The sequence below is a fragment of the Hyperolius riggenbachi genome, chromosome 1, assembly GCF_040937935.1.
Source record: "Hyperolius riggenbachi isolate aHypRig1 chromosome 1, aHypRig1.pri, whole genome shotgun sequence".
Taxonomy (NCBI): Eukaryota; Metazoa; Chordata; class Amphibia; order Anura; family Hyperoliidae; genus Hyperolius; species Hyperolius riggenbachi.
Genome location: NC_090646.1, coordinates 228,354,314 through 228,495,512, shown reverse-complemented (window position 1 = coordinate 228,495,512; position 141,199 = coordinate 228,354,314). Strand labels below are relative to the sequence as shown.

Sequence of the window (141,199 nt, the reverse complement as noted above, 5' to 3'; positions counted from 1 at the left end):
TTATAACGATGATATAAATATAAGTACGTTCGTAATAAGTGTTGTAAAACATTAGTAATTATTACTAAAATTTTACTAAAACTATACCTAAGCCTACTCTTACACAGAACCCTCCCTGTACCTATCCCTAACCCCTAGACCCCCCTGTTGGTGCCTAAACCTAAGACCCCCCTGTTGGTGCCTAAACCTAAGACCCCCCTGTTGGTGTCTAAACCTAAGACCCCCCCCTGTTGGTGCCTAAGTAACCCTCCCTGTACCTACCCCTAACCCCTAGACCCCCCTGTTAGTGCCTAAACCTAAGACCCCCCTGTTAGTGCCTAAACCTAAGACCCCCCTGGTGGTGCCTAAACCTAAGACCCCCCTGTTAGTGCCTAAACCTAAGACCCCCCTGTTGGTGCCTAAACCTAAGACCCCCCTGGTGGTGCCTAAACCTAAGACCCCCTGTTGGTGCCTAAACCTAAGACCCCCCTTTTTATGTGGATAATAATGTTTTACTAATTATGGATGCAAAAAATATATTCCAATTTACATTACGTACTGATCGCTTTATTTTGTGAATAATGTTTTAAAAACAGTAAGGGATAAAACTTTAAATAATGTTTTAATTATTTAAATAAGATAAATACATTTAGTATTTTCATAAACGTTATTCGGCACGGGTGCATTTTATAAACCTAAATTAACACAAGCTCAGTTATAAATCATTAAAGAGAATCTGTATTGTTAAAATCGCACAAAAGTAAACATACCAGTGCGTTAGGGGACATCTCCTATTACCCTCTGTCACAATTTCGCTGCTCCTCGCCGCATTAAAAGTGGTTAAAAACAGTTTTAAAAAGTTTGTTTATAAACAAACAAAATGGCCACCAAAACAGGAAGTAGGTTGATGTACAGTATGTCCACACATAGAAAATACATTCATACACAAGCAGGCTGTATACAGCCTTCCTTTTGTATCTCAAGAGATCATTATACACAGGCAGTGTGCATAGAGGGGCCAGGAGGGGGGAGATGCATCACAGAACAACAACACTGAAGAACTTGGCAGCCTTCTAGACACAGGCTGACAAGTCTGACAAGAGAGAGATAAGTTGATTTATTACAGAGATGGTGATAGTAGAACGTGCTGCAGTAAGCCAGAACACATTAGAATAGCTTTTGGAACTTGTAGGATGATAAAAAACAGGATGTAATTTTTGTTACGGAGTCTCTTTAAACAGCTCCGGGCGCAGTTTGTAAACTTTATTTAGCTCCGGGCGCCGTTTGTAAACTTTATTTAGCTCCGGCGCCCTTTTTTCCTGCTCGGCGCCCATTAAACGTTATTTATTATGGGAGTGAATGGCGGCGCCCTTTTTGTCCACTAGCGGCCTGCGCCCTTTTTTCCCAGCTCCGTCAAAGAGCATTGAACTATTTGTGCTACAAATTAATACCAAGTTGGGACTATCACAAAAATCATCATTTGGGGGTTCCTGGTGTAAATTTCACAGTACCCAGTAGATGAAAGCTGGAATAGCCGGGCCAAGGTCCTCCAGCACCCAAGGCTGAGACACCAAAGTGCGCCCCTCCATCCTTCCCACCCCAGCCGTCACACACTGATCGCTGTTAGACTAAGAGTCACCCTAGGGCACCCAACCCCCACAACACCTTAATCTCTAGTTAGCTGCTTGCAGACACTTTCATGTATCCCCTTTTCTTCTTTCTTCAAACACCATAGAGGAATGATAGCTGCGTGAGTTGAGCGCCCCCTCCTACACTCCGCCCTGAGGCAGGAGCCTCTCTCACATTTGCCCGGCCTTGAAAGCTGGTATTCATAACCTCTACTGACACAAAGATATGAGGCTGTGACTTGATTCCTGAAAAAAATTATTCCAGCTGTGTGGGGAGGATTGCCTTTTGAGCTTCTATAGTTAAAAGGAACATATTCCCAGATTCTTCTAGTAGCTCAATAAACAATAATATACTAGCTCTACATTTTAAAGCTGGCCATACAAGCAGGGGTATTTTAATTAGATTTGGTCAGAAATCAATCTGTCAGTAATCTGTTGCTCCAACAAGTATGATGGGTACACTTTTAATCAATTTAGTATACAGGCGGTTCCCTATGTACAAGCAGGTTCTGCTGGGAGATTGTCTGGTCACAGTGATCTCCTGCTTGCTGCTTTGACTGAAGGATGTGCTTACAGAGAAGAAGCTACTGTAAACAGAATGGCTCTGTATATCACATGGCTAAGCATGCATTCTCTCCAGCAGAGGGAGCCTCACAAGGAACACTCACTTTTTATTGTGCTCTGGCTACTTGCAGGTTAATTGTGTACCCAGGCACTGCAGCATACAGTAAAGAGAACCACAGGATGAGAGCAGATCCCCGAACGGCAATAAATCTCAGCTCCTGGTGTAAGCATGGCAGCTATAGAGCCCTGAACAGCTACGGAACAGCTGTGCAGAGCAGCTTCAGGTCTCCAACTTCTTTGTCTGCTCGTAATACTCTGCTTGTTTGTGTCTCCCCAAAATAGTAAATTGGGTGATCATAAGTAAGGGACTACCTGTAGTTTTATTCCTGTGTAGGGTTATGCTGGGTACACGCGTAAGATTTTCTGCGCGATTTTGTGACCCGATCATTTTTTTTCCACACGATTCCGCGCTAGATTCTGCGCTCGATTCTCTTATCTGCATTCGTTTTTCTTATCTTTTTCCATTCACCGCTATGAGAAATCGAGCGCGGAAACAATCGGGAGCAATATTGGACATGACGGATTTTATCAATCGGATCCATCTATCACATAGAAAATCGTACCGTGTGTATTAGGCATAAGAAAAGATCAGTATCTGATCAAATTCCAGTTGGATAGAAATAAATTGGTTTGGCATTTCGGGCCTTAATCGACCTGTGTACAGTATGACTAGGTTTACAGAGTTTTTCAGCATATTCAGGATGGTTAGGCTACATTCACAGTTGCCATTGTGTTGTGTTCTCTGTAACAGTGAAAACTCAATAGATTGGTGAAGTGGCTCCGCACGTTGCCTGCGAGTTGTCCTATTACTGTGTGTTTCTATGTACTGGGTCCACAATGTACAAAAAAATGCTGCAGGCATTGCATTGTGAGAAAGCTTTTAATTACAACGCATAGATGTAAACAGACCCATAGAGAAACATGGAATCGGTGGTCCTTCACGTTATAGCTTATGGAACCGAGTCAGTGTAATGCAGCCCTTAACCTGCTCCTGATTATTTTAAAGAGATTCTGCCTCTATGAGGTACTTACCTCAGGAGGAGGAAGCCTCTGGATCCTAATGAGGCTTCCCTGTCCTCCTGTGTAGCCCCGACCCAGCGCTGTCACCCCCGAAAAATTTGTAGCTGTAGCGCTTGCAGCATGCGGCGCTATTTACCTTTGGGATTCGGTGCAGTACCATTTTGTACTGCACGTCTGCACAGTAGGGCGGACCCAATCAGCTCTGAGTATTTCTTGCAGAGGCCGATGGGGAAAATGGTACTGCGCTTGTGCTGGATCCCAAAGGTAAATATTGACATTGCTGCGGTTCGAGGGAGCTAGTGCTTGGTGCTGCACAAGAGGAAGGAGGATGCCTCATTAGGATCCAGAGGCTTCTCCCTCGCAAAGCAAGTATCCCCCAGGAGCACATGGCAACTAGAACAAGACCACTTCTGTACAGGTAAGCTAGCTCACTAAACACACGGATGCTATATGCAGGTGGGAGAAGGGGCACTAAACACTGCCAGGGAAGCTATATGAGGAGGGGGGGGGACCAAACACCACCAAGAAAGCTATATGGGGGGGGGGCTGCTAAACACCTCCAGGGAAATTATATGGGGGGGGGCTGCTTAACACCTCCAGGGAAACTATATGGGGGGGGGGGGGGTACTAACACCACCAAGGAAGCTACAGGTCCTTCTCAAAAAATTAACATATTGTGATAAAGTTCATTATTTTCTGTAATGTACTGATAAACATTAGACTTTCATATATTTTAGATTCATTACACACAACTGCAGTAGTTAAAGCATTTTATTGTTTTAATATTGATAATTTTGGCATACAGCTCATGAAAACCCAAAATTTCTATCTCAAAAAATTAGCATATCATGAAAAGGTTCTCTAAGCGCGCTATTAACTGCAATCATGGGTAACCAAAACCGCAATCATGGGTAAGACTGCCGACCTGACTGCTGTCTAAAAGGCCATCATTGACACCCTCAAGCAAGAGGGTAAGACACAGAAAGAAATTTCTGAATGAATAGGCTGTTCCCCGAGTGCTGTATCAAGGCACCTCAGTGGGAAGTCTGTGGGAAGGAAAAAGTGTAGCAGAAAACGCTGCACAACGAGAAGAGGTGACTGGACCCCAAGGAAGATTGTGGAGAAGGACCGATTCCAGACCTTTGGGAACCTGCGGAAGCAGTGGACTGAGTCTGGAGTAGAAACATCCAGAGCCACTGTGTACAGGCGTGTGCAGGAAATGGGCTACAGGTGCCGCATTCCCCAGGTCAAGCCACTTTTGAACCAGAAACAGCGGCAGAAGCGCCTGACCTGGGCTACAGAGAAGCAGCACTGGACTGTTGCTCAGTGGTCCAAAGTATTTTTTTCAGATGAAAGCAACTTTTGCATGTCATTCAGAAATCAAGGTGCCAGAGTCTGCAGGAAGACTGGGGAGAGGGAAATGCCAAAATGCCTGAAGTCCAGTGTCAAGTACCCACAGTCAGTGATGGTCTGGGGTGCCATGTCAGCTGCTAGTGTTGGTCCACTGTGTTTTATCAAGGGCAGGGTCAATGCAGCTAGCTATCAGGAGATTTTGGAGCACTTCATGCTTCCATCTGCTGAAAAGCTTTATGGAGATGATTTCATTTTTTCAGCACGACCTGGCACTTGCTCGCAGTGCCAAAACCACTGGTAAATGGTTTACTGACCATGGTATTACTGTGCTCAATTGGCCTGCCAACTCTCCTGACCTGAACCCCATAGAGAATCTGTGGGATATTGTGAAGAGGAAGTTGAGAGATGCAAGACCCAACACTCTGGACGAGCTTAAAGTGGACCCAAATTAAAAATACAAGATTTCAGAAATAAAATCTATTTTCTAAATTATAATAATAAATAGCAGCCTTTTTTCAGCTGCATGATGACAAATATAAAATGTTTTACATTTATTGGAGGAACCCCTCCCTTCCTTTCAAATTGTCGGGATTTTTCCAGCAAACTGGTGGAGTAGGAGGTCTCTGGCACTGGAGGAATTGCTAATGGCTGCCCCCAGTATAACCCTAGTTATGAAAAGAGAAGGGTGAAAAGCATGCACTGAAATGCTCATAGGTTTGAAGGAGTGTTTATTTATCTTTGTATGTGTCAGAGTGGTGCAACTAAATATTTTTAATTTAAAAAATGTTTGGTTTGGGTCCGCTTTAAGGCTGCTATAGAAGCATCCTGAGCCTCCATAACACCTGAGCAGTGCCACAGGCTGATTGCCTCCATGCCACGCCGCATTGAAGCAGTCATTTCTGCAAAAGGATTCCTGACCAAGTATTGAGTGCATAACTGAACATAATTATTTGAAGGTTGACTTTTTTTTGTTTTGTTTTAACCTCCTCAGCGGTATGGACGACTATACACGTCCATCACCGCCGGAGGTCGCCGCTCAGGCCCTGCTGGGCCGATTTGAGCGAAATAAAAAGCAGCACACGCAGCCGGCACTTTGCCAGCCGCGTGTGCTGCCTGATCGCCGCCGCTCTGCTGCGATCCGCCGCGAGCAGCGGCGAAAGAGGGTCCCCCCAGCCGCCCGAGCCCTGCGCAGCCGGAACAAAAGTTCCGGCCAGTGCTAAGGGCTGGATCGGAGGCGGCTGACGTCAGGACGTCGGCTGACGTCCATGACGTCACTCCGCTCGTCGCTATGGCGACGATGTAAGCAAAACAAGGAAGGCTGCTCATTGCGGCCCTCCTTGTTTATTCTGGTCGCCGGAGGCGATCAGAATGACGCTTCCGGAGCGCCCTCTAGTGGGCTTTCATGCAGCCAACTTTCAGTTGGCTGCATGAAACAGTTTTTTTTTTATTAAAAAAAAAAACCCTCCCGCAGCCGCCCTGGCGATCTTAACAGACCGCCAGGGAGGTTAAAAACAGTTTTCTTTTATTGGTTGGATGAAATATGCTAATTTTTTGAGATAGGAATTTGGGGTTTTCATGAGCTGTATGCCAAAATCATCAATATTAAAACAATAAAAGGCTTGAACTACTTCAGTTGTGTGCAATGAATCTAAAATATATGAGGGCTCGTTTCCACTATAGCGAATCCGCATGCGGGCACTGCATGCGGATTCGCATAGTCAATGTAAGTGGATGAGGCTGTTTCCACTTGTGCGGCGGCGGGAGCGTTTTTCGGTGCGGCAGAAATCTGCACGGCAGAGCCGTCAGATTTCGCGTGCGGGAGGAATGCAGGCGAATCCCCGCTAATGCATTTAATAGGGAAATCGCATGGGCTTTGTCATGCGGATCTCCCCGCGATTTTGCGTGCGATTTCGCATGGTTTGCTATGGAGCTTTACTCAGGCAGTGACATGGTTAAATTCGCCTGGCTCCTTGCCATGCGAAATCGCATGCGAAATCGCGGGTAAATCCGCAGGCGGAAACGCAGCCGCATGCGATTTCTTCTGCGGTGGAATCCAGGCGATTCCGCACCGCAACAGTGGAAACTAGCGCTGAAAGTCTAATGTTTATCAGTACATTACAGAAAATAATGAACTTTATCACAATATGCTAATTTTTTTAGAAGGACCTGTATATGAGGGGAGGGAATTCAACCAAATAAATGCTGTAGCTTGTAACATTTGCCTGAATTTCAAGCTGTGTGGATAAATGGAATATTCATATACTCTGCAAGATGTCAGTGCTGTAGAAATACTAAATAATAAAAATGGCTCGTTTATCATCCATTAAAGTGGACCTGAACTCAGAACTTCCTCTTTGCTCTAAAAGATGAGCAACAGCATTATAACCTTTAAAGAAAAACATTTATTTGTTGCAGCCCACAGACCTCCTTCAATAAATCTGCAGTGTGTCTACTTCCTGCGTTCATTGGAAGTAGACAAAGGGTTAACATCCTGTGTTTACAAATTAGCTAAGACTGCCTAGGTGCCTGAGATCCCTGTGCTGACATAGCTGAGGGATCAAATTACAATTGTGATTACTGTACCTGCAGCTGAGGGGGAATTAGAAAGGCTCTTCACTCTAAACACAAACGGTGGATTAATCTGTGTTTTCCTTGTGTCCTAGGGGGTACTCACCTCGGGTGTGGGAAGCCTCCGGATCCTATTGAGGCTTCCCTCGCCCTCCTCGGTCCCACGGTGGCGGCGAAAATCCTCCCGGAACGGCAGCGGCGTAAATATATACCTTTTGGCTCCGGCACAGGCGCAGTATCCGCCCTTTCCCACGGAGATAGGCGGAAATAGCTGATCTCCGTCAGCCACTCTACTGCGCAGACGCAAGTCTCCTGCGCCTGCGCAGTAGAGCGGACCCGACAGAGATCGGCTATTTCCTCCTATCGCCGCCAGAAGAGCCGTAACAGCGCCCCCGCCGGAGCCTGGAAAGGTAAATATTGGACAGGCTGTCGGGCCGCTGTTCGGAGGGCTGCAGCGAGACCCCCATGGGACAGGAGGACGGGGGAAGCCTCATTAGGATACGGAGGCTTCCCCCTCCCAAAGTGAGTACCCCCCAGGGGATGTTTTCATTGTTACAGTGTCTCTTAAAATGAACCAGGAATTAAACAAACTAAAGATTTAAAACTTACCTTTTCCTCAGCCCCATAAGCTCGACTGAGTCCCACGCCATCCTCCCACGGTCTGCTGTTCAGCTACGATCAGCCCCAGTATATCAAATATTTAGTTTGTTTAATCTCTGGTACACTTTAAAGTGTAACTGTCGGGCATAAAATCAAAAATCCATTATTTATTTTTATGTGGTAAACAAGTAATCAGGATTCTAACCAGGCAATCCAAAAGTTAAAATCACTATTACTTTTCTTGTTGATAAATGATCATTTCCCATTTTACCTGACTCTTATTTGGTACACACAAAATTTGGTACGCACAAAGGAAGTTGCAGGGTATGCTGGGTTGTCCTTTTTTGCTTCTTTACTTTCCCCTCAGACTTAACTAATGCAGCCTGATTGGCTGAAGCCTCTTTCCCTCCTGTTTTCCCCTACCTCACCTCTGTTCTTCTCTAATTGGCCAATATTTCTCATGCTGAGACAATGCACTTTCTATAGTGGAGAGCGGGCAATCCATACACAATCAGGCAGAGGAAATGACATAAGGATTGGCTTCAAAATAGCCACAGTTAAAATGGGAAATGCTAAGAAGGATTTTCTCTTTTTTTTTTTTTTTTACTGTAGAAAAATACTAAAATCAAAACGCGGACAGTGCAATACATATGTTATGTTAGTAAAGCAAGTATCTACTTATATATGTGGTTTTTTTTTCTGAGATAGTGTGGCTGACAGCTCCTCTTTAACTACTTACTGCACCAGGCGCAGTATAATCATGTCCTGGGAAACTTCATTTGAAGTCCCAGGGCCTTGAAAATTAGTCAATGGGAGCAGGCGGCTGCTGCGCACGCTACCTTTGCCGCTCTGTTCCCATTCATAAATCTAAGTCCCGAGTCAATGAACGCTGGCATCTATTAGATGCCTGCGTCCAGTGGCGGCTGCAGGAATTTTTTTTAGGGGGTGCTATGCAGGTGCTGGACCAATTTCTGGGGTAGCTGACGACCTGGGTGTGGCTACAACCTGCGGTGCGCGAAAAAATGTGCGTGGTCATGACCCGATGAGGGTGGGGCTAACTGTAATTTAAAGTGAACCCAGGCTGAGAGTGATATGGAGGCTGCCGTATTTATTTCCTTTTAAACAATTCTAGTTGCCTGGCAGCCCTGCTGATCTATTTGGCTGCAGTAGTGAACTGAATTACACCAGAAACAAGCATGCAGCTAATCTTGTCAGATCTGACAATATTGTCAGAAACCCCTGACCTGCTGCATGCTTGGTCAGGGTCTATGGTTAAAAGAATTAGAGGCAGAGGACCAACACGGCAGCCAGGCAGCTGGTATTGCTTAAAAGGAGATAAATATGGCAGCCTCAATATTATTCTCACCTCGGGTTCCCTTTAAAAGTGCAACGCAAAGACAGAGGGCCCAAGTTTTGGTGACCCTTTCCCCAGAAAATTCACATAATTGTGCAGGTTTTCTCAAAAAAATACACGTAATGTGAGCAGATTTAAACAAAAAACACGTTCAATAACCCCAATATGCACAATCGTTATCAGATATGACCCCAATATGCACAATCGTCATCAGATATGACCCCAATATGCACAATCGTTATCAGATATGACCCCAATATGCACAATCGTTATCAGATATGACCCCAATATGCACAATCGTTATCAGATATGACCCCAATTTGCACAATCCTCAGCAGATCTGACCCCAATATGCACAATCCTCAGCAGATCTGACCACAATATGTACAATGCTCAGCAGATCTGACCCCAATATGCACAATCCTCAGCAGATCTGACCACAATCAGCAGCATCACCTGAAAAACAAAAGAAAAACCCATTTACTCACCTACAGTCAGAAGACCTCCTGTCCCGACCTCCTCCTGTCCCGACCTCCTTGTGGCGCGCAGCTCCCACGATCCTCTTCCTTCACGTGACTTCCTGCCTGCAGCCTGCATTACCTGGCGAGCAGGGCTACGGGAAAATGGCCACCCGAAGCCCTGCACTGCAGACTCCAAGTCTGCAGAGCAGGGCTTCGGGCGGCCATCTTACCGTAGCCCTGCTCTGCTTCTTCGGGCTGGCGCTGTGAACTGACTCGGCGTCTCTTAGACGCCTGAAGTCAGTTCACGCCAGGGGGTGCTTTGGGGGTGCTTGGACAATTCTAGGGGGTGCTTGAGCACCCCCCTGGCGCCGCCCATGCCTGCGTCATTGTATCTTCCGGCCATTACACTGCCATGCATTATTTCCGATTCACGTCCTTACAAACAGTTGTGTACCTGCAGAAGCAAAACAGCCCCAAAGCATGATTGACCCTCTGCCATGCTTCACAGTAGGCAAGGTGTTCTTTTCTTCATAGGCCTTGTTCTTTTTCCTCCAAACATAGCATTGATCCATGGGTCCAAACAGTTGTAATTTTGTTTCATCAGTCCACAGAACACTACCACAAAAGTTTTGGGATAGTGTTCTGTGGACTGTTGAAACAAAATTAGAACTGTTTGGGCCCATGGATCAACGCTATGTTTGGATGAGGAAGAACAAGGCCTATGAAGAAAATAACACCTTGCCTACTGTAAAGCATGGCGGGGGGTCAATCATACTTTGGGGCTGTTTTGCTTCTGCAGGTACAGGGAAGCTTCAGCATGTGCAAGGTACCATGAATTCTCTTCAGTACCAGGAGATATTGGATGAAAATGTGATGCAGTCCATCACAAACCTGAGGCTTGGGAGACTTTGGACTTTTCAACAGGAAAATGATCCTAAGCATACCTCTAAGTCCACTAGAGCATGGTTGCAGATTAAAGGCTGAAACATTTTGGGGTGGCCATCGCAGTCACCAGACTTAAATCCGATTGAGAACCTCTGGTGGTGGTGGGACTTAAAGAAAGCAGTTGCAGCGCGCAAGCCTAAGAATGTGACAGAACTGGAGGCTTTTGCCCATGAAGAATGGGCTAAGATACCCATAGATCACTGCAAGACACTTGTGTCAAGCTATGCTTCCCATTTAAAAGCGGTTATAACTGGAAAAGGACGTCGTACTAAGTACTAAGAATGAATGTCACTTGGGGGTTGAATAAAACTGATAATGATGTGAGCACAGAAAAGACATTTGTGGTTATTTCATTATAAATGTTATGTTTTATTTGTCTGACTTACAAGTGCCTCTTTGATTTAATTGTAAACAAGATGACTGAAATAATCAAAATCAATGTCAAACTGGCCAAAACACTCAATTTCAGTGGGGGTTGAATAATTTTTAACACAACTGTACGCGAATCGGAAATAATGACTGAGGACATCTTGTGGGCAAATAGCAAAGCTACATCACAACACATTTTTATTTAATAAAAATACCTACACTTACATCTAAAATTAACTATTTTCCTCCCACACTCCCCTATATTATATATATATATATATATATATATATATATATATATATATATATATATATATATATATATATATTTACATAACAAAATACATAAATAGTTGCCTTAGGGGCTGAAGTTTTTTAAGAGGTATGTCAATGGGGTATATTACTGTAATTTTAAATTTGCTGACTTATAAATAGTGTTGGACAAACCAAGAAAAGAATTTCCCTTTAAGGAACCGCACCACTCAAACCATAATGAATACAATTCAACTTTATTCAAACATCAATAAAAACACTTAAAAACAAGTAGGCTGAACTGCCATGACAAAGTTCATGTAAACAATGAATTCCCATGCATCCAATGAGTATATTAAGGGTGCAACAATATCAATTAACATAAATGTATATATAAACACATATACACATGCAGGGAATCCTAATGCAATAATGGGTCCCTTCAGGTCCGTTTGCCTGGTAAACTACAGTACTCAGAAAATAAACCATAATTGAGTGAATAATAAATAGTGCAACACGATTAGTGCAAGGAGTAATCAATAGGAGAAACGAATCCACTTAAGGATTGCCTATTTTAGGTGTTTGGTGGATGGTGCTTGCCCCATTGGTTATAAATAGTGATGGACGCAAAACTGAAAAAATGCTCCTTTATTTCCAAATAAAATATTGGCGCCGTACCTTGTACTAGGGAAAAATTTTAAACGTTGCAATAACCGGGACAAATGGGCAAATAAAATGTGTGGGTCCTACCCACAGTAGAACATTTTATTTTAACACTATAATGGCCGAAAAGTGAGAAATAATGAATTTTTTCCATTTTTTTTCTTATTATTCCAATTAAAATGTGTTTAGAATAAAATAATTCTTAGCATAATGTACCTCCTAAAGAAAGACTAATTGGTGGCGAAAAAAAAAAGATATACATCATGTAGTTGTGATTAGTTGTGATAAAGTTATTGGCAAAAGAAAGGGAAGAGCGCTGAAAAATTGCTCTGGTCCTAAAGGGGAAAAATCCCTCAGTGGTCAAGTGGTTACCCTCCTTGGCGGTATGGCTCGTCCATAACCGCCGCAGGGCACCGCTCAGGCCCTGGTGGGCCGATTTTTGTAATTTTTTTTAAAACACGCAGCTAGCACTTTGCTAGCTGCGTGTTTGGGACAATCGCTGCCCATGCGCCGCTACCCGCCACGTAACAGGCCTCCCCCCGAGACCCCGTGCGCAGCCAGGCAGCGCTGAGGGGTGGATCGGGACTCCCTGTGAAGTCACGACGTCGATGACATCATTCCGTTCGTCGCCATGGCGACGGGGGAAGCCCTAAAGGAAATCCCGTTCAGAATGGGATTTCCGGATGGGCTTGATCGCCGACGGTGATCGGAGGGGTGGGAGGGATGCCGCAGGGAGGGGGGAATTATGTAGCTAGCGCTAGGCTAGCTCCATGATTTAAAAAAAAAATCAAAAATAACTGCTGTGCAGCCACCCTGGCGCAATCAATAGTACTCCAGGGGTAAAGGACAACTGAGGTGACATGTGCCATAATGATAAACATGTGTATGTACAGTGCCAAGCACACAAGTAACTAGGCTGTGTTTCTTTTTTTATTTTTCTGCCTGAAAAAGTTAAAAATCAGGTATGCAAAAGACAGTTTCTGCCCGGGTTGGGACTGGGTCGGACTGGGTGAGACTATAGCATAACCCTCACTGATAAGTAATTACAGCCATAAAACACTTTCCTGTCAGTAAATGGCTTCTGAGAGCAGGAAAGAGATAAAAAAGGGTCAATAATTCATAGATTTGAGCTCTGACATACTTCAATGAAGGTGTCATTGAGCAGAGACAATGAAACAGTAAAAACTTAAAAACTATATTTAAATATAAAATAAAACTGTGGGATATCTAAAAAAAAAGTCATTTTTAGGAGACTGAGGATAGATACAATTGTTTTTCTCATCAGTTTATTTTTACCTAGGATGTCCTTTAACCACTTGCCGACCGCACACTCATAACGTGCGTCGGCAAAGTGGCAGCTGCAGGACCAGCGACGCAGTACTGCGTCGCCAGCTGCAGCCTAATTAATCAGGAAGCAGCCGCTCGTACGAGCGGCTGCTTCCTGTCAAATCACGGCGGGGGGCTCCGTGAATAGCCTGCGGGCCGCCGATGGCGGCTCGCAGGCTAGATGTAAACACAAGCGGAAATAATCCGCTTTGTTTACATTTGTACGGCGCTGCTGCGCAGCAGCGCCGTAAGGCAGATCGGCGATCCCCGGCCAATCAGCGGCCGGGGATCGCCGCCATGTGACAGGAGACAGCCTGTCACTGGCTGCACAGGACGGATAGCGTCCTGTGCAGCCGGATCTCCAGGAGGGGGCCAGGTAGGAGAGGGAGGGGGAGGATTTCGCTGCGGAGGGGGGCTTTGAGGTGCCCCCCCCGCCACCCACAGCAGGCAGGAGAGATCAGACCCCCCCAGCACATCATCCCCATAGGGGGGAAAAAAGGGGGGCAATCTGATCTCCCTGCCTGCACCCTGATCTGTGCTGGGGGCTGCAGAGCCCACCCAGCACAGATCACTCAAACCAGCGCTGGTCCTTAAGGGGGGGTAAAGGGTGGGTCCTCAAGTGGTTAAGCTACTGCTGCATCAAGTACATTTTCAGTACATATGGAGGACCACTAGATGTCCTTGTTTTACAAGCTTTTTTCTTTCAGCCTGAGAAATGCATTATTTTACCGCAACTGTGTCTGCAAAAGGTGCATGTAGACAAATAAATTCCACATGCTGGAATTTAAAATAATACACATCAGTTTGGATATGAAGCTGCTATCAGTTTCCAATGTTCAGGAAAGACAATCCAATAGATTTTGTATTAGGCTTCTGAAATGTAGTTTATTCAGATGTTATGATTGCATTTTCATAGATATGCAATTATAAAAAATAAACTTTAAATGTTTGTTATATTTTAATGTTTACTGTCTGCAGCATAACAAATGAAGCTGCGGCAGAGGATACTCCTGTTGTTTTCCCTGCATCCGAAGTTGCATGACCATTTAATTCAATATAATGACTCCCACTTGCAATAGTATTTCGGCTATGTGAAAAAACAGCCTGCGGCATAATACCACGTACCGCGTGCAGTTCCCCATAGCAGAAAGATCAGCTGATGTGGAGGCCGCGTGCGTTACACATTGTAAGTGAGAAATCGTCTGTAGAAGACCACAGTCGCTTTCTGCGGTTATGTCCTCCCTGCCTTACTGCTGGAATGCATCACACACGTTATATATAGACAACTCTTTATTAAACGTGATTTAGTAATAAGAAAGTAAAGTAGCATAATCAGAGCATTGCCTCCAAATTGTATCTTCTAGTAAAAGCCTTCAACAGGATGTTTTCCATACACAGTAATATTAATAATGTCGACTGGAAGGCCAGTGATGGATGCAACAAGTGGGCCACTATGCAGAACCGACTAGCTCTCCTCAGTCCCCTTTACCACTGCATTTTTTCTCTGGTGTACAGGTAGTCCCCAGTTAACGAATGAGATAGGGACTGCAGGCTCGTTCTTAACCTGAATCCGTTCTTAAGTCAAAACGCTGTGCCATCTCTGCATTTTATGTGCCCCCTTTCGCCTCCAGTGTCCCCCTCTGTGCCTGTTTGTCCCCCTGTGCCTCCGTTCCTGCTGTGCCCCCCTCTGTGAAGCCTCCTCTATGCCCCCTCTGTGCAGCCTCCTCTTTGACTCCTCTGTGGAGCCTCCTCTATTCCCCCTCTGTGCAGCCTCCTCTTTGCCCCCCCCCCCCCCCTGGACTCACCTCCTTACGAGTCCAACGCTGTCTGTCCTCTCTCCGCATCCAGCTCCCTCTAGCCGCGTACAGCACCGCTTCCTCAATGTCATGTGATATACAGGAACCTGTATGCCACATGACATTCAGGAAGCGATGCTGTACGCAGCTAGAGGGATCTGGATGCGGAGAGAAAGCGACAGACAGCGTTGGACTCGGTTTGGGGGTGAGTCCAATGCTGCTGCTGCACGCGCCGACACTTGGGGGAAGTTTGAAGCCGCTTCTTCAAGCTTCTCCCCAATGTGAAGTGACGTCATTGCGACGGGATTGGGCCAATCGTATCGGCGGGTCGTTCGTAAGTCGGGTGTTCGTAACCCAAGGACTACCTGTAATATTGCCTATTTTTTCCCATGTTAATGTCCAGGAGTATTCATGTTCTTCCTCTGACAATGGTTCTGATAGAGATGAGCATCAATTTTGCATATTTGTAATTTTTAATCATAAATAGCAATTGCGTTGCAAAATTGTTGTGTCTGGATAATGTACTGGTTAAGGGCACCGACTTTGACATGGGAGACCAGGGTTCAAATCATCAGTAAGGAGTTGAAGGCAAGACTCCCTAACACTGGAGGGTGGCCTATTGAGTGCTTTGTCTGACAGGAGAAAAGCGCTATAGAAATGTTCAGATTATTAATGCGAAATTTTTGGGAAAAGCGTAATTAATTTTATTTGTAAATGTAACCAGGAACCGTTAATTTGCAATTTTGCATAAGTTTCACATAATTTCATTACGACTTTAGCTGTTAATAACAAAGCCCCCATACATCCTTTCATCACCAAAATGTCTAGGTTTGTTAAGGCGAATAGTGGGAATAGGGCAAAAACATTTTTTCAAAAAGACCTTGTAGTTTTTATGAAAACCAGTTTTGTAAATGCAAAGGAAAAATGTTTTTTAAACATAGAAAAATTACTGTTTCAAAGTTATTTTTCCTTTGCATTTTCAAAATCGATTTTCTCAAAAACTACAAGGTGTTTTTGAAAATGTTATGCTTTGTTCCCACTATTCCTCTTAACATACTTAGCAGTTTTGGTGGTGATAGCATGTACTGTATGGGGACTTTGCTATTAACCGTTAAAGTTGGCACAAATTACGTGAAATCTTGTGTAATTACATAAAATTATGAATGGATTACACAAAATCAATATAATGTCCAAATCGTAGTCATGTTTGGGCAAATTGTGAAAAATTAAGTAACATTTTGCATAATCATAATTAGTAAATTATGATCGTCACTAGTTCCTGATGCAGCTCTCTCAGTGAGCCTTGTGTTCTATATTTATGCAACCATCAGGCCCTCATATAACAAATACAAATATAACTGTTATGTCCTAAGTGCAATCATGATACCCTCCTTCCTTCCTTCCTTTCTTCCAGGACTAGCACTTTCTTTCTTAAAGTGGACCTGAACTCTTGCATAGGACAGAAGGAAAACAGAGAGAAATGCACCCCTGTATGTATTTAGAGAGTTTAGCTTGCTTCATTCCCCCTCATTTGTGTCTAATCACAAGTTGTAATCGTATCTCTCACGGGTCACATGACTGCTACGGCACAGATTGCAGATAAGGTCACTTGAACGCACAGGCTGTTAACAATATGTCTGCTTCCATGAATCAGGAAGTAGAAACAGTGCAGACATATTTTAGGATTTGTATCAGCTGTAACAAAGAAATGTTTTTTTTGTTTAAAGAGAATATGTACTCTAAAATTCTTACAATAAAAAGCATACCGTTCTATTCAGTATGTTCTCCTGGGCCCCTCTGTGCTGTTTCTGCCACTCCCTGCTGCAATCCTGGCTTGTAATTGCCAGTTTTAGGCAATGTTTACAAACAAAAGACATGGCATGTGATAGGCTGAGAGGAGCTTATTCTGTGACTTATACAGAGCCTGGAGGGGACACGGAGACGGTGTATATCGCTACTATCCTATCACAAGCAGACCAGCACATTCCTGCCTGAGTGCCTGAGCCCGACAAAGCCATCAGAGGAAAGAAGATTAGATTATATAACAGAGATAATACAGCCACTGTACAACTAGGAAATGCTGCAGTAAGACAGACCACATCAGAACAGGTATAGGAACTTATAGGATAGAAGAAATAAGGCTGAACATTTTGTTACAGAGTCGATTTAAAGGTTATTATGCTGTTGCGTATCTTTTAGAGCAGAAAGAATATTCTGAGTTCATGTCCGATTCATTGTGTTTCAGATTGTCCTGCAGTTCACAGATATTGAGGGCTGGCAGGAAACAGTTTAACATTGTTAGTATAACAGCATATTGCCAGTTAAATGTTCTAAGCTGAGTTTTGTTTTTTGCACATCTTTCTGCCACCTACAATACTTTAATCTCAACTTCTTTTCATGCGTTCATTGTTTGTGCTAAAAAAAAGGAAATGGTTTTCTACTATTGATAATGACCCAAATGTTTTTCTTATGTATGTTTTATATCATATCACAGTTGGTTATTATTATCAAGAAAAATGCCTTACTCTCACATTTCCTTGTGGACTATAGAGTTGCTTGATAGTGCTGTCCCAGAGCCCACAGACCTTATTTGTCCAAAGGTGAAAATCGAGCATTGATACAGGTGTCTGAAAGGTCGCTTAAAGGGAACCTTAACTGCTGCGGAAAAATAAATTCACTTACCTGGGGGCTTTCCCAAGCCTCCTGCAGCCGTCCTGTGCCCGCGCCGGTCCTTCGGTGCCCTCCGGTCTCCCTCCGCCGCTGAGTTTCGATTTCGGACGACTGCCAGTCGTCCTGGGGCCTCTTCCGCATTCCTTGTCGTAAACTGCAGTAAAGCGCGTCCGCATGACGCCAAACGCGTCATCGCATGACGCCAAACGCGTCATGCGGACGCGCTTTACTGCAGTTTACGACCAGGAATGCGGAAGAGGCCCCAGGACGACTGGCAGTCGTCCGAAATCGAAACTTAGCGGCGGAGGGAGACCGGAGGGCACCGAAGGACCGGCGCGGGCACAGGACGGCTGCAGGAGGCTTGGGAAAGCCCCCAGGTAAGTGAATTTATTTTTCCGCAGCAGTTAAGGTTCCCTTTAAAGATCTGGCAGGCAAAGTGATACCATGCAATAGGTAGATAGTCAAAGTAAGAGCATACATTTGGACTCTTTTTCATGGCCTCCCTCTTTATTGATTGAAATGCTGCTCAGACAAGACAATTTCAGTCCAATGGGCAATTGGAGACTGCAATTTATTATACTGTCCCAGAGGTTGGCTTCTATCTGCAGGATGCAGTATTATTATATCAGTCAGCTGTGTGGTCCCCAGCTACCAGCATCTGATAGTCACTATGCCCCCCGGATACATAAATAAAGTAGCCGAACACAAAACTAAGACAACCTAGATCTGAATGAATGAAATATTCTTATTAAAGCGGAACTGAAGAGTCACAAAAAAAATAAGAGCAGCGTGGGAAGCCCCCTGCAGCACAGGTCGGCTGCAGGGGGCTGGCAGAAGCCCCAGGTAAGTGAAACTCTTATTTTTTTGTGACTCTACAGTTCCGCTTTAAATACTTCGATCTTAGTTGAATGTGCTGACTACAAAATCACACAAAAATTATATATGGGAAACAACTTTATCAACCTATGGGGGTCTGGATTTGGAGTCACACTCAAAATTAAAGTGGAAAAAAAACACTACATGCTAATCCAACTTGTAATGTCATTAAAACAAGACAAAATGAGGCTCAGTAGGGTGTGTGGCCTCCATGTGCCTATATGACCTCCCTACAGCAACGAGCAATGCCAGGACATTCAGTGACAGGTAATCTAGCCCACTACAGGATTCATTTCACACATTTCAAGTCAGGCCACTCCCCCACACTGTTGCTACGTTTTTGCTCTTTCCATCAACCATGTTACCATATTCGGTAATTTTTAGTCAAAAACATGTTAGGCAAGACTTCCAGAGGCTTCCCAAATTGTTATAAAAAATTTGGCAGCAGTGTTTTTGGACCACATGAAGATCATCCATAGACTCCAATGTTGGAAAATTAGGCACTTGCAAACTTCAGTGATTTATGAAGTTCCATTTTTATTATTTTCCATTGTACAACAAAACACCTCCTAAACCTCAACAGTGTAAGAATATAAATGTTACAAAACTGAATGGATGTGGCGTGAAGTCACCTGTAAGGCCTCGTTCACATCATTAGCACAGATGGCTGTGCGATTGGAACGCAACGCGTCCGATCGCACGCCATCTGCGCTCCTATGCGCTGCGCTGCAGATCCCATTCATTACAATGAATGGGATCTGCGCTGCGATTCCCAAAAATACGTGCAGCACGCGATAGCGCAATCGCGCTGCCACGCAGCGCATATGATGGGAACGGTAGAAGGGCTGTCTATGCCCTTCTACCGTTCTTGCGTGTCGCACACTATACGCGCTGCCAAAATGCGCACGGCAGCGCGTATAGTCTGAACGAGGCCTTAATCTGAATTCTAACTGCAACAGTGTGTAAGAGGCCGACAGAACATTACTTTGTACTGAGTAACTGTTGTACTGAATAACAGTTTTTTACAACTTTGTATCTAATTGAATAAAAACTTAGCTTCAGCTTGTCACATGCTCATTTCCTCTGACATCATTTATCATGCTAATCCTGTGTTTATGAGGCCGCTTACAAAGAAACCGATTATGTACATAACTTCCACCTGATACTGTAGACTTTGATCTTAAAGATCTACATTTACTCCAGTGGAATTTCTTATTTACCCTACGCTTGCTAGCAGTAGGATTATTTTGTGCTTAGTGGACTTAAGGTGCCCATACACTCGTCAGATTGGCAGCAGATAGATAAGAAATGCATCTGATGATCTATCTGATGTGTTTTTAGAACATTTTTTACCAGGATAGAATTCCAATAGATTTCAGTTTGAAATCTATTGGAATTCTATCTGATGGCATTTTTTTGCCATCAGATTTCCATTAAGGCCAATGCAAACTGATAAGCAATCTCATCAGATCGACCTAAATTTTCCATCCTGCCAGCTCGATGGAAATCCATCGAAATCCATCGAAATCGGCCATCGATCGGTCGATTGGCCAACCGATTTGCAAACGATCAATCGATCGATCGGGATCGATCGGTCGGCCAGAAAATCGGCTGAGTGTATGGGCCCCTTTAGTCACATATTTATATTATGGTTTTGTGTTTGTGTTTTTTACAACATCAGAGTGACATGATATATTAATGCATTTAATAGAAAATCATTTTACATTTTAACGCATAACATTAAAAATATAGATCTTATGCAGTAAACATTGTAAGGCACCTGGTGCACTGCAAAAGGACTGGAGAGTGTTAAAAGGATCCAAGCAGCTTTTTTTCTGCAGTTTGTCCTGGTTTCTAATAGCTGTAGGAGCTACCTTTTCTCCCCTCCCGTCTGCCCTTATTTATCTAGGGGGAGGTAGGAAATTAATCAAGTGTGACTCTCTAAACCAGGGGTATCAAACTCAATCACAAACTGGATAAAAATCTACACGGAGGGTGGTAAAATTGGTCTATGATGTTTCATTTTTCAAAGACTTTTATCTCATGTGTGTACTTAGTTGTTCAGTGGTGTTTTGTCCAGAAGATGAGAAATTCAGGGGGGGTCCTGTGTTTAGACCAGGCAGGCACCCTCTCTTGGCGGTGAAGATCTACTGTATAGTACTGAATAGAGATGGCCCAAACCTCCGTTTTTAGGTTCGCGAAGCTCCCGCAAAAGTTTGGTTTGCGCAAACTTTCGCGAACCGCAATAGACTTCAATGGGGAGGCAAACTTGGAAAACTAGAAACATTTATGCTGGCCACAATAGTGATGGAAAAGATGTTTCAAGGGGTCTAACACCTGGAGGGTGGCATGGCGGAGTGGGATAGACGCCAAAAGTCCCGGGGAAAAATCTGGATTTGACGCAAAGCAGCGTTTTAAGGGCCGAAATCACATTGAATGCTAAATTGCAGGCCTAAAGTAGAGATGGCCTGAACGGTTCACCGGCGAACGGTTCTAGGCGAACTTTCGGTGGTTCGCATTCGCCAGCGAAGGCAAACTTTTGCGGAAGTTCGGTTTGCCCCCATAGTGCGCCAATAGGGTCAACTTTGACCCTTTACATCACAGTCAGCAGGCACATTGTAGCCAATTAGGCTACACTCTCTCCTGGAGCCACTCCCCCCCCCCCTTATAAAAGGCAGGCAGCGCTGGCTTTTACACTCACTCGTGTGCCTGCATTAATTAGTCAAGGGACAGCTGCTGGCAGGCTCTCATAGAGAAAGATTAGTAAGGCTCTTGTAGGCTTGTTAGCTTGCTCCTGGCTGATTGTTATTGCTAAAATAGCACCCCTCAACAGCTCTTTTGAGAGCTAATGTTCTCCTGATGTGTTTTTTTTTTTTTTGTCCACCGACACTGCATTATACAGCCCTATCTGTTGCAGCTGGACCTTGGTAATTGCTATTACTGTGCCAGCCATGCCCTGCCTAACTATCTATAATGGGACACCTACCTATGCCTACCTAACTACTGGAGCACCTACTTACCTATACGGGGACACCTACCTATGCCTACCTACCTACCTATACTAGGGCACCTACCTATGCCTACCTACCTATACTGGGACTCCTACCTATGCCTAGCTAACTACTGGGGCACCTACCTATGCCTATCTACCTATACTGGGACACCTACCTATACCTACCTACCTATACTGGGACTCCTACCTATGCCTAGCTAACTACTGGGGCACCTACCTATGCCTATCTACCTAGTACCTATACTGGGACACCTGCCTATGCCTACCTACCTATACTGGGGCACCTACTTATGCCTACCTACATAAGATAATAACGTCGTTGATTCATTGTGGACAGACCAAATTTGATCAGCTGGACAGTCACTGTTCTATCATTGAGCTACCACAGTCCGGCGCCCATATGGGCTTGAAAACCGCCACGGCCTGCACTCTCACCATGGTGCGCACCAGTCCAGCACGGCCGTCACTACGCAAACAGCTGTTTGTAATGCGATGCACAGTGAGTTTGGTGTGTCAGTGTGAAGCAGTACTCTAATTACACTCCCTGATTGATGTATACGCATGCAAGATGTTTGAAAGCACTTTAGTCCTGCAATTTAGCATTCAGTGTCATTTCTGCCCTTAAAAGGCTGCTTTGTGCCAAATCCAGATTTTTCCCCGGGATTTTTGGCGTCTATCCAACTCATCCATGCCACCTTCCAGGTGTTAGACCCCTTGAAACATCTTTTCCATCACTTTTGTGGCCAGCATAAATGTCTCTAGTTTTCAAAGTTCGCATCCCCATTGAAGTCTATTGCGGTTCGCGCGTACAGAACCTTTTGCGGAAGTTCACGGACCTAAAATCGGAGGTTCGGGCTATCTCTAGTCTAAAGTGCTTTAAAACATCTTGCATGTGTATACATCAATCAGGGAGTGTAATTAGAGTACTGCTTCACACTGACACAACAAACTCACTGTGTAACGCACCACAAACAGCTGTTTGTGTAGTGACAGCCATGCTGGACTGGTGCGCACCATGGCGAGAGTGCAGGCCGTGGCGGTTTTCAAGCCCATATGGTCGCCGGGCTGAGGTAGCTGAATGACAGAACAGGGACTGTCCAGCTGATCAAATCTGGTCTGTCCACAATGAAACAACGACCTTATTATCTTGGGTGTGCCCTACCTCCCCCCCCCCCCCGAGACACTCATATAGCCGGCGGTCATTACTTCATTGTGATACACAAGCCCCTTCACCGCGGCAAGGTAATGATTACGAAGGGGAATTGGCACATGTACATACCTTTTGTTTTGTTGTTGCAGCCGCAGTGCAGCCAGAAAAATTAGGCAGGCATGTACATGCACCAGAAAAATTATTATAGCGGCCGCTGCTAGCAGCGACCTTAAAAATTCAGGAATCCGCCTGGAATCCTGGACCCTGTTGGTGGTGGCGGAGAAGGCAGTCAAGCGGCCTGCAGGCAGAGATGCTGTGTGGGGAGCGACTTAGTCTTGGGGCAGGCAGTCACACGGCGTGCAGGCAGAGATGCTGTGTGTGGAGACTGACTTAGTCTTTGGGCAGCCCTGACCGTGCTTTGCAGACCACGTGGTCAGATTGTCCCTTGATCCAATGCTGTGTGCCAGAGATGACACCACTTGCCTTTCAACATCACGGTACAGTTTGGGTATTGCCTTTTTTGAGAAATAATTGCATATCTTCCACTGCGGTGTGTGGATTTGCTTTTGGGTTCACCTTTTTAGGGGGATGGTTTTTCATATGTATTTCTACTTATAAACATTTTTGCATATAGTTTTTTGAGTGGCGGTTGTTTAATCTAATTTTTCTGCATCTGTTTTTCAACCAGCCTTCCCCTTTGGAGGAGAATTCTACAGAGGGTAAACTCTGCATATAGAGGGACCTGTGCACCAGTGTTTCTAATTTTTGCATGGATTTGCTTTTGTATGCTGCTTTCCCTCAGGTGGTCATCCCATTGCAGTTTGTGCTTTGTAATCATGTGCCTTCGTAAGATAGTTGTCCCTACGCGGGTCTTGGTCTTTCCACGGCTCAATTTTCGGTGGCAGAGAGTACAGATGGCTTTGCTCTCATCTGAGGCAGACACACAAAAAATGTCCACACCGCTGAGCCCTGGGGTGATGGCACTTTGATGGTGGCGGCCGACTGAGTGTTAAGTGGGGTGCCAGAATCAGAGCAGGAGGAGGAAGATATGTCATGCTTCCGTGCAGAAGCTGAGAAAGATGAGATGTTCTGTGTTAAATAGTCAACTACGTCCTGCCAATATTGGGGGTTGATGGCACGTGCCTTCTTCTGAACACTGTACTTTGGTCCAGGGCCGCATGAAATCACGACAGCGTGACCTCGAATAGACCTGCCAGGTGGCCTGCCTCTGCCTTTTGTTTTGTCCATATTGGGGGGGATGAAATGAAAGGTATGCATACTATGCACTGACTTGACTAATACAATGTGCAGTCAGTCACACAGGTGTAGTTAACTGGTATGCACGGAGTGGTATATCACACTGTGTGCGCTCACGTTGGTAGGTGAATGCACTGAAGTGAACAACAGGTAGTAGGTATATGCAGTGATGGGTATTACATGTGCACCTGTCACACACAGACAGGTACCGGATAGGCACAGTGACACTGCATACGCTCACGTAGGTAGGTGGGTGCATTGAAGTGAACACAACAGGTAGGTAGGTATATGCAGTGATGGGTATTACATGTGCACTGTCGCACACAGACAGGCACAGTGACACTAACTGACAGGGCTGTATATAATGCAAGTGGGCCAAAAAAAAATAAAAAAAATCACAAGAACATGATTAGCTCTCAAAAGAGCTGTTGAGGGGTGCTTTTTTTAGCAATAAAAATCAGCAAGGAGCAAGCTAACAGGCACACAAGAGCCTAACTAACCATATGAGAGTCTGCAGCAGCTATCCCTTCACTAATTACTACAGGCACTACTACCTGCCTTTTATAAGGGGGGGGGGGCTCCAGGAGGGAGTGTAGCCTAATTGGCTACAATGTGCCTACTGACTGTGATGTAGAGGGTCAAAGTTGACCCTCATGATGCACTATGGGGGCGAACCGAACTTCCGGAAAAGTTCACGGTTCGCCACGATCGCGAACCACGGAAGTTCGCCGGGAACCGTTCGCCAGCGAACTGTTTGGGCCATCTCTAGTACTGAAGCCTAAAAAGCTTCAAGTTTCTAGGTCTGACTGCTGGTCTTTCTACCTTTCCTCCAGCTGGTTGTGGAGGCCTGGAAATTGGCTAATGGAACTGCTGGGACTTGTTGTTCAACCAGTGTCCTGCTGGGAACTGTGATTCCACTGGGACTTTTGATTCATCTATTGTGCTGAGGAGCACATGGATTGTGTAGACTTTAAGTTTGCAACTGGGATTGCTGGGATTTGTTCATCCATTATCCTGCTGAGGACCATAACTCCGCAGGGGCTTGTAGTTCATCTGCTTAAGGGCTGGTTCACACTGCTAGTTGCCTGTGTCTTGTTTCCCCATAGCCAACACTTTTCTGCAACCAAGCAGAAAACCATTTGCCATTGTTTTAGGTTTGTCATCACGTTTTGAGCCCCTAGGGGAACCGCGAACGCAACTGATGCTAGAATCTACATTCAGCACCTTGAAAACATTTCACCGCAGTGCTTGCGCAAATGGCACCAATCGTCAGTAAAGGATCTGCGTCTGCATGGACACCAGCATTGCCCTTTTGAACCAGCCCTAAGCTCTGTACTGGTACTGCTGGATTTTGTTTCCCATCCAGCATTCTGCTGATGTTCTGCAGAGAACAGTAGCCCTACTGTGCTGCTGGAGATTGTAGTTAATCGCTTGTTGGAATCATCTATTTCCAACTGTGCGTTTATGGGCCTTCTTAAAGTGTGTGGCCTTATGAGATGTGGCACAGCCCTTCAACACTTCCCAGTGTTATTATTACTCAGAAAACCAGCTATGTAATTCCAATGTGTAGGGTGTGTGTGTGCGTGCGTGCGTGTGTGTTGCGTCTGGTGCGGATTAAGAAAAGAAAAGTAAATGTATGTCAGTATTTCACTGTAGGTACATAGAACGTATGTACCTAAGTAAAATGATTAGGAGCTCAAGTAAATAGTGACGAGCGAAAATAAATCTCCATAGGTAAACTTGCATTATTTTGGATCCTTGCCCTGTGGCATTTCCCTGGTTCACTTCAGATCATTACTTCTTTCTAGTAGCGAGTTGAATTTATGCTTCTGTCTGTTATAAAGTGGGTAAAGAGGCGCCCCAGTGTAGATAAAACCGAGTTAAAAACAAACTAAAATGGAAAAGAGGTGAGGTGGCTTACCTCAATGACGACAGTCTTTTTAAAGACAAAGGTATTTTATTGGCAAAGAAAAGCATTTCTACGCCTGCTTCTTCAGACCAATAATAGTGCCAGATAGTAGAAAGCTGATTAGCAAAGGGAGACACCTCACCTCTTTTCAATTTTAGTTTGTTTTTTAACTTAGTTTTATCTACAATGGGGTGCCTATTTACCCAAATCGTGGTTTATATACCCCCCCCCCCCCCCCCACACACACACACACACACACATCCTTGTAGGAGGGATCCATGCAGACCCCACATGGTATCTACCATTGTAATGGCCTGGTATTTTCAGAAAGCAGAGTGACCACTTCCTAGTCCCGGCTGGGATGCCCCAAGTGGAGTCAGGTTCATTGTCTCCACCTGCTTCCTGTGGTTGGTTGCCCCTCTGCAATCCACCTTTGTGAGTAGCCAATTTACTTTATACCTTTGCTCCTTTATTTTAATATATTATGCTATTGGGCTCCCGCTTTTGTCACCTGTGCCTTTTTCTCCAGGGTGTCAAGACACCCCACCACTGCACTTCTGTCTGTTATGGCAATTCATTGATGCCGTGAAACAGTGAAGCATCCCCACACTTACCAGAAGTAGAGAACAGTTCCAGAAAAGGCCAGCACCCAATAGGCTGATGCACACTACCTGGGATCCCGAAGTCACCTTGGTGCTCACAGCATAAGACTTGCATATATAGTAGTAGGTAAAGAACGACAGTGCTGGGCACTCAAGCTGAATGCTTAAGGTTTATTTCCACAGGTAGCGTCAGACAATACAGGCATAGGGAGTGAACAAAAAGTCTAGTTTCACTGGCTTCTTAACCACTTCCTCAGAGACCAATCATACAACCGAATATGTCTCTCATATATAGTAAAATCACATGTCACTCACCGCCAGCCGGCCTGTTCCATGGGCGTCCACGAGTGCGCCGGAGGTCCGGATTGGCCGGTGGAGCCTGAAACACGGCGGCTGTTACTTTTTTTCACTCCCTATGCCTGTATTGTCTGATGCTACCTGTGGAAATAAACCTTAAGCATTCAGCTTGGGTGCCCAGCGCTGTCATTCTTTACCTACTACTATATATCCCCACACTTTCACCACCATTCGTGAATAGGGGCATGGTGTTTTTTTTATTGTGGTGAGCAGTGTTAAGTTCAAACCAGATGTAGCATTTCACTTTGGCTCATCAGTCCAAAGAACGTTATTGTAACGATCGGTGTCAGCACACAGAGAGAATCTGATTATTGGTGATCTGCAGTATCACCAAGAATACAGATATATACCTGATTATTGATGATCTGCAGAATCACCGATAATCCAAGTATAACTAACCTCTGGACACTTATATAGGCCTCGATTCATAAAGCATTCCCGCATGCGGGAATGCAGAAAACGGCACACTTTACCGACCACACAGCAAGATCTGTATTCATAAAGGCTTTTCCGCATGAAAAGCCGACATTCGCGAGCAAAGTGATAAATCACCGCCTTGCGCGGTGATTATCACAGCAAAAGTAACAAGTGGTCAATTCATAAAAATTAGAGGTAGCGGTATGCGGACGGGTATTACCGCTACCTCTGATGTGGCGAGAAGCGTGCGGAATCCGTTGCAGTGAATGGGACAGACCTCCCAAGCAGCTGCAGAGAGAACACCGCACGGAGGGATTCCGCCTGCTTCTCCGGCTTCCGCATGTCTCCCGACAGCCTAACGCCTGCCTACAGCGGAGTATCTCCGCACGCCTGTCACAACAGGCAACATTTTTATGAATTACCACCCTGAAGGCGGAAATACCGACAGCGGTGTTTCCCCGCTCGACTTTCCCCGCTCGCAGGCACTTTTATGAATCGAGGCCATAGTGTGAGTGTTTGGTGCAACAGTAATGACTTTGAGTTGGATCACCCGAGGAGCAGGTGGTCTTTGGCAGTATGGGTGATACCGCCCTCTGGGAAGTGCAAAAACCTTCCAGCAGCCTGGGACCTCCAAAGAGGTGGAGCCCCAGGCTAAAAGTAGGAAGGACCTGACTGAGTGAAACCTGAAAGGTGGATGTCACTAGTAGGTCTGGAGACTATCTCTTAAAGGAGAGAGATAGCTCTCAAGGTCGGGCAAGCCAGGTCGGCAACAGATAATCAGATAATGCCTAGTTTTGGGTGTGAGGTCCGTGGTCTCAACACCCTGGAACTAGTCTGGAGTATAATATGATGGTACACAGTATCCCTAGTCTTGGGTGTGAGGTCCGTGGTCTCGACACCCTGGAACTAGTCTGAAGTATAACACAATGATAACACAGAATCCCTAGTCTTGGGTGTGAGGTCCGTGGCCTCAACACTCTGGAACTAGTCTGAAGTATAACACAATGATAACACAGAATCCCTTGTCTTGGATGTGAGGTCCGTGGTCTCGACACCCAGGAACTAGTCTGAAGTATAACACAATGATAACACAGAATCCCTAGTCTTGGGTGTGAGGTCCGTGGTCTCAACACCCTGGAACTAGTCTGAAGTATAACACAATGATAACACAGAATCCCTAGTCTTGGGTGTGAGGTCTGTGGTCTCAACACCCTGCAACTAGTCTGAAGTATAACACAGGAGTAATCTGGCTCAGTGTGAATTCCCAGGTCCTCCTGGTTCTAACACACTGTAGGATCTGACTATGGTCTGAGTGCTTTCACGTAAGTGTTCACAACGGCAGACAACCTGAGACTGACCAGCAGTAACTATATAAAGAGCGACGCTCTCTGGCGCCACCCATCATTGATCAACCAATAGTCACTTGCTCTGAGGTCAGCTGACCAACCTGGTCAGCTGATCCCTCCTCGATTGTCCTAAAGGTTCTGCCTCTCAGCGCGCGCGCACGTATTCCTCAACCTGTGTGAACTAACAGACCCAGCCACACCAGACGCACGCTTATGCGTGCAAACCGCCGCACTGGATGCGGAATCAGCCGCCTTGCTGCCAGTACACGCGGCGGCTTTTCCGCGTTCTATTACAGTTATCTTCAAAGGTTTGAAGGTACGGTAATCAAAGGGTTTTAAACAAATGTTTGATGAGTTTTTATGTTCCTCTTTTTTAACAGTGGTTTTCACTTTGCAGCTATCATGATCAGCTACCTTAGCTGAGCTGAGTGAGGCTTGCGGTTCCATAAATATGATTCATTAGTCGTACTGATGAATACTCGTATTCTGACTTCTTCTGTGATCTCCAAGCTCAGTTTTCTATGTGATGGGGGAGTAATTTTGCTATACTGGCCACTCCTGGACAGTTTTAACACTTTATCCATGTGGAGGTGATGGCTCTCAGTACAGCTCTTGGATTTTAGAGATTGCTTTTGTAACCTCTACGCAAATAATACATTTCTGTAACGTTCTTGTGTTTCCTGTAATATTTCTTTATTTTTATAGTGTTGTGTGCTGCTTTTGTTTAAATTTTAGGCAACTCTACTCTACTTGAAAATAGGGCTGACACAATCCATTTGGGGGTTGTCTAGTCTAATTTTACCCATTGGCAATGAGCTTGGATTGATGGATGAGTGAATAACAGGGTGGATACAATTGCTTTTTCACTTGAGTGATATTGGTGAATGTATTCCTTCAATCAGTGGCATAGCAATAGGATGCAGAGGTTGCGACCACTTGGGACCCTTGGACCAGAGGGGCCCACTAGGGGCCCTCCAGCAACTTCAGTATTAGGTCTTCAATGGTGCAATGCTGGTAATGATCACTGTAGGCTTTGAATAGTGGTAATCATTAACAATCTGTTCCCCTCCTCTGCTTACACCTCTCATACTACTGATGTCCTTGGCAGGTTTTGTTGCACCATTTGAATTTCTATATATAGAGTGCTTTAGGGAGACCAATGTAAAACTTGCACTGGGGCCCAAAGCTCCTTAGCTATGCCACTGCCTTTAATAAATTAAATATGCATTCAAAAACTATATTGCATTTAGTCTTGTTTGTTTGGAAATAAAAAAAAAATCAGAGGAGAAAATCAGTAAGGAGGGAAATACTTTTTTCCCCACAACATTGTAAGTGTGATCATTCTCAATTTATATATTTTGTATTTTATTGTCTGAAGCCAGATCAGGACAGAAACCTCACATGCCCCGAAGAGGCTGCCAGCTGGTAGAGGTGGTTTTCCCAGGGGAAGAAAGAATTCCTCTCTCAGTTGAAGCACTTGGCTCAGAACTAAAAGAATTTGTGAAAGGATGCACTATTTCAGCTGGCAGAAGGTGTCACAGATCACAGGCCACATGCTAGAAGCAATATCAAGTTGAACAGTTAATAATCTCCTACTAAGGTTCTAAAAAATAGAGTACAAAGTACAGCAATGGCAAATTAATGTCCACTAAAGCAGTATTTGTAAAGCACAGGCATTAAGGCGTGCAATTCATGGACTGATTTTTTCAGTCATTCCACCACTTGAGCGTTGCGGTGTGATGCACTGCCCACTGCCTTCACATCGCAAATGGGGTCATATGCATAGTGCCACGCTCGTTTCCGTCTCTCGCCCAGTGACGTACACCCTGCTGGACAAGAAGTACTTCACTAGGATTCCTGTTGTACTTGCGTTGTTCTGCGCATGTGCGCCACCGCCAACAAATTTACAATTTTGGCGTGGCCCATTGACTTCCATGAATTCTGCCACTGCTGCATACTGTTGACTTTGCAGCGGGTCAGCGGAGAATCGCAAATTCCAGGCACAATGCGACAAATTTCAGGCACAATACCCTTTCTTTGCTGTTGCATTACCCTGCAGGTACAAAGGGTAACGCAACACAAAAAAAGTGTCTAAGTGTAAAAGGGGCCTGAATGAATCTGACAGGGAAGAGATCTGCTGCCTCCTATGTGTCCGATTGATCCATATTCAGTCAATTGCAATTGGTTTAGTGCTCAAAAGCAGAGATTGAGCATATTGTAAAATCTCTGTCATTTAGGTGGTGGATTAGCAGCAGGAAATGGCCATGTACTGTTGTGCTGCTTTGAGTGGTCCAACACCAGTGATTCAGTTCACAATGGGATTTCTGCTGAAAATTGTTTGAGATTGAGTGGACAAGATGATGGGATTGAACACTACCAGTACCAACCAATCAGTGTTTGATCAGGGATTTGTTTATGGCTGTCTTGGACATCAACCAATATATGGCTCACATAAGTGGTTAACACTCTTGATTTGCACAATGACAAATGCTTTTTAAAATGACTATTTTACTTCTTAGAACAATTTTGTGATTGTTCATGCACAATTATCAAAAAAGGGTAAAAAAGCAATGTGTATCTGGACTGGTTCCAACTAGCCCCCTGTCCAGCCATGCAGCTTTGATGGCCAGTTGGAGAAGGCTAGCGAGCATAGAATTTTCCCCTCCTGAAACATAACTAGATTCTATGCCTTTCAGCATTGGACAGTAAACACTGGTGGGTAAATGAAAAGGAAGAAGGGAGGGGAAAGGACAAAGTCTGTCCTCTGCAATGCTCCTATGACTCAGTGCTCTGGGCCAAGAGCTTCTGCTCATCTTGTGTTCTCCAAAAACCGATGTAGGCAAATCAGAAACAGTTGTGGCTCCTAGTGGAAACCGGCCCTAAAATAAGAACAATCCTATAGTGGCTGTGCCCCCTCCTGGATGGAGCCAGATCGCAAACAAACAGCTGGAGCAGACAGCGCAGAGCATATGTTGGAGTTTGTTTGGGGTCTAGAGATTGCCTGAACGGTTCGCCTGCGGAGAGTATCCTGCAAATTTCTGCTGTTCGTGTTCTCCGCGAACTGTGAACATATGGCATGTTAGACCCGCACCTTATACATCATCATCGAGCCAAACTTTGACCCCTTACTTCACAGTCAGCAAACACATGGCGGTCAGTCAGCTAGCACCCCCTCTTGGACCCCCCACCACCCTATCAAAAATCAGTTGCGCTGGCCATATTGATTCAATCTCTGCTTGCTGCTGACTGTTAGGGAGAGCAGGGTCAGACTTGCTGCAAATAGGTAGAAAAAGCATTAGCTAGGCCTGTGTTCTTGTTCCTCACTTGCTGTGAAAGCACCCAAAACAATCCTTTTGAGGGCAAGTACATCGGTCTCTTGTGGTTTTTTTTGTGTGTGACACTCCATAGCCCACTGACACCCAGAGCTGTGTGCTAAATACTGCTATTGTTGTTGCCTCATTAAGTTGCACGCACAGAACAACTCCAGTGCATTATTATTTCACTGTATTCTGATAGTACTATTGCATTACTATGTGTGTGATACTCCACAGCCCACTGACACCCAGAGCTGTGTGCACACTACTGCCGTTGCTACATTAACTTGCAGACACAGTACCACTCCTGTGCATTATTATTTCACTGTATTCTGATAGTACTATTGCATTTTTCTGTGTATGACACTCCACAGCCCACACCCAGAGGTGTGTGCACACTACTGCTATTTTTGTTGCCTCATTAAGTTGCACGCACAGAACAACTCCAGTGCATTATTATTTCACTGCATTCTGATAGTACTATTGCATTACTCTGTGTGTGATACTCCACAGCCCACTGACACCCAGAGCTGTGCATAATGTGATTTCTGCCCTTTAGGGATTAAAACCCGACTTTGCGTCAACTCCGTAATTTTTGGTGGGACTTTTGGCATCGACCCCCCTTCGGCATGCCACAGTCCAGGTGTTAGACCCCTCGAAACAACTTTTCCATCACTTTTGTGGCCAGAAACAGTCTTTGTGCGTTTTAAAATTTGCCTGTCCAAGTCTATGGCAGTTCGCCGGGTTCGCCTGTTCCCGAACATTTGCCGAAGTTCGCATTCACTGTTCACGAATGGAAAATTCTGTGTTCGCGACATCTCTGTTAGGGTCCAGAGCAGATGCATTTCAACTATAAGCTTCTATGAGAATAATCTGGAAAAATCGTGCAGGTTGGGACTTTTGTTGCAGTAAGTGGATTGGAACAAACTGATCTGTTAAATGGATTGAATATAAATGGTTCCCACAGTTAACAGTGAAACAACGTGCAAATGCTTAATTTGGAAGAGTTGAGTTTTTCTGTCAAGTGTGGACCAAGCCTGAAGGTACATGCTCAGGAGGTGTGTGAGTTAAGGAACAGTCATAACCTGGAGCAAGCCTGAAAGTGACCTGATAAATGTGCCTGGCTTTACAAAGGACAACTGATACCAGTATCTTGTTATAAAATGATTGTTACTATTTCTCCATGTCCTGAAAGTAACATGCTGCTCTGTCCCTGGGTCACAGGATGATGACAAGAGCGAGGTGAACAAACAGATCTGGATAGAACCAGTCAGCTTCCAGGTAAATAACAGAGGTGAAAGGCTGATAGTGCCAGCCAGGGACTTGTGAACAGCTCTGGATAAAGATGTCAAGGCTTTCAGACATGCAAACATAATGTTCTTTTCCTGATCTCTTTCTGTGAGCCAGGTGCAAGTCATATTTCCAGGAATGATCATATATACAGCACCTTCTCCATGGATAATCTACATTTATACTGTCTGTTTACATGTAATCTTAAGAGAATTGCAGTAACAGCTGACCGTGCTTGTGGAAAAATGTATAATCCTTTGTCCTTTAACTGCTAGTACTGGTAAACACTGATATAGTTTCAACAATATACAGTATGTGTTCATAATGTACATTGAAAATGACTTTGACAAAACTTTCATACAGTACATCATCATTGCATCATATTTTCATACACATGATTACTATTAAACTTGGCATGTTTGGAAATGTTTATTAAAAAGATCAAGCGAAATAAATAAAACTGTTCATAAAATCAGCCCTGATGAGCCCTGCAAATGCCAAAATAAACTCACTTTTATGACTCTCTGTTGTTTTCTCTTGGGGTCGGAGTGTAACCTTAGCCTGAATATGATATCCTAATTATTCCTGTCCCCTTATCACTACAAGAGTCAGCATGCCCCATTTATCTTCCTACTACTTATTTCTGTGGTAATGTGCAATTTAGCATATCCCACTAATATTCCTAATGTCTCTGTAGAACAACAAATCGTATCAATAGGGGTTGCAGAGGTAGCGACCGCATCGGGGCCCTTGGGCCAGAGGGGCCCCGAAGGGCCCTCCCTCAACTACAGTATTAGCTCTCTATTAGTCCTGTGCTCATAATAATCACTTCTATAGATACTTTGAATAGTGTTTATCATTAACCCAGAGAACAAAGATAAGCCACAATAGACAAGTACGCCTAAAGAAAATATGCCAGATATAGCCAGAGTGGTTTATGGATTCTGTAATACTCAGAGTCTAAGGAGAATTACGTTCCAGCAAGCACATGTAAAAGTATTCATGTATATTTCATGGTCTGCTAACCCCAATTTTTTTTCAAGATTTAGGCAGCTGCTTCTTTGTTAGTATATAAGACTTACTGACTGAGTAAAAGAAGCACGATGTATTAAAAAGTGCTCACAGCATTAATCCTAAATTCCAATACTTCTATGCTGTGATTGCTGATGCCCTGCATGTGCAATACATTTTTCCTTTCATTCGTGCCAAGAGATCTTCCGGGTTATCTGGACTGGAGTCCCAGCAACGCCCTTGATCAAGGTTATTGGGGCATGGTAATTTCATTGTGTCCCAAGAGGTCACTCTAATTTTGATTTCACCCTGTGGACATAACAGAGCAAGAGATTTTGTTGCCTCCCTAGGCTGTAATGTGAATTACGGCTATGGCAGTGCTTAGTAAGATGGGTGCTGTCAAAGGACAGAGCCCAAATTACTTTAAAGCAGTACTGTAGGAGGGTAGGGGGAAAAAGAGTTGAACTTAGCTTGGGCTTCTAATGGTCCCCCACAGACGTCCTGCGTCCGCGCAGCCACTCCCCAATGCTCCGGTCCCCGCCTCCGATTCACTTCTGGAATTTCCGACTTTAAAGTCGGAAAACCACTGCACCTGCACGGTCGCGCCCTCGCTCCTGCTGACGGCACCAGGAGTGTATTGCGCAGTCCCAATACGGTCTGTGCCTGCGCAGTACGCTTCTGGTGACGTCAGCGGGAGCGAGGACATGGCTGTGCAGGCACAGTAGTTTTCCGACTTTAAAGTCAGAAATTCCAGAAGTGAACCGGAGGCGGGGAGCATCGATGAGTGGCCGCGCGGGCGCAGGACGTCTGTAGAGGACAATTAGAAGCCCTGGGTAAGTTCAACTCTTTTTTCACCATACCCCCCTACAGTAGTCCTTTAAAAACAGCGTAATTCAGCTGCCAGCAATAACTAGCAGCTGAATTACTTCTTTCCACTAAGTCCATAGCGGCCTGGAGGGAGAATAGTAATTAATCCTGCCGGGACTTCTGTAGGACCAAGTGAGACGTTTTTTTGGCTTCTCCCTGTGCCCAAATTTCCCGGCACCGTTTTTGTATGTACACCCTGTGGAACCTGGAATGGATTGGTCTTAAAAGGAAGGACATGAGACAGTCTTCTTTACTTGATGTTCTGTTAACTGGAACAGAACAACAGGTTCATTTTTTTCTGTAAGCAATAATGGTATTTTCTGATCACGACCCAACCCCAATTATAGGCATTTTTGTGGGAGGTTCTGTCTACTTTAGAAGCTTGCTATAATGGTAGCAACAAGGGTAATAACATCTAAGCATGGGATATCTTCTCCATCTCATAGGTAAACGCAAGGGGGGATTACAGCTGCCCAGAATCACCCATCAGACCAGGGCCAGTGCAGTGTTTGGAGATAGGCACAAGTTGAGACACCAGAATATCTGCAGGTATCCTGCATCTCACAGCACCGCCTCCTTTCTTTCCCTGCTACAGGTGACTTTGGATGTAGCAGCAGTGTGTGTACAGAGCATGGAGAAGCTCTGGGAAACTTAATAGAGTCAGGTGTGAGCACAACCCTGTGCCCTGCTGTGTGAATGCTTCACTTTCCCCTTCATTAGCAATGTCAGCTGTCCTCATTATTATCTGTATCCAAGCTGCTCCTGATCAATCCCGTTGTCAATCGGGAGTAGATCGGACATTTAGGAAATAATTCTCAGATCCTGTCAGTTGGACGGGAAATTGCAAGAAGTTCCACCATATTATTATACTGTTTTGTGCGTGGCTGAGGGTGACCTTTCAGGAATCCCCCCTTGAAAATCCTGGATTTGCCCCTGTAGCTGGGGTGGGTTGGCACACCTCATGTGATGAAGGATTCTGTACTCTGAGAAACAGGTCACTAGATATTGTGGGTCCTCAATAAAGGTTCTTAGCCCATCTTCATAAAGCAGTGTTCAGCTGACCTGAATACATTTTTGAGGGTTAGTAGCAACTTGGTTTCAACTGAGTCTATTGAATATGAATAGCTAGATTTAATACATCATTAGCACCAGTAAGAAATACTAACTTCAAACACAGGATACAAGACTCTCTCTCATCAAAAATAAGGACTGTTCTAAGCAAGGGAAAAAGTAAGTCATGTACAAAGGAGCTGCCAGTGCTCTGCATTTATACCTCCATCTGCAATGTTACACAACACATACTGTAAAGACAGCTATAAGCGGAAATAGTTAAAGAGGAACTGTAACAACACATGGAGGAAAATGCAGTAAATTATTCAGGATACCCACTTTTATGTTGAAAATCCTGGTTTCAAAATCAGAAACACTTTCTATAGCTATATATAGCTGTATAGTATTATGTAGCCACGCCCACTGGCTGAGGCTTATTCCATGTTGTTTATTATGTGGAATATCCCCCCCCCCCCAGCATTCTGGGAAACCAGTTGTTTTTGTCCTGGATCTAGAACTCTCATTAAATGAACATTCCGCAGCAATGCACCTGACAGGACTAAATTTGTTGCCGTCTGTGATACATTTTAGAAAGTAAATAAGGGAGTGAAAAGATTTTACAATGGGCAAATACTGACTAAATAATTTATAAATGAATATTGTAAAAAGAAACATAAACAATTTTATTCATTATGTTTTGTGACTACAGTTCATCTTTCAGTGAAGACACAAGTAGAACTTTCTCTAGCACCACAAACCAAAGGACTGCATAAGAAATTCCCCTTGCCTACAGTGCAAACATCCTCAAGAGCATATTACCAAGTAATGCAGGCCTCAAAAGTATTTCTCCTGTTGGCAAGGGAGTCTGGGACATTTCACAAAACATGTTTCTTCCTTTGCAAGTCACGTAACTCTATGAATTAGCTAATCTGTTTATGAGTAATCAAATGCTGTTTGCTGTGGTAGCAAATTTACTTCTGTCACCAATAACTATTATTCTAAAGATGAATTTAACACTAATGACTCATTTGCCACCTAGAAAGGACTTTACACAGGGCTGGATACATTTACAACATGTAGCCTCTTTTTCTTGGCAGCCCATGAGAGTTTTTCAGTGTAAGTAAATGTGAGGAGGGGGCTGTGCAGTTTTTACATATGATGCAGTTGTTCCATAGATATACAATTCACATGACCCAGAGATCTGTACACAAAGTATAGAGTTGCCAGCAGAGAATTTTTGTCTGCACAGTGCCAATAACCAACACCTCCCACCTCCTCCCTCTGGTCCCATCTGTGAACCACAAGGAGAAGGTGTGTAGGGTCACTCTGTGTTCACAGGAAAAGACTGACTGCTCTTTCCTGTCAGCTCCTTCCTGACTACCTCCTGTGGGTGCTGATGGGATAGGAGGAGGAGTTCAGACATCTCAGAGACTGCTGTTCAGTCCAACCACGCAGTATCTGACACTAGCACAGAACGTCAGCATTGCAAATTAAGCCAGCAATATAATTAAAAAATATATAATAGAAAAATGATTGCTTTACAGTAAAACCTTGTATTGAGCATAACTTGGTTTGAAAGCGCTTTTATATAGAAGCAGGGACGGATTTACCACAAGGCACTGTAGGCTCGTGCCTACAGGCGCCTGATGATGAAAAGGCGGCTCACTCCCCTCCTTGAGTGCCACTCTACCTCTTTCCCTATGCAGAGTCCTGATGAGAGTGTAAATGAGAGATTACTCACCCTGCTCTTGGCATTCCACTAACGAGATCTCCCTTTAGTCAGGGGCACCTCTAGCTTCTTAATACTGAGGTTCCTCTAGCTACCTAATACTTGGGTGCACCTCTAACTACTTAAAGAGGAACTGTAACGACAAAACGGCCCCTGGGGGGTACTCACCTCGGGTGGGGGAAGCCTCAGGATCCTAATGAGGCTTCCCACGCCGTCCTGCGTAGTGTTGGGCGAACATCTAGATGTTCGGGTTCGGGCCGAACAGGCCGAACATGGCCGCGATGTTCGGGTGTTCGACCCGAACTCCGAACATAATGGAAGTCAATGGGGACCCGAACTTTTGTGGTTTGTAAAGCCTCCTTACATGCTACATACCCCAAATTTACAGGGTATGTGCACCTTGGGAGTGGGTACAAGAGGAAAATTTTTTTTAGCAAAAAGAGCTTATAGTTTTTGAGAAAATCGATTTTAAAGTTTCAAAGGGAAAACTGTCTTTTAAATGCGGGAAATGTCTGTTTTCTTTGCACAGGTAACATGTTTTTTGTCGGCATGCAGTCATAAATGTAATACATATAAGAGGTTCCAGGAAAAGGGACCGGTAACGCTAACCCAGCAGCAGCACACGTGATGGAACAGGAGGAGGCGCAGGAGGAGAAGGCCACGCTTTGTGAGACACAACAACCCAGGCCTTGCATGAGGACAAGAAGCGTGCGGATAGCATGCTTTGTACCGCCATGCAGTCATAAATGTAATAAAGATAAGTGGTTCAATAAACAGGGACCACGCGGCAACGCTAACCCAGCAGCAGCAGACGTGATGGAACAGGAGGAGGCGCAGGAGGAGAAGGCCACGCTTTGTGAGACACAACAACCCAGGCCTTGCATGAGGGCAAGAAGCGTGCGGATAGCATGCTTTGTACCGCCATGCAGTCATAAATGTAATAAAGATAAGTGGTTCAATAAACAGGGACCACGCGGCAACGCTAACCCAGCAGCAGCAGACGTGATGGAACAGGAGGAGGCGCAGGAGGAGAAGGCCACGCTTTGTGAGACACAACAACCCAGGCCTTGCATGAGGGCAAGAAGCGTGCGGATAGCATGCTTTGTACCGCCATGCAGTCATAAATGTAATAAAGATAAGTGGTTCAATAAACAGGGACCACGCGGCAACGCTAACCCAGCAGCAGCAGACGTGATGGAACAGGAGGAGGCGCAGGAGGAGAAGGCCACGCTTTGTGAGACACAACAACCCAGGCCTTGCATGAGGGCAAGAAGCGTGCGGATAGCATGCTTTGTACCGCCATGCAGTCATAAATGTAATAAAGATAAGTGGTTCAATAAACAGGGACCACGCGGCAACGCTAACCCAGCAGCAGCAGACGTGATGGAACAGACGGAGGCGCAGGAGGAGAAGGCCACGCTTTGTGAGACACAACAACCCAGGCCTTGCATGAGGGCAAGAAGCATGCGGATAGCATGCTTTGTACCGCCATGCAGTCATAAATGTAATAAAGATAAGTGGTTCAATAAACAGGGACCACGCGGCAACGCTAACCCAGCAGCAGCAGACGTGATGGAACAGACGGAGGCGCAGGAGGAGAAGGCCACGCTTTGTGAGAAACAACAACCCAGGCCTTGCATGAGGGCAAGAAGCGTGCGGATAGCATGCTTTGTACCGCCATGCAGTCATAAATGTAATAAAGATAAGTGGTTCAATAAACAGGGACCACGCGGCAACGCTAACCCAGCAGCAGCAGACGTGATGGAACAGGAGCAGGCGCAGGAGGAGAAGGCCACGCTTTGTGAGACACAGCAACCCAGGCCTTGCATGAGGGCAAGAAGCGTGCGGATAGCATGCTTTGTACCGCCATGCAGTCATAAATGTAATAAAGATAAGTGGTTCAATAAACAGGGACCACGCGGCAACGCTAACCCAGCAGCAGCAGATGTGATGGAACAGGAGGAGGCGCAGGAGGAGAAGGCCACGCTTTGTAAGACACAACAACCCAGGCCTTGCATGAGGGCAAGAAGCGTGCGGATATAGCAGCAATGCTTTTTGCCGCCATGCAGTCATAAATGTAATACAGATGAGAGGTTCAATAAACAGGGACCGGAAACGCTACACCATCCCAGATGTTCATTGGTCATGTTACTTGGTTGGGGTCCTGGAGTGTTGCGTAGTCATTTCCAATCCAGGATTGATTCATTTTAATTTGAGTCAGACGGTCTGCATTTTCTGTGGAGAGGCGGATACGCCGATCTGTGACGATGCCTCCGGCAGCACTGAAACAGCGTTCCGACATAACGCTGGCTGCCGGGCAAGCCAGCACCTCTATTGCGTACATTGCCAGTTCGTGCCAGGTGTCTAGCTTCGATACCCAATAGTTGAAGGGTGCAGATGGATTGTTCGACACAGCTACGTCATCTGACATGTAGTCCTTGACCATCTTCTCCAGGCGATCGGTGTTGGAGGTGGATCTGCACGCTTGCTGTTCAGTGGGCTGCTGCTGCATGGGTGTCAGAAAATTTTCCCACTCCAAGGACACTGCCGATACCATTCCCTTTTGGGCACTAGCTGCGGCTTGCGTTGTTTGCTGCCCTCCTGGTCGTCCTGGGTTTGCGGGAGTCAGTCTGTCTGCGTACAACTGGCTAGAGGAGGGGGAGGATGTCAATCTCCTCTCTAAAGTCTCCACAAGCGCCTGCTGGTATTCTTCCATTTTGACCTGTCTGACTCTTTCTTCAAGCAGTTTTGGAACATTGTGTTTGTACCGTGAATCCAGAAGGGTATAAACCCAGTAATTGGTGTTGTCCAGAATGCGCACAATGCGTGGGTCACGTTCAATGCAGTCTAGCATGAATTGAGCCATGTGTGCCAGAGTCCTACCAGAATCCTCATCATCCTCTTGTGAGCGTTGTGATAGTTGTTGTGATGCATCATAGTCGACACCTTCCTCCTGGTCTGCTTCTGCTGACCATTCGCGTTGAATTGTGGAAGTCCAACGTGCACCGCTCTGGCCCTCGTCAGTGGTGGCATGAAATTCCTGCTCCAACTCCAGCTGTTCCTCCTCCTCTTCTTCGTCATAGCTGCTGGGGCCAGCGTTCCCTGAGGCGGATGGCCTGATGTTGGTACCATCACGCTGATCGTTTTCTCCTTCAGATTCCCCCAGTTGCATCATGACAGCTGTTTCCTTGATTTTCAACATCGACCTCTTCAGCAAACACAGCAGTGGTATGGTAATGCTGACTGAAGAGTTGTCACTGCTCACAAGCAACGTGGATTGCTCAAAATTTTGGAGGACTTGGCAGAGGTCCAACATGTTGGCCCAATCGGATCCACAGAAGCTTGGCAGCTGGCCGGATGCGCCTCGGTACTGCGCCGTCATGTACTGGACCACTGCACTCTTCTGCTCGCAAAAGCGGGCTAGCATGTGCAGCGTAGAATTCCAGCGCGTAGGGACATCACACAGCAAGCGATGGTGGGGGAGATTGAAGCGCTCCTGCATCTTGGCGAGTGCCCCCGAAGCAGTACTGGAATTTCTACAATGTTTGGCCACTCGACGCACCTTCAACAGAAGATCGGCCACGCCTGGGTATGTCCTCAGGAACCGCTGAACTACTAGGTTCATCACGTGCGCCAGGCAAGGGATGTGTGTCAGCTTAGCCAACCTTAAAGCGCGAATGAGATTACTCCCATTATCACACACAACCATGCCCGGTTTCAAGTCCAGCGGTGCCAGCCACAAATCCGTCTGTTCCTTTATTCCCTTCCAAATTTCCTCCCCTGTGTGCTGCTTATCCCCAAGGCAGATCAGCTTCAGCAACGCTTGCTGACGCATGCCAACAGCTGTGCTGCACTGCTTCCACGATCCTACTGCTGCTGGGTTAGCGTTTCCGGATGAGGTACAGCTTTGAGATGCGTTGGAGGAGAAGGAGTCAGAGAGGTAGGTGCTGCTGTTGTTATCCAGTGGGAGGGACGGCGGTGCAGCTGTTTGCGGCGTGGGCAACACCCGCGCCGTAGCAGGTGAGGAATCGCTGCCAGGCTCCACAAGGTTCACCCAGTGCGCGGTAAGGGAGATGTATCGACCCTGGCCGAACGCACTCGTCCAAGTGTCAGTGGTGAGGTGAACCTTGCAGGCAACGGCATTCTTCAAGCTTCGGGTTATTTTGCTGACCACGTGCTCATGCAACTCAGGCACTGCAGAGCGCGCAAAGTGGTAGCGGCTGGGAACCACGTAACGTGGGATGGCCACTGACATCATGCCCTTGAAGCTGTTTGTCTCCACCACTCGATATGGCAGCATTTCGCAGGCCAGAAGCTTGGCTATGCTGGCTGTTAATGCCACGGCCCGGGGGTCATTTGCTGGCAATTTCCTCTTGCGCTCAAACATCTCCGACACAGACAACTGAACCGTAGCGCTGCACACGGAAGGGCTGTTGGTTGTTGTGTTTGATGAACACTGGGAGACCTCAAGAGCACTACTCCGGAAAGTGACAGTGTCAGCGTCGTCTGATGTTTGTGAATGTTGTGAACCACGCAATGGCTGGGCTACTGCTGCTGCTGAGGCGGGTCTGGTGGTGAGTCTGGTGAACCCAAGGGAGGCAGTGTTGCTGGTACCCTGTCCTGCCGCGTTTGCCCACAGAGTGGGATGTTTGGATAGCATGTGGCGGCTCATGCTGGTGGTGGAGAGGTTGTTAATACTTTTCCCCCTGCTCAGGCGAGTCTTGCACACCTTGCAAATCGCCATGGTAACATCCTCAGTGCAGTCTTCAAAGAAAGCCCAGACTTTGGAGCACCTGCCTCCTTGCTGGCGATTTCTGTTTCCTCCTCTTTTGCCTCTCACTCTAACTTCCACGCTTGTGGTGCCTGAAATTGCGCGCCGCCTACCTTGTGGCACAAGGCGAACTCGTGCAGCAGTGGGTTCTTCAACAGACTCATCTGTGCTGCTGCTACGACGGCGATGTTCTCGTTCACAAATAAAATCTGGGTCTCTGTCCACATTGTCCATACCCTCCTCTTCCATCTCCTCAAACTCGTCATATGTCATTGTGGGGGGCCGCCGCCGTGGAGTAGAGCTCCCCAGAACAACCTCTGCGCAGCTCACTCCAACGTCGTCTTCCAGATCTTGTCGGCCGACCTCCTGCAATTGCAACCCCTCCTGCCCAACTTGCTCTGGGATTTGGGTTTCCGAGTCCTCCTCGGACTCGCCTTGTATTTCAGTGCGCGGTGCATTTCCCACAGTTAATGGTTGTGAATCCGGGCACAACATTTCTGGCTGTTCCTCCATTGACCTTTCATAGGTGGAAGTTTGTTGGGCTGGGAATAGCTCCTGCGAATACCCCATTGTGTCCTGAGGTAATTCATAGGACTGGTTATCTGGCAGTTGTGTGCGTGGTGTCGCTGCCGGTTGTGTCAGCTTTGTGCCCACTGGCTCCTTGTAACTGGCTGAGGACTCGGACCTCGTGCGTGATGTGCTGGTGCTGCTTAACCCACTGCTGGACGCTTGAGAGGTCATCCAAGTAATTATCTGGTCCTGTTCTTTTGGATTTGTGAGGGTTGTTGTCCTGGACAACATGGGCGGTATTGAGTGGGTTTTCTTGGGTGCTCCCCTGTGGCCTGTACGTGAACCGTCAGGGGAAACACCTCTTCCCTTGCCCCTTCCTCTTTCACCGGATTTCTTCCTCATTTCACTTATCCTTACAGTACACGCTGACTGGCAGCAGTACAGTGGCAGTACAGAAATGCTATACAGTACCACTATTCCCAGCAGCGACACAGAGCACAATGCTATACAGTGGCGGGTGAGCGGTGTACTACTGTTCCCAGGCCCAGCAGACACAGAGTGGAAGTAAACACAATGCTATATAGTCTGGCTGAGCGGTGTACACAGAGTGGCAGTACACACAATGCTATATAGTCTGGCTAAGCCGTGTACACAGAGTGTCAGAAAACACAATGCTATATATAGCGTGGCTGAGCGAGGTGCACAGTGGCAGTACACACAATGCTATATTAGTCAGGCTAAGCCGTGTACACAGAGTGTCAGTAAACAATGGTATATAGTCTGGCTGAGCGGTGTACACAGAGTGGCAGTAAACACAATGCTATATATAGCGTGGCTGAGCGAGGTGCACAGTGGCAGTACACACAATGCTATATAGTCAGGCTAAGCCGTGTACACAGAGTGTCAGAAAACACAATGCTATATATAGCGTGGCTGAGCGAGGTGCACAGTGGCAGTACACACAATGCTTTATAGTCAGGCTGAGCCGTGTACACAGAGTGTCAGTAAACAATGGTATATAGTCTGGCTGAGCGGTGTACACAGAGTGTCAGTAAACAACGGTATATAGTCTGGCTGAGCGGTGTACACAGAGTGGCAGTAAACACAATGCTATATATAGCGTGGCTGATCGAGGTGCACAGTGGCAGTACACACAATGCTATATATAGCGTGGCTGAGCGAGGTGCACAGTGGCAGTACACACAATGCTATATATAGCGTGGCTGAGCGAGGTGCACAGTGGCAGTACACACAATGCTATATTAGTCAGGCTAAGCCGTGTACACAGAGTGTCAGAAAACACAATGCTATATATAGCGTGGCTGAGCGAGGTGCACAGTGGCAGTACACACAATGCTATATATAGCGTGGCTGAGCGAGGTGCACAGTGGCAGTACACACAATGCTATATATAGCGTGGCTGAGCGAGGTGCACAGTGGCAGTACACACAATGCTATATTAGTCAGGCTAAGCCGTGTACACAGAGTGTCAGAAAACACAATGCTATATATATAGCGTGGCTGAGCGAGGTGCACAGTGGCAGTACACACAATGCTATATATAGCGTGGCTGAGCGAGGTGCACAGTGGCAGTACACACAATGCTATATATAGCGTGGATGAGCGAGGTGCACAGTGGCAGTACACACAATGCTATATATAGCGTGGCTGAGCGAGGTGCACAGTGGCAGTACACACAATGCTATATTAGTCAGGCTAAGCCGTGTACACAGAGTGTCAGAAAACACAATGCTATATATATAGCGTGGCTGAGCGAGGTGCACAGTGGCAGTACACACAATGCTATATATAGCGTGGCTGAGCGAGGTGCACAGTGGCAGTACACACAATGCTATATATAGCGTGGCTGAGCGAGGTGCACAGTGGCAGTACACACAATGCTATATTAGTCAGGCTAAGCCTTGTACACAGAGTGTCAGAAAACACAATGCTATATATAGCGTGGCTGAGCGAGGTGCACAGTGGCAGTACACACAATGCTATATACAGCGTGGCTGAGCGAGGTGCACAGTGGCAGTACACACAATGCTATATATAGCGTGGCTGAGCGAGGTGTACAGTGGCAGTACACACAATGCTATATTAGTCAGGCTAAGTCGTGTACACAGAGTGTCAGAAAACACAATGCTATATATATAGCGTGGCTGAGCGAGGTGCACAGTGGCAGTACACACAATGCTATATATAGCGTGGCTGAGCGAGGTGCACAGTGGCAGTACACACAATGCTATATATAGCGTGGCTGAGCGAGGTGCACAGTGGCAGTACACACAATGCTATATATAGCGTGGCTGAGCGAGGTGCACAGTGGCAGTACACACAATGCTATATTAGTCAGGCTAAGCCGTTTACACAGAGTGTCAGAAAACACAATGCTATATATATAGCGTGGCTGAGCGAGGTGCACAGTGGCAGTACACACAATGCTATATATAGCGTGGCTGAGCGAGGTGCACAGTGGCAGTACACACAATGCTATATATAGCGTGGCTGAGCGAGGTGCACAGTGGCAGTACACACAATGCTATATTAGTCAGGCTAAGCCGTGTACACAGAGTGTCAGAAAACACAATGCTATATATATAGCGTGGCTGAGCGAGGTACACAGTGGCAGTAAACAATGCTATATATAGTGTGGCTGAGCGAGCGGTGTACTACTGTTCCCAGCAGCGACACACAATGACTGGGGGGGACCCTGGCTAGCGTGGCTGGAGAGCGAACTACCCTGCCTGCCTACCCAAAGCTAAACCCACAGACAAATGGCGGAGATATGACGTGGTTCGGGTATTTATTTACCCGAACCACGTGACCGTTCGGCCAATCAGAGCGCGTTCGGGCCCGAACCACGTGACCCGTTCGGCCAATCACAGCGCTAGCCGAACGTTCGGGGAACGTTCGGCCATGCGCTCTTAGTTCGGCCATGTGGCCGAACGGTTTGGCCGAGCACCGTCAGGTGTTCGGCCGAACTCGAACATCACCCGAACAGGGTGATGTTCTGCAGAACCCGAACAGTGGCGAACACTGTTCGCCCAACACTAGTCCTGCGTCCCTCGGGGGTCTCGCTGTAGCCCTCCGTACAGCCGTGACGCAATATTTACCTTCCTGGCTCCTGCGCAGGCGCTCTGATGCCTCTCAGCGCCGAAGTAGGCGGAAATACCCGATCACCGTCGGGTCTGCTCTACTGCGCAGGCGCAAGTTTCCGGCGCCTGCGCAGTAGAGTGGACCCGACGGAGATCGGGTATTTCCGTCTATTTCCGTGCAGAAAGTCGCCACAGCGCCCCCGCTCGAGCCAGCAAAGGTAAATATTGAACTGACAGTCGGCACAGTCGCCGGCTGTTCGGAGGGCTGCGGCGAGACCCCCGTGGGACAGAGGACAGCGTGGGAAGCCTCATTAGGATCCGGAGGCTTCCCCCACCCGAGGTGAGTACCCCCCAGGGGATCTTTTTAATGTTACAGAGTCTCTTTAATACTGAGGGAATTCTGGCTACCTAATACTAAGGGGCACTTGTAGCTACTTATGACGGGCAAGGTTCATGGAGGGCAAAGTTTAAGGTGCCAGGACATTTGTGCCTATAGGCTCCTGTGAGGTAAATCTTGGCCTGTATAGAAGCAACATATTTTGCAAACTTCTGACTTGATATACAAGCAGCGTCTTGATATACAAGCAAAAAAGTTTACACGCTACGTTTACATGAACTGTGATTATCATATAATCACAACTGGAACGAATTATGCTCGTAAATCAAGGTTCCACAGTATATGATCTGCTGCTAATTTCTTTGTAAGATTCAATTACTGATTGAATGCCAGTTATTCCTCTTTCCAGAAAATAAGCAATAAAAGAGAAAGATGCAAACTGTATTTTGTAAAAAATCTTTGAAATGGTTCACACCCCCTACAGGTAGGTCTTGCCTCCACAGCATGAATCTACTATTAGAACAATGTGCTCTGGACAGAATAGGCAAAGTCAAGGACTTCTGGAAAATGTACTCTGGACAGGCTAGGAAAATCAAAGGACTTCTGGAACAATGTGCTCTGGACAGCTAGGTGAAGGCGAAGATGCCTGGAACAATGTGCTCTGAACAGACTAGGCCAAGACCAGGACTTCTGGAGCAATGTGGTCTGGACATACTCGGCAAAGACTACATCTTCTGGAGCAATGTGCTCTAGACAGAATAGGCATCGACCAGGAATTCTGTAGCAATGTGCTCTGGAAAGACTAGGCCAAGACCAAAACTTCTAGAACAGCGTGCTGTGGAAAGATTAGGCAAAGCCCAGAGTTTCTGGAACAATGCACTCTGAACACACTAGGCAAAGCCAAGGACTTCTGGAGCAATATGCTCTGAACAGACTAGGCAAAGACCACGACTTCTGGAGCAATGTGCTCTAGACTGACTAGGCAAAGACCAGGACTTCTGGAACAATGTACTCTGGAGAGACTATGTAATGATTCTTAGTTATGTCTCAGCACGAGCGCATATGCTTCTTGAAAACCATAGACACCAATTTACCATAAGAACCTTGGAGCCCACTTGCTGTTGTTTCCCATGCCTTAAAGGACAACTCAAGTGAGAGGACTATGAAGGCCACTATAGTTACATAGTTAGCTTAATTGAAAAGTTAAGTAAACATTAGGTTCCTTTCTCTCTTGCACCCTCACCTATGCCAGTTCATACAGGTGAAGGCAAAAAAAAATCCTTAAATTAGGGCACCTCTTAGTCGTCTTTTTCCAAGCTAAATAAAGCCATTTTGTCAAATCTTTCTTGTGAGACATTCCAACCCTCTGATTAATTTAGTTGCCATCTTTGTACCTTTTACTGTACCCTAGTATGCTAATGCCCTTTTTATGCTGTGGTATCCAAAACTGTATCCCATATTCCAGATGTGGCCTCACGAGTGATTTATACAGAGGGAGTAGTATACTAGCATCTCGTGATTTTATTTCATGTTTTATACATCACTGACATTAATTTATGGGTGTTTAACTTGCTATTAACCAGTATTCCCAAGTCCTTTTTCAAGCCTGATGTTCCCAGCTTTAAAGGGAAGGTCCAAGCAAAAAAAAAATGAGTTTCACTTACCTGGGGCTTCTACCAGCCCCATGCAGCCATCCTGTGCCCTCATAGTCACTCACTGCTGCTCCAGTCCCCCGCTGGCAGCTTTCTGACCTCGGAGGTCAGGGCCGAATTGCATACATCTTTACACATTCCCACTAGTGCAGGAACATTAACACATACATTTTTACGCGTTAGTGGTGTAACGCGTAAATTTTTGTTCCTGCACTAGCTGGAATGCGTAAAAATGTATGCAATGTGGCCCTGACCTCCGAGGTCAGAAAGCTGCCAGCGGGGGACTGGAGCAGCAGTGAGTGGCTACGAGGGCACAGGATGGCTACATGGGGCTGGTAGAAGCCCCAGGTAAGTGAAACTCATTTTTTTTGCTTGGACCTTCCCTTTAAGCCAGCTTTACTGTTTCTCTAAACTTCCACATTTATCTTATATGTTGCTCTACCTTTGGCACGTCCAAAGGTACATTTATCTACATTAAATTTCATCTGACACCTGTCTGCCCATATAACTACACTGTTGAGATCTTTTTTGTAAAATGTCACTATCCTGCTTAGTGTTTATAATTCTGCATAACATTGTATCATCTGCAAGATGGTAACATTGCTCTGTATTCCATCTGCTAGATCATTAGTAAATAGATTGAAAAGGATTGGGCTTAGTACTGACCCTTGCGGGACCTAAGTACAACGGTAACAGTTTACCATTTTGAATATGACCCGTTTAGCACCAACCTTTGTCTTCTGTCCTCTAACAATTTCTCTATCCACATACACACACTTTCTCCTTGTCCCTGTATCCTCAGCTTCTGAAACAGGTTATTGAGGGGAATAGTGTCAAAAGCCTTTGCAAAATCCAAGTACACTGCATCTAAAGCTTTTCCAAGATCTAAATGTGCATTCATCATTTCATAAAAGCTGAGCATGTTGGTGAGACAATACCTGCCTTTAGTGAACCCATATTAATAAGTTGAAATTAGAATATTCTGTACTATGAAATCTTGTGTAACATCTCTTAAGGTGCCCATTAACAGAATTTTTTTTTTCTCCAAATGCGATCTTTCAATGTGATTGGAAATAATCGGAAGGTAATTATTGATTGTTCATCATTTATTGAAGGATTCTTCAAATGGTCATAAAATCCAACTTTTGGATCGATTTTATCCTATTTAGCAATCGACCAAAGAATCATTCCTTATCGATTGCCTTTATAAACTTGAATTTTCTGTACAATTGATCATTAAATCGCATTGAAAGATTGCATTTGGTGAAAAAATTGTACCTTTAATGGGCACCTTTAGAATATCTTCAAACAGTTCGCACACAGTAGTTTCCCAGTTCTTATCTTTTTCCCTTATTAATTAAGGGAAAAGCATCATCTTTATGCCAGTAAACTGACCTACTTGAAAAAGAAATTCTTGAAAATAAGATAAAGTGGTCTATCGATAACTGAACTCAGCTCCCTTAATACTCAGGGGCGGATACCATCTGGGCCAGATTCCTTATCTATCTTGGTTTTCTCTAAGCATGCATTTACACCTTCCTCTGTTAGGCAATTCACGCTGAATGAGGTAGATTGAGAACAATCCAGTCATATTTATTTCCTTTTAAACAATATTAGTTGTTTGCCATCCTGCTGATCTTTCATGCATGGGTAGTGTCTGAACCATACACCTGAAACAAGCAAGCAGCTAATGTAGTCAATGAAGTCAAACATCTGATCTGCATACTTGTTCAGGATCTATGACTAAACATATTAGAGACAGATGATCAGCATGACAGCCAGGCAATCTACATTGTTTAAAAGGAAATAAATATGGCAGCCTGTATATCCCGCTCACCTCAGTTGACCTTTACCTTGCACTGTACATGCCACAGAATCAGCTGGGCACACTGCTTGCTTCTTCCTTCTATGTACTATAAGGGCTACTTTTCTTTCTGCCTGAGCACATTAGCCACACAAAGAGGTGGTGATTGCAGCCTTCTTTTTACTTGCATGGAATAGTTGCTACGCAGTACTGCCACCTTCAACACGTACCTGGGAGTATTGGCCTTCCATTTTTCACCAACTGTAAAGTGAACATCTATAAGGCAAGGTGAGTAGCATGTCTCGATTAATGGATAAAACATGAAGGCGACTAAATATTTATGATAGTTGTCTGTGGGGCTACATAATGACTACAGTGAACACTTGAGAAGGTTCAAGGTGATTAAAAAAAACATCCTACTTACCTTGGAATTCCTCCAGCCCCTTTCAGCCGTTCTGTGCCCTCGCCGCAGCTCCGCTCACCGCTGGTGGCCCAGGGTCCCCTCTGGTACAAGACGCATACTGTGCTTCAGCGTGCGGCTCACGGAGCCGTGCTGACGTAATCCGGAACTATACTGCGCAGGCCCAGTAGTTCTGCGCCTGCACAGCACAGTCTGGATGACGTCAGTGGGCCCCTGTGAGCTGCACGCTGAAGCGCAGTAGATGCCGACCAGGCGAGGTCAGCATCTGCACCAGCGAGGAGAGGGGCTCAGGATGGCTGCCAGGGGCTGGAGGAAGCCCCAGGTAAGTAGATTTTTGGTTTTTAATCACCTCGGAAGTTTGTACCATACTACTTTTACAGTCTCTGTGAGCAGTCATACCTAGTCCTGGTCACTCACTGAATGATTCACTTGAAATAGGGCCTTAGGCAAGATAAAACATTTGCCTCACCCTGCTGGCCATCTAGCTTCTTTGGTAAGGTGAGATAGGAAATGGTGCCAGCTAGGCCCCTGGACACCAAGTAGGCTCTAGACACATGCCTAAGTTGCATTGTGGATGATCCAGCTCTTGTCCTGGTCTGATAGTAAAACAGAGAACAAAACAGGTGTGGAGAGAGCTAGACTGCTGCATGAGGGACACTGGAAGACAGCATTACAGTATATTGTCTTTGCATAGACCCTCCCATTTTGGCCCCTTCCCCTTCCTTTATAGGATATTTTACTATCTTTGCTCACCAAGTAAGTTTTGAATCGGGGCGATACCATTTTACTGATGGTTAACACAGTACAAAATTCTACTGCTCACCAAGTCAAATTTCTTCTTGAATGTTGTCATATGACTGCTTACACAGAGAAAATATCAGTAACTTGAAAATGAATCATACTTTGAACCAACGCCAGTCTTCCGAGGAAGGCGATCCAGCAACTGTTCTTTAAAAGAGAAATAAACAGAATGAAATCCCAACTACAGTAACACTAAAGTTTGAGTTCAGGTCAGGACAGAACAGGATGTACCATGTGATGAAAAAGGCAACATGTGTTCAGTTGTGCTTGTGCAAGCTTACAGAATGGCCAAATGTAAAGCACACGCAGTAGAAACTAAGCAAAAAAACAAAACCAAATAAAACTAAAAATATAACGAAAGGTTATTTCAGTGCACATGCATGTCAGAACATCTTACAGATAGAACAGTGTTTTTTTTCTTTTAAAAAGCTTCACGCCAGTGCCAGCTATGTTTGAATTGTGTTTATTAAATTTCTTGCCCAAATCTACATGTACCAAAGTGCACATTTAGCCTCTTTTACACTATATGCTATTGTGAAAAAACTTTTAGTTAAGATTCGTATAATGTAAACTGAGCCATAGGGAAACATGGACATTACCTTGCACATCAGTTGTCCTTTCAGTTATAACTGACAGTAACTGATGTAGTGTAAAAAGGCCCTTAAAGGTAACCTGATTCAAGTAAAATTATTTAAAATAAACACTTGATGTACCTGCAAAGGAATATTACATACTTACCTCGCCATCAGTTCCCCTCAGAAGCTCACGGTTTTCTTCTAACAATGAGCCCTTCCAATTCTGACAAGATCTTGTCAGAACTGAAAGCCTAAAGGTTGCTGCACACCATACAATTTTTTTTAATATATTTTCAAATCAAGAATTGCAATACATTTTTCTGACTGATTGTAACATTTCAAAAATCTGACCAATGTACCACATACACATATGTAAAATTTTTCTCCAGCTATGAAAAAAAATGATTGAAAACAATTTTGATAAACATTGATCAGAAAAATCGAACACTTCAGATCTTTTTTTTATCAAATAAAAATGGGAAATTCAATCAGATTTCTCAGACAAATGAAAGAAATACGTTTTCTATTTTTTGGGACGACCGATCGTAATTATCGAATTGGTGTAAAATTGCATCTTTTAATTGTATGGTGTGTGGCCAAATTCAGGGCCCTTTTCCACTATATCAGTTGCTGTCAGTTATAACTTAAAGTCCAACTGATGGGCAAGGTAATGTCCATGTTTCTTTATGGCTCAAGTCTGTGATATTACTGATTAACAGAGTGCTGACCCGGAAGCTGTTATGGGGTCATCACCAAAGGACGGAGAATTCCATTGATCACAGTGGACAAACAGGACGTGGCAGAGGAGAAAGAGGATTGATGAGTAGACTACCCTGGAGGTAAGTATGACCTGTGTATGTTTATTTTGACTCTTATTTTCATCACTGAGGTGCAAATACATTTTAGATGATTGAGAATTATGCCAATTATTATGCAAGTCTAAAATGTAAATGCACTAGTCAAATCTTGCTTGCAGGGGAAGCATTTGATTGTTCCTCCTTCAACCTGCACAGATTTACATTTGCATGATTCAGCATTAACTTGGAATTATTAGCATATCTTAAGCCAAGTAGAAAATTGGCACTGACCCAAAACTTTGTACTAAATACCTTTAAGGCAGACATACACTGGTCGATTGCCACCAGATCGACCAACAAATAAATCCCTCTCTGATCTAATCTGATCACAGAGGGCTCTATTGGCTGCCCATACACGGCAAACAGATTTTGAATCGATTTCAGCATTAAATCGATTCACAATCTGTGGAGCTGCCGCTGCCCACCGCTCCCAGCAATACATTACCTCTCCGCCGGCGTGAGTCCTCGCTGTTCCTTCTGTCCGCGCTGGGCATCTTATCTTTAAATCCTGTCACGTCCTGTGACCAGCGGAAATTCAAACAGTAGAGGGCGCTCTACTATTTAACTATCCCTGACAGGACGGGACAGGAAGTAAAGAAAAGATGGCCAGCCGGAGAAGGGACAGCGGGGACTCACGCCGGCGGAGAGGTAATATATTGCTGCCGCTATGCTGCGTCGGTCGTCGGCCAATCGAACGCCGCTATCGATGCGCTCCTGACCGGTCGGCGATCGAGAAAAAATTTTCCGCTGAGACAGATCGATGGGATCGGTCGATATCGGATGGAAATCGGTCGATCGGTCAGCATTTGTGTTATCGATTTAACAGCAGATTCGATCACAGAATTCAATGCAGTGTGGGAATTCAATGCAGTGTATGGGCACCTTTAAACGTCCATGGCAAAGTAATATGGGGAAACAAATAGTCGTCCACCCCAGGTGGAACAGCAAGTTTTGTACTAAAATGATTTTAGACATCCATGGTATATACTGTAGATGCAGAAACACAAGAAGCTCACTGACATCCAGAGCAGTCTATTTAAAATAGTCCTACATGTTAACAGTTGCAACTTGAAGACCCTCCTAGTTTATAAATATAGGCAATGTACTATTCTTACTAGCTGTCATATCATCATACAGATTTTAGGGTTTCAGAGACCAAATATACCTCCTGTATCTGGTCACAGTTCAGTGGACAGACCCACACAGCACCATGTAGTATCCAATGTCATAACAACAGCATGACCCAACCTCCATACCCTACATAGCTTTCTGCTACTCCAACATCAGTCAGCAATATTTACATCACAGAATGCTATGCCCAGCAGTTAGCTGAAGTGATCACATGGAAACAATGTACTGTAAGGCTGAGTTTACACAATCATTCATGCAAACACCTGGAAAATTGCACAACAGTGGCTTTAGAGACAGCATTTGCAATCTAGCTGTCAGTAGTTATGAGTTGCCTAAACCAGGTCCTTGGCTGCTCTAATAATCACACATCTACAGTGAATTTCATGGTTAACTGCAAAGTTCATTGTGGTAAACAGCCATGGCCTGTAGACACAAACGCAACCAGTTGCTGCAAGCTACCTTTTCACTTCCGTGAACCACACCACCCTCAACTGCATGGTTATGTACAGGGTTCACATAGTTTCTGGATTTAGTAAATTGCTATCCTCTACTTGCCCTTAAAACCACCTGTGTAAATTATGGTGGCCATACATGGTACAACTTTTCATTTTTTTTTTTATTAGATAATTTAGTTCGATTATTCCATTAGATCGAATATAAAGGTTTTTCCATCATGTCCGATCAGATTTTTTTTTCGAAAAAACGGGATACTCATTCAAATTTCTAGATCAAGAAAAATATTTTCTACTTTCATTCGATTTAATCATTTAGATAAAAAAAATGGGAAAATCGAACGTTTAATTAATTGTATCGTGTATGGGCACCATAAGGCTTTACTTATGTTCCTTCCTTTTCTTACCAGAATATATATACTCGCAGACAAGCCGAATTTTTGACCCCCAAAAAGGGGGTCAAAAGTTCGGGGGTCGGCTTGTTACTCTTTTAACCTATTTTGGTTCCTGGACGTAGTTTCTACGTCCAGGAACCATGCGCGCCACCGCGTGCTCCCGCAGCCGATGCACGCGCACTCCCGGCCGCGGATTCGGTAGCCAGGCAATCAGTGTATCGGGCTATGGTGCCCGATCACTAATTCCTCTCCCCCGCTGAAAAAGCGACAGTTTCTCTCGGAAGCTGTGCTTTTTCTGGCTGTTTCCTTCCCGATGCGTCACTCTAAGCGTGTGCTACGCTTAGAGTGACGTCATGTAAACAAACTCATGGCCGCTATCTTGTGGCCAAAAAGTAATACTACACCTGTAAGGAAAAAAAAATAAAATTAACAGACATTTACATTATAAATCTATTGTTTACCTCCCACCCTCCCAAAACTACCCAAATAAAATGTTTACTATAAAAAAAAACAAAACATTACAATAAATTAAAAAAAAAGATCTAAACTTTTTAAATATCAATGTAAAGTTGAAATATTTCTATATTTTTTTATTTTAAACTTGTAAATAGTGATAGATGCAAAATGGAAAAAATGCACCTTTATTTCCAAATAAAATATTGTCGCCATACATTGTGATAGGGACATAATTTTAACGGTGTAATAACCGGGACATATGGGCAAATACAATACGTGAGTTTTAATTATGGAGGCATGTATTATTTTAAAACTATAATGGCTGAAAACTGAGAAATAATGAATTTTTCCATTTTTTTCTTATTCTTCCTGTTAAAATGCATTTACAGTAAAGTGGCTCTTAGCAAAATGTACCCCCCAAAGAAAGCCTAATTGGTGGCGGAAAAAACAAGATATAGATCAGTGCATTGTGATAAGTAGTGATAAAGTTATAGGCTAATGAATGGGAGGTGAACATTTCTCACGTGAAAACGACGGAACGCGAATGGGTTAAAGAGTAACTGTCGGGCATAAAATCAAAAATCAATTCTTTATTTTTATCTGGTAAACAAGTAATAAGGATGATAACCAGGCAATCCAAAAGTTAAAAATCACTCTTATTTTTCATTTTCCATAAAACATAATTCCCAATTTTCCTGGCTCTTATTTGGTACATCTGCCGCAACAAAGGCGGTTGCAGGGCATGCTGGGTTTTCTTTTTTTTTTTTACTTTCCCCTCAGAATTAACTAATGCAGCCTGATTGGCTTAAGCCTCTTTCCCTCCTGTTTTCCCCTCCCACAACTCTGTTGCTCTCTGATTGTCCAATATTCCTCAATGCACTTTCTACTGCAGACCTGGGTGGGCATGTCTGATGACTGGGAGGGGGACGGGCATTGATACACGGACAGAGTTAGGGCCCTTTCACACTCAGATCCACTTTAAATAAGAAATAATGGAATAGATCTGTAAAAATATCACTCTGACTCTTTTAAAGAGTAACTGTCGGGCATAAAATCTAAAATCAATTCTTTATTTTTATCTGGTAAACAAGTAATAAGGATGCTAACCAGGCAATCCAAAAGTTAAAAATCACTTTTATTTTTCTTCCCCATAAAACATAATTCCCAATTTTCCTGGCTCTTATTTGGTACATCTGCCGCAACAAAGGCGGTTGCAGGGCATACTGGGTTTTCTTTTTTTTTCGACTTTCCCCTCAGACTTAACTAATGCAGCCTGATTGGCTTAACCTCCTTGGCGGTATGAAAAATACCGCCAGGAGGGAGCGCAGCAGTTTTTTTTTATTTTTTTTTTTAATCATGTAGCGAGCCGAGGGCTCGCTACATGATAGCCGCTGCTGAGCGGCATCCCCCCGCCCGCTTCGATCGCCTTCGGCGATCTCCGATCAGGAAATCTCGTTCATAGAACGGGATTTCCTGGAGGGCTTCCCCCGTCGCCATGGCGACGGGGCGGGATGACGTCACCGACGTCACTGACGTCGGGACGTCATTGGGAGTCCCGGGCCACCCCTCGGCGCTGCCTGGCACTGATTGGCCAGGCAGCGCTGGGGTCTGGGGGGGGGGGGGGGCCGCGCCGCAGCAGATAGCGGCGATCGGGCAGGGGCCGGCGGCGATCAGAGTGCTGGCGCAGCTAGCAAAGTGCTAGCTGCGTCCAGCAAAAAAAAAATTATGAAAATCGGCCCATCAGGGCCTGAGCGGCACCCTCCGGCGGCTTACCCCGTGTCACACACGGGGTTACCGCCAAGGAGGTTAAGCCTCTTTCCCTCCTGTTTTCCCCTTCCACAACTCTGTTGCTCTCTGATTGGCCAATATTTCTCAATACACTTTCTACTGCAGACCTGGGTGGGCATGTCTGATGACTGGGAGGGGGAATAACAATGATACACAGACAGAGTTAGGGCCCTTTCACACTAGAGGGCTTTTTTGGCGTTTTAACGCCACGGCCAAAGTTGGCGTTTTCCAAGGTAAAATGAAAGTCCATAGACTTTTATAATACCTTTCACATCTAACGCTGTGTTTCGGAGCGTTGCATTTCAACGTTTCCAGGAGCTTTTTTAGGGCTGACCGCGGCGTTTCTCTTTACAATTGATAGTAATAGTTGGCGTTAAGACGCCTTGAAAACGCCTGCAGCCAAAACGCAGCGTTTTAGCCTTTTACCGCTGCCTGTAGTGTGAAAGAGCCCTAAGGGAGGAAATTATGTCAGGAAGCAGGATTGACTTCAAGATAGACACAGACAAAATGGACAAAACCTAAGAAGGATTTTCTCTTTTTTACTATAGAAAAAAATCACTAAAATCAAAATTTGGACAGTGCAATACATATTTTATGTATGTAGAGCAAGTATTTATCTACTTATATATGTGGTTTTTTTCCTGAGATAGTATGGCTGACAGTAAAATGAGGTTACACAGACAAAAATTGTGGTCAAGCTGTAGGAGAAAGGACACTTAGACAGCAATTTGTGCACCAAAATATCATGATATAATCAAACTAATGTTTAACAATGTTTTTCTTCTGAGATCCAACTTACATTACCCTTCAGGAAGCTGCTTTAGGCTGTTTTGAGCTTCAGCAATGCAAGATATGGCTTAAATGACTCTGCTGTAGGAGTTGTCAGTGTAGAAATACAGGGTACTCAATTATAAAGAAATTATAATTTATGAAGAAATAGAACCACCTGGATTTTTTTTATAATGAGGAATAAGTAGCCTACATCTTACCTTATTGAAAAAGTGCAGCAAAATATGAATTGTCTTCTTATATATAAGAATGTGTTTGCATATGATCACTAATGAGTGTAAAAATGTAACCCCCAATACATCACTTAGGGAGGTGGTCTAATGATGTATTTTCCATGGCCCCACCCACTGCATTGATTTATGACTCATCCTGATATGATACATCCTGGTTGTCCCGCCTCTCCGTCACTTAGAGTACTTTGTAAAGAAACAAGTATTGTTTCAATGTTAACAGATTTAGTACAGGCAGTCCCCTACCTTTGTTTGTTTGAAGAGCTCCATGTCTTTAACATTTGGACAAGGAAGCTCCACAAAGAGGATGAATAATTTACTGCCCCCTTGCAAGCGCCCTCCCCCCCCCCCCCTCCTTCCCCAATATTATAATTTATTTTGGTCAATATTGGCTAGAGTGCTAAGTCGTCCCACACTTGCTTGCTGTACTGCCTTGGCTGCTATGGCCTGTGATATATAGGGACACTTTCCCAATTAATTTCAATACATGATACCACAACTCTTGACCACACTAAACATACCAAGCTTTAGGATCACAAACAGAATGTATAATGATCCAAATGGGGGTACTATAAATGGATCCTATTTATGCAGTACTTCCACGCCGCTCAGTGGCATAACTAAGGAGCTTGAGGCCCCAGTGTGAGTTTTACATGGGGCCCCAAGCACTGTATTGACATGGAGCCCCAGATCCTACCAAGGATAGCTGCAGTGTTAGAGAAGTGTAATCACAATAAGGAAACAGTTTGTTAAAACGGTATTGTCACCATAAAAATCAAATTTCAACAGCAACTGGTCTGAGTGTATTAAGTGATAAAGATGCTAATCCTGCATTCAAAACTTGAAAAACTTTTTCTGATGTTATGGTTTGTAATTATCACATACTTTATGAGCACTGGCCCTAGTGCCAAACAGTTGAATGCTGGGAGTTCTTTTTATCTATAATATATTCCTCCTCTTCCATTTATTTTCCCGCCTAGCTTTCTTATCTGATCAATTACTCCATCAGATTGCACCATCTCAAATATTTTATTAAGCAATCTTCTTAAAAGTTACAACATGTTAAAAGTCCACATGTAACATGTTGTAACTTTTAAGAAGATTGCTTAATAAAATATTTGAGATGGTGCGAATCTGATGGAGTAATTGAACAGAACACTTGTGACTCCAAAGGCGATTGCAGCACATCGACTCACCACCGGTGCAGTTACAATTACGCTATAAATAGCTTTCTTATCTGAAACACCCACTGATTACTTGTGTTTACAAGCAAGGCTGAGGTGACTCAGTGATTGGATGTGTTAATAAAAAAAGACAGTGCAGTTGTTAGTATACACCTCAGTGGGAGTGTCTTAAGACTCTGGTTGGAGGGCAGCTAATGCATACACAATGAGCAAGAGAAGGGAGGGGAGAAAACAAGACTCAGGGAGGATATGATGTCAGCATTAGCTTGGCAAGATGGCCACTGCCTAGAATAGGATTTTCTGCTTTTCCTTTATAAAATTCACAGGAATCAGTACGTGGATAGCACAATACATCGGTTATGCAAGTAGAAGTAGTATTTATCTACTTATATATGTGTTTTTTATTTCTAGGTTAGCATGGGTGTCGCATGTTCTTTATGGATTACCACTATTCATTGTACGTATAGAAGTGTTCATTACCAGCATAGCACCAATGCAAAGCTAATAAGATGGATGAAGGAGGACCCCTAGTGGGACCCTCTGGTCCAAGGGCCCCAGTGTGGTCTCAACCTCTACATCCCCTATTGCTATTCCACTGACCCAGCTGATTTGGTCTAGTTTTCTGCCTAGTGTGAACTGGCCCTTAGTAAGATTGTACAATCAAGATTGTATCATTGATGGACACCTTAAGGTTGTAAAGGAGCGTATTTTAGCTACTAGCCAACCCTTACTACTGTAATACTTTCTCACATTTCTCAAACTATTACTCACAAGGTTAATGGCAGAATACAATGAAGAATATGCAGTGTTAGCAATGCAGATCATCAATTAAATACATTTTATTGGCAGTTACAATTCATATACATTTTCATCCAAAGGGTATAATACTATTCCAATAGAGTTCCTTACTCCATTAATATACTGAGTGGTGTGCTGCAATTAGACAGGTCTGATCAGAGGTGCAATGATCACCTTCCTGTGTTCTGCTGCAGTAAGTGCTGTGAAATGCAACCAAATTATTGCTGTGGTAACCATATAAAGCAGGACATACTTTTATTTCACACAGTCAGAGGTTACCTGCAGTGGAAACTGCACGTGAAAGGAATTTATATTCATCATATACTGTATTTGTATTCATATGCTTATTTATATGCTTAGGTTCATCATGGGTTAGCTTTATGTTTAATTGAGGTAATGGCCAAAGTCACATGGCTTTGGTCGTCAGAAACCTATTTATTAAAATATGGCCATAAAGTACAGCACAGAACCATATAACATTCTTCATGCAAAAGAATACTTATTCATAGAACAATACTCTGTACTTTTTGGCTTCACTTTAACAAGGAAGCTTCCAGTGAACAAGCTCACATCACTACTGACATTATCCAGACTGAATAAATCGGAGCTTGGGCAAGCCAGATCCTGTCAGTGCAATAAAGCAATCCCGAAGCGATTATAAAAAAAACAAACAGATACTTAAGGAGTGGGAAGGTTCTGGGTACTATAGAGCCTTCCCGTTTCTGTCACAGTCCCCTCGTTCCAGCACTGTCACCAGTGTTCAAATCTTCCGCCGTGGGAGGCTGTGGAAGTCTTCGGGAGCCTCAGTGCCCCCAAAGATGGGCGGCTCCATACTGTGTATGCGTGAAAGAACGCTCTCACGCAGTACGGGACAGCCCGTCTTCGGTTGTACTCGGGCTCCCGAACACTTCCAAAGCCTCCCGCAGCAGCACAGAGCAGTCTTTGACACTTTGGTAGGAGTGAGCTCGAGATGTCTCCCAGGCACCACTGCTGAATATATGCAAATTAACCATTGTACCCTTAGAAGCTAAACACACCTCCAGAACCGCTGGAATGCAATGATGTGTCAGCTTGTTAATATGTACAGAGCCATAATAATCCAACATGCATACAGACTGTTTCGGATTGTTTGATCCTCATCAGTGCATGGCATGGATTAATTTGGCTCTATGGAGTAGGGCTTCTCGGATTTACAAGCCCTACTCCATAGAGCCAAATTAATCCATGCCATGCACTGATGAGGATCAAACAATCCGAAACAGTCTGTATGCATGTTGGATTATTATGGCTCTGTACATATTAACAAGCTGACACATCATTGCATTCCAGCGGTTCTGGAGGTGTGTTTAGCTTCTAAGGGTACAATGGTTAATTTGCATATATTCAGCAGTGGTGCCTGGGAGACATCTCGAGCTCACTCCAACCTGAATTATCGCAAATTCTTTCTGTTTTAGGAAAGCAAACTTTTGTTTTTGTTACACTTTGGTAGGAAACTGCTAATGAGGGAGCCAGCGCTGGAATGAGGGTACCGTGAGAAGAGCGGGAAGGCTCTATAGGACCTAGACCCTTCCCTCTCCATAGGTGAGATTCTGGCTTTTCTTTACATACATGGTTCCCATTTACTTTAACCTTGATCAAGGGCGTTGCTGGGACTCCAATCCAGATAACCTGGGGGGTCTCTTGGCACCAATGAAAGGAAAAATGTATTGCACATGCAGGGCATCAGCGATCATAGCATAGAAGAATGGGAACTTAGGTTTAATGCTGGTCAAACTTTTTAATGCACCATGCTTCCTTTACTCAGTCAATAGGTCTTATATAAGTATCTTTGCTTCAGGATTGCTGTAATTTACTCTGGATTCCTCCACCTGTCTGCAGCACTGTGTTTTCAGCTTCTGCATTGTGGGCGGGTTGTTCTTTGTGAGCACCTTTAGCTTTCTAATAAAAGTTAGAACAATTCAATAGCTATACCTGCTGCTCTGTAGCTAATTACAGAGTGCACTACATAGCATGAAATCATACTGACATTTGTCATTAGGGGCATATAAAGGTTAATTATAACTGTGCCACTTTCTTGAACTATCCTATTTGGAAATCAGTTGTTAGACAGTATTTGATATTAAAGCCATTAAAACATGGATATATTTTACATTCCAATATTGAAATCGCAGTAATCCGTACAATAAAACAGAGTTTAGTAAAAACCCATCAGCACCAGTACAGACAGAATTCTTGCTTGTACTCCAGCGCTGTTATATGAACTCTTGGATCATGGTGTTCTATTTTGTTCTGATTCTTTTACTTGTAATGGGACCATTTTCCGAGTGAAAGTTTGTTCCTTGGGATCTGCAGGCATTTCCAGATGAACTGTTTGAGTTCTCTTGTAAGTGGTTAGTTTCCTGAAATAAAGCGATACATTTGATTATTGTTATTATTTCTACAGGCTCATACACAAGTCCAACTTAATGCTCAACCAACCGCACAACATGATCAACCACACAACAGGTTGTTTACATGACAAGTACGTACACACACGGCAACCAACTAAACAACCAACTCACTTACAAATACTATGCAAACAAGCTAAACAACAAACTGCACAACATGTTTGCTTTCAAAAACAACAAAGTTGTTCAAAAGACTTGTACACACATTCCAACCTGCATGATAGTTGGTCAGATTGATCCTCGGGTTGGATCTGGCAAACAACCTATTTATCAGTTGGTCATCTGGTTGTTTGCCAGCCGTACACACACCTAACTTATCTTCCAACAGACATGTTTGGAAGATAGTTGGACAGATTGTTGGTAGGTGTGTATGAGCCTTTTGCCTTCATAGAGTGCTTTGAATGGGTCATGTCACTACTGTCTCTCACAAGGCTCACATTATACTGCCACATGGGTCCTAGTCTGTCCCTACCATGGTTTTGGGCCACTTTTTATGGAAGCAAGTTAACTTGCCTGTATGTTTTTGGGGGGTTCATCAATATATATATATATATATATATAAATAATAAATAAATAAAAACATAAAATGATTAGTGTTCTGCTGCAGGTTGCATCATTCAAACTAGAGATTATTGTAACATACCTCCCAACTTTTTGAGATAAGAAAGAGTGACACTTAAGGTGGCCATACACTGGTCGATTTGCCATCAGATTCGACCAACAGACAGATCCCTATCTGATCGAATCTGATCAGAGAGGGATCGTATGGCTACCTTTACTGCAAACAGATTGTGAACCGATTTCAGCCTGAAACCGTTCACAATCTGTTGTGGTGGTGCTGCTGCTGCCGCTCCCCCCCCCCGCCGCATACATTACCTGCTCCGCCGGCGCGACTCCCGGGTCTCTCTCCGCTCTTCTCCGTCTCCGCTCTGGTCTCCGGCTCCAGCATGCTTCACTTCTTCCTACCCGGCAGGAAGTTTAAACAGTAGAGCGCCCTCTACTGTTTAAACTTCCTGCCGGGCAGGAATAAGTGAAGGCATGCCGGAGACCAGAGCGGAGAAGAGCGGAGACGAGCGGGGGCAGTCGCGCCGGCGGAGCAGGTAATGTATGCGGGCTCTATTGCGTCGGTCGTCGGGCACTCGAACGCCGCTAGCGATGCGCTCTTCACCCGCGGGCGATCGACGGTAATTTTCCGCACGGCGCGATCGACGGGATCGGACGAAATGAATCGAAATTCGGCATGTAACGCGAACGATTGGCAGCAGATTCGATCCCAGTGATCGAATCTGCTGTCGAAACGGCGGTAAATCGGGCCAGTGTATGGCCAGCTTTAGGCCCATATGTAATTCACTTTTTCACCTGAATTTTCAAACTTGTCAATATTATGCATTTTAAACCACCAACAAGCAAACAAATACTCAAAATAATTTTGATAGTACTTTTTCAAGTACTTTTTTGTACTTTTTCAGTTGCAAAGTGCTAAAAAGTAATTATAAAATCGTAGATGTAAAATTATCTCCTGGAAGAAAACTCAGGTGAAAAAGTGAATTGCATATGGGCCTTAGGCTCAGTCCACACATGTGCGGATGCAGAACGGAAAAGGAACATCGAGGAACATGTGAGGCGGATGCGTTCTGTTCATTCTGCATCTGTTTTGTGCAAATACACCATTCTGCATCTGTTCTGTATCCGCAGTGTCGCTACGTCGGCCCATATGCATCGCCGCTCACCTGTCTCGCCGCCACCGCTTGTCTCCCACTTGGTCCGTGCAGCAGCCCGGGGGCCAACAGAAGCATGGCTCTGCCTAGCAACAGGGAGAGTTTTCATTGGTTCAACATGAACCAATGAGAATTCTCCCTGTTGCTGAGGATCCCCATTGGTCTGCTGTGGCTCAATGGAGAATCCCCAGCAAGCAGGCTGTTCAGGAACCGAGCGGCAGCGATGGGCAGCAGGACACGTGAGTGTTACGTCACGGCAGCGGAGTGGATGCGAAGAAAACGGGGACTCGGATGCGGCGACTAGTCCGTTCTCATAGGCTATCATTGGGCACATTTTCCTGTCCAGCCTGGGAAGAAGTGCAAAGTCCAGACTCTACGTTCTGTCTTGCATTCCGTGGCACACGGATCGTACACTGAAGTGGAAGTGGGTCCTATTTTTAACATAGGATCCACTTCCTGCATTTTTCGAGGAGCTTTAAAACGTTTTTAAAGCAAGTGTGAACCATACCCCTAACCATGCCCCTACACACCCCTAGGCATGCATACAATTAAGATGTTATAGGAAAAATATGTTGTTAATTCAAACCACTCTAGTCCATTCTAACCTGGTTCATTTTTCCTACACATTAACATTTGAAAATATGAAATATATCAATGTAAATGATGGGAATAAAGTTTAGAGTCAGTTAAACACATTTTTTCAGGAAAAAAATACATATAATTATATAGGTCTGTTCATCAGCCCTGTAAAAGGGACAAATGAGGAAGAAAAAGGGACAGAACATACATGCAATTTTTATTAGCTATATTTTTCCACTTTCATATAGTATAAGGGCCAACAGATTTTGAATACTTTGAAAATGTGTATGTAAGCGCTCATGTTGTGTAGGTAAGTGCTCATGTTGTGTAGGTAAGCGCTCATGTTTTGTAGGTAAGCGCTCATGTTGTGTAGGTAAGCGCTTATGTTTTGTAGGTAAGCGCTCATGTTGTGTGGGTAAGCGCTCTTGTTGTGTGGGTAAGCGCTCATGTTGTGTGGGTAAGCGCTCATGTTTTGTAGGTAAGCGCTCATGTTTTGTAGGTAAGCGCTCATGTTGTGTGGGTAAGCGCTCTTGTTGTGTGGGTAAGCGCTCATGTTGTGTAGGGAAGCACTCATGTTGTGTAGGTAAGCGCTCATGTTGTGTAGGTAAGCGCTCATGTTGTGTAGGTAAGCACTCATGTTGTGTAGGTAAGCACTCATGTTGTGTGGGTAAGCACTCATGTTGTGTAGGTAAGCGCTCATGTTGTGTAGGTAAGCACTCATGTTGTGTGGGTAAACACTCATGTTGTGTAGGTAAGCGCTCATGTTGTGTAGGTAAGCGCTCATGTTGTGTAGGTAAGCACTCATGTTGTGTAGGTAAGCGCTCATGTTGTGTAGGTAAGCTCTCATGTTGTGTGGGTAAGCGCTCATGTTGTGTAGGTAAGTGCTCATGTTGTGTAGGTAAGCACTCATGTTGTGTATGTAAGCTCTCATAATACAGGGACATTGTAAAATTATCTAATCAACATTGGTAATCCAATCCAAGGAAATCTGAAGTGAGAGGGATATGGAGGCTAACATATTTATTTCCTTTTAAACAATGCAGATTGCCTGGCAGTCTTCCTGATCCTCTGCCTCTAATGCTGGGAATACACGGGCCGTTTCTGAGCTGATTAGATGGTTAGTTAGATCATTTATGACATGTTCGATCACCGTTCAATCATTTTGCCGTTCAGTTTGTCATTGAAGTGAATTGAAAAAAGACAGAAAAATGAGAGGAAGATAAGAGAATCGAGTGGGAATCAAGTGGCAAAACGATCGGGCGCAGAATCGAGCGCCAGAAACGACCCGTGAATTCCCAGCATAATACTTATAGTCACAGACCCTGAACAAGCATGCAGATCTGATTGTCTGGCCCATGTCTGTCCCGATTAGCTGAATACTTGTTTTTGGTTTGTGATTCAGGGCAAGGCAACTGGTATTGCTTAAAATAAATAAATATGGCAGCCTCCATAACCCTTTCTTTCTCATTCCCTTTAAGACCACACCAAGAAATGTACTTATTTTTTAGGTATGGATATAGAATTGTACTCTACTATTTTATGAAGTGTGGTTGTATGTATATTGTGCATACATCTGGAGAGCCTGTTTTGATATTACATACGTTCATTACATACATATGCCTTGTTTCCTGCAGCATTGTGCTATAATGGTTGTGTTTTCAAATATATTAGCAGACATAAGTACAATTCTCCATTTGCCCCATTATTTAACCATATAAACCCCTCCCCACGGTACCACCATCAGCGCTGGATTTTCTGGATATCTCAGGCTGAAAAATTAACTAACACCTCTATACTTGTCAACATACTTCATTTCTTTTCTTCCCTTTTTGTTCAGACACAATAGCTGGTTTGCTTCCTGTTGCTTCTTCAAATCCTATAAAAAAAAAATAAAAAAAAACATGTTTAGAATGGGATCGTATATAATGCACAATATCTGATGCTGCCAAAACTATAAGGATTGATCACTGCAAAATTACAGATTCAAACATTCTCTGGAAAAGGTACTTAAAGAGGAACTTCGGACTAAACAAACATACTGTCATTAAGTTACATTAGTTATGTTAAATAAAATATATAGGTAATATAATCTCTTACCCACCCAGTTTTATAAGAACAGGCAAATGTTTGTGAATTCATGAGGGCAGCCATCTTTTTGGTTGAAAGGAGGTGACAGAGAGCATGAGACACAGTTCCAACTGTCCTGTGTCCTGATCACCCCTCCCAGGTACTAGGCAACGAGAACAACATCAGAAATCCCATAATGCTTTGCACAGTATCAGGGGAAAAATGCCCGGGCAGTTTTCTTTGATGGGGCGGAGCTTAGCTTCTGTGCAGCCAAAAAATGAGGCTTGGATAAGAAAAACAAAGTTCTGATGCCGTGAAACTGTTAAAGAAACACCAACCCTTTTCAGTGCTGCTGAGTAGATTTTTAGTCTGGAGGTTCACTTTAATACTCTGGCCTCTTAAGGACCAGAGACGTGCTGGTACAAAAACAGGACTCACCGACGGCACGCCGCATGGACCCGTCGCTCTTGCCATACACGCCGCTTTCCCTGTTGCTACAGCCCACTAGCTTTGCTGTTGCAGCGCGGTAATTGAAATAGTAAACAGGACATACCATAGTTTTCAGTTAGCTCGGTCCAGAAGCGGTTAACAAACAGTGTGACAAGGCTTTCTACAGTTGATTATATGTAACCAGCTTCAGCTGTTGGTGTAGAATAGCAACGGTGTCATTGGTGGGAGACATAAAAAAGTCCAGTTTGTATAAGGGTTGAAAATCATACAGAATGCTTGGAGTTGGACAGGGGATATGCCGGCTGATAGTAAAAATAAGACAACTGAGGCATGACAAAACCCCATCACACATTTCACAGGCTACTGAAATATTTTATCAACCTGAAGTATTTCATGCAGGGAGAGCTCACAAATCTCTTTAACCTTGCTTACTGCTGATTATAGTACTTCATGGCAATGGACTTTATCTCTGCTGACGTTCATGGAAAGAACATTAGCATATGATAAAAAGTAGACGTAAACAAATTAAAGAACAGGGCATAGTATTATATTTCCTTTTGCCTGCTGACTAATAATGACTTTCCATTCTTTCTTTAAGGGTCTGATACACTGAGGGACTGATTTATCATTGCTATTATTAGTCAGGGCCATCTATGCCATTCAGGCACAGGGGGCCCCGTGTTGCTTGACCCCGGCAAGTGGTCTCCCCACACTGCTCCCCGGGTCCCTTTGTTATGTGTAAATAACATGCGCCAGATGCAGAAGAGGCAGACAGCTTAGTTGAAAACAGCACGAAATTAGCAACACCGGGACGGGAGCATGATTAATATGCAGCTACATATGCAGGGGCCCAGTGTAGATGTAGGGAGGACCATGAGGGAAAGACCATTAGGGAAAAAGGGCTGACTTTCCTGGAGGGAGGGGGTTAGGGGGCCCCCAGCTGAAACCTGCCCCAGGCCCCAGGAGACGTGATTGGGGAAAAAAGAATACTGATAGTGTTCTTAAGAAACAAATGCTGCACACACACCAGTCATAAAGGCCCATACAATACACTGTGTGATTCCCTGCCATCACCACATAGCTTTATGCACCAGGCAATATCTGCAGTGATCATCACCAGCAATATAGGCAGCACGGCAAAGGGCATTACGGTGGCGTAATGGTTAGCACTCTCGCCTTGCAAGCGCTGGGTCCACGGTTCGAATCCCAGCCAGGTCAACATCTGCAAGGAGTTTGTATGTTCTCCCCGTGTCTGCGTGGGTTTCCTCCGGGTACTCCGGTTTCCTCCCACATCCCCAAAAAACATACAGATAAGTTAATTGGATTCCCCCCCCAAAAAAAATTGGCCCTAGCCCATACATGCACTACACGATACATACATACGACTATGGTAGGGACTAAATTGTGAGCCCCTCTGAGGGACAGTTGGTGACAAGACTATATACTCTGTACAGCACTGCATAATATGTTGGCGCTTTATAAATACTTAAAATAAATAAATATAGCTGATGACGCTGCTTTGAAACATAGGTTTTGTTTATAACATTTTATAAACATCCCTACAACTTTAACTAAACATTATATTCATACTGTATTTTTTTTCCATAACTGAGATACAAAGAAGCCTCTCCCTGCTCTTTTAAGGCTTTTTAACCCCTTAAGCACTGTTAAGACTGTCAGCGTTTGTAGAACGCGTATAAATTAAAAAAACGCAAGTTGAAAAACGCATGCGTTTTTCTTGCGTTCAAATGTGTTTTCTATTTGCGTTTTGCACACACACGTGACCCAGGAAAAAAAAGAATTATGGAAACCGCAGAGGGAAACGTACGCTAAAACGCAATAGTACGCGTTTTTGATACGCGTCCATAGACTTTCATTGCGTCCGTTTCTGTGCGTGTCGCACAGAACTGTGTGCAGCAATGCGGATGAGAAACGTATGCGTCTCATACGCATGCATGTGAACGAGGCCATTAGAAAACATTAATAGCCGTTTCTATGCGGAAAGTCTGCCTGTACGCGTTCTGAAAAAAATGGCTAGGAACGCACATAGTCTGAACAGGCCCTTAATCATACTTGCACGTAGAGATGGCCAAAGTGGGGAGGCTAATGAGTGTCAGGCTTTTTCTCCTAGCTTCTACCAACTCATATGGCTTTCTACATTGGGAGGATACCCTAGAAGGGATGTGGTGTGGTGGTGGGGACTGCACCCCTCCTTGCAAAGTACCCTTATCCCAATATTGAGGAACAATTGAAATGTTGTGACTGAGAAAGCAGAAGTTCAGCACCATGGAGAGTTCCTGCCTCCTGTGATAATACTAAGCTAGTTTTGTTTAGCCCTGCGACCCACTAGCAGTGCTTTTCTTGTTCTCTTGCTAATGTAATGCTATGGGTAATTTTTTTAGAAAATTACATCACTCAAGTGGGATCACACCCATAGCATTAAATTAGCAAGAGCTTTACAAATCACAAGCACTCAGAAAAGTGCTGCTAGTGGGTCCCAGACCTTAGACTGTAACATCAGATAAGGGGCAGTGCTTCACTGGGATCAAAATTTTGCACGTGAGAAAACTGTCACATGCAAATAATTAATCATACAGAAGCAAAGGTCTAACTCAATTCTTCATTTTAAATGTTAATTCATTGAGTCCTTATTTAGATGACACCACTTGGGGCAGTTTTACTGGCTCTTGCATTAATTATGTAGCGCACATTATGCAATTAGTGTAATATGCATTACTTAGCGCTTGTTGATAGGGAAAATCACATTACGCTATTTGCCTACATTTGGCAAAATGTCCATTACTACCTAGGTAAGGCTGCTTGCGCTAATTGTGCAACACACATCACATAACTGATGTAAGTACCAGTTAGTGATTTTACTGCAAGTTAGTGAATATGCCCCAGTTAAAGCAGGAGAGACTTCTGTTTTGCCTCACGGGAAGGGTTTTTAAACCCTCTAACTTTGCTCACCACCGTAGTGGGTAAAATGAATTGCAGCAAAACGTGAGGAAAAATTCAATAATAATATTTATTAAGCTACTATCCTGGTATAATAATTATCTAGGCTTGCAGAATCATAGTTTAAGGGTTAGTAATAATTAGTACGCATGCATAAACATTTCTTTACCAAGTGTAGCAACATCAACACCTGGCGACACAATCCATCACGTCTGTTGGTCTCAGCAAAAAATCCCGGAGTCCAATTATACTCCCTAAACCATAACACACGCAAGCGCATATTCGCTGTCGTAGGTGCGTGATCACAGTACAAATCTATGATATCCGCTTTTGCGCAATACAACACAGCCGAGTGTGTACACCTCGTGCTCACTGTATGGGAAAACAATGGCTTACTTAGTACGCCTGCGTATCTCATGCACCATTATCACCATTATCCCACGACTACCCGCTCAAACTGGCTGTAGCAGGATTCAGGAATGCATCAACATTCTTCACTGAACCCAAATAGCATCCAGGACATCTGGAATTGAACTGAGATAATACCCAGGTACTGCGCTCCATTATCCAGAAGCAAAGACATATGAGAGTGAACACTAAACATACATACATACGACATTCATGTCACTTGTGTATCTCAGACTTCCCATGCACCTATGTGATATACAGTGGCTTGGAAAAGTATTCGACCCCCTTGAAGTTTTCCACATTTTGTCATATTACTGCCACAAACATGAATCGATTTTATTGGAATTCCACCTGAAAGACCAATACAAAGTGGTGCACACGTGAGAAGTGGAATGAAAATCATACATGATTCCAAACATTTTTTACAAATCCATAACTGCAAAGTAGGGTGTGCGTAATTATTCAGCCCCCTTTGGTCTGAGTGCAGCCAGTTGCCCATAGACATTGCCTCATGAGTGCTAATGACTAAATGGAGTGCACCTGTGTGTAATCTAATGTCAGTACAAATACAGCTGCTCTGTGAAGGCCTCAGAGGTTGTCTAAGAGAATCTTGGGAGCAACAACACCATGAAGTCCAAAGAACACTCCAGACAGGTCATGGAGTGTAACCCATGGCCTACTTCCGCTTCATTGATGATATTTTAATTATCTGGTCCGCAAGTGAGGATGATCTTCTCCAGTTCCACAGGAACTTCAATGCCTTCCATCCTACAATCAGATTGAAACTTACCTACTCTCACACAGAGATTAACTTTCTGGACACCACTATATACATCAGGGGTAACAACCTCTGTGTATCGCAAACCTACAGACCGTCCCACATACCTAAGATATGACAGTTTTCATCCTAAGCACATTAAGAACTCTATAATTTACAGCCAAGCAATAAGGTACAACCGGATTTGTTCTGACAGGATGGACAGAGACAAGCACCTGGATCGCCTTAAGAACACTTTCATTAAACAAGGTTACAGTCCTCCTATGGCTGAGGCCCAAATCAGGAAAGCCAGCAACATCCCCAGGACTGAACTCCTGAAATATAAGCAAAACCAGAAAGAGGAACGTGTCCCTTTGGTTGTCACCTACAACCCACACCTGGAAATCTTAAGGAGGATTGCTAAGGAGCTACATCCCATTTTACACAAGGATCACAGACTGAGAACGATATTCCCTAAACCTCCACTCTTGTCATATCGGCAACCACACAATCTAAAACAGATGATTGTCAGGAGTTCTTTGAATAGGCCTCAACAAAACGGAACATCGCCCTGCCGACAAAAAATATGTGGGACCTGCGGACACATTTACTCCACTGACAGGGTAACGATACCAGGTTCACAACAGGAGTACAGAGTACAAGGTAAATTTTCCTGTGGTTCCACCAATCTGGTGTATCTGATCATGTGTGCTAAATGCCCCAATGTTATGTACGTGGGAGAAACTGGACAAACTCTGCGCAAATGTATGAATGGACACAGGCACACTATTAAAGATACCAAATCTGGGCTCCCAGTTGCTACACACTTTCGGTCCAACGGACACAGCATGGATGATCTTCGTGTCACTGCCCTGAAGGGTGGCTTCAAAACGTCAAATGATCGATTAATAGCAGAAACAAAATTTATAAATTGGTTCAAAGCTGTGCAGAAGGGTTTGAATAAGGACAACAACTTTCTATATTGGTATGAGACTGATGACATTTGAACTTTTCTCAGCCATTATAGCTGAACTTGTGAACTAAGAATTTACGATACCTCTGTGTCAGTCCAACTCCCAGGTATGTGAGCAGGGAGTAAACAAGGATTATTATCTTGGCTTACAACCTCTAACCCCAGGTCGATGGTCTGTGTGAATTTAGGCATCTTAATGACATGTATTTATGCTTGAAAAAAATATCTGTTTTCCCTTTTGATGTTGCATGTATATAAGCTGTCTGTACCACCAGTTTGCAAACTAACAGGATATAAGCCAGACGAAGGCTGCAAGGCCGAAAGCTTGCTTATTTTATTCATTTTTAGTTAGCCAATAAATGGTATCATCCTGATTTAAAACTTCTTGCTTTTACTGATGGCTAACACGGTACAATACCCTACTGCTACATATATAAATAAGAAGTACGTTTCTTCCAGAGTAAAATGAGCCATACATTACTTTTCTCCTATGTTGCTGTCACTTACAGTAAGTAGTAGAAATCTGAAATTACAGACAGATTTTGGACTAGCCCATCTTCTCATGGGGGGTTCTCAGGGTTTTCTTTATTTTTAAAAGCACTTAGTGTATGGCAGTTAATCTGTCCAACTACCAAAAAAGTGTGCAGCGAGCAGGGAGGCTGGCCAGCATCAGTGTATAAATCTTTTTCAGGAAATGTCTTTATAAAGAATAAAGGCCATGCTGAGAATCCCCCATGAAGAGATGGACTAGCCCAAATCCTGTCGGTTCTGTCAGATTTTTACTACCTACTGTAAGTGACAGCAACACAGGAGAAAAGTGTATTTTACTCTGGAAGAAATGTACTTCTTATTTGTACGTGTTTTAAATTTTAAGATTTTTGCGACAGTTCCTCTTTAAAGCAGGTTTTAATGTACAGCACTAGCATATCTGAGCTGTTGAAAGTGTGAGCAAGCTATACGTTTAATAAACCAATACATTATGGAAGGTGGTCACGACCCGGACTTCAAGAGTAGCTGGCTGTGCTGTGCAGGTCCTTCGCTTCCAGCTGGGCAGGGGAGCAATCGTCATGTCACTATTGCTATTAATTGTTAAAATATACTTAAGCTCTTTTTTACTTAGCCACTAGTATATATTTGCTACAGTAGGCTAGCTACAACATAAATTATACTGTACACTATAAGTAATTAGCTTCAACGTTTAGCAATTTCTTGCAGACAAAACTCTTCCTTTCTGTTGAATAGTTATTGAAGTTAAAACCTTGGCAGTTATTAACTTTACAAATGTTATTTGTAACTTGATGCCCAAACTAACACGGTCATGGTTTTACCTCACGTACTGGGGACAGTTTTAGTAGACAATATCTAACTTGTGTTTTTCTGGGAAAGTTAGTGAACCCGGTAGAAAACATATAAAAAACAGAAAAAGGTACAATATCCATACAAATGGGACTGACTCTCAGAACTGGTATATAATACTGCCGCTGTAATTTTTAACTAAGAGTACGTGTATAGTAAAGGCCCACATGCCCATACCTGTAAGAAGTTTATCAATGGCATCTACTACCATCTTGGCATCTTCTTTTGTAAAGCACATTGGAGGCTTAAATTTCAGTACGTTCCTGTGCGGTCCATCTGCACTAAGTAGAATCCTTTGCTCCTTAAGTCTAAAAAAAGATAAATACGTTATTTTTAAACTTTTGTTTAGTATTGTTAAAGCAGCAGAAATAAAAGGAACTGATTAAAATATTTATAAAGGAAAGCATCTGTTGACTGTAGTAATGTTGCACACTGAAGTACAAGCACCTAATTAAAAGTTTCTCCAGTCTCTTACAGTTGTACACACATAGATTAGAGCAGATGTAGAAACGTCATAGGTTGTGCTGTATCATAAACTATCAGTCATCTATCTGCTACTTATCAGCATGCCTCAGTACAGATAGTTGGAAATAACATTGCGTTGTAAATAAACAGTGAGAGAAAGAGAGAGAAAACAACCAGCTACTTCAGCCACTACAGGCATGTTTTCAATGAAACCCAAACATCAGGCAAAATTATGACTTCTCTTAAATGTATTTGCCTCATGAATAATAGGTACAATAATATTAACATCAGTGTTGTGTATGTTTTGTAAGGCATACTACAAAATGAAACTGATGAAACTGATAGCAGTGTTTTTGTCAGCCTCAAAACTGTTGAACTTTTTAGGGCTATTAAATCTTCAGGCAAAATAGGACCACTAACCTGTGTGGAGAAAAAGGCTTTGCCAGGTTCGTGATCCCCCCTTTTTCCTCTGGGACCATTGTCTCCAGTCTCCATGGTAAAGTCTATGGCGATAGTCTCCATTCATCCTTGCTTCTTCCAGACATTGCTCTGTGGGTTGGGTAGTGGCTCTGCTGGTCAGAACCACTCCACTGACCCAAGCATCAGAAGAGGCAAGATTGGTGTATAATGTGGATTGAGAGCTTTGGAGACTTCACCGCCATGACAGAGGCATGGATGGGGACAACAGACCTTGAAGAGAAGACGCAAACTTCAATGAATTGTGAGTAGGCACACCAAAAACTCCAATGCGTCGGGTGCTTGGTATTATGGCATAGGCATGCCAATCACAGTCAATAAACATCAAGTATACCAGCACTCCGTCTTCATAATAAAGCACTCTCTTTTATTAAGCCATTATATCCACACGCCTTGATGAAGGGGGACCCTGCGAGGCCCCCGAAACAATTGTCGTTTTTTCTTGTGGATATAATGGCTCAATAAAAGAGCGTGCTTTATCTTGAAGAGAAGACGACAAGCATTGTGGACCAGATTGTGTCTCCTGGGGAGGAGAGTTAAACGTTTTCTTCCCACAGGTTCATTTTAATATTGTTGTTTCGAGTTATGATTGCAATGCCTCAAGTCAGGTCTGTGACTACACCTTGTAGATTGACTGAGCAGTGTGTCATAATGTCACCCCTTGTCACCCTGTCAACCACTTCACCAGAACTCCTAGACAGGCTCTCTTATTCTTAGAGCATTCTTGCCACAAGTGAAATTACTTTTTGTAAAAGTTTACATGGAGCAGTGCCAATCCTTCCCCTTCTATGAGGTGAGGTAAGGCAGCACATAAAGGAGGTGACAAAACAGTGGCAGCAGTTTCTGACATTCATTGTTTTCAGTAGTGAGAGTGGGTTGTTTCTTCTCTGAAGAGGAGGACTAGCTGGACCCAACTGGAATATGTGATATACTCCATCACTGGCCAACTCTGCACTACCCTGCTTGAGGGGGTACAACTGTACAATGACTAATGGGGAAGTGGTGAAAGAAGGACCTGTATCAGACATAGGGTAGAGAAGTGCTCCCATTCACAGGTACCGTGCTCCTCTAGTAGTTACACCAGTACCTGATCTTCAACGAGCTTCAGCCTAGGGAACCTTTTTAAATTTAGATTACTGCTCTGTATTGTACTCAACGTAATGAAATGTACAGATTTTATGCTTGAAAAACATTGCTGTTTTAGTGTCCAAATCCTTTAATGCATGCACAACAGTCTGCAAACCGAAAAGATAATTAGATTGTAAAATGACTTGACTATTTTGTAAACAAAGATGAAATTTCATTTTAAGAAATTAGAGCAGCGGCTGTGAACTTGGCCAGGCAGAGAAAGGACGTTTGTGATGCCAGGATCCATGTAAGCAGTGAGAGTAGGTCAGTGTCTTAGTGTAACATTATCAGTGACACACTTACTTATATATAATGTGCTGAGCCTCAGCTACAGCTGGAGTCCTGGATTTTCTGTCTTTAACCAGATCTACTCCAACAAACAATCCAACTCCCCTGCAGAAATGAAGATGAACAATAAACATGCCATTCTTGCTTCCCACCAAACAATGAGTGTGCTATGGTAGAATACAGGCTTTCCCCTACTTACAAGCAGGTTACATTCTGAGATGTTGTTGTTAAGTTGAATTTGTATATCAGTTGAGTCTTGTGTTAAACATGGTAAAACGTTGATAAATGATTTACTTTCGGACAACTCTGGATTTAGACATACAGTTTAAACTGTTTTTTGGTTGTTTTCATTGTGCTTTGAAATAGTGATTGTTTTGGAATTCGGGACTGTGTGGTTTGAAACCTGAACAGCCGCAGCAGGAATGGGTGCATTCCATTTAGCTCTGATCTTTCCTCCTGCTAGCTTGGAATAAAGACAGGACACAGGACATTGACTGACTCAAAACTCCAGAGCTTCAGCCACTAGGAAGCACTCAGTAGGCAGTAGCAGTGTTAGAGAGTCTTGCCCAAGGTCTCCTTACTGCTGGCTTACTGAACAGTAAGAGACGAGTTTTGAACCCTGGTCTCCTGAGCCCTTAACCAGTACATTTTCCAGCCAATCAAAAAAGTATCAGAACTAAATGAACTTAACCCCATGCTGCTGTCCGGTGCTGAAATGGTATTCGTTGGTATTCCGCCGATTCTGGTACCAGCGGCCTCTGGTCCTTAAAGGGGCAGAGACTGCTGGTACTTAAGTGGTTAACAACATAAATGTGTAGTAAAAAAAAGTATTGTATATTTTGTATATGAAGACAACTTTGTATCTCTGAAATATTGTAACTTGAGTCATGTGTAAGTAGTGGACTGTCTGCACATCTCATGAGATATAATGAAGCAATTGGCTAAAGATTTGAAGAGCAATGAGGTCACACTGTGGCCTCAATTCACGAAGCTTTATCAAACACTTTATCGAACGTTTGATAATTTACCTCATAGGTAAAATCTAATTTTGAATTCACTAAGGTGTTATAGATTTATTGAACATTTCATCGATAAAACATTCGATAAATCTATAACACCTTAGTGAATTCAAAATTAGATTTTACCCATGAGGTAAATTATCAAACGTTTGATAAAGTGTTTGATAAAGCTCTGTGAATTGAGGCCTGTGTCCTCTTCCAGCATCTAGTGGTGTGCAGGGAGGTTTCATAACAAAGTATGAAATTTTCCTTGTGTGAGGGTGTGTTATAAAGAACACAGTGGGCTTGATTTACAACACTTTGCACTCCTTGTCACGGTCATATCAGACTATATCAAGGATTGCTAAAATGTTTGTAAAAATATGCAGATGCATATCCATGCATACACTGGCAATAAGACATTTGTCACACATTAGGGTTATGTTGAGTTTATTAAAGAATGGGTCTTGCTGCTGGGGCATTAATACAGCTGCAGCAACCCAAACACTAATTCAGTACCCTTTCGGCAGTTCTTTCTGCTTGATATGACCCAGCTGAGGGTCCCAAACTACTGTCATAAGGCTCCAAATGGTTTAAAGTAAGCCAAGACCAGGTTTTGGTTTTTCTGGATCAACAATATACAGTACTTCAACTTAGAAGAAACTTAATACGTTAGGCTGAGCACTGTGTTTTTTACAACTACTGCAAAGAAAACTTGAGCTGCAGTTGACAAACAATCAGAATCTTTTTTTTTTCTGTTTAACTAAAAATTGATTGTTTTCTCTTTGAAAATGCACCATCCTTTTAGTCCCCATGGGTCAACTTTTTTGTGCTGCACCAAGTTCCAAGAGCAATTCCACCCTCCTTATACAACATCTCTACTTTGTTGCTACCTCCCCATGTGTAGCCATTGCTGTGCTTCCATGTGCAGACAGGGCCGGCCCGCTCATGAGGCGGGGTGAAACATTTGCCTCAGGCGGCAAACTTCTAGGGGCGGCACCCGCCCGGGGGGGCTGGCCGCCGAGCCGGAGGGGTAGCGGGCAGGTCGGGGGTATTGAGCCTAGCGGTGGGGAGGGGGGTCGGACCCACCCCTCCCTCGCCTGGGTCCCCCGATCTGCGCTCCCCTCCAGATGTAATTAGGAAGCAGCCGCTTGCAGATCGTAAGAGGCAACGGGTGGGGAGGACTCACCTTTTCCGTGTTCCAGCGAGCGCTCCACTGACGTCACTTCCTGCATCACCACTGTATTGTAAGTGGACAGCGATGCAGGAAGTGACGTCAGTGGAGCGCACGATGGATCCAGGATAAGGTGAGTCCTCCCCGCCCGTGCCTCTTACGATCTGCAAGTGGCTGCTTCCTAATTACAGCTGGAGGGGAGCGCAGATCGGGGGACCCAGGCGAGGGAGGGGGGGGTCCGACCCCCCTCCCCACCTCTAGGCCCAATACCCCCTACCTGCCCGCTACCCCTCCGGCTCGGCGGAGGGGGGGGGGGGGGGGAGGTTGGCGGCAGCAATATTCTCCTAAATTTGCCTCAGGCGGCAAAAAGTCTAGGGCCGGCCCTGTGTGCAGACTACCATAATTATTGTGCAGCCTTTATATCATGTGTGGCAGCCTTTCCATGTGCTGCCTTTCTTCCATTTCATGTGCTCCCCTCTCTTTAAAGATCAATTCTCATGTGCCGCAGCTCATTCTTCCATGTGGGAACATTTCAAACATTTTTTCAAAAAGACCTTTTAGTTTTTGAGAAAATCGATTTTAAAATGCAAAGGAAAAATGTTTTTTAAAAGCAGAAAAATGACGGTTTAAAAAACACTTTTCCTTTGCACTTTTAAAATCAATTTACTCAAAAACTACAAGGTCTTTTAGAAAAATTCTTTATTTGACATGTTCTTACTATTCCCCTTAAAGGATACCTGAGATTGCTAAAAAGAAAAAAATTATACATACCTGGGGCTTCCTCCAGCCCCATTCAGACTCATCCATCCGTCAACGTCTTCCTAGTGTGGCCCAGTAATTCATCCCGTCAGGGAGAACTGCGTATATGCAACTTGGCCATACCCATGTGCCCTATCACGGTCCTGTTGACGGGAGCGTGACAGGGAGCGCGCATGGGCACACTGCGCCTGCGTTGACTGGCCCCAACTGGATGAATTACCGGACCAAAGATGTAGGCAGCCTGGGAGGAGGGCGAGGGACCAATGAGCCTGAAGAGGCTGGAGGAAGCCCCAGGTATGTATAATTTCTTTATTTTTAGTGATTTCAGGTACACTTTAACATACTTAGCAATTTTGGTGACAATAGCATGTATTAGGGCTTTGCTATTAACTGCGAAATTCAGCATACAATTACGCAAAATTAAGGTTCCCGGTTACTAACTAAATTAATGCAATTTTACATAGTTACAAATTCCGATGAGAAATTAGGTTTGTGTGAAATTTATGCTCCTCATTAGATGTAAGTACATATTTATGCCCCATCCTTTTCTTTTTGTAAATACCTGACCCACATACCTGGCTTCTAAACTCCTGTATGCCTAGCAGACATGAAATACCCATTGTGCTCTATAAAGAGGCAAGTAACGCATCAAGGCAAAGAAATGTAGACTGATGACTACAGCTATAATATAAATGGCAGAAAGTCTGCCCTTGCTCCTGTAATGGCAGCTGTTTTGTCTATAGTAATTAGGTAAGTGTACACTTGTACATCATCAAGGTGTGCTTGCAGACTGTAGAGAGACATAAATAAGTGATGGGCTTTCCGAGAGCGCGTCACCTGATATCTCCTATCAGCTGATGCTTTTCTTTCTGCTCTTCTAGTAGTTCTATTAGATAGTTTCCCACTCTGGTAGAATTTCCTCTCAGATCTTCCTTTTCAATAACATCTAGCACAGCCAAGCCAATTGCACAAGATACTGGGTTTCCTCCAAACTGTAGAAAAACAACATTAGTCATAACTAAATACATTGAGACTGATTTTGATAAAATATACTGCTTTATATAAAGTCTAACTCCAACCACCATTGTTTTATTTTTCAGTTTTGAACAGCATGGCAAATGAGTAAAACCTCTGAATTAAAATAACACTATAGTAAGAGGGCTATGGAGGCTGCCTTAAAGAGACTCCGTAACAAAAATTGCATCCTGTTTTTTATCATCCTACAAGTTCCAAAAGCTATTCTAATGTGTTCTGGCTTACTGCAGCACGTTCTACTATCACCATCTCTATAATAAATCAACTTATCTCTCTCTTGTCAGACTTGTCAGGCCTGTGTCTGGAAGGCTGCCAAGTTCTTCAGTGTTGTGGTTCTGCTATGAACTCCCCCCTCCAGGCCCCTCTCTGCACACTGCCTGTGTATTATTTAGATTAGAGCAGCGTCTCTCTTCTCTCTTATCTTTTACAAGCTGGATAAATCCTCCTCTGAGCTGGCTGGGCTTTCACATACTGAGGAATTACATACAGGCAGAGCTGTCTGCACTCTGCAGGAAGAAACAGCCTGACACTTCAGTGGATGATAGCTGCAGAGGGAAAGAAACAGACAAATGATCTCTTGAGATTCAAAAGGAAGGGTGTATACAGCCTGCTTGTGTATGAATGTATTTTCTATGTGTGAACATACTGTACATCAATCTACTTCCTGTTTTAGTGGCCATTTTGTTTGTTTATAAACAAACTTTTTAAAACTGTTTTTAACCACTTTTAATGCGGCGAGGAGCGGCGAAATTGTGACAGAGGGTAATAGGAGATGTCCCCTAACGCACTGGTATGCTTACTTTTGTGCGATTTTAACAATACAGATTCTCTTTAAAGAGGAACTGTAACCAAGGATTGAACTTCATCCCAATCAGTAGCTGATACTCCCTTTCCCATGAGAAATCTTTACCCTTTTACAAACAGATCATCATCACGTGGTCTGTATAGCTGATATTGTGGCAAACCCCCTCCCACAGTGTTTTGCCAGCACCAAGGTACTGACTTCACACTGTGGGAGCCTTGTTGCATTGTGGGAAATAACAGCTGTTTCCAACTGCCAAAAAACAGCTTCTCCTTCCACAGACATCACCTGCCAGCATTGATAAATACAGAATGTAAATTACGAAGAGGAAATATTTTACAATGGGCAAACACTGAGGGCCCGTTTCCACTTGTGCGGTGGGAATCACCGCAGTAAAAATTTGCATGCGGATGCGAATTTCGCATGCGGTTATATGCGAATTTTCATGCGAATTCGCATGGATGACGATATATGAGAATTTAACCATGGCAGTGCCTGTGTGCTTTTCCATTGATTCCATGCGAAGTCGCATGAAAATTTGCATGAAAATTCGCATAACAAAACTGCATGCGAATTCCCTATTAAATACATTGTATGCGAATCACATAGCGGTATGCGGTATGTGAATTCTGATGGCTCTGCCATGCAGATTTTTCATGCGGACAAAAACGCTCAGAAATCCTGAGAAGTGGAAACAGTCCCATCCACTTGTATTGGTTATGCAAATTTGCATGAATACAACGCATGCGAATTCACGTTAGTGGAAACGTACCCTGACTAAATCATTTATAAATAATTATTGTAAAAATGAAGCAACTTTTTTTTATTATGTTATTTTCATTGCAGTTCCTCTTTAAAGGACACCTGAAGAGAGAGGGATATGGAAGCTGCCATATTTATTTCCTTATAAACAATGCCAGTTGACTGGCAGTCCTGCTGATCATTCCGGCATCAGTAGTATCCGAATCACACACTTGAAACAAGCATGCAGCTAATCTAGTCAGATTTTTGGCAGCAACGTCTGATCTGCATGCTTGTTCAGAGTCTATGACTAAACGTATTAGAGGCAGAGGATCAGCAGGACTGCCAGGCAACTGGTATTGTTTAAAAATAAATAAATATGGCAGCTTCCATATACACCTAACTTCATGTTCCCTTTAACAATCTAATTTTTCAAAAGACTGACCATCTGATACGATCAGAAACAATCGTTTGGGCCCACCAAACAGAGGAGAAAATGATGTGCAACCTCATTAGACTAAGGCCTTGTTCCTATTGTGTTCCGCTTGTGTGGCTGTTCACGTTGGCCGTTTTTTGAAGCGTTTTTTTTTTTTTTATTTCTGTGCGTTGGACGTTTTTGATAAGCGATTTTCTAAGCACTTTTGCATAGTGATTGCATTTTTTCACTTCCTGACGTCAGTCAGGAACTGAACTCTTTGATCCGGAAAAGAATAAATACAATGTATTTATTCTTAAAAATGCTCACGCAATCGATGCACAAAGCAATTTTGTGAGCGTTTTGCAGTTTTCTATATCTCCCATTGAGGCGGAATCGCCTCAAAAATGGCCCATGCACGAACCGCTCAGCTGTGAACTTTCTCATAGAGAATCATTGCACAAGCGCTTTCAGGGCGATTTTGAAAATGACCAGCTCTTAAAAAAATGTCAAAACGCCCCTAATGTGAACTATCCCTCAAAGAATAGTTCTTTAAAGGGCCACTCCAGTGAAAAAGTAAGCAGTTAAAATAATATGAGCAGATTGTATAGGTAAATCCTCATACTACATGGAGGTGGTAAAATTAGTCAGTGATTGGCTGATGAGATCATGCAATGGTAATTTTGAGCAACAGGAACTGATATATAGATCCATTGTTTTCTGATAAACTTGTCCTACTAACATTATACTGGGTTGGGGGCCAACAGAGATAAAAATGTGAAATTGTCCATACACATGAAAGCAAAGCATAAGGAGAAGAAAACTGAGAATGAAATGCAATAGCTAATAATTAGAGAATTAGTTTAATTAACATATCTTAGAGTACTTCATCAGGCATCAGGCTGCATAATTTCCTACAGAGCATGTGTGTTCAGCAGGTTTGGACAGCAGAGCCCCGTACTTGTCTTCAGGGACCAGTAATCCATGAGATCATAGATTCCAAGCTAGCTGAGAAATGTACAGTATGTGCTCAGCGTAGCTCATCTCTGGAAACCATCATGTGAAGCTGATGAAATCACAGGCAAGGAGCAAGCCCTGCAGCACTCAACATTTTTTATGTTTCTAGCATAATTTTAAAGTGAATCCCAGCCAGGGCACTATCTGCAAGGAGTTTGTATGTTCTCGCTGTGTCTGTGTGGGCTTCCTCAAGGCACTCTTTTTTTCCACCCACATCCCAAAAAAATACAGATAAGTTAGTTGGCTTCCCCCTCAATTTCCCTAAACTGATAGGGATTAGATTGTAAGCTCCTTTGATGGACAGTTAGTGACATGACTATGTACTCTGTAAAGCACTGTGAAAGATGTCAGCGCTATATAAATACTTAATAATAAGCCGGTACTGTATATCCATGGCCATAACGTTTTATACTAATGGAATGAAGGTATTACATGAGCAGCTTCATGTACTGTATTTTTCAGAATATACAAAGCACCTTTTCTTCCCCAAAACTGGGGGGTGGGGGCGCTTTACATACCGAATGTACGGTAAAATGTTGTGCAGGGAAGCACCTACCGCATTCCTGTGCCATGTTCATCTCCCACCTCGCTCTGGTCCTGCTTTGCCACATGTTCCTCTTCTCCTCCGGCATCTTCGGATATAGCTGTACACTGCAGCGACCTGCCGCTACACAGCTCTGGGTCCTCCATTCTGCATGGCCTCTGTACTTCTGTATTGGTCCTGTTACTGAAACCCGAGTAGCGCACGTGCACCACACATTATGCCTGACCCCGGCACACTTACGCTGCTGGTATTACAGTAGCTGAATCAATATGAAAGTATGGAGGCCATGCAGAACAGAGGACCTGGAGCTGTATAGTGGCAAGTGGTTGCAGTGTACAGCAATTTCAGAAGAGGAACGCGTGGTGAAGCAGGCCTGCAGTGACGGGGAGAGGAGCAAGGTGCCGGATGGGTAAGAGCTGTGTTAGAGTGTTAAGAAGTGTTAGTGTAGTGCAGTGTAGCTTAGTTGGGAGAGCAGCAGGTAGTTAGTGTAGTGTAGTTTGTAGTCTATTGTAGTGTGCAGTGTAGTGTAGTGTAGTGCTGTGTAACTGGCACGGGCAAATGGTAGTGTAGTGTAGCTGGTCAGTGTAGTTTAGTTAGAATAGCTTATAGACAGTTTTTTTTCGGGGGGGGTCCATAAGATGCTCCTGCACCGTAAACACATCTAGGTTTAGTATTTTTATTTTTTTCCCCTGATTTTTTTACCTCTATATCTAATTGAGTCTTACAGTCTGGAGCGTTTTATATTCCAAAAAATATGGTATTTTAAAATTGTCTGTAAACATGCAGAAAATATATGAAAGACATGGACAGGGAAACCGGATGTCAATATTTCCTGTGCCTGAGATTTTCAGAAACATCTGTTGCTGAGTTTCTCTGAAAACAGGAGGAAGTTGGACTGTCTGTAGACACTATATAGAGGATGTTGCAAAAAATAAAACAACATTTTGAAAATTTCGGAACAACAAACTGATTTTGATTGGCAAAATAGGTGAACTTTTTTTAGGTTTACGTGTTGCTCTACAGGTCCTTACTGTGTTAAAATATTCCAGTCCAGTAGCTCCGAATGCTTCTGCAACTTCTCTAGTTGTCACCACACAAGACATAGGATGTCCATTGGCGATCGGTTTTCCCATGGTGACAATGTCTGGCACAAAATCTTCACCTTGTAGTTGGAAACTCCAGAAATGTTTCCCTACCCGACCAAATCCAACCTGAACTTCATCAGCTATGAAGACTCCACCTGCCTTATGTACATACCTGAAAACAAAAGAATATACCAACAATCTAACACAAAGGATAGTACACTTAAGAACAATACAACAAAAATCTTACACAACAAAGATGGGGAGTAATTGATATACATATACAGTACAAGTGACAACAAACTCTATTTGTAAAGCTACATTCATAATTATAAACTTCCTATAAATAGGACGAAGTTTTATTTTGAAAACCGCTGTGATGTGCATTGATATGTGATGATAATTGATATGGGGTGGTCCTTATGCAATTCACTTTTTATCCTAAGGCATATTTTTAGAATAAAATAAAAATATAACACTCAATTGCCATATAGCGCGCCTCTCATCTTTGTATCCATATCGTGATGTATACAGTGTTATGGTAAGTGATAGGCTACTTTTACATATGTGCATCGCGATTGTCCAGCGGCAGGAGAGCCCACAGCAGGACGATCCCAGTGCACCATGTCCTCTTGCATACTACCCTGTGGCAGAGTGTGCCTTTAGTAGAGTTGGGCCGAACGGTTCGCCTGCGAACGGTTCCATGCGAACTTCAGTGGTTCGCGTTCGCGTCCCGCAGGCGAACCTTTGCGGAAGTTCGGTTCGCCCCATAATGCACATGGAGGGTCAACTTTGACCCTCTACATCACAGTCAGCAGGCCCAGTGTAGCCAATTAGGCTACACTAGCCCCTGGAGCCCCACCCCCCTTATATAAGGCAGGCAGCGGCGGCCATTACGGTCACTCGTGTGCTGCCTGCGTTAGTGAGAGTAGGGCGAGCTGCTGCAGACTGTCTCTCAGGGAAAGATTAGTTAGGCTTAACTTGTTCCTGTCTGGCTGCATACCTGTTCTGTGAACCCACCACTGCATACCTGTGCTGTGAACCCACCACTGCATACCTGTGCTGTGAACCCACCACTGCATACCTGTGCTGTGAACCCACCACTGCATACCTGTGCTGTGAACCCACCACTGCATACCTGTTCAGTGAACCTGCCACTGCATACCTGTTCTGTTCAGTGGACCAGCCACTGTATACCTGTTCATTGAACCCACCACTGCATACCTGTGCTGTGAACCCACCACTGCATACCTGTTCTGTGAACCCACCACTGCATACCTGTTCAGTGAACCCGCCACTGCATACCTGTTCTGTTCAGTGGACCCGCCACTGTATACCTGTTCAGTGAACCCGCCACTGCATACCTGTTCTGTTCAGTGGACCCGCCACTGTATACCTGTTCAGTGAACCCGCCACTGCATACCTGTGCTGTGAACCCACCACTGCATACCTGTTCTGTGAACCCACCACTGCATACCTGTTCAGTGAACCCGCCACTGCATACCTGTTCTGTTCAGTGGACCCGCCACTGTATACCTGTTCAGTGAACCCGCCACTGCATACCTGTTCTGTTCAGTGGACCCGCCACTGTATACCTGTTCAGTGAACCCGCCACTGCATACCTGTTGTGTTCAGTGAACCTGCCACTGCATACCTGTTCTGTGAACCCGCCACTGTATACCTTTTCTGTTTAGTGAACCCGCCACTGTATACCTGTTCTGTTTAGTGAACCCGCCACTGCATACCTGTTCTGTTCAGTGGACCCACCACTGTATACCTGTTCAGTGAACCCGCCACTGCATACCTGTTCTGTTCAGTGGACCCGCCACTGTATACCTGTTCAGTGAACCCGCCACTGCATACCTGTTCTGTGAACCCGCCACTGTATACCTGTTCTGTTTAGTGAACCCGCCACTGCATACCTGTTCTGTTCAGTGGACCCGCCACTGTATACCTGTTCAGTGAACCCGCCACTGTATACCTGTTCTGTTTAGTGAACCCGCCACTGCATACCTGTTCTGTTCAGTGGACCCGCCACTGTATACCTGTTCAGTGAACCCGCCACTGCATACCTGTTGTGTTCAGTGAACCTGCCACTGCATACCTGTTCTGTGAACCCGCCACTGTATACCTGTTCTGTTTAGTGAACCCGCCACTGTATACCTGTTCTGTTTAGTGAACCCGCCACTGTATACCTGTTCTGTTTAGTGAACCCGCCACTGCATACCTGTTCTGTTCAGTGGACCCGCCACTGTATACCTGTTCAGTGAACCCGCCACTGCATACCTGTTGTGTTCAGTGAACCTGCCACTGCATACCTGTTCTGTGAACCCGCCACTGTATACCTGTTCTGTTTAGTGAACCCGCCACTGTATACCTTTTCTGTTTAGTGAACCCGCCACTGCATACCTGTTCTGTTCAGTGGACCCGCCACTGTATACCTGTTCAGTGAACCCGCCACTGCATACCTGTTCTGTGAACCCGCCACTGTATACCTGTTCTGTTTAGTGAACCCACCACTGTATACCTGTTTTGTTTAGTGAACCCGCCACTGTATACCTGTTCTGTTTAGTGAACCCGCCACTGCATACCTGTTCTGTTCAGTGGACCCGCCACTGTATACCTGTTCAGTGAACCCGCCACTGCATACCTGTTGTGTTCAGTGAACCTGCCACTGCATACCTGTTCTGTGAACCCGCCACTGTATACCTGTTCTGTTTAGTGAACCCGCCACTGTATACCTTTTCTGTTTAGTGAACCCGCCACTGCATACCTGTTCTGTTCAGTGGACCCGCCACTGTATACCTGTTCAGTGAACCCGCCACTGCATACCTGTTGTGTTCAGTGAACCTGCCACTGCATACCTGTTCTGTGAACCCGCCACTGTATACCTGTTCTGTTTAGTGAACCCACCGCATCAGTGCGCATACCTGTGCAGTTAAGTGAACCCACCTACCTACGTGAGTGCACGCAGTGTGATATACCACTCCGTGCATACCCGATATGGACAAAACAGGTAGAGGAAGAGGTAGTGCCAGAGCCAGAGGAAGGCCACCCGGCAGGTCTGCGCGAGGTCGTGTAAATGTAATTTCGTGTGGACCTGGCCCACAGTACAGTGCTCGGAAGAAGGCACGTCCCATCACCTCCCAAGATTGTCAGGACGTGGTTGAGTATTTAGCGACACAGAACACCTCATCTTGCTCAGCCACCAGCGCTACTACTAGCACCACTTCCGCTGCATTTGACACTTCGCAAGAATTATTTAGTGTTGAAATCACTGATGCACAGCCATTGTTGTTACAGCCAGATGAATTTTCACCAGCTAATATGTCTGAGTTACGCGGCAACACTATGGATGTAACGTGTCAGGAGGATGAAGGACCTACTGATGGTGCAAGTTTGGATTTGTCTGAGGCAAGCGAAGCTGGGCAGGATGACTACGATGATGACGGTAATAGGGATCCTCTGTATGTTCCCAATAGAGGAGATGAAGAGGGGGACAGTTCAGAGGGGGAGTCAGAGAGTAGTAGGAGGAGAGAAGTTGCTGAAAGAAGCTGGGGCAGCTCTTCGTCAGAAACAGCTGGTGGCAGAGTCCGGCACCATGTATCGCCACCTATGTACAGCCAGCCAACTTGCCCTTCAGCATCAGCTGCTGAGGTCCCCATAGTGCCCACATCCCAGGGTGGCTCAGCGGTGTGGAAATTTTTTAATGTGTGTGCCTCAGATCGGACCAAAGCCATCTGTTCGCTCTGCCAACAAAAATTGAGCCGTGGAAAGGCCAACACTCACGTAGGGACAAGTGCCTTACGAAGGCACCTGGAGAAAAGGCACAAACAGCAATGGGATGGCCACCTGAGCAAAAGCAGCAGCAGCACACAAAAGCAAAGCCACCCTCCTTCTCCTCTTCCTCCTCCATCAGGTGCATTATCTGCTTCTGCCGCTTTCTCCCTTCCACCTTCACAGGCACCCTCCTCCACTCCGCCTCTGCCCTTGAGCGCTTCCTACTCCTCTGCCCACAGCAGCAGTCAGGTGTCCGTGAAGGAAATGTTTGAGCGGAAGAAGCCAATTTCGGCCAGTCACCCCCTTGCCCGGCGTCTGACAGCTGGCGTGGCGGAACTGTTAGCTCGGCAGCTGTTACCATACCGGCTGGTGGACTCTGAGGCCTTCCGTAAATTTGTGGCCATCGGAACACCGCAGTGGAAGATGCCAGGCCGCACTTATTTTTCGAGAAAGGCCATACCCCAACTGCACCGTGAAGTTGAGAGGCAAGTGGTGTCATTTCTTGCAAAGAGCGTTGGGTCAAGGGTACACCTGACCACGGATGCCTGGTCTGCCAAGCACGGGCAGGGCCGCTACATTACCTACACAGCCCATTGGGTGAACCTGGTGGTGAACGATGGCAAGCAGGGCGCAGCGGACCAAATTGTGACACCTCCACGGCTTGCAGGCAGGCCTCCTGCCACCTCCTCTCCTCCTGCTACATGCTCTTCGCTGTCCTCCTCCTCCTCCTTGGCTGAGTGGCAGTTCTCCTCTCCAGCTACACAGCCCCAGCTCCGCAGGGCCTATGCTGCATGCCAGGTACGACGCTGTCACGCCATCTTAGACATGTCTTGTCTCAAAGCGGAGAGTCACACTGGAGCAGCTCTCCTGGCTGCTCTTAAGAAACAGGTGGATGAGTGGCTGACCCCGCACCACCTGGAGATAGGCAACGTGGTGTGCGACAACGGCAGCAATCTGCTTGCCGCTTTGCATATGGGGAAGCTGACACACATACCCTGCATGGCACATGTCATGAATCTAGTGGTTCAAAGATTTGTGGCAAAGTACCCTGGCTTAGCGAATGTCCTGAAGCAGGCCAGGAAGTTCTGTGGGCATTTGAGGCGGTCTTACACAGCCATGGCACGCTTTGCGGAAATTCAGCGCAAAAACAACATGCCGGTGAGACGCCTCATTTGCGATAGCCCGACTCGCTGGAACTCGACCCTGCTCATGTTCTCCCGCCTGCTAGAACAGAAGAAAGCCGTGACCCACTACCTCTACAACTACAGTAGAATGAAACAGTCTGGGAAGATGGGGATGTTCTGGCCCGACAACTGGACACTGATGGAAAATGCATGCAGGCTCATGCGGTCGTTTGAGGAGGTGACCAACCTGGTGAGCCGCAGTGAGGGCACCATCAGCGACTTAATTCCCTACGCTTACTTCTTGGAGCGTGCTGTGCGTAGAGTGGCGGATGAAGCTGTGAATGAGCGTGACCAGGAACCGTTACGGCAGGAACAGGCATGGGACCAATTTTCATCAGACCCAGCTGTTTCCTCAACACCTGCGGCAGCACAGAGGGGGGAGGAGGAGGAGGAAGAAGAGAAGTCGTGTGCAGAAGACGAGTCAGACTCAGAGGATGATGAGCAAGGTGTTTCTTTGGGGGAGGAGGAGGAGGAGGAGGAGGAGGGGACAGCGGCAGGAGAACAACCTCAGCAGGCATCGCAAGGGGCTTGTGCTGCTCAACCTTCCCGTGGTATTGTTCGCGGCTGGGGGGAGGAGGTTGACTTACCTGACGTCACTGAGGAAGAGCAAGAGGAGATGGAGGGTACTGGATCCGACTTTGTGCAGATGTCGTCTTTTATGCTGTCCTGCCTGTTGAGGGACCCCCGTATAAAAAACCTCAAGGGGAATGAGCTGTACTGGGTGGCCACACTACTAGACCCTCGGTACAGGCACAAAGTGGCGGACCTGTTACCAACTCACCGGAAGGTGGAAAGGATGCAGCACATGCAGAACCAGCTGTCAACTATGCTTTACAATGCCTTTAAGGGTGATGTGACGGCACAACGCCAGCAAGGTACCACTGCCACTAATCCTCCTCCCGTGTCCACGCAGTCAAAGACAGGACGCTCCAGCGATCTCATGGTGATGTCGGACATGCGGACGTTCTTTAGTCCAACGCCTCGCCGTAGCCCTTCCGGATCCACCCTCCACCAACGCCTGGAACGGCAGGTAGCCGACTACCTGGCCTTAAGTGTGGATGTAGACACTGCTGTGAACAGCGATGAGGAACCCTTGAACTACTGGGTGCGCAGGCTTGACCTGTGGCCAGAACTGTCCCAATTTGCCATCCAACTTCTCTCCTGCCCTGCCGCAAGCGTCCTGTCAGAAAGGACCTTCAGCGCAGCTGGAGGCATTGTCACAGAGAAGAGAAGTCGCCTAAGTCACAAAAGTGTTAAGTACCTCACCTTTATCAAAATGAATGAGGCATGGATCCCGGAGGGCTGCTGCCCGCCCCAAGACTAAGTCAGTCCCCGCACACACAGCATCTCTGCCTGCACGCCGTGTGACTGGCTGCCTGGCCTGCCCCAAGAAGACTAAGTCGCTCCCAGTCCCTCCACACAGCATGTCTGCCTGCAGGCCGCTTGACTACCTTCTCCGCCACCACCAACAGGGTCCGGGACTCCAGGCGGATTGCTGAATTTTTAGGCCACTGCTAGCAGCGGCCGCTGTAATAATTTTTCTGGTGCGTGTACATGACTGCCTAATTTTTCTGGCTGCACTGCGGGCAGCTGCAACAACAAAAGAAAAGGCATGTACATGCGCCCATTCCCCTTCGTGATCATTACCTTGCCGTGGTGAAGGGGCTTGCGTATCAGAATGAAGCAATGACCGGCGCCTAGATGAGTGTCTCGGGGGGCACACCCACGATAATAAGGTCGTTGCCTCATTGTGGTCAGACCAAATTTGATCAGCTGGACAGTCACTGTTCTGTCATTCAGCTACATCAGCCAGGCGACCATATGGGCTGTAAAGCCACCAAAACCTGCACTCTCGCCATGGTGCGCACCAGTCCAGCACGGCCGTCACTACACAAACAGCTGTTTGCGCTGCGTTACACGGTGAGTTTGGTGTGTCAGTGTGAAGCAGTACCTTAATTACACTACCTGATTGATGTATACACATGCAAGATGTTTGAAAGCACTTTAGGCCTGTCATTTAGCATTCAATGTGATTTCTGCCCTTAAAACGCTGCTTTGCGTCAAATCCAGATTTTTCCCGGGGACTTTTGGCATGTATCCCACTCCGCCATGCCCCCCTCCAGGTGTTAGACCCCTTGAAACATCTTTTCCATCACTTTTGTGGCCAGCATAATTATTTTTTTTTTCAAAGTTTGCATCCCCATTGAAGTCTATTGCGGTTCGCGAACTTTAACGCGAACCGAACCTTCCGCGGAAGTTCGCGAACCAGGTTCGCGAACCTAAAATCGGAGGTTCGGCCCAACTCTAGCCTTTAGGACTCCTCACCAGCCTGTGAAAATACTTGCATCCTTCAGTACTTCCGAAGACTGGCACATCTATACTGTGCATGTGCGAGCCTGGACTCATGTGTACTCAGAACAGATCTGCTTGTCTTCAGAAGACATATTCAGCCAAGCTGGTCAAAGAATGTCACTGGGGCCCGGTGCTGGAATGACAGGACAGAGAGAGGACCAAAAAGGCTCTATGGGATCCAGAGAAATTCCTTCTCCAGAGGTAAGTAAATAACTATATTCTCTCTGCTTATGGATTACTTTAACTAGGTAACTAGGTTTGTTCCCAGCTGGAGAACTTCACTTCTGCAAACTTGACCTGGAATATTAAAAATATGCCGATTATCAGATAGCAAAGGTTTATAACCCTCACCTGAGTCACATTGCTGGAGTAAGTTTATATTTCAGCAATTTCAGTCAAAATAGATGAGAACTTTCTATTAATAAATCTTGGCTGTAATTTATAAATAGTGTACTGGTTAAGGGTGCTGCCTTTGATATGGCTGCCTTCGAATCCTGGCTAAGGTCATTACTAGGGATGCTCATTCGGATTTTGCTGAATAGAAATTTCCAAATAGAAAATGGAAATTGGATTTCTGCAGAAATACTACATTACTGCAATTTGGTAATTTTAGCCCAATCACAGAACTCGAAATCAATGGACCAATCAGAGAATGCAGAAACAACTCAGAAGTATTTGGCCAATCAGAGAATGCAAAAAATAACAAAAAAAAAGCTACTCGGAAATCTGAACTCGGAAACCGTTCGGAAATCCGTGGAATCGGTAATCGGCATTGGCGGAAATCGGAATTTCTGCTGAATCGGAAATCAACATTTCCAACCATCCCTAGTCAGTACCTATTCAGTAAAGGGTTCAAGGCAAGACTTCCTAACACTGCAAGGTGGCTCCTTGAGTGGAGGCAGCTCTTGGAGTCCAACAGAAAAGTGCTATAAAAATTTTAGGATTATAACGGTTAATTTCATGGGCACATGCATGTGACGGGCCGGCAAACACAAAATGCCACCTAACCCCTCGGAAACACTCGATGCGGTCTGATAAGGCAAGATTTGTGAACTTTTGCCACCTAATAGCAACCATCGTTTAAAAAATCCAGCATAGATTGGCAGGGTCACAAATGTCCTTCTGCTGTGTAGCCCTCCCATAAATCAGACCCGGTGTTTACAGAGCCGTGAGATATAAACAGATTTTTGCATTTCAGATTACTATAGTTAGCTCAGTGTAAAACAAAACCTAATTAAATGCTGTGTCAGTGCACTTTGCACATTGCTCTTGAACTACAGTACTAGCCTGTCTGTCTAGTATTAATCTGCTCACCGTGTTTTAAAGGACCATACCCAGGAAGTGGGCCCCTAGGAATTTTAACAGAAAAGCTTCCCTGGTATACAATGAGGGTCTCCCCTTGGCTCATACATCAGCAGAATGGAATAACAGGAAACCAGTGATTATCTTCGTGTCACTGTATGGAATACGCCTCCTCTCACACGCAAGCTGTAGTTAGTTACAAAACGCTACTCAGAACTGCTTTTAAACATTTATGTTTCTTCAGTAACCATACATAATAAAAAAAAAACATTAAAAAAAATTAACTATACTAGTTTGGTTCAATGTTTTATGAAAAACCTTCATAAACCAACATTAAATTGTATTATATTTTCATTACATTAAATAACTGTATTAACGGACAACTGAGAGGGATATGGAGGCTGCCATATTTATTTCCTTTTACACAATACCAGTTGCCTGGCATCCTGCTGATCTTTCATGTATCAGTATTCTGAATCACACCTGAAACAAGCATGTGACAAATGCACCCAAACTAAAGTCAAACATGATAGCATGCTTCTTCAGGGTCTATGACTAAAAGTAGAGGCAGAGGATCAGCAGGACAGCCAGGCAATGTGCATGATTTAAAGGGAAACAAATAAGTCAGCCTCCATATCTCCTCTCAGGTCAGTTGTCCTTTAAAACGTATTAGTAGTATTTAATATGAGGTGAGGCTATACTAATGAGCTGCCCAGGCCAGTGGCGTAGCTAAGGAGCTGTGGGCCCCGATGCAAGTCTTACAATGGGGCCCCTCAAGCACTCTATACATAACAATTGATACGGCGCACCAAAACCTGCCAATGGTAACTACAGTGTCAGAGGTGCAAGAATGGGATGGGGAACAGCTTGTTGATGATTACCACTATTCAAAGTATCTATAGAAGTGATTATTATGAGCACAGGACCAATAGAGAGCTAATACTGTAGTTGAGGGAGGGCCCTTCGGGGCCCCTCTGGCCCAAGGGCCCCGATGCGGTCGCTACCGCTGCACCCCCTATTGCTACGCCCCTGGCCCAGGCTTCTTTGATAGACAGGATCTGATCCTTCATTTTGATTTTATTCCTGTCCATCATTTCTTTCTTGTCTCCACTGACACCAAGGTTCATATGTACAGTGAGTCATGGAGTCAGCAAAAGGAAATGAAACAAAATCTATCCAGCTGTGAACAGACAGCAGTACAAACCTGAAAGAGATTCTAATCACTTACTACACCATTCAAAACCCATTTCTATTTCTCGTGGAGTTCAGCATTAAACACAGTACTTTTTGGATCACTTATGAAAACATTGATTTTTTTTATGCTAGATTTGTAGCTTCAATGTAAACAACATACAGCAGATATATAGCTTTAAATATGATCATAATCTACATACTCTGCCACTTTCTGGAAGTAGCCAGGTGGTGGGATAATCTGACCTCCACAGCTCTGCATGGATTCAGCAATGAAGGCAGCAATCTATATAAGAGAAGAGGACATCAGGGCAATAATCTACCTTCCACACTCTGTAAATGAGGTTGAATCTGAAGTTCACAAAGTCAGTTCTGAATCCAAACAACACCTTCAAACAACCAAAGTCAGTAAAGAAAATCATTACAAAAAATATATGAGTTGCTTGTGTACGACATAGAACAAAAACTGCAACTTACCACCAAGTGCTGGGAAGTTGAGGACCTGTTGTGTGGGTGGATGCCGAAAATCTGCACTGCTTTCACTTGTCTGGGTTGTGGGCTGCCTAAACTCACCTGGAGATGGATTGGGCAGGGGGGGGGGGAGGAGAGATGGATCGGGGAACCCACAGTAACGCGACCCGACGAACAAGCGTTCCCATCTTCCTAACTGCACAAACATGTGATATCACACTAAGGCACACGATGGGAGAACGAGAGTTAAATAGACTCTGTAACAAAATTTTCAGTCTTATTTCTTCTATCCTATAAGTTCCTATACATGTTCTAATATGGTCTGTCTTACTGCAGCCTTTCCTAGTTGCACAGTGGCTGTATTATCTCTGTTATATAACTTAATCTTCTTTCCTTTGTCAGCTTTGTTGTACTCAGGCAGGAATGTGCTGCTCTGCTTGTGATAGGCAGAAGTTATACACATCCTCTCCACACCCCCTCCAGGCTCTGTATGAGTCACAGACTGAGCTTCTCTCAGCCTATCACATGCTGGTTAGCAGCATGTTTTTTGTTTGTAAACACTGCCTAAAACTGGCAATTACAAGCCAGGATAGAAGCAGGGAGTGGCAGAAACAGCACAGAGGGGCCCAGGAGAATATAATGAATAGAATGGTATGCTTTTTATTGTAAGAATTTTAGAGTGCAGATTTTCTTTAAAACCATTGCGGTATTTTGCGTGGGACTTGTCAGGGATCTTAAAGATGTAATCCACCGTGACAGTCATAATCACTGCAAAACGTCATTCTTGTAATCGTGCACACATACTCACGTCACCGAAATAATCGCTTGTCGCGCAAAAAAATCTTCAGTCACAGGAAAAATTGTTTTGTGGGTACGTAGCTTAACTGTAGTGGTCCAGCACTTTGGACCTTCTTTTTTTAAAACCCTAGCTGCTACTAAATTTAAAAAGTATGTAAAGCAACCCCAGATAACAGTAACAGAAGAAGTGATAAAAACTACATAATCAGTTTGTCTGCAATGAAAACAGACTAGTCAATATTTAGAATTGTATCTCAAATCACGCTTTCACCAGTGATTTGTGCTAAAATTCTAAATATTGTTTTTCCCTTTATCAATAGCCATGCCAGGTTAGAGTAGAGATTATGTCCATTTCTGCTAAGTTTACATTAATAAGTGAACACTTTGCAGATACAGAAAAGAAAATATTAGGGTTATTTAGCAAAATAAAATTGATTCATATTATTACAGCACAAATAAAACTAGAAAGATAAAAGGTAAATGTTAAAGTCATGGTGAGTACAATGTAGACTGCCTGTAATAATAGGATGATTTATAAGGAGGCTGATGGCTCTGCCAGACATCACTTACTAGAAACACAAAGTTTATATGAGTAACATGTCAATGAATATACACTATGTTCCAGGAGGGGGGTTCCAGGAAAGGTGAAATTATTACTCTTTAGCACAGGCTGCTCAGCAACTGGGCAAGGTCATCAAAACCTATAGTATGCAACAAAGGAAAGAAAGGGAGAAAGAAAACTGACCATTAGTAAGAAGGCTGGTAAGGGCTCCAAATGAGATTTATAACAGAGGTATCATTATATCACATGGTGTCTCTTAAAGGCATAAACAAATGCAGCAATAGAACATCAACAGCATAATCCACAGCCCAGTGTTCTCGCACTGTGCCTCATAATCACTCTTTTGTTTGTAAACTGAATGCAAGTCTTTATTGTCACATAACAAAAGCTGTTTATAAGTCATCAAGAATACATCACACATCAAAACAGCAATCCTAGCTTTTTCCAGATGAAGTCATGCCCCCATCCACCACTATAGAACTAATATGCATAGCTATATCTGTTTATTTTCTCTGTGTACGGTATATTACCACTGCCACCATGTAGTTTGCAAATACTGTATTGTACCTCTTTACAACACCAAGGGCTAGTTAACACTGGTTAACACTTTTAAGGAGCGACTCTTGGCACATTGCTGATCATTGGCGATCAGCAAAATGCCGTAACAATGTACCTCTATGCAGGGTCGGACTGGGACACTGGGGGCCCACCAAAGAAATTTTAACCTGGGTCCCACACATCCCATGATTGCGGTAAAAAAAGTTTGTGACAATGCACCGGAAGGTGGGTGTGGTCATGATGTATTATGGACAGGGCCAAATGTACTTGATCTTAGCAGCATTATGATTCAGAGACACTGCTGCCCAGAAAAACTTTGCATAGAGTCCCCTCCTTCAATATAAAGTAATGTTCTACTTTGCAGAGGTTGTGACTGCAGAGGTTGCAGAGGTTGCAACCGCATCGGGGCCCTTGGGCCAAAAGGGTCCGAAGGGCCCTCCCTCAATTACAGTATTACCTCGCTATTGGTCCTGTGCTCATTATAATCACTTCTATAGATACTTTGAACAGTGGTAATAATTAACAAGCTATTTCCCATCCCCTTCTTGCACCTCAGACGCTGTAGTTGCCATTGGCAGGTTTTGGTGTGTCGTATCAATTGTTATGTATAGAGTGCTTGGGGGGCCCCATTGTAAAATTTTCATCGAGGCCTACAGCTCCTTAGCTACGCCACTGCTCTCAGCATGAGTGATTACAGCACTGAGAAGAGAATTTTTGTGCTGCAGGCAGCAATTGGAGCTCTGTCAGACAAGGAGGGGGGGGGGGGCCCACCAGAGACCTGGAGGCGGGGCCCACCGAGGGAAGAAACTGTACTACTGTGGCCCAGTCCGACCCTGCCTCTATGGGCCCATTCTCACTGCAGCTTTCATGATTTGTATAAATCCCATACATGCTGTGTACAGCATTTTGGTCAGGATTGCAAAATCGTAAAATGGAATAGGTGAAAAGCCGCTAAAAATGTGTGCTGCACAATTGGAATTTGCTAGGCGATTTCATTTTGTGATCCAAGTTCAGTCATTTTATATAGACTGGTGCTTCCTACATTTTTGCCATATTGGTTTTCAGATGTATACTGGTATATATTCCAGGAGTGACTAATCAAATCTGCAGCTTGTCAACTTATACCCTGCTAATGACTCTTGTCCAAGTCATGTCACACAAAAACGATCTCGTATCTCTCCTCAGTGTTAAACAGACACTGAAGCGAAAAAAATATATGATATAATGAATTGGTTGTGTACTATGAATAATTACTAGAATATTAGCAGCAAAGAAAATATTCTCATATTTTTATTTTCAGGTATATAGTGTGTTTTCTAACATTGCATCATTCTCTAATATGTGCAGATTACACAGCACTCTGCATTCAAAATGAGTCTTTCAGAGCAGTCTGTGAACTAATGACCTCTCCTCTGGCAGATAAAAAGAAAACTGTTCACTTACAGTTGAGATAATAAAAGTCAGATAACAGCCCTCTCCATGACTTTGAAAGTCGTAGAGATGAATGGCTTTTTTGCATAGAGATAACAACTGGAGTTTCTTAACTCTTCCTGTACTGGAAACAATTACACTGATGTAGCTGATCTTAATGTTTTATTTCTTAGCTGTGCTACACATACAAATCATAATATCATAAATTTTTTTCGCTTCAGTGTCTCTTTAACCTCTTCCTAATGTCTAGCCTTAACCCTTAGTAGTAGTGAATAGTATTCTTGCCTCGGTCAGGACTATCTGCATGGAGTTTGCAGGTTCTTCCTGTGTTTATATGGATTTCCTTCCAGGCAAAGAAGGATTAAATTGAAATGGGGCCCAAGACAAGGTAGTAGTTTTGGCTCTCCATTATAGTCTTTCCGATAAGCTGAGGTAGGAGACGGATAAAAAAAAAGGCGGCCTCCACTAAGCTCCAGGCACCTACCTTTTTCTCTCTCAGATTCCAAAAAACATACTGAAAAGTTATTTGGTTCTTCCTAAAATTGGGCTTAGACTATCTATGGTACAGATGTCAGACTTTGACTACGGTAGGGATTAGATTGTGAGCTTCTCTGTGGGATAGTCAAGAGATATGACTATGGATTCTGTAAAGTGCTGGAGAAGATGACAGCGCTATATAAATACATGATAACTTTTGGCCCCTAACCAATAAAACTAACTTTCCCTTACCCTATTGTCCAACACTGACCCTTTTAAAGAACACCTAAAGCTCGATACACACACTTCACCAATGCCGCCCATCAAGATCAAGCTTGATCCTTCAGGTGCCTTCAGTGTATAGAGGCATCCTGACAGCTAAATTCTATTTCTAGGGTGGAGGGGCAGTGGCGGACAATGGAGCAATTTCCTGTGAGCAGGATGAGGAGAGGAACAATGGGATCATGCTTCATTGTCACTAAGGATTTAGTGTGCTGGATCATCATGTGATGTCAGGGGACACCTGTATATGGTCCTGAATGCCTGCCTTGGCCAAGCATCATCTAGCATGTGTACATAGCTAAACTGTAGCCAATACGCACTTGCCATCTTCATTCCTGGTGGCACTGGCAAATCCAACTAATGGGGGTGGATGCTTAACAGTTGGCGTTTTGGCTATATAATAGCTGAAGACTAGTACACATACTATTCACCTATAGCTAAAAAGTCATGTGCAGAGTGGACAGTGACATTGATTGTATTAAGTGTGTCGATGACATGACCAACCACCCCATGGCAGTCTGCTCCTCAGGCCACACTCACCAGATCTCAGACTAGAAACAATTCAGATGGTGACGTACTGACAGCAATGCACAAATTATTAGCAATAACCTATCTATTTTTTAATTACCTTCACATGGGATTTGCATTTGCTACATTACTGGTTGTAATGTTGATCTTCTGCATATAACAAGTAGGCAGATTATTTTAATAACAATGTAGAAAAACAATTTGATCTGTGATCTGTACAAGCAGCTGTATATGTGGAAAGTTTAAATGTTAAAAAAAAATAAAATTGGAAAGAGAAGAGCACAGAGGCAGCATTATGCAAACATTCAAAGGAACAGATGATCAGTTCATTTTGTTCTGTAAATCCAAAGCACTTGGCAGTGCTAGTGCTTCTACTTAGAAGAATAAATCAGATCACAGGATATCCTTGTGGGGTTTTCTTAAACAGGTAGGATATTTTCCTGTGTTCAGTTTGCATAGAAACATTCATGCTTTTCTGTTCAGAATTTTAGGAATCTTATGTAAAGTACATATATTACTAGACTGCAATAAATATTACACTACATTGCCATTAATAAGTGCAGTTCTAAGGCTATCATCTGCAGGCTCTGTCCAGCTAGTCTTAATTGACTGGTAGCCTGGTCTGTTTGGCAGCAGAGAAACATTTACAAGGCCTTCCAATTTTTTAAATCCGGGAAAATCATGCAGATAAGAAAAGGATGGATGTGGCAGGGAGGGAAAACTCTGTATCAGTATAGCCATTACCCACTATGAACCATCCAGTTCACACTCTTCTCCTCCTTCTTCGCTGTCCTTGCCCAATAACCACACATTCTGGCCGGTACTAGACTAATTGCCTCCTGAATCAATACATTGTGAGGAGCCCCCCCCCCCCCTTGCTCCGATGTGAGTGTGCAATGCTGGACCAGAGAGGAGAAACACATCAGGCTGTGCATTGCAGGCACTGGCACTACGCTTATCTCTGCTTCCTCCAAGACAACATCTCCTCCCTGCCGGCCCGCAGCATCCTGGCTCTGATCCCTAGGATGACAGGTATGTGCTGCACCGGTGCTGCATCACTCACCAGATTAGCAATGGGATAACCAGAAATACGTGAAGTCCTGCTTCCTCTATGATTACAGTGGTGCCTCATGTGTCCCGGCAGCACGTAACACGTCACATGAGGCACTGTTGTAGCCATGGATACAGGATGCTGAATGGGTGGATGGAGATCCCATTGCTGGAACTCTGAGAGCAGGTAAGTGATGTGGCGCCACACATTTAGGGAGGGGGAGATGGGGAGTGACAGAAGGGGGACTTGGGATAAGGAGCTGGCTCTTGCTGCCCTCTAATTGTTGCTGTCTTGAAGCATGTGATTCACATTGCTTCATGGAAGAACACCCATTCCACCCCCCCCCCCCCCAAAGAATATATCATGGCAGATCAAGTTATCATTTTTGTAGCTATTCTATTTGAACAAAATGTCATATCTACAGGGACTTTTGTCCCCATGCATTTTTAAATACCACTCTTCCCTTCCCCATATTTATTCACAAAGGGTTGTCACTTACAACCTCAGATTAAAAATACTGCATAAATGTAATATCCATTACACACTAGAAGCACAGACACAACTGCAAATGTCCTCTGTGATTCCAGAAAGATCTGGCACACTGAATCATTAGTGACAGCGTTGCTGAGTACATTGTTCCTCCATATTCATACGTATGGATTCCGCCCTAGGGCAATTGTTTACATTGGTGTACTGCGTTATGCCTGATCCGAGCTTTGGAGCAAGAACTATGAAGCACCTGGATGCATTCCCATTTGCTCCTGAGGCCACATGGGCCCCTTTTAATAGAAGCCAGCAAAGGAGGTAATAGCTTTCCAGCAATGATGGCAGTTTGTGCAGGGATATTTTATGTTGAAAATAATAATTAAAAAATTATTATTCTTTGTCTCATGTAATCAGATATTCAATCAACCATACAGGGGCGTAACTACAATTCATGCCCCTCCCCCATCAAAACTTTGATGTGGCCCCCCCAATTATCACACCCAGGGCCATATTTACCATAAGGCACTGTAGTCTCATGCCTACAGGTGTCTAGTGATGGAGAGGCAACTCACTCCCCTCCTCGAGTGTCTTCCTCCCTCCTTCCCTATGCAGAGTCCCAAGTGGAGCATAAATGAGAGGTTACTCACCCTGCTCTGAGCATTCTTTTGACAACATCTCCCTTCAGTTGGGGGCACCTCTAGCTACTATTAAGTAGCCAGAGGTACACTCAGTATTAAGGGGCACCTGTGGCTAACTACACTGGGCAGGGGTAGTAAGTAGCTGGGACAGCCAGCAAATCTGTGGTGCAGTTTGGCAGGGTTTTGTAGGTTCGTGGAGGGCACCAGGTCATCTGTGCCTATAGGCTCCTGTGATGTAAATCCGGGCCTGATCACACCACATCCCTTGTCTTCACTTGGTGCCCTTCACAGCCCTGAGACCCATCTTGCAAGGGTCATAAAACAATAGTGGCCATCATGATCTTAACAAGTGTAGCCACAAAACCACCTGATCTGGAAGGAAGGGAAGGTTAGTAGTTGGGGCCCCCCACAGCTCTGGGCCCCCCTGCATTTGCAGGAGCTGCTCCCCTATAGTTACGTCCCTGCAACCATACATTCCGTCACTTCAAAAAATAAAATATAAGTACACAAGTTTGATGCTGCTTTCACCATTTGCTTTTTTGACACAAGTAGCATGACTCGTGATCTCACATGCAATATGTATAAATGCAGTGCGTAGATCACTATATGCAATATATGTAAATAAAGACCATGTAGACAAGGTAGGTGTACACAATGTGATATTTAAATAAATTACATATTGAAACAAATGGAATCAAACGAAAAATAAAAACTTTACTTGAAAAGGTTAGTGGTAAAATAATCAATACTGCCCAATTGATTCTTGACTAGGGAAATACTGATCATAGGCCAGATCCAGCAAACATCACTCAGAACTCACTGGTGCTGTCTTGCAACCGATCGCAAAGTGTTGGCAATTTCCAAAATCACAGAAGTCTGTGATTTTATCGCGATTCCTAGAGCAATCACAATTTGGCTCTGCATCCCTTCATTCCAAAAATGGTGCAACCTGATCACCATGCGTAATCACCAAGCAGAAGTGCTGAAGTGGAACCACCCACATAGGGCTCCACTGCTGTAGCACTCAGAGGAGTAGCTATGGGTGGGCAAGGGGGGCACATGTCCCCAGGCGCAGCACTGTAATGGGGTGCAGAGCATGGCCACCGCACCCCCAATTGAGTGAGAGGCAGCTCGCTGACTGCCCGAAGTGCCCCTGCTTTTCTCCCTCCCTCTGCAGAGGAGTGCAGAAGTGTTGACAGCAGCATAAAAAGGGTGGCACATCTGGCTAACTATAGGGGGTACATCTGGCTATCTAAATGTGGGCAAGGGAGGCACATCTGGCTATCTAAACATGGGGAAGGGAGGCACATCTGGCTATCTAAACATGGGGAAGGGAGGCAAATCTGGCTATCTAAATATGGGGAAGGGAGGCACAACTGGCTATCTAAAGATGGGGAAGGGAGGCACATCTGGCTATCTAAACATGGGGAAGGGAGGCACATCTGGCTATCTAAATGGGGGCACATCTGGCTCTCTAAACAGCATTTGTACATTTGGCTCCACCCAGGACCACACACACATTCCGATGCATGGCCATGCCCAATTAATCCAGATGGGGGTGCAAAAACTGTCTTTGTCCCCGGGTGCTGAAAAGCCTAGCTACGCCTCTGGTAGCACTTTGCTGATCGCCGGCATATGGCAAACCCTACTATAGTGCTGCTAGTGGGTCCCAGGCCATAGTGTATGCCTAGCTTGTGAGAGAAGGCTAACCACCAAAATTTGAAACCTATCCTCCTCTTCATTGTCATCATTCTGATTTCTATTCAGAATCACAATTTACAATGTCATCACCAGCTATATTTAATTATTTTATTGCATTGCTGATTTGACCATTGAGAGCTCTATACATTATGAAATGAGAGCTCTATACATCCTATACAATAAAACCTAACTGTCCCTGCATCATCCACTTTCCCTGTCTGTCTGTCTGAAGCTTTTTTGTACTATGCATGTGCGCAATACAGACAGCCGTTGGGACGGGAGGTCGGGCCAGGGAGCAGGGCGGCAGTGAGCAGGGGAGATGAGGTGGCTCATTGTGGGACGCAGTGTGCAGGGGAGATGAGGCGGCTCATTGTGGGACGCAGTGAGCAGGGGAGATGAGCCGGCTCATTGTGGGACGCAGTGAGCAGGGGAGATGAGCCGGCTTATTGTGGGATGCAGTGAGCAGGGGAGATGAGCTGGCTCATTGTGGGACGCAGTGAGCAGGGGAGATGAGCCGGCTTATTGTGGGACGCAGTGTGCAGGGGAGATGAGCCGGCTTATTGTGGGATGCAGTTTGCAGGGGAGATGAGCCGGCTCATTGTGTGACACAGTGAGCAGGGGAGATGAGCTGGCTCATTGTGGGGCGCAGTGTGCAGGGGAGATAAGCCAGCTCATTGTGGGGCGCAGTGTGCAGGGGAGATGAGTTGGCTCATTGTGGGACGCAGTGTGCAGGGGAGATTGGCCGGCTTATTGTGGGATGCAGTTTGCAGGGGAGATAAGCCGGCTCATTGTGTGACACAGTGAGCAGGGGAGATGAGCTAGCTCATTGTGGGACGCAGTGTGCAGGGGAGATGAGCCGGCTCATTGTTGGACGCAGTAAGCAGGGGAGATGAGCCGGGCTCATTGTGGGATGCAGCGTGCAGGGGAGATGAGGTGGCTCATTGTGGGATGCAGTGTGCAGGGGAGATGAGCTGGCTCATTGTGGGATGCAGTTTGCAGGGGAGATGAGGTGGCTCATTGTGTGACACAGTGAGCAGTGGAGATGAGCTGGCTCATTGTGGGACGCAGTGTGCAGGGGAGATGAGCCGGCTCATTGTTGGACGCAGTAAGCAGGGGAGATGAGCCGGGCTCATTGTGGGATGCAGCGTGCAGGGGAGATGAGGTGGCTCATTGTGGGACGCAGCGTGCAGGGGAGATGAGCCTGCTCATTGTGGGACACAGTGAGCAGGGGAGATGAGCCGGGCTCATTGTGGGACGCGGTGTGCAGGGGAGATGAGCCGGCTCATTGTGGGACGCAGTGTGCAGGGGAGATGAGCCGGGCTCATTGTTGGACGCAGTGTGCAGGGGAGATGAGCCGGCTCATTGTGGGACGCAGTAAGCAGGGGAGATGAGCCGGGCTCATTGTGGGACACAGTGAGCAGGGGAGATGAACCGGCTCATTGTGGGACGCAGTGTGCAGGGGAGATGAGCCGGCTTATTGTGGGATGCAGTGAGCAGGGGAGATGAGCCGGCTTATTGTGGGATGCAGTGAGCAGGGGAGATGAGCCGGCTCATTGTGGGACGCAGTGTGCAGGGGAGATGAGCCGGCTTATTGTGGGATGCAGTGAGCAGGGGAGATGAGCCGGGCTCATTGTGGGACACAGTGAGCAGGGGAGATGAACCGGCTTATTGTGGGACGCAGTGTGCAGGGGAGATGAGCCGGCTTATTGTGGGATGCAGTGAGCAGGGGAGATGAGCCGGCTTATTGTGGGATGCAGTGAGCAGGGGAGATGAGCCAGCTTATTGTGTGACACAGTGAGCAGGGGAGATGAGCTGGCTCATTGTGGGACGCAGTGTGCAGGGGAGATGAGCCGGCTTATTGTGGGACGCAGTGAGCAGAGGAGATGAGCCGGCTCATTGTGGGATGCAGTGAGCAGGGGAGATGAGCTGGCTCATTGTAGGACACAGTGTGCAGGGGAGATGAGCCGCTCATTGTTCCATGCCGTTGAGCCGGCAGTTGTTGGATCAGTGAATAATGGCGCACAGCACCTATGCATAAAAATGGTGCCGCATTAAAAAGATACGCTTATCGCTATTTATCGTTAGTACTGCATAATAATAGCGCACAGGGAAAAAAGAAGAAAAACGGCACACACTAACGTTATTTATCAATAGTGCCGTTCATTTGACAAACAGCAGATGTTATTGCCCACAGTAACGTTATTTATCAATAGCGCCCTACATAAGCCAAACAGCAGACGTTATTTAACTGCAAAACGGTGAATGGATTTAATGTAATACTGTCAAGGTTAGGGTTAGCCACCACTGGAGGGGGTCTTAAGCTTAGGCATCATCAGGGGGGTCTTAGGGTTAGGCACCACCAGGGGGTCTTAGGGTTAGGCACCACCAGGGGGGTGGTTAGGGTTAGGCACCACCAGGGGGGTGGTTAGGATTAGGCACCACCAGGGGGGTCTTAGGGTTAGGCACCACCAGGGGGGTCTTAGGGTTAGGCACCACCAGGGTGGTCTTAGGGTTAGGCACCACCAGGGGGTCTTAGGGTTAGGCACCACCAGGGGGGTTTAGGGGTTAGGGATAAGTACAGAGAGGGTCCTGTGTGTTAACACTAAATAACGATAAGGCTTTAACGCTAAATAACAATAAGGCTTTAATGTCAAATAGCGATAAGCGGCAAACGGATTAGCGGCAACACTGTGCGCCATTATTCGCAGGCGCCATTTTCAGATGGATCCGGCAGTTGTTGCTCTGTTCCTGTAGTTGCCTGTGCACTGAGAAGAGCCGGTGCTCCAACAATCTAGCCTACACCGTCGAAGTAACCTACATCCCATAGACTTTACTATCCCCTCCCCCTCCCCTAACCCTTAACCCTCCTGCTATACGTTTGATATATAATGTAGGCTCATTAGACGGGTAGGTTATTTCGTCGGAACACCGGCTCTGAGTTAGTATATAAAAAAAAAAAATGCGCAGAGCCACAGATGACAGGCAGCTCTGACTTATTAAATCACTACTTAGGCATCACTACTACCTAGAGCCTGTTTTTAAATGGGCTTAGGTAGACTAGTTATGAAATAATATGGAAGATTCTCACACTTTTGTTGTGTGCAGTTTACAGAATATAAAGAAAGCATATCTACGATTGCCTCTTCTGTCATTACTGCAGCTTCATGTGTTCTCCTGAATAATAAAGCCTAAACCTTCTCACATTAGTACAAGCAACATATGTGAGGTACACATACTGAAAGTTATTTGCAGAAATATTTAGAACACCGTCACCGGAGTGTTTAGTGCGCAGGACTAACCTGTCGGTTATTCTGATGGGCTTCTTTGATTATATTATTTACATCCTCAGCATATGCAGCTCCAGGATCTGGATGATCTTCCCTGTATTTACCTCTGTATGTGTCAGGTGATGAAGCCTGCAGTATAACAACATTGTTTTGTTTACAGCATTGAAAAATGCACACCAAAGCGAACCAGCTCCTGAAATAATTCTAAAGATTGTTTAAATCTTTGGGGATTCTGCAGCTCTGGCCTCTTAAGGCCCCTTTCACACTTGCAAGTTAAACCTGCCTTCTGTACCCTATTTTGCCGCACAGGGCCGCAAAAGCAATGGAAGTCTATGGCGACTTTCACACTTAATGCGGTCTGTTGTGGTGCTCCGGAAGTATCTGATGCAATGCAAGGGCCGCAGCGCGTTACCACAAGCACCGCGCTTAACGAACGGAGCTTGGGGTAATTAATCTCTATGGGCAATGCATGTAGTGTATATTAGATCCATGGGAATCCCAGTGACAAACTTCCTGCCCAGAAGAGAGTACGTCACTGAATGGGGGAGGGGCTATGCATATGAGCTTCCCAGGGCACTCTGCCACAGGGTCATATGATTTACTTTTCATTTGCGTTGTGATGTGGCAAGAGCATCGCACTGCATCACAAAGCAAAAAATAAGTGTAAAACCGGCCTGAATGGAACTTGAGGTGAGAGTGAGATGGAGGCTGCCATATTTATTTTATGTTTAAAGGAATACTGTAGGGGGGTCGGGGGGAAAATGAGTTGAAGTTACCCGGGGCTTCTAATGGTCCCCAGCAGACATCCTGTGCCCGCGCAGCCACTCACCGATGCTCCGGCCCCATCTCCGGTTCACTTCTGGAATGATGCTCCGGCCCCGCCTCCGGTTCACTTCTGGAATTTCAGACTTTAACGTCTGAAAACCACTGCGCCTGCGTTGCCGTGTCATTGCTCCTGCTGATGTCACCAGGAGCATACTGCGCAGGCCCAGTATGGTCTGTGTCTGCGCAGTGCGCTCCTGGTGACATCAGCGGGAGCGAGGACACGGCAACGCAGACGCAGTGGTTTTCAGACTTTAAAGTCTGAAATTCCAGAAGTGAATCGGATGCGGGGCTGGAGCATTGGTGAGTGGCTGCGGGGGCACAGGATGTCTGCGGGGGACCATTAGAAGCCCCAGGTAAGTTCAACTCATTTTCCCCCGACACCCCTACAGTATTCCTTTAAATCTACTTTTTAAGTTTTAACTGTTTTATTGTTTTTGCTCAATGACACATTCATTGATGTATGCCAGAGCTAAAATCTATGCACTATTCACCCTTTTATCTCTTTCCTGCTCTCAGAAGCCATTTTCTGCTAGGAAAGTGTTTTATAGTTGGAATTCCTTATCAGTGAGGGTCACACTGTAGTCACTTCCTGTCTGAGTCAGGACTGACATACCTGATATTTACCTGATATTTAACTCTTTCAGGCTGAGAAAGAAAAAAGGAACACAGCATAGTTATTTGTGTGCCAGGCACTGTGCATACCCATGCCTATCTCATCATGACACAGGTATCCTTTAAGGACCAGAGCCTTTTTCTTTCAGATTTTGTTAGTAATCACTGTGATTGGCTCACAGTGATCACAGGGACCGGAGATTATGCAATTGTCTTCTGGCTGGCACATGGAGCCCGACTGTCATTAGCGGCGATAGTGGCGGGAAAGCACATTTAAGGGAGAATGAAATCTACACTCTGGCTGGAACAAGATGTCCAAACAGGGCATAGATTTCAATCAGCTATGTCTGCAAGAGGTTACATCATAAAGCGGACGTGAACTCAGAACTATCTCTGCTCTAAAAGATGAGAAAAAATTGTACCATTAATGGGCACCTTTGATTTATTAAGCATTATTCAGTACGAGCGCCATTCGGCTGCAATTAAAATGCTACTGCATGGTGGTGGTTTTAACATTACAGATGTCATCATTTGACATGAGGCGGCATTCATGGCTGCAAAAAGTGTTGTACATTGCACTACAATCATTTTTGCTTTATTCCTTTTTTTAAATACCAGGCCGGCTGCGTTTACCAAGCTAATTTAGAGTAGTTAAATAACACATTTATTTATTTATACAGACAGGGGCGTAGCAATAGGGGGTGCAGAGGTAGCGACCGCATCGGGGCCCTTGGGCCAGAGGGGCCCCATGGGGCCATTCCTAAACCAAAGTATAAGCTGGTTATTGGTCCTGTGGTGGTAATAATCACTTCTATAGATGCGTTGAACGGTAGTAATCATTAACAAACTGCTCCCCATTCCCTTCTTGCACCTCTGACACTGTAGATGACCTTGGCGGGTTTTTTTGCGCCGTATCAAGTGTTATGTATACAGTGCTTGGGGGGGGGGGGGCCCAATGTAAATCTCGCACCGGGGCCCTGAGCTCCATAGCTACGCCACTGTATACAGACCTACATTTAGGACCTGAATGAAGGCAGGGCAATAAAACAAGGGACTGTTTCCAAAAAGCGGGATAGTCAGAGTATATAACATTTCTGCACTTACTTCCAAAAGACATGACAAGAGTAATAAGAAAAACATATTCATAAAAAAGACACAGTACTCACCACATGAACAAATTCTTTCTTGGCGTCCTCTCCAAGCTGGAGAAATTTATATGGACTTATATCAATCAGGGAAGTCAAATGACCATGGTAAGCACTAAAGCATAAAATGACACCAGAAATCTAAATTATATTGATGTACTATTCCTATTATCTGCAAATATCTAATCATTTATTTTTTATGCTAGCTGATTTAGGATACAGTTTCTACAAGTTGCACACATTTACACAATCAAAAGTTTAATAAAATATTTTAGGCAACTCTATGGTTATCTTATTTATTTATTTATTTTATTGTATTTATAAAGCGCCAACATATTACGCAGTTTATGTTAACCAAGGTTTCATTTAGACCTTGGCTTTATAGCAGATGCCATGGCGACTCCTATGCATCTGTTTACTGACTTGAAAATATGAAGCTGAGTATGATGAATAACAAGCTATGTATAACAAGCTATGTATAACTTGACAACATGATGAAGTATATATAATGCTTTAGCTTTCTTCATAATTGCATTGGGCTCAAGCGGAACCTCTCAATAATTTGAGACCCTGTTCACAGCGCTCAGTTGCGTTGCAGAATAATTCTACATGTCAACTCACTGCTCATACAATTCTATGGGCCTAGTCACAGCAATGTATCACATTATTCTAACTCCCTGCATCCAGGCTTTTTAAGTGGACCCAAATTAAAAATACAAGATTTCAGAAATAAAATCTATTTTTTAAATTATAATAATAAATAGCAGCCTTTTTCAGCTGCATGATGACAAATATAACATATTTTACATTTATTGGAGGAACCCCTCCCTTGCTTTCATATTGCCGAGACAGAATCCGACAAAATGCTGGAGTAGATGGTGTCCGTCAAAGGAAGAATTGCTAATGGCTGCCACCTGTATAACCCTAGTTATGAAAAGAGAAGGGTGAAAAGTATGCACTGAGATACTCATAGGCTTGAAGGAAGTGTTTATTTATCTTTGTATGTGTCAGAGTGGTGCAACTAAATATTTTGAATTAAAAAAACTGTTTGGTTTGGGTCTGCTTTAAGATTATGTCCAGTCTCCATTGAAGTTTACACTCATTATAACGCGTGCATTATGCAACTGACCACTGTGATCCTAGCCTGAAGCTAAAGTTTTCTTTCAGTTGTAGTTAGAGTAATGAATATAACTTCTGCCATGGTTTTGTGAGTTTGGGGGTTATACAGCATGGACACACAACAGTAAAATGTGGATAGAGGTTCCAACCCTTTCCAACTCAATACAATATGAAAAGGAGATACATTTAATGGCTGGAGTACCGCTTTAATGTTCCTTCTATCCAGATTTATAGGTTGTATTTGAAAGGTTTGGAATTATCTCTATCAAATTGCACATAATAAATATAATACTAAACAAATATCAGTTCTTCAATGGTCTAAAATTATATTTGATTAAAACTCTGGATGTCTTTTTTTTTTTTTTTTAGAAAAAAAAAATATTTCCATGTTCTCTTCTCAGCCATAATTTTATATCTATCTCCAGTTTGCATCTATGATGTGTGATTCCTAAGATAGCCTTACTTCCTCTATTGTCATTCTGATAGCAGTGGGCAATAGTAGCCCATCTCTTCTGTGTAAGCATTGAATTGCTATCCCAGAGATTATACATGCACATTGAATGTCACCCATAGGAATCAGGACTTGATCTGTAGAGTGATAGTTTGGGCCCCAATGCTGTACAGATGGATCAATAGGCTGCAGTCGAGCAACACGATCTGTTGCTATGAAGGGGGGAGGAGGAGGGACAATTGCACAGTTTATGACAGAGTGGCTTCTGGTGGGAGGGGTAAGGTGGAGGCTGGATAGTGTAATGGTTAAGGACTCTGCCTCTGATACAGGGGACCAGGATTTGAATCTCGACTATTCCTGTTCAGTAAGCTATTTAGTTAGGAGACCTTGGGCAAGACACCCTAACCTATGCCTATAGAGCGTGCCCTAGTGGCTTTAGTTCTGGCGCATTAAGTCCACCAGGTGAAAAGCACAATATAAATGTTCTGTGTCTTGTCTTGTGTTACCAAAAGATGACCTAGAACTCTGGATCTTTCTGTGATGCAGCAGGGCAGCTGTACATGAACTCATTTCCTCCCATTTGGAATAAAGAGCGTTATAATCGCAGAGTGTGCCTTTTTTCACATGCTAAATAACCCCAACCGGCTGCCTCTGCCAAGTCTAGTATGGCGGATGTACGAGTGTTTACATGCAGAAATTACCAATTGGAAGAAATATGTCAGATATGGGTAACATCATTTGCAGATTTTACACACAGCAAGATGGCTGCCACCATGACACAGAAACTATACATTTTGCAGCTCTGGCCAGCTAGGTTACATGGCAATGTGCATGAGTAAAAGAATAGTATTTATTGTTCTGTGGAGAAAATTGCAGATATGAAGTAATGGAAACTTTAGTTCAGGTTTGTTGAAACTATAAAATGAAGACTGTGTCTTGTACTACAATATGTAATCAGTGGAATTTACATGTTCAAGAGTCACTGCTCTTTGGGAACATTACTTTGTAAAACTTACTGGTCAAGGGTAATGACATCAAAGTGGCCAGAATACTGCCGTGCCAGTCGTAGAGCAAGGTCATTAGCCTCCGACCTGCAGGGAAATACAAACATTCCACACTTAGGACACAACTAAAGTTCAGAAGAACATGACATAGGTAAGTAATGTGGCTGCTTTTACACTTGCCCTGCAAGCGTGTATTGCGTTACCTTGTTTTACCGCAGGGTAAAGCAACAACAATGCAAGGCAATGAGGCCTAGAAGTCATGCTGGAAGTGCCCGATTGGCAAAGTCAACATTGCGTTACCGTTGAACTTCCATGGTAGCTAATGTAAGTCAATGGGCGGCGCAGAGATTGTAAAATATGTTGGCGGTGTGGTGAAATTTTTTGCAACATTATCAGATTTTGCAACCGGTTGCACTTATTTATAGGTATAGCTATCAGAAAGTGCAAACTAACCATTGACTTTAACCTATCTGTATCAGAAAATGCAACCCAACCAAACCCTATTCTCACACAGAACCCTCCCCTCTTGCTCAACTAATAACACCCCCCCCCTGGAGGGAACAATCCCCCCTCTTGCTCAACTAATAACCCCCCCTGGAGGGAACAATCCCCCCTCTTCCTCAACTAATAACCTCCCACCCCCCAAGGGAACAATCCCCCCTCTTGCTCAACTAATAACCCCCCTGGAGGGAACAATCCCCCTTCTAGCTCAATGGGATCTGTGGTTGCAAAAAATTACAGGCGTGTTAATAGAGAGGAGCCACGCCTACACAGTCATACACTGTCCTCTATGGCAAGTTGCAAAATATGATGGGTAGCAAAATTTTTCACTACAGCGGCAGTGCAGCGCGCATGTACGGAATGATGGGAATACAACGAGCAATCCCAGTACTTCCTGTCCAACAGGGAGTACGTCATGTGTGAGGGGTGGTGAGAGGCGTGCAGGGGGCGGCGCTATGCATATGACCCTGTCGGCGCACTCTTCCGCAGGGTCATATGAAAGACGTTTTGTGTGTTATGGTGCAATGCGAGGGGGCAGAGCATCGCACTGCAAAGGAACTGGCCAGGTGTAAAACCGGCCTAAAAGTCATACCAAATCATCATGCGGTCTGCAAAGCTCCAATATCATATATCATACTATACCTGTAATTTAAGGGAAAAGGGGGTTGCTGCACTAACGTTCAGTAAAGGTTGTTTACAAGAGCATAATGATTTGCTGGTCAGACTGCTCGTTGAAAAGATCTGCTAAAAATCTGTAATCTGTTGGCTGCTATGGAGAACCTGGTTTCTTTCTGGACTACTATTGTGTTGTAACTATAGTGACTGTTTTAACATTCAAGTGAGTTCCTGATACAGGGAATGTCCTTTCACCAAAATGAATTGAAAAGTGCATAAACAATAACTGGAATTTGTAAAAGGCTGCAGCAGAATGGTGTGTGTCCTCTGCTTAGCCTTGAGTGGCTTGGAAAACAAAGACATGATAACTAATAAGCTACAGTATATGCCACATGCTGTACTGCATATTCATTTGTTAGGGAAAGTATTGCTTGAACATACCTCTGTTTAGTTTAAGACTAGTTTGGACTAAAAAAAAGCAAAATATTTAGGATTCAGAAAATGCTGCGTCCAGGCGTGGTTTTAAGTCTATGGCAACAGAATTAGGGTGGGCCCCTATGAAGTTTGAAGGACTGCCACAATCATGTATCACAATCATTAAACAGGGTTTGCGGTGATCTCTGAAGGATTGCAGCCATCCTCCCTGTGCAGCTGCTGTTTTGCCACTTGCCAGCAGCCATAGAGGTGCTTCTGTTGCCTTTATAAAGTTTGCAGGGCCTACAGAAGAAAATTAACCTCTAATTGGCCATTTCACTGCTAGCTAAAACATGGGATATAAATGTCCTTGCCATTCACTGGTATTTATGTAAATGAAGTTTAATGTTTACCTCTGAAGACCCACCCTGGGGTCTAGAAACCATATAAAAGAAGCACTACACGACTATCTATTTAAAAAAGGCACTAGGTAATTTGGGCACCCGGCCTTCCTGTTATTTGACTATTGTGATTCATATAACGGCTTTGCATCAGCAATTGGCGTGCTACTATTGCTGTTACTTTTTATTGTTAGCCTCCCCTTTATCCTATTCTCTAACACTAAACCTCTACCTGTACCCAACATTAATCTCTCACCTACTCACACCTAATGCAAACCTGTCCCCTACCTCATGCACAAATTAAGGGATATCTGTTAACCAATAATATTTATTGCTCATCCCACCTTCAAAAATATGGACTATACAGTATATATGGAAAATATAAATTCACTAAGGGAGCACAGGGCTAGAAATATAACACACTTTACAACCAAAAATTACTATGATCTGCCTCTAAGACATGCCATACAAAATTCCCACATACTGTATAAGACCAATGCATTCGTGATTTTAATAAAATTAAAAAACGGATACTTACCTTGGGAGGGGGATGCCTCTGGATCCTAATGAAGCTTTCCCCATCCTCCTCATCCAGCTCATTACAACGCTGGAACCCCCAAACTGACAAAAACAATATCAATAGCAGTGGTTTGTATGCGCAGGCGCAGTAGCGGTTTTCCACTTGGGCTCTGGCAGAAATGGCCAGGCCCTAAGAAGGCCACTTGCACCTGTGCAGTAGAGTGGACCCGATTAGGTTCAGGTTGGCCTGAGTCCAAGAAGAAAGCTGTTACTACGCCACTGACAAGCTGACTTTTGGGGGTCCTACCGCTGGATCGCCTCTGTTGAGCGTTCTTGGCCATGGGAGTAGCACGGGTGGGGCAAAGGGTGCATGTAGCTTGGCTGCGCATGCACAACTAAAGAAATATACCGGGATGGTCAGCCCGTGTAGACGACGAGGGAGCCCACAGCCTGAAGGTGGCTGGAGGAAGCCCCAGGTAAGTTAAATGCTTTCCTTTAAATCATCTCAGGTTTACTTAAAGCTAGCATCTGAATAAATCTAATAAGGATTTCATTCCAATTAACAAGTATACCAATATGTGTACACATATTTAACTTCAAGCCCAATTGAATTCACAGCAATGTAATATAACAAACAGACATCTGCATAGATTGGCAACTACTAGCCTCCCCATGTGTCACCCAGACACGCTTCTTATTGAACATAACACATACTCATTACTGGCAATGCATTTGTGTGTATCTACAGGCAAAGGAAGGGTGTGAGCATGGAATGGAAGCGGCGAGTTTCCTGGCTTACGCGTACCTCCACTTAAGTTATTGGGAGTAGATGGTGGTGCGGGGCACTCGCGGCTATAGGGAACACGTCAACTATCTTAGCACCTCCACTGACATTGTTTTTTTCGGGGGGATTTATTGATTAAAGAAGAAGAAGGCACCCTAACTACCTGTACATACGGAAAAGCAAGTTGGTTTTATGGGTGACCTCCCCCATCTACACCTAACCCTATACCTGTGCACTGCACCGATACCACTCTGTCATCGCTGATAATGGTAGTCAGCTATAAATATAGCTGATACCATTACTCTACATGTGCTACATGTGCGCCACGACTGTCCTGAAGCATAGCTGAATTTTGGTGCCAATTGTCACCCCCACTGCTGCCTAGCAGAAAATAAACAGTATGGCGGCACCTAATTTTGCTATCGTGGCTGGTGCCCAATTTTTGCATCTCACTGTAGCTTCATTTTGTGACTGCAAATAGGAGGCTGATCTTTCTGATCACAATGGTGCCAGCAGAAGCCAAAATTTATATTTTTAGTGGGTCTCTGGAGCCCGATGTATGTTCATAGTGTAATATATTAGCATCCAGGGATTTTTCATTTTTTTATTTCACTCCCTGGTTAACTAGTGTTGACCCTAGCAATATAATTACATACAGATTGCTGGGGGAGATGTCACCCTGACAAAGTGTTAATGGTCTTTTTTCATTTACTTCCATACTTTAGGCACAAAAGAACTGTTTCATTTTCACTTGTTTTGACTTTAAATACCCAATCTGTTACTGAAGATGTTATTCTTTTCCCATTCGCCTGAAAATTCTTCTATTCAAACCAGCAAAATGTAGCCTAACATGTTGCCGTCAACCAATCAACAAGCCCACTGAACCTTTCTTCATTTATTCAACTTATAGGCCCATACACATGCCAAATGAATCTCAACCCGAAACGTCCAATAGCAAACACTTTTGCAGAGAATCCAGTGTGTGTACGGCAGCCTGATGCCCTCCGATTGCTTGGCCAGTGCAATCCAGGCAAGTCACTTGGGTCAGCCAATAGCATTCTTCTGCCCACTTATCCCGCCCCCCCATGTGACGGCACTCCCACACTGCTCCGCCCTTGCATAGAACAGAACCTGTTGCTTGATTGCAAGCAACATGTCTGCACCGAATCAGCTGATTTCGGCGCGCAGCTCTTAGAGCTGAGTGCCAAAACTGGGCGCCCCATAGCAGCAATGCTATGCTGCGCGGTGCACGTAGCGGTAATTCGGGGCTCTGGCGGCTGCCAGACCCCGAATTACATCTCCCTCCGAGTTGCGACAACTTGGTGGGGGAATAGTATTTAACGGCGCCTCGGAGTTTAGCGGCAGCGGTGAGAGCCATCATTCGGCTCCCACCGCGCCAAACTGAGTGACGCCAAATTAATATGTACCCGTCTGCACAGACTTGGCCCTGCAATGTTGCTCAAATGATCGGTCCCAATCCCCAACATCCCCAATGGGCAACATTAATTGAGCATGTGTTGGGGGCTTTAGAATGAAAAGTGTCAGCAATAGTGGTAATAATTAATGCATAAGTTGATTAATGGAAATCAGTGTATCTATCTACTCTGTCGATTTATCTGTTTATGTCTTGACTTTTGTAGTATTTTCAAGGTAATTCTAGTATGACAGCTATAATATATTATACATACAGCGTGACACAGAGTAACTTAGAGACCTGAGTCATTAGACTGAGAACATAAAACATCAGTGGCAGCCAAGTGAACATACCCAGAGTTAACAAAGTAGCAGACTGACAGCCTGTCAGGTAGGGTGGCTGTCAGGCGTTCCGCATACTGGACAAGGTTGTCATGCAGAAACCTCGAGTTTGTGTTTAGTAACTCCATCTGCTTCACTGCAGCCTTTGTCACCGCCGGATGGCTGTGCCCAACTGCAAGAGAAGAATGCATTATTCATAGGCAGGATTTGCCAGAAACCACGATAAGTCAATTAGTATATACTAACAACCTTTGACATTTGTGTTATACAATCTATCAAGCTTAGGTTCACTCACACCTTTTGATATTTCTTTGACATACTTACCATGAGCCACATTGTTTATGCAGTCGAGGTATTTTTGCCCCTTCTCATCATACATGTATTGCCCCTTTGCATGTACAATCTTTATAGGATCTTTTGCAAAAAACACCTTGCATGATGGCCTGAAAAGGAACACAGAATGTGTAATTTAAAACATTATATTAATGGCTTCTCTCACTTCTCACCTATGGGTTATTATATAGTAAATGAGTAAATAATACGGTTTGATATTTCAGGCAGAGGCTATTTGAGATTGGGAGGTAGTTTGTAGTGGTGGTAACTCCCTGATCAGTGTTGGAATTGTGGAGTTGGGTGGCCTTGAAGTAACCCATGCACTCCGTCACACATATCAATGAATGAATTCAGAGGCTGTTTGTACAGGAATTAAATTCAGGAGCTATGAGGAGTCGAATGGAGAATGTTGGGTGGTGAAGAACACTAAACTTTAATACAAGGAGTGTTCTTAAAGAGAAACTCCAACCAAGAATTGAACTTTATCCCAATCCGTAGCTGATACCCCCTTTTACATGAGAAATAGAATGATTTTCACAAACAGACCATCAGGGGGCGCTGTGTGACTAATTTTGTGCTGAAACCCCTCCTACAAGAGGCTCTGAATACCGCGGTACTCCTGGCAAACTGCCACAATGTAACAATGTTCATAGACAGGAAATGGCTGTTTACAGCTGTCTAACAGCTAGAAACAGCTAAATAACCTGCCCACAGTAACAATGTCACTATGTAATACATGTCAGAATGTGAATCTGGGAGAGGAAAGATTTTACAATGAGCAAACTCTGACTAAATCATTTATACATAATTATTGTAAAAATGAAGCACTTTTTTTATTACATTATTTTCACTGGAGTTCCTCTTTAAAGCAAATGTGGCACACCCTATAGGAATAATTAGATACTGACCTATAGATAGAAAAGGACCTGGATCCCTTATGTCTGATCGGGATTCAATTCGATTCAATTTGATTAGCCATTGTTTTGCAATGGCAAATTGAATTGAATCGAATCAAATCCCGATCGGACATGTCGGATTTAATCGGATCGTAAATAGAATTGTAATCGAATCGCACAAAGAATCGTATCGTGTAGATTGGGCTTTAGAGTCCTCTTTCCCTCCCTCTTTGGAAGTACTTTGGGATGCCAGTACTTCTGAAGCCTTCATGAGGACTCTTGGTGGAATGACCAATTGGTGGAATAACTTCTATGGGACAGACAGTGGTGGACCGAGGGCATGAAGAGAGGACCAGGATTTTTTTTAAGTGTCTATGTGCACTGGGACATGTTTGCCTTGCCTTCTACATCACATCTTTGTTAGCAGGGCGGTTCCAATATACAGTTATATGTAATCGCTTTGCTGAACAATAAACCAGATAAACAGGAGCATAGGTTGACACAGTGATGATAATATTTAGAGTAGACAAACAATCTTACACAGCTAATAGAGATAGACAAGACAGCAAAAGTTTCTGTCAGGTCTAGCAACTGTTATAAACTGACACTGCTGATGAGTCGAGATGGCCCAAACCTCCGATTTTCGGTTTGCGGACTTCCGCAAAAGTACGGTTCGCGTGAACTTTCGCGAACCGCAATAGACTTCAATGGGGAGGCGAACTTTGAAAACTAGAAACACTTGTGCTGGCCACAAAAGTGATGGAAAAGATGTTTCTGAGTTTTTGCATGGAGCAGTGGGAAAAAGTCCCGAGGAAAAATCAGGATTTGACGCAAAGCAGCGTTTTAAGGGCAGAAAACGCATTGAATGCTAAATTGCAGGCCTAAAGTGCTTTAACATCTTGCATGTGTATACGTCAATCAGGGAGTGTAATTAGAGTACTGCTTCACACTGACACACCAAACTCACTGTGTAATGCACTGCAAACAGCTGTTTGTGTTGTGATGGCCGTTCTGGACTGGTGCGCACCATGGCGAGATTGCTCTTCCTCAGTGATATCAGGTAATGTCTGACTGCCTTATCAACTTTCGATGGTTCTTTCTCTACCATTGTTAAAGCTTATCTAAAGCTTGGTATATCACACTGCGTGCACTCACGTACGTAGTACACAGTGCACATCTCCCGCACTGACAGACAGAGTGCAGGGCTATGGCAAGATGGCTCCCACAGCCCTGTACTGGAGACACAAGTAGTCTCCAGAGCAGTGCTTCGGCAGCCATCTTGCCGTAGCCCTGCGCTGCCTCCCGGGAGACTGCGGCTGCAGGGAATGGACTGGCCCGGCGTCACCTGGCACACCTGGCTGGGGGGTCCTAGAATCGGGTGGGCGGCAGCGCTTCCCCCCCCCCGCACATAGCTGGCAGGCCCCGGAGGGGCCCCGGGCCCCCTGCGGCTGAGGGGGTCGCATCCCCGGTGGTTACGCCGGTGTATCTAACTATTTATCCGCCTACCAATTAGGCATTGTTCTACTCAGCAGGAGATAACCAGAAGACAATGCACCAGAGATAATGACCAGTCTCTACCAGTACTTCACAGAAAATAATCTAACAGAAAATCTAAAAGAAAATTGTATGGTGTGTACCAGACATTTTAGGCTAACTGGATCCCTGCACACTGCATACGATTCCGATTCCACTTTTTAATCGTTTTTTACATCCGATTTTTAATCTTTACTGCATGCTGCGTTTTTTGATCCGTTTTTCTGTTGAATGTATTCAGGGATAATCGGAATTGAATATCGGAATCAGAAACGGAATCGGAAAACGGATTTGCAGTGTGCAGGGAGCCTTAAAAATCCACACTACCAATAACTTCTGAAAAACATATGAAAAACATTGTCTTCCACTTTACTTCTATGCACTGTTTACTGATTGCTATCAGAATCTGCCAGGTTTAATTTTGGGTTTAAGCCATGTGCACTCACTAGATGGCACTTGGCTGATAATCTAGTGGTGTACAGTGGTCCCTGACCCTCCACCGTGCGTTGGCAAGAGATCTGGACTGTCAAAACATCTTGTCTGAGCACTGGCCTAGGCCATTGTTCTACCACTCACCACACCCATTCTGTGCCCTTCCGTTGTGCTCCACATCATCATCCTCCATGTTGTGATCTCCGCGACCAATCCATAGCAACAGAAGGCATAACTAGCCCCTAGACTAGCCTCTAGACTACATACAAAATCCAGAACCCAGCTCCGAACTATCCCTTAAAGCGGACACAAACCAAACATTTTTTAAATTCAAAATATTTAGTTGCACCACTCTGACACATACAAATTATAAATAAACACTCCTTCAAGCCTATGAGCAATTCAGTGCATGCTTTTCACCCTTCTCTTTTCATAGCTAGGGTTATACAGGTGGCTGCCATTAGCAATTCCTCCTTTGCCGGACACCACCTACTCCACCAGTCTGCCGGATTGTTTCCCGGCAATATGAAAGGAGGGGAGGGGTTCCTCCAATAAATGTAAAATATTTTATATTTGTCATCATGCAGCTGAAAAAAGGCTGCTATTTATTATTATCATTTAGAAAATAGATTTTATTTCTGAAATCTTGTATTTTTAATTTGGGTCCACGTTAAGGGATCTGGTCCCAAATTCCCTGTGTGCAACAGTAATTATGCATGGGCTTTAAGTGATGCATGCATAACACAGCAGATTAGCAGCTATTAGCGGTAATTTGGGCACCTGAGATGCATGATAAAATTGTGGTTCATGTCCACAATTTGTAGCTGCAGTTTGGCTACCACCCGCTATTTTATTGGACATCTCTGGCACCCAAACTACAGCTTATAGCTGCTTAGGAGTAGCACCCAAAATATCACTGGATATAGTTAGGCAGGGGGTTGTCTTTAGAATTAGGCATTGGTGGTGGTGGGTGGGGGTCCTTAGTGTTAGGCATCACTGGGGGGGGGGTGTCTTAAGATTAGGCATCACCAGGGGAATCTTAAGATTAGACATTGCCAGGGTGCTCCATAGGGTTAGGCATCACCAGGGAGGAAAGGTTAGGGTTCGGCATCAAGCAGGAGGCTCGTGTTAGGATAAGGTTAGGTTAGGTCATTGTAAAATACCTGTAATCTTACCAATATTTTACCATCAGAATTAACTAGTAGAATATCGGTAATTTTACCAGTATTCTTCTAGTACGGTAGCTATCTCTGGGGTCCGGTACGCACACTGTGAGCCTATTATGTTGCACCATACCATTAACATACCAATATTTTGGTGAGCTCTCTGTTTATGCTTCCTCAATCCTGTTATGGATAATTTCATATTTTTTTTTCAACAAATATCAGTGGGTGACATTTGTAAGTGATGCGATGCAAAGAACATTGGAAGTTTCTCTGGACCCCGTATATTATGTTTATACCTCTGAAACATGTTTGTTTATGGAGAACAAGGGAGTAACACGTAGGCATTTTCGAAAAATGAGTTCAAAATGTGGGCTGCAGACTAAATGAAAAACAACTGTCTGTCGGGAAAGGCAGAACATGCAGCACAGCTGTGTGCTTCTGGTTATGTGGTAAAAGCTGGCCTGTTGCTCTATTTTCATCTCAATAATGCAACTGCCAGCAATTTCAAAAGCACAAGGCTAATGAAAGTTAAGGGGCCCATACACTGGTCGATTTCAGCCATCAATCGATCGGAAATCGATTCTTTCAAATCTGCAAAACGGTCAATTTGCAGCCGATTTCGATCAATTTGATCTATCTGACTGGATGGAAAATATAGGTGGATATTCTGCTGGCAGCAGATTGATGGCCCATAGAGTTGTATTGGATCTAATGGTGCAATAATGCATTTAGATCGATTTTCAATACATTTCCAATAGATTTAATTCTGAAATCTATTGGAAATCTATTGGAAATCTATTGGAAATCTGTTCCTAGTGTGTGGCAGGCATCAGATAGATTCCCGTCAGATTTGACTTGACAGGCATCTGACAGAAATCTATCTGATGGTCAGATCTGCTGAAAATGTAGAGGTGTATGGCCACCTTTAATAGAGGTGTGTCCACAAAAGTGATTGTGATCAGGGAAATTTCAGTTGTGGGTCCTGCAGCATTTTTGAAGTGATTGTGCTCTAATGCAATAGATAAGAATGCTGCAAAATTGCTTTGCAATTGCTGTACAAAAGCGATATTGCAGGGATTATAATAGTTGTAAATTACAGTCGTTCTGCAAACACATGCACTGCAAAATTGCTTCTAAAAGTGTCGGCATTTGCTGTTTAGTTAAGTTGGGCCAGATGTGACAAATAATATCAGCCTCACCATGTATTTGCATCTTCTATCATTCAGAATAGTAATCCTAAAGGGTCCCGTACACTGAACCGATTAGCGGACGATCGATCGATCAAAATCGATCAATCGATCGCAAATCGATTGACCGGCCGATCGATTTGCGGCCGATTTCGATCGATATGACACGCTGGAAAATCTAGGTCGATCTGTTGAGATTGCTTATCATTTTGCATTGGCCCTAATGGAAATCTGATGGCAAATCATATTGAAATCTATTGGAAATCTGTTCCTAGTAAAAAAATTTCCTAAACACATCAGATAGATCAGAAATCTATCTGATGATCTATCTGCTGCTAATCTAACAAGGGTGTATGGCCACCTTAAGCCGAAGCTTGGGTTCAAAACAAAATCTTAAAGTGAATAGAGGTAAGCCTCAGGATCCTATTGAGGCTTCCCTCTCTTGTCTAAGCCCCCCCCCCCCTTGAAGAGTGCAGCCCCCCTCCACATCAGGGCCGGGCAGCTCCACTTCCTTATTCATGGTCACGAGAGCATGGAGTCTGCGGCTCTGAATCACTGCGCATTTGCGGGCAGGTTCAGTCAGCTATTGTGCGGCCATCAATAAGGAAGAGGAACTGTTCCCCGATCTGATTAGCGAAAATGCCTTGTTGTTAATCTTCTGGGGGAGCGTGCTCAGCGATGGGGGACATTAGAATAGAGAGGGAAGCCTCAATAGGATCTTGAGGCTTCCCTCTCTGTAGGTAAGTATCTGATTTTTTTATACCCTAGTTTCGGCTTGGGTACACTTTAAAGTACCCATTAAACGATATCCAAGGTGATTCAAACATACTAGCTTTACTTATCTTGGGGTTCTTCCAGCCCAGGTCTTGTGTGTTCTTCACCGCAGCTCTGGTCTTCTCAGTGGTCCTGTTGGCAGGCCCTGAATTATTGTCAACCCCCAGCGGGTCCCACCTTGCTTCGCCGGGAACGTAATGTGCTACTGCAGAGACACAGTACGCTCCCGAGGACGTGGGCGCGAGTGTATGCCTCTGCATGCGCAGGTACTTCAAAGCCTGCCAGCAGGACCACAGAGAAGACTAGAGGGATAATCATGACCTGTAGGGGCTGAAAGAAGCCCCAGGTAACTAAAGCTAGTTTGTTTGAAACTTTGAATAATCTCAGATATCCTTTAAACAACCAATTTACAGAACGATCGACCGTCCGACCTGATCATCGCGAAAACAGAAAATAAGTAAACTTCACATCAAGTGACGTGGTATTTGTCCATTAAACTTGGATAGGTTATTTTTCCTCTTTACTGTAATGTTCCAAATCCTCGTGGATAAAGAAGGGAATTTGAACCACATTTCCTTTGGATGTATGCTTCAAACATTCCATATAGTCCTAAATGGCTTATAAGGAAAGGCAGCGTAAAGCTGGGGGTGGGGGATGGATGAGGAGTGATGGAAGAATGGGCTGCTCCACACAGGCAGATGCCAGACAAAACGTTTCCAGGAATACTCTGAAGAACCAACAGTAAGACTGGAAAAAGCTTCAGCCCATCTCATGCCATCACTGATGAAGTCTCTGCCCAGGTCTTTATGTCATGCCAAATATGAAAACAAATAGGCGTCATCCTTCAGCCTTGTGTTTCTATGATATAACAAATATTATTTTCCAGAGGTCTGCCCATACATCCGTTGCTGCAGTGAAATATAATCATCGCCTTCCACAGAGCAAAATGAACTGTTAAGGAAATTCCTAAAATGTGCTTTGTCTGCTAAAACAGCAGTCTCCATCCTACAGATGTGTGGACGCGTCACGTGACTTAACCCTTCTGCTGCAAGTCTTTACACTGCATGAAAGGAGAATATGAACAAACATAATGGGCACTTGCAAGAGCATGGGAACGTGCCCAGTTGTGTGCTACACCACATAATTAAAGGCCAGCTGCAAGAATAAATATTTTCTTTTAGTTTAAAATAGCACAAAAGGGAGTTAGAACCTATTTTGAGTTTTCCCAGCTGTCCGTGTTCCCACTCACTCTTTTTGTCTGTGAGACCTTCACGGACCCATGTAGTCTCAAAGACAGGAACTGAGGGAAAGAAATGAGGTCCTTTCATACTATACATGTTGCTTTGCCATAAGTGAAAAGTCGTGTTGCACATTGTAAATCCGACGCATACAGTACGTATAAGTATGCTTCACTGCCACTGTAGATATGCATATTGTCTGGTAAAGGCTCAGCAGCATGCTATGCGATACTCCGCACTGTACCTAATGTGAACTTACCATATATAGAGATATAATTGCATTGTGTTGGAATGCGATAACATTGTCTGTTGCGACAGATGTGGTGTGAAAGGATCTATAGACTGTGATGGAGGTATTAAACCCTCTCTATGATTTTTTGTTATTGCTTTCTCTTTCCCTGCAGGATATGGTTAGCCATTTCCTGTCAGAATGGGATGTGATGATATTCTCCCAGACTGGGCACAGGTAGCAAATAAATTCAAAAGAAGATTCAGCATTTTCCAAAGAAAACCTTAGATAAACATACTGCAGAATGTATACTTACCTGGGGCTTTCACCAACCCCATGCGGCCTGTGGATTAATGCCCAACTACAGAAAAAGAATGTTATTTAAATGGTACCTGAGATGGTACATACTGAAATATTAATACTTCTCTGGGGCTTTGTGGGTTCCTTTGTCATCTTCCCCGGTCACTCTATTGTCTCGTGGTCACTTCCCCAGTCGTGATCTTCTGCACATGGGTGGCCCGAGTGCACACGCACCTCCGTTGCACTCCAGCAATCTAAGAGCTTTCCCGACTGGCAAAGAGTTGTCCACGTGACAACGGATCGACAGGCAATGGTGGTGAAAAGTAGTATCACATGTTAGAAGTGTGATGTGATTCATACAGTGAAGCATACAGTACATGTAAGTATGCTTCACTACCACTGTAAATGCGCACATTCACTGGCAAAGGCTACTTTCACACTTACCACATTTCGTAGCGTCGCGGTACTCTCACCCGTTGCAGCTCATCTCAAGTGCAATGTAAGACGATGGAGACTTACACACTATTACGATGCAATGGACTGCAATGGAAGTAGCAAAATCAAAGCAAGGCTGACGCAAACTCTGCAGTGCATTGCCGTGTGATCCAAGCCTACAGCACAGATTATGCAGCAATGCAAGTTTAAGGTACCCAGTAAGTATGCACGATCGATCGCAGTTGCAGCGTATATGCGCAAAGCCACAAGAAAGAAACCCCAGTCCCTTTCATTTCAGGTACACTTTAAAGAGACTTTGTAACAAAAATTTCATCCTTTTTTCTACTATCCTACAAGTTCCTAAACCTATTCTAATGTGCTCTGCCTTACTGCAGCACTTTCTACTATCACCGTCTCTGTAATAAATCAACTTATCTCTCTCCTGTTGGATTTGTCGCCCTGTGTCTGGAAGGCTGCCAACTCTTCAGTGTTGTTGACCTGTTATGCAAGCCCCCCCTCCGCGCCCTCTCTATGCACACTCGTGTGTGTTATTTAGATTAGGCAACCTCTCTGCTCTCTCAGTGAGAGAAGAGAGCTTTACAAGCTGGATAAATCTACCTCTGTTAGACTGTGAAAGGAGCTGGGCTGTCACATGCTGAGGAATTACAGACACTGCAGAGCTGTCTGCAGGAAGAAACAATCTGCGTGTCACTCTTCAGTGGTTGAGAGCTGCAGGGGGAAGACTGAAAACACACAAATGATCTCTTGAGATTCAAAAGGAAGGCTGTATACAGCCTTCTTGTGTATGGATGTATTTTCTATGTGTGGACATACTGTACATCAACCTACTTCCGGTTTTGGTGGCCATTTTGTTTGTTTATAAACAAACTTTTTAAAACTGTTTTTGACTACTTTTAATGCAGCGGGGAGCGGCAAAATTGTGACAGAGGGGATAGGAGATGTCCCCTAACCTAACGCACTGGTGTGTTTACTTTTGTGTGATTTTAACAATACAGATTCTCTTTAAGTAAGAAGAATTTGCAGTGGATATTTCTTTCTTATCTAAGGCTACATTCACATGATTTTACTTCTTTCACATATGCACACAGCGCCGATAAGCCCTTGTCTCTGGACTTTCAGGGATTCCACCACTGGAACGGGGCTGAAGGGGAGGATGGGGAAAGCCTCTTTAGGATCCAGAGGCTTTCCTGTCCAGAAATAAGTAAGTACCCTCTAGGGGCACTTTTTCCCACCCCAGGGTCACTTTATTGTAAAGTATAGACAATGCACAATTGCTGCATGCTGCATTTTGTTTTACCTCAGCTTCAAAAAGCATATGAGATGTTAGCTAGCCCAAATCTAACGCACTTTCCTGTGGGGGAAAAAGCAAAAGATCATGTTCAGTAGGAATGGGTCCTTAGGTCCTGTTCACACTCATCTGAATTTTCAACCATTGTGCGTTTTTCCGATTTTGGGGTCATCACACAACTAATGTATTTCATCCTACATGCATTTTTCTCTTTGTGCGTTTTGTGATTTGTCTGTCACATTTCTTTTTGCCATATGCAACTGAGCGCGCCCAGCCGGGCTGCAGCTCTCTTAAGCTGCTCCAGACCTTGTCTCAGATTTCTACACCTTTAAACCTATTTGTGCTGAAACTGGACTCAAAATACAGAGGATTTCCACCCACCACGACTAAGGCTACAACTACAACCAACCAGAATAATCGGATTACTTTGGATGGCAGAGATTTAAACTGGATTGAAATCCTCCATGACGCTTACCACTGCTGAACACACCAAGCCTTCTAACAGCTGACCTGAAACAAGACCTTCAACCTCTCTGAAGACTTGATTGCCTGTGATTGCCCTCACTCCACCCTGTGAGTAACCCTTTATCCATTATCCAAGGCATATGCACCAAGTGACTATTTTCCACATGTATGTTATCATTTATCATCTAACTCTAAAACAAGGAACTTTACTTAAAATAAATCTATGATCCAACTCTGTGTAGGAATGAAAGGAGTTTGCACAGATCCCCTTTGATCTCAGCAGGACTCCAGAAGTACAAGCTATCAGAACAAGTCTATTGTCTCTAATGTCAACATACAAATACTCATCAAAGGACCTTTTCTCTGCCTGCCCTCTAAAGAATCAATTACAAATTAACACCTCACTAGCTCTCCTTTTAAAATCCTTTGGGATACTCAGGAAATGCAGAAGGGGGCGGAGAGGTAGTGGATCCAAAAATAAACACCAGGGAAGCAACACCAGGCAAAGGATAACAACTTTGACAGTGAAGCCTAAAAAACATCCCCAGCAAAGCTCAATCACAGCCACACTCTGCAATGCCAGATCGATAAATAATAAGACTGCAACTATACATGACCTAATAGAGCTCTCTGATTTGACCTTTTTGACAGAGACCTGGCTTGGGAAGCATGCAGGCCCAACTCTTGAAGCAACCGTGCCGACCAATTATTCAGTTTTGCACTGTGAGAGACAAGTCCGCAAGGGTGGGGGGGTTGCCATATGCTTCAGATCCTCTTTGAACATAAGGCCCCTGCCCATAGGCCCCACTGAAACCTTTGAATGTCTTGCAGCCCAACTGTCAGCAGAAGTAAACATCAACATATTGCTCATATACCGCCCCCCCAAAAAAAATGGTCCAGCCTTTCTTAAGGAAATATCTGAACTCTTATCCTGCCTAACAGTGGAACACCCTAGATGGATCATCCTGGGAGACTTCAATGCATGGGTGGATGATCACGACTCCCACCTAGGAAGTGAACTACTTCTCATAATGAATGAACTGGGTCTCTCTCAGGCTGTCAACCTCCCCACCCACACGAAAGGGCACACCCTGGATCTTATATTTCATTCCGGACTTTTAATATCACACATGGATATAAACCCAGTGGTATGGTCAGACCACCACACCATCCACTTCTCTCTGACAGCACCAGCGATAAAACACAGAGGGAAAGAACTCATAAAATACCGTCCACTGAAAGATGTCTCACCCCAGCACGTTCAGAATACCCTCAACTTCGACGCATTAACCAATCATTGCGCAGACCCAGACTCCATGGTCCTGATGTACAACCATGCAGTGTCATCTGCCTATGACGCCCTTGCTCCAGTTCGCATTAAACAGTCTACATCACTTCACCATGCACGGTGGTTTGACAGCTCACTAAAGGACATGAAGAAAGAAGTGCGCAGACTAGAAAGGAAGTGGCGAAAATCCCAGAATTCAAAAGATAAACACACCCTTGTCTCTCACCTGGAAAACTACCAAAATGCGATCACCAAGAAAAAATCCTCCTACCTATCACAGGAGATCGCAAAGGCCGCCAACAGACCAGCCCAACTATTCCGCACAGTTGATAGACTATGTAATCCATCCTGTCTAAAACCTACTATAACTCCCTCAAAGGAGCTATGTGAGAAATTTGCGTGCTACTTTGCTGACAAAGTATCCTCCATTCGGTCTCTCATTCAATCCACAGCACCCAAGACTCATGCAACTCCTGGAAATAGCTGCAAAAACAACCTAACACCCTGGACTGACTTCAAAAGTATTAGTGAGGAAGAGATCTCAGACATCCTCCGTCGCCTCCGCCAGACAACCTGCGACCTGGACCCTGGACCAACTAAACATATGCTGAAATGCCCTGACCTGCTTGGTCCAGCATTTCACAAAATAGTAAATTGCTCTCTGCAAGCAGGGAGGCTTCCTACCTCTCTAAAAGAAGGAATCATCAAGCCCCTTCTTAAAAAACCTTCCATGGATCCAGATGCTATGAGCAGCTACAGACCTGTCTCCAACCTCAGCTTCTTAGGTAAAGTTATTGAAAAGGCTGTCTATCTGCAACTTGAAACCTGGCTGTCAGTAAACAACATCCTGGACCCTCTACAATCTGGCTTTAAGAAACACCACAGCTGTGAAACAGCCCTCATCCAAGTCTGCAACGATCTGCTCATGGCAAGGGACAGAGGAGAATGCTCCATCCTAATCCTGTTGGATCTCTCAGCGGCTTTTGATACAGTTGACCATGAAATCCTGCTTAACAGACTGCAGGAGTACTGTGGCATCAGTGGATCAGTCCTCCAGTGGTTCAGATCATTCCTGACTGACAGAACACAGAGAGTATCCCTAGGACCCATAATGTCCAAACCTGCACCTCTACAATTCGGAGTGCCACAAGGATCAATCCTATCCCCTCTGCTGTTTGCAATCTACATGTTGCCACTCGGCACACTTATCCAACGACATGGCCTGACGTACCACTGCTACGCCGATGACACACAGCTATACCTGTCCTTCAAACCTGGTGGAACAGACCCTACCCCAAAAATAAACTCTTGCTTAGCTGAGCTACAGGCATGGATGAATGATAACTGGTTGAAACTGAATGCTGACAAAACTGAGGTCCTGTTTGTCCAAAGCCAGTGCCCGCCATCAAAACAGCTCTATCCTAAAGCAACACCAATCAGGATTGGGAATTCAGACATAAACAGCTCCAACTTTGTGCGCAGCCTTGGCGTACTAATCGATGGGGAATTGAGTTTCAGAAACCAAATTTCATCTGTAGTTAAATCCTCCTTCTTTCATCTGAAGAACATTGCAAAGATTAAACATCTGATTCCCCCAGAGGATCTTCCAACCCTAGTCCACGCCTTCATCACATCACGTCTGGACTACTGCAATGCCCTTTATGTTGGCCTCCCCAAAAAGGACCTGCGTCGCCTGCAATTAGTGCAGAATTCTGCTGCCAGATTGCTAACAAACCAGCCTCGCCACTGTCATATTACACCGATCCTTCGCTCACTGCACTGGCTACCAGTAGAATGGAGAATACTCTTCAAGATTGGACTGCTGACATTCAAATCCCTGCACAGTCTAGGCCCTGGATACATGAAGGACTTGCTGAAGCTGCACCACACCTCTCACAACCTCAGATCAGCAAGTTCTATAAACTTGGTCACTCCCAAAGTGCACCTCAAAAAATCTGGAGATAGAGCCTTCTGCCATGCTGCCCCTACTCTCTGGAACTCCCTACCACACCCAGTAAAGACAGCACCATCCCTGGAGCTATTCAAATCCAGACTGAAAAGCCACCTGTTTAGCCTGGCATTTCCAGACTTATAAAATGTCTTCCTCTGTACCACGATGGTCGGAGCCATGCTTATGCGCTTTGAGTCCCACGGGAGAAAAGCGCTTTACAAATGTTATTTGTTGTTGTTGTTGTTGTTATGCAATGTGTGATGCACACATTATGTACGTTGATCGAAACACTGAAAAATTGCAGTTTTGTGTAAAAATTGCAACTAATTTTGACGAAAAATGCACAAAAAAAACCTGGACAAAACACGAAAGATCACAAAACGTAGAATCAGACATGCCAAAAGCCGCACCGCAGTAAATTGCATGTGAACACTGCCTAAGGCTCTTGCACACTACATGCGATTCTGATTTTTTTTTTAAATGATCCGATTTTTTATTAAAAAATCGGACCATATAAAAATTCAGAATCACATGTAGTGTGCAAGGGGTCTAAATGTGACCACAAAGTGACTAAGGCATACATTGTATTCTTTCCAGGAATATTATCTGCATGGTAGGGTAAAAGCAACACTTCACAAACAAATAGAACGTGTTCGTGAATTACACAGGAAAAATACAAATGAAAATATACACAATAAAGAAACAGGACAGTTCTCAGTTTGAGTTTTACAAATGTGTCTCCTTATACAGTATATTGACTGTTATATATACATTATGTAACATATGGTGCAGTAAAGTGGATAACCATGATGCCTAAATGTATGCAAGTAACTGTAAAATGGCAAATATGTGTTGCAGTATACTGAAGACCAACAAAATAATAATAATAATAATAGTCTCAGAACTGAGTATTTATATGTTCCTTACCCTATGTGCTTTTTTCTCAGCTCTATGGTCCTCTCCTTGGTATAAGGCTCACACATGCCTGCTGCTGTCAGTCTATGCCTTGCCACTAAAGTTCAGATCAGCTGTGCTGACAGAGCTCTGCTATGCCCACTGGCTGTGAAGTGTGAGCAGTGCTCTAGTCTTCTTACTCTATATATAACACTGCTGTGCTGTGTCCTCTGAGGACACTGCCTCTTTTCACTCCCCTCACACGCCTCATCCCAGCATTAACCCCTCCAGGAAGTGACAGAGAGCAAAAGGTTCAGTTTTAGCTTCTAGGTTACTTCACTTCCAGTCAGACAGACTTCAGACAAACATCTTCAGGCTAAATGAATCGAACAACATTTGTGTAGTGATTGTGCACATTGCGTACCTTCCTTGTCCCGGTTACAGCTAACAGGTTAATTCTGTTACCTGCAAACTTTGGATTGTAGTTTTGTTTTGTTTTTTTTGCTGAGAGCTGTTTCATTCTCTTGTGACCAGACTTCAATAACAGCGTCCATTGTTCTTCATATATCCTTATACTACTTTTAAGTGCTTATTAATGGATGGGTGAGAATCTGCCCTTAAAAACCCAGCATGGCACCTTAGGTAGTTTATATTTCCAATTTCAAGTGCTCAGCTTAGCATGAGGAGATTTCTTGTCCGCTTACCATAGACATGAGATAGCCCATTGATACAAGCAATCATTATGAGAAGAGACATTTTTTTCATGTCTGGTAAAGGACATATGAATAAATAGATTAGCATGCGTGAAGTGGGCAGGTCACAAATCGTCATTTGTAATTGTTTCAAATGAATCTTTGCTTTTAACGTTTTCACATGTAAAGCATGATCCCAGGCACAGATCTAAATATTGTCTACCATCTGACAGGTTTGTAAGCACGTAGAAAGTGAAGTCCGCACGATGTCGGTAGAATCAATATGGCTTTATTCAATCGTTACACATAACAAGCTAAAAGCCAGCACCACATGCTGACATCGTGCGGACTTCACTTTCTACGGTCTTGGATCTGAGGTCTTGGCAGCCTGCTTTCCTGCACTGTCGGTGAACGGAGGTGTGAGCGGAGTTCCACATCTACAGGTTTGTAAGCAGAGCCAAAGCAGTTAATTTGGGCGCCAGAGGTGCCACAGTAATTGGCGCATCCCATAGATGCCAATGTAAATAATCATGGCTATTTATATTGCGCCAAACTTCCTATTCGTAGCCATAGGATTAGATATCATTTTTTTGGGGAGGGGGTGGGGGGTAGTAAGGTAAAGGACAACTGAAGCAAGAGGGATATGGAGGCTGCCATATTTATTTCCTTTTAAGCAATAACAGTTGCCTGGCTATCCTGCTGATTCTCTGCCTCTAATATGTTTAGCCATAGCCCCTGAACAAGCATGCAGCAGATCAGGAGTTTCTGACATTATTGTCAGATCTGACAAGATTAGCTGCATGCTTGTTTCTGGTGTGATTCAGACACTACTGCACCCAAATAGATCGGAAGGGCTGCCAGGCAACTGGTATTGTTTAAAAGGAAATAAATATGGTAGCCTCCATGTTCTTCTCACTAAAAGAGAAACCGTGACCAAGAATTGAACTTCATCCCAATCAGTAGCTGATACCCCCTTTTACATGAGAAATCTATTCCTTTTCACAAACGGATTATCAGGGGGCTCTGTATGGCTGATATTGTGGTGAAACCCCTCCCAAAAGAAACTCTGAGGACCATTGTACTCCTGGCAATTTCCTGTCTGTGAACCTTGTTGCATTGTCGGAAATATCGGTTTCCAACTGCCAAAACAGCAAGCAGCAGCTACATCACCTGCCAGCAGTACAAATGTCACCGTGTGATAAATGTCAGAATGTAAATCAGGGATTTAAAAGATTTTACAATGGGCAAACACTGACTAAATCATTTATACATAATTATTGTAAAATTGAAGCACTTTTTTTTATTACATTATTTTCACTGGAGTTCCTCTTTAAGGTTAGGGGTAGGTTGGGGGGTTAGGGTTAGACATAGATTAAGTTAGGTATAGTTTTGGGGGGTCCTTTAGGGTTAGGCATAGGTTAGGGGTCCTTTAGGGTTAGGTATTTGTTAGCAGGTCCTTAGGGTTAGACATAGGTTAGCGGGTTCTTTAGAGGTAGGCATAGGTTAGAAGGTTGTTTAGAGTTTGGCAAAGGTAAGGGGTCATTTAAGGTTAGACATAGGTTGGAGGAGTCTAGTTAGTCATAGGTTGGAGGGTTTGGTTAGAGCTAGGCATCGGTTGAGGGAGGCTGGTTATGGTTAGGCAACCCTAAAAGGGGGGTTAAGTGAGAATAGGGTCAGGTTATGGGATAGTAAAATATCAGTAAAAATTACAGATACTTCACTATCGTAATTACTAGACCTATTGGTAAAATATAGTTAATTTTACCAATATTTTAGTGGTGGTCATTTCCGGCACCCAAATTACCTTGCTGCCATTTTTACATATACATAGCAGAAAGTCTAAATCAAGAGGGGAGAGTATTGTGACGTGATGCTACAGATTTGGTGATATAGTTTGAAGCAGCAAAGCTGAATGTGTTCACAGAAAGCTTTCAAAGGTTTGGGGGCACAGACAGAGCTCCATGAGAAGATTGCATGACTAAGGTGTGACACCCTCCAATTCATGCTCCCTTTGCCACAGCTTACCATTCAGTTCTCAGACACTGAGACAATTCTGAAGGCTTCCAGCACTATAGGCAAAGTAATCTTTTGGATTGGTTGGTGAGTCCACACACAATACAATTTCGATAGTATGCACCATTGTTACAATCTGCAATCTCATTTTGAGATCAGGAAAGCTGTCACCACTAGCTACACTACCATTAGCATGCCAAGACACAATTCTCGATCGTGTAGTGGTGGCTGGATAGTGTAATGGTTAAGGGCTCTGCCACAGGAGACCAGGGATCGAATTTCGGCTCTGGCTGTTCAGTAAGCCAGCACTGATTCAGTAGGAGACCTTAGGCCAGTCTCCCTAACACTGCTACTGCCTATAGAGCGCGTCCTAGTGGCTGCAGCTCTGGCACTTTTAGTCTGCCAGGAGAAAAGGCGCTATAAATGTTCTGTGTTTGTACTGTACTAAAAAGTGTTATTCCACAGCCTACCTAGATATACAATATTTCTAATAAAATGGTTATGGTAACATTCTCTCAGAAAGACAGGACTCTTTTTTTTTTTAAGTAATTAATTGAAAGACAGGACTCTTTGCAGAGGATATTCAGAACATGTGCTTAGACATACAATTTTTTTAATTGTTTATTTTATACAGAATGGTGTATAAAAGGTTACATTAAAATTTACAAAAAAATGTATCAAATGAACAGATTGACATAGTAAATATTGAGAAAAATAAAGTAGAAATAATAACTGGGTAAAGTCTGAGCAGTCTATGTCCTTTTGCAAATTGTAAGTCCAAGAAGGTGATAGAAAGTTCTTTGTTAATAGTCCAAAGATAAGGGAAGTTGGTCCGGGTCCAGTCAGCCAGCATATGGATCCAGGATGGATGGATGGATCAGCATGGAAGGGACAATGAGTGTGTGTTCAAACTTTTAACTCCCTCTCTCCTGGGTTGGAGATTATAATAAGAGATGGGCAGACTCTGCCATCTCTGCCATTTATTCCAGTTCTGCCCCTCTCAATAGAGCAGAAAGAGATATGAAATATCTGGAAATGTCATATCTCTGTGGCAATATACTGTATCAGTGAAGATGATAATAGTTATGGATTAATCAGGTTCTCTGGTGTTCATAATAAATACCAAATCCTGAATAATCATTATGTTGCATATTAGAGAAATCAGGCAGGTGTTAAAATCAAGACATTCATTTGCGTCCAGTGACAATCCCACTAAGTTTCGTAGAGCTAGCATAAAGGAAAATAAGAAACTATGATTGGAAACTTCTATTATTTATTTATATGTGAATTAAAGTTGACCTCTGATTCCATCTCCCCGTGACAGTACCTGGGAGATGTCCCTTTGATAGTTGAAGGTAACCATACATCTAGCGATGTATGGGTAGATACGACCAAGAGACAAATCTCTCTCTTATTGAATCAGATAAGAGAGAGATCTGTCAGCTGCCCATACACCACAGGTTTCATGCTGAAATCGATTCGGCCTTGTGACGCCGCATCCGTCCGCATTGCCGCCCCGACTCTGTCCTCTAATGATAAATGTCCCCCTGGTGCCCAGTGCAAGGTATACACTACATTAGTCCGGATTCCTCCTCTGCATACACGAGCGCCCTACGTGGTTTCCCATTAAGGGCACACATGTATGACGTCACACATGCGCCTCTACTAGGAAACCACCTGGGGCGCACGTGTATGGAGAGTGGAGTGCGCCTGGAAGAGCGGAAGGACAAGCGCAGGCCCCAGACAGGTAAGATGTACCTTACACTGGGCAACATTTATCATTAGGGGGGATAGCGCCGAGGGCTTCACCGCGTTTGTTGATAGTCTTGAAATTGCACGCCGTTCCCGCTGCGCACTTGATCGAGCAAGTCAGCCCAACATCTTGCAGCTTGCGCAATCGACAATGCGACCAATTTTCATCCCGACATTGGTCGCATTGTCGGTCGGTCTTGTACTTGGTGGCACTGATTTTCATCCAATCCGATTACAATAATCGAATCGGACGGTTGATCGGCCACCAAGTCGCCTGATGTATGGCCACCGTAAGTGTCCTGGTTTCCTGACTTCTTATTAGCTTCTCCGAGATCTACCATCTAGGAATGTACTGTTGCTGGAAAGCCAGAAAAATTGTATTGTTATTGCTCTCTATACAGAGGAAGAAATAGACAAGTCTTCCCTGACTTCCTACAGAAAAGGGTATTTACAACTTTCTGTGTTTTCGAAGGAAGACCTGACAGTTTTCAAGCTACCCTTTAAAACAACCCTGCTTTCTACAAACCAACTTTAAATTAAACGTGATGGCACACCGAATGTGGATTGCCATCCAATCTGCACATTGATTGCATCCAGAAGATTGGATGGTCGGAGGGCTGAATCAGATTGGAAGGCAGTAAGCGGTCTGGCCAGTAAGGGGCTTGTGACACCTCCCATTTCCTGGACCTGCTAACCTTTAATCTAAGAGTATTCCCCATACTTTGCCTCTCTAACAAACAACTTGGATATTGACTTAAATAGAAAATAGTAATTTCAGCCCCTTTTCAATAGAAACAGAGCAATACATCATGCATTACCTCATTTATATACACAACTACATCAAAACATACAGGGGAACTTGAAGTGAGAGGAATATGGGGGCTGTGATTTTCATTCCTTTATAAACAATGCCAGTTGCCTAGCGGTCATGTTGAACTATAGGCTTTAGTTGTTTTTGAGGCACACACCTCACCTGCAACAAGCAGTTAGCTAGTGAAGTCAGATCAGAGTCAAAGTATTTGATCTGCATGCTCCTCCTGGGCCAGTAACTTATCAGAGGCAGAGCATCAGCATACATGTCAAGCAGCATGCATTGTTTACTAGATAATGAAGATGGTAGCCTCCATATTTCTCTCCCTTCAAGTTCCCTTTAAACAAGATAACAGAAAAAGGAGCCTTCTTACTGACTGTACCCATCACACACCTACAAGCCACTGCCTTGTGAGACCACCTTCTTCTCATCAACCTCATAAAACTGAATTCAAAAGAGAATTTTGCAGGTACAAACTGGGCAGATGCTTATTGCTTGTAAATCCACCCTAAACATCCCAAGCCATCCTTTGTGACAGATAGCTTATGGCAAAGGCCTCTCATTCTTAACCTTAAAGGTTTTCTTCACTACTTACAACAACCAACAAGTGCTCAATTCTGAATCTTCTTGACTTGTCTGCAGCTTTTGACACTGTGGATCATGAAATATTAGTACAGCGATTGAAGAATTACTGCGGCCTAAGGGGTGCTGTTCTCAGCTGGTTTCAGTCCTTTCTATCTGGCAGGACACAGCAAGTGTGTCTGGGCACCCACTACTCTAATCCAGTGCCACTTGCCTATGGAGTCCCACAGGGTTCTGTGCTATCACCATTACTCTTTGCAGTCTACATGCTCCCATTTGGCAAAATAGACTAGACCTATGGCCTAGGATACCATTGTTACGCAGACGACACACAACTGTATCTGTCCTTCAAGACTGGCACACAAGACATATCTGCGTCCATCAATGCCTGTCTAGAGGAATTACAAAATTGGATGAACACCAGCTGGTTGAGGCTGAACTCTGGCAAAATAGAGATGTTGGTGGTAGGCAGTCTACACATGATGGATAAAGTCCGAAACTCTCCCCACTTCAAACTAGCAATTGGGGGAGATGCTGTGCAGTATGAAGACTCTGTGCGAAACCTGGGGGTGATCCTGGGGGGAAAGCTAACACTCAGACAGCAGGTATCGACTGTCGTCAAATCCGCATTTTTCCATCTGAGAAATATAGTGAGAATTAAATACCTTATCCCAGTTGAAGACCTACCTACAGTAGTTCATGCATTTGTATCCTTCCACCTAGACTACTGCAACGCCCTGTTCATCGGATCTACAGATAAGGTTCTGCGCCCCTTACAGCTAGTACAGAATGCGGCAGCCAGACTCCTAGCCAATGCCCCCTGCAGCTCACACATCTCCCCAGTACTGTAAACTCTTCACTGGTTGCCAGTAAAATAGAAAATCCATTTTAAGATCTGCCTGCTGATACTCAAGGCTCTACACCAGATGGGACCCAAATACATAGCGGATCTATTGGAACTATATCCCCCTCCACGCACCCTCCGCTCTGCCAATCAGATGAATCTGGTTATTCCTAGGATCCACTTAAAAACATTTGGTGCTCGGGCCGTTTCCTATGCAGCCCCTACTCTATGGAACTCGCTTCCACAGTCAGTGCGAGAGGCTCTTTTTCTGGACAACTTTAAGAAAAGGCTAAAAACCCACCTCTTTTCCTGAGCCTTTGAGACTGCAGAACGCAGGATAACAGCACTTTGAGCCCCCAGGGAGAAAAACACTGTAAAAATATTATTATTATCTCCTGGACCCCATGAATGGCATGGCATTGGCAATTGCATTGAGACGCATCTTATCTGTCCTCCAATAACCCACATTTATGTCCTTCAGTTCTCAGTGGTACACTACTATCCCTTCACTTCTGATCCCAAACCAACCCACCTCTCTGTTAACTTTTGCTTTAGTACTTTTTCCCACCAAGACTGCTGATCATTAAGCCCTACTTGCCACTATGCCTGACCACACCATCCCAATACTTGAAAACTCTGACCACAGCTCATTCAAGTGAATTTAATGACCCAGTTTAAATGTATGGATGTCCCCTCCCTCCATGCCATTGCTACATATGTAGATCTAGCACATTCAGAGTTGAGCTAATTCAGAGTATTCTTATCCTCCTAGAACTTTCTAAAAAGTACAATACCTAGGCCAACCTGTCCTTTTAAGAAAATATTTATAACAATGGGATATTGGGAACACAGGAAGAGTATACTGTACTGTGGTTCTCTGCAGTATATTTTATGCTCAGCCAATTCACCATGTCATGGCTTCCTCCTTAGAATTTTTCTCTACACTAGTCAGCCAGTCAGCTCGCAAGCAAACACTTCACGTTCTTGAGCCTAATAATCTAGTTCTGATTCTTAACCTTTAAACAAAGGCAACACATATATGCACACAAATCAGTCTCTTTCTCTAAGAATTCTTGGCAGACCTTGGCATTTTTTTTATGTAACATTGATCTAAGGTGTAAGATGCATCAAAATCTATTCTATTACTTGTTAAGATTAAAAGGTGGTCACATACACCTCATTTGATAACAGACTGGACACACAGCAATCCATTATTCATAAGGTGAACCTATGGCTTTTTTGCAGTCCATTTTTAACTAATTTTTACAGCACCATTCCTCGTTTGCAGTGCAGGGACCCTCTGAACATACTGTATATGACAAGAGACATGGGTGCATGCATGTGTGGGAGATGGCGCACAGCAATGGCAAAACTACAGCGGCAGAACTTAGTAATTGCATTTTTGGGTGATTTTTCAAACAAAAAACGTGATCGCTAAGCGCTTAGTGATTTAGATTTTGGGTGTGAAATGGCCTTAAATGGAGAATGAAAACTTGCTAGCTGTAACAGTGATCATTCACAAACAACAGGCATTCATGGCAGTGGCAAAACTATGGCGATAAATTCAGCGATTGCACTTTTTAAGGCTAAACGCTTAAAGGTTTTGACAAAATGTATATAGGAAAGACAGGGTGAGATCTGTGGACACAAATAGTGAAACACATAAAGAGTATCAACAAAAAAAGTGAGAACAGTGCAGTGGCTATGCATTTTAAGGATTGCCAAGGAGGGAGCAGTAAGGATTCAAAATATAGAGATATCTACAATCTAAAAATTAGTCTCAGAAGGGGAGATTTTGACAGAATTTTACTCCAGAAGTAATGAATGTGGATATATAAATTTGGTACCAAAGCCCCCCAGGGCATGAATATTGATTTCAGTTTGGGGTTGTTCTTAAAGCTTGTGTCCCAAGATGTCTCCCCGTTACAATATGGACTTTCAAGATATGTGAAAAGTATCATCAGAAATAAGGGTGCTGTTGGATGTTTTTCTTTTTTGGGGCTCCCCGGGTCCCCTCTCTCTGACAAAGAAGTCCAGTTTTGAAGAGTACATTTTTGGAAAAAGGTTTGAGCGCAAAAGTATGGTAAAAAAAAAATTGCACAGGAATTGCTATTTGGAACGAAAATTTAAATGTTAGACATAATCAGAAAATGCTCAAGATGGTGATAGAGAGCAAAAGGCTATAAGATCATGCTTGAGTGCAAAATATAAAAGCCCACGAGAGGGCGCTCGAAACATGAAGCCTTATGTTATGAAGAAACTTGCGATCAGCAAGTGAAATGGGTCGACGGATTTGGCACATCCAGGCCACCGTCCATGGAGAAACAGGGAATTCCACTCCGAACAGAGCTAAAGGGTACCTTACTATAAGGTGGGGTGCCCACAATGGACGACACCTCGCTCCACACATGCAACTAAAGGCTGGCAGAGGCATGTGCATGGCCAGGAGACAGCGACATATACAGATCCACGGGGAATCACATGTATGGACCCAGGATGGTGGATGGTGATGTATGGACTATGTCGACTGGACATGTGAGTTGCATTTAAAAGGCTTGCCAGCGAAAAGACTATACACATACAGTAGCAAGAAAAAGTATTTGAACCCTTTGGAATTATATGGATTTCTGCACAAATTGGTCATAAATTATGATCTGATCTTCATCTAAGTCACTATTGTGACTTATTGTAATAATCACAGTCTGCTTAAACTAACACCACACAAATAATTAAATGTTTCCATGTTTTTATTGAACACACCATGTAAACATTCCCAGTGCAGGTGGTAAAGGTATGTGAACCCCCTAGACTAATGACATCTCCAAGAGCCAATTAAAGTGAGGTGTCAGCCAGCTGGAGTCCAATCAATGAGATGAGATTGGAGGTGTTGGTTACAGCTGCCCTGCACTATAAAAACACACACCAGTTTTGGATTTGCATGTCTCAAGAACCATTACTTGATGCGATTGATGCCTCCCACAAAAGAGCTCTCAGAAGACCTATGATTAAGAATTATTGACTTCCATAAAGCTGCAAAGAGTTATAAAAGTATCTCCAAAAGCCTTGCTGTTTATCAGTCCATGGTAAGACAAATTGTCTATAAACGGAGGAAGTTCAGCACTGCTGCTACTCTCCCTAGGAGTAGCCATCCTGTAAACAGGGGCGTCTCTAGCCATTTATTCACTCCAGGCAAGAAATCCTGTGGCGCCCCCCCCCCCCCCCCGTGATTGCCCCCCAGCCCCATACCCCCTACCCCCGTGGTGAACACCACCCCTGTGGTGAACACCACCCCCCAAGACCCCCGGAAATCATAATACAGCAGCGTTTCACCAGAAAATACACTTATTGCAGCATGGGTTCACCAG

The 141,199-nt window shown here is 44.3% G+C and overlaps 1 protein-coding gene across 1 annotated transcript; it reads right to left on the bottom strand.

Annotated features, from left to right (window-relative positions):
* Positions 1-61,230: 61,230 nt before the first annotated feature.
* On the bottom strand, positions 61,231-131,306 carry ETNPPL (ethanolamine-phosphate phospho-lyase). The gene is made up of 13 exons (XM_068270542.1): positions 131,174-131,306; positions 117,035-117,153; positions 116,723-116,882; positions 111,734-111,808; positions 109,169-109,262; positions 106,578-106,694; positions 94,499-94,581; positions 84,436-84,661; positions 79,688-79,842; positions 75,935-76,024; positions 73,739-73,869; positions 66,401-66,468; positions 61,231-62,247 (listed from the first exon to the last, which is right to left on the bottom strand). Exons 1-13 carry the CDS (start codon positions 131,227-131,229, stop codon positions 62,128-62,130), a joined length of 1,494 nt encoding a protein of 497 aa, XP_068126643.1. The 5' UTR covers positions 131,230-131,306; the 3' UTR covers positions 61,231-62,127.
* Positions 131,307-141,199: the final 9,893 nt, after the last annotated feature.

Bases quoted from the DNA above. Each gene is read 5' to 3' on its own strand.
- ETNPPL (XM_068270542.1), bottom strand. From the start codon at position 131,229: ATGTGTGAGCCTTATACCAAGGAGAGGACCATAGAGCTGAGAAAAAAG. The intron at 73,870-75,934 runs GTAAGTGTGTCA...ATCTTTTTTTAG, and splicing joins GCTCAGCACATTATATATAA to ACTTAAGGAGCAAAGGATTC. The intron at 62,248-66,400 runs GTATGTTGACAA...GCTTTATTTCAG, and splicing joins AAGGGAAGAAAAGAAATGAA to GAAACTAACCACTTACAAGA.